The sequence below is a fragment of the Eumetopias jubatus genome, unplaced genomic scaffold (assembly GCF_037043125.1).
Source record: "Eumetopias jubatus isolate StellerSeaLion01/CBP00866 unplaced genomic scaffold, mEumJub1_p1.0 scaffold_5, whole genome shotgun sequence".
In the NCBI taxonomy this organism is placed as follows: Eukaryota; Metazoa; Chordata; class Mammalia; order Carnivora; family Otariidae; genus Eumetopias; species Eumetopias jubatus.
This window is the reverse complement of record NW_028274811.1, coordinates 26,244,529-26,355,452: the sequence shown is the minus strand read 5'-3', so window position 1 is coordinate 26,355,452 and position 110,924 is coordinate 26,244,529. Positions and strand designations below refer to the sequence as shown.

Below are 110,924 nucleotides of genomic sequence, written 5' to 3'. Positions count from 1 at the left end.
ACAAACGGATTCTCTTACACAATTCGGGAGGTCAGAACCCCAAAATCAGGGCTCTTAAGTCAGTGTCGGCTGGTTCCTTTTGGAGGCTCTGAGGGTAGAGCGTTCCTCTGTTTTCAGCCTCTGCTGGTTGCCTGGGGTGCGTGGCTTGCAGCCCTCCCTCCTCCTCCCAAGCATCGCACTGCAGGCTCGGCCTCAGTCACACGCTCTGTTTGAATTTGGCTTTCCATGATTACACTTAGGGCCCACCAGGAAGATCCCGTCTCAAGCGCCTTACCTTTAATCACCTCTGCCAAGTCCTCTTCGCCACATGAGGGAACATTCATAAGACTCCAGGGATTGGGACTTTGCAATCTTCGGAGGGCGTTCTCCAGCCTATCACAGATACCCGAGGGCCTCAGGGCTTCTTTGCACACCCCGGCTGAGGAGGACTGCCTGCACCGTAGACTCAGTAGAGTCACAGATGGTACAAAACTGCTTGTGCCACGTGACTCAGATCCAGAAAGCTAAAACTCCATGGTCCAATTCAAAAGCGTGAGACTTGGTAGCATTCTGTGTGTAGTGCTTGGGAAAAGCTTCCTGGTGTCAGCTGGCAATCCCAGGATAAAAGTGTGACTGGACTTTTGTTAGAAATGACTCTGGAATGAGAGTGAGTCCTACTCTTCCAGGTCTGGTCGGACCTCACCGGGAGGAGGCCGGGGCTTGGTGAGTCTTGCTTGCCTTCCACACCGGAATGCACACCGGATGAACAATCAGGATTGAGGGTGAAGCAGAGACGGTACATAGGACAGATGTAGAGACGGACAGACTTCATGAGGGCAGATCATGCCCCCAAGCCAAGGGTGGCCTGCTCCTGATCAGAGCTGGATGTGCACAGTGGAGAACGTCTGTCTAGAGAGAGCCCCAAGTTTGGATGGCTCCCTGGCAAGGGCGTGTGGGGAGGGAAGATGGTAGGTACCGAATGACATGATTACTTAAGGTTCCTTCAAACCCTGGTGCCCCATGTGACTACTTTGAATTTTACTTGGGGAAACTGAGTCCCAGTGAGGGTGGTCACTTCCTGGATTTATAAAGTTCAGAGCAGAGTGAAATATTAAAACCTCTTCATTTCTGGTCTTTAGATACGAATGCTTGCTAATAACTCAAATTATCAAGACAGTGAGAACCTACTTCTCAAAAGTCCATTGAAAAGTGGAAGTTGAGTGAAGTAACCTCAGGTACGAGGAAGCATTCATTTATGCTGGGAAGGGAAGCAGGGGAGTGGAGTCCAACTGTGTTGCTATTGAGCCCCCCAGGCCCGTCAGAGGCTGCCTGTAGGGGGTTGACGTTCAGGAAATCAGTCCAAATTTCATGTGAAACTTTTTTTTTAAGATTTATTTATTTGACAGAGACACAGCGGGAGAGGGAACACAAGCAGGGGGAGTGGGAGAGGGAGAAGCAGACTCCCCGCCGAGCAGGGAGCCCGATGCGGGGCTCCATCCTGGGACCCTGGGATCATGACCTGAGCCGAAGGCAGACGCTTAACGACTGAGCCACCCGGGTGCCCCCATGTGAAACAATTTTAATGATGGCAGAACCTCTCAGACATTCAAAATCCTAGACGCAAAGCTCCTCTGAGAGGACAGATTTTCCTACTGACTCATTTGATACCAGAAATAAGCAGTTGCCTGAGGACTTGTGTTTCCAAGGCAAAATCTTGACTATTTTTAATGAACATAAGAACCCAGGGAGCTAACACTACATTTCACAATCTCTGAGCACTGATCGATGTTCTTCTTAATCCTGTAGAATTTCTCCACATATTCAGAACGGCCTAAGAGCTCCACAAAATCTTCATCGTGAGTGATGACCAGAAGCTGGAAGTTACGCTGCTGTGAGCGACTCTTGATTATCCTGAAACAGTACATTTAGAATGTTTTATTACTGGAGAGCACAAATAATCCTTTCCTTTATATAGAAAGTCACTGAGAACCTTGTTGGACACCTGACACAATGTGCCAGCCCTGTAGGAAACTGGAAAGGGGTGGGGTGGACCAAGGCCTTCACACCCGCCGGCTATGAGTCCCGTCTCTCCACCACCCCCCCCCACCCCGTGACAGTGCCGGTGCCTGAAGTGAGTCTTCACCTAGGTCTGACACAGGCACTGGGAAGAATACTCGATGTAGTTTCTTCCAGAACACAAATTTCTTCTTACTAAAGCAGGTAGAAATGTTTTACGTAATTTTCCTTAATATCTGTGCTGTTCAACTTTAGGAGGAGTCTGACGTATTTGTCTGGGGTTTTTGTGACCTGTCACTAATTCTCTCTGAGAGACAAAAAAAAAAAAAAAAAAAAGACTGACTACAGGCAAGGGAAATTACATTTGCAAGCCCCTCTGCCTTCTCAGGAGCTGGGTCTACTTAGAATTCTGCCACCACCAGTCACTAGATGCATCATTAGTATGACACAAAGGAGGCCTGAGTGGGTGTACTGGGAACATTTTTGCTCATTATCTATATGCTGAGGTAACTAGGTATGAGACTGAAATCAGGCTTTTTCTTTTAACTAATTTATTTATCCCTTGCCTGCAGCTGGATGCACTTAGCTTTCAAAAGTAGTAGCCCTTACGCACTGGCCACACAAGACTACGGAGACATGGCTGAGAAAGGGGTCCCTGATATCCTCTCTGCCAGAAAGAAGGTATCTGGAGCCAGAGTACCCAAAACAGCTGCTCTAGCTTAGAAAAAGGGCCTTTCCTCTGTCAGCACAGTCTTTCAGCAATGGGTGCCTATCCCTGGCGCCTGTACCAAGGGCATGTGAATGTGGCAAAGGTATGTGCAATTCTACTTTCTAGAGTCTACTTAACCACTATTACACTTTTTGAGTAAGAGCTGTCATTCCTCATAGGGCTGGGGAGATGGGCCCAAATCCCCTGTTACCACCTACAAATGTTTTAGCAGGGCATGCTAAGTCCTCTACATGACACGTGGGCTCCGCTAGCGGGGGGGTTTACAGAAAAACCAAACCAAGCCAGGAAACCCTTCAGTTTCCCTATGAACACACTCGGGGAGATGCAGGATGTGTCTGGGACTGCTGTTCACTACCTAGTTCTTTTTTAAGCATCTGAAGAATTACTATCAAAGGTGAAGCCTAAGGTCTGCCACCAACCAGCTTCTCCAAGGAAGACACATCTAGAGAGGATTTTCACCATAGCTTTTAAGGTAAGATAAAGAGTTCTATCATAACCTGCCCCCAAACTGGAGATACTTACTCAACAAGAGCAAGTGCAAGAGACTCAATGTTTTCTCGGTCAAGATTTGTTGTTGGCTCATCCAAGGCAAGGATGCCACAGTTCAAGCAGAACGTTTCAGCCAAGGCCAGGCGAATGATGAGTGAGGCTAATACCTGGAATGAAGCACCAGAGCTGAGCTGTACCGCACAGACCTTTTCCTCATTCACTTTTAGGAAAGCAGGCAGACCCGGCCTACTGTCTTTGTCAGGGAAAGGGAGCAACGTCATGGGCTCACTGACCTCAGGTAAATCACTGCTCCTTTATCTGGGACAGCCTGGCACTGTGACCAGACTCTTAAACCCTTCCAGAAGGTGAGCCATCTGTCATTGGCAGTGAAATAAAACGCTAAAAGCAATGGTGATCTCACTATCCCCAAATACACACAAATCTTGTCAGCTATAATGAAACTTGGAAGGCACAGGTTTGAATCTGAAATGCATTACTGTTTATCTGTAACTAGTAATTTGAGTAATAGTATAAGATTAACAACATTAAAAATTCAAGGCCTGGATCTTTTATTTTCCTGATAATGACATTAGTTAGAAAACGTGGACACATGACAACTTCCAGAGTCCCACACACACTTTTTCTGAGTGATCTTGCAATCTCTCTGTTCCGTGGTGCAAAAGGGACACTGTGATTTTACCTACACTTAAATGTCTACGTGTATAATTTTGAGCAAGCCGGGACAGAAAGAATATTCCTGGGTCAATGTTATCGGGAGTACATAAGTATGGTTTTATTTGTCAATGTTATCGGGAGTACATAAGTATGGTTTTATTTAAGCTTACCTATAGGAAATCCAAGGAACTGACACTTGGAGGCACTTTCTTGGTTAATAGAAACCCAACACTAATACCCTCAGATGCAGCTGAAGCCATCTGAGGGCATAAGGGACTCAGAATTAAGAGTGACAGAGTAGTCTAGGAAGTATAAACTACTTTTGTGTGAGGTGTCAATACCCTGTCCCCCGAACCTGCAAACAAAGGAGCATCCGTGAGTGACAGAGCAGTTTACAGCTTCTGACGCCCAGGGCAGGCTGGCAGACAGAAGTCAGGATCATAGCTGGGCCCTTTGGGGAAGACACTTCCTTCCCGTATTTGAACCCTGCTATGGCTGCCACCTCTACCACCATGTACTCCGAGTAGAGTTTAAATGAAGTTCCTGGCCCACCTCTACGAAATTATTAGTCGTCTTCCTCAATTACTGTTCATTTTTATAATTTAGAGTATCTTTAGGAAATCTTTGTTCAGAAAATAATTTTCAAAGTATTCTTAATCCAAAGGGACAGGTTTCAAACTCTATTTTCTCATTCACAATTACCACTGAAAATCACCAAAGCCAAGTAGGAATACTGATTATAGATCACAAATTTCTCATTTTTGCAAGCTATGATTAAGATAATAATCTGCATGTGCCTTAAATTGGTATCTGCTGTCTGGGCTGACAACAAAATACATACACACAGGATTGTTTTAAAGCAAAAACTGAAAACTATGATATCCTCAGATAATGTGAGCAGCCATTTCGAGAACTGTTAAGATTTTGTTTAGAAAATTGGGGGTCTAGAAGTGTTATCAGATATAATCTGCTTCTAATCTGAAAGGAGGAAGCTCAAGAATCCAGACCATCTTGTTACAAACCTGCACACAAAGGACCCAGCCTCGTTCTCCCAAGGATGCAGGTCCAATTTTCCTGACTCATTAGAGCTTTATTCCTCTTTCTGATTTGCTCTGTGCTCCCTATCCAACATAGCCTATTCTGCCAGAGCCTCAGGTGGAGCTAAGTGGCCTGGTCCAGGAGCTGGGGTGGTAGGGATGGGGTGGTGGTGGTGGTGGGGTGTGTGTGTGTGTGTGTATAGAGGGGAGAGGCAACTGTGGGTGTTATGGCTTCTGGTCTAGCAGACCCTTCTTTTAACATTTTTAAGCAATCTCTACAGCCAACACGGGGCTCAAACTCACAACCCCAAGATCAAAGGTGTATGGTCTACCAACTGAGCCAGCCAGATGCCCCTAGCACACCTTTCTTTTAGAGGATCTACAGGCCCAAAGGCTGGGCTGAAGGGGGAGAGGGGCAGGGACTCAGTCCTGTGATGGGGCTGCTTTCTCAATGAGAGTTTTATATTTTAATGCCTCATCTGGCTCAACCTAGGATCTGGTTTGGTAATACTGCCTATCATTGTTTCTAACATCCCTCCCCCACCTTTGACTGCTCTGAAATCAGGATGCACTCTTACAATTACAGCTGCAATTTTTTTCTTTCTTGGTGGCACATAAAAGTGTCTTATAAGTGATGACACAGGAACTTTATTCCCACAAGGCATGTTATGAAACAATGGTTGTTAGCTGCTTGTTCTGCGTAAGGCCTATCATGTGAGAATGTTTCAGACCCCTTCTCCGAAAGGACCACCTAATGGTGCAGGAAATGCTGGTGAGGACTGGAAGAGTGGAACGGGATAGCGGAGTCTGATCAACTTTATGTGGCAACAAACAGTGCTCCGAGGAGCTTCTCACCATTCCCGGGCAGCCCCGGGTGCTTTCACGGCACCAAGGGTAGTTTCTCCCTGTCATTTCTCTGTGCACAGGTGGCTCCCGAGGCTGAGGTACCTGCCTTTTGTCCAGCACTGCATCGTCCTCGCATATCCAAGGCTGTGTCTCCCTTGAGCATCACCACGCGGTAGTTATAATTCCGCCTTTTATCAGAGGCTGATACATTTTCATCGGCATCGGACCGAATTTCTATGTATTCAATATCTGACACACAAAGAAGATTATTTCAGAGGAGCCTACACTCTGTAGCCTTTTGTCACTCGCAGGTATTAAGTAAGGCTTCTATGAAGCAATGTGTGAAGCTGACATTACCAAACTGGCTGAAAGGGTTCAGGAGGCAAAAGCAACCCAGATGCCCCAACCCTCAGTCTCAGCTCTGCCTTTCTTAGTTCCCCTATTAAGAGTTTCCTCCTGCTGGTTTTCTTCTTATCGCCTTTCAGCTTATCCCTATCTACACTTCAACAGAATCTATTAGGTCATCAGTTAAATATAATATGTACACAGCCAAATATGTAAGTCCTGTCAGGCTCTGGAATAAAAAACCTTGCATTTTTTTTCTCTGCTACAAGATGTTGTCAAGATAAGAATTCTTAGAAAATCTCAAAGAGATGTTCAGAAAGGGGTCCAGGCGATAATGCTGGCATGATGAGAGATCCTATGCGGCAAGAGCTAGGGATGGGGCTTTGGAAAAAAAGCATTCACGACAAACCATGTCAATTACCTTGTCCACGATAGGTACTTCGCCAAAGGTCACGAATAATTTTGTTGATTTCTTCCATTTTCATACTGTGAAATTTCATGATTGCTCTGGAAAAAGAAGACATTAGTACTTAAAAGGAAAAATAATGAGATGATAATTATATGTAATAGTGTATTTTAAAAATATGAAATATATAGTGTGTATCATAATAAAAGTAACATCTTAACAATCTCATGAAATTACGGGTATTTCCAATGATAAAAGCAGAATACAGGAAGAGCTGGAAACAATAACCAGAACATTGCTGCATGGCTACTAATGAATGTAGCCTGGCGTGCCCCCAGGGCCTGAGTCCTGACCCTGCTCCACTGTCACTCCGTGACAGGACAAATACCCCCTCAAAGAAGTATTTAAATCCTGTAAAAATCTCAGAAAATTTGGACAACTTTTCTTAGGCTTACTGGAAGGACTGTAGCCACTGAGGCCTACCAGGTACAGGAGGACCTACCTGCGGAGTAAAGGGATGGCAACGAGTTAAAGACGGGAGGGGAGGTGTACAGGGTCCCCTAGTCTATGGGGACACACGCACAACTCTGAAATGTGGCCTTTTCATTTCTGTTACTAGTATAAGGTTCACCGAAAGTCAACCTAGCCTCTTCAGGTGCTTTAATTCCTCAGATGTGTGAGCTTTTCACCAACCAGAGGGATGGTTGAGAGAGCAATTTAGAGACTTAAGCCGAGATGAAACCCAAAACTTCTATTTTTCCTTCCTAGTTGAAGACTTAAGAAATCCCAACTCCAAATATATGCATTAATTTCCATTTGTCCTGTCAGCCTCCCCACCCCGACTCCACAACATACTTAAAACACTAGTACTTTCTAAATACTAGGAAGAAGGAAAGAAACGTTTGTAAAAACAAAAGTAGCCTGTTAAAAACTAACTTCATTCTTACTATAGTCACCTTTTATCAAAAAGCCCTTAGGTTCTTTGGAAATGGGTTTATGAACTAACAAATGTTGCATCAGTGACAAAAAGGCAAGCATCACTGCCATGACCATACAGAGGATGTGAGGCGGCCCTACTTCCATTTGCAAACCTCTTATCTGATATATACAAAAAAAGAAACTGAACGTAATGCTACTGGCTCTGCAGAATCATTTCATGATCTTTTGGTTCACCAGCAAGCAAGAAAGAAATGACTCAACATAAATACACTTCAAATATCAGATGAAGGATTTTGAAGTAATAAGACTGGAAAAAACCATATTGTGCTTGCTGGTGAGAATGCTGCAAGCCTCCATTTTCTAATTCATATGTCTATCCCAGCCTGACATTTTACACTCCTGTCAAAAGGACTGAGACCAAACTCCTAAGTATTTGCCAAATAAGCAACAAAACCCCTTGAGAATGTTCTTAGGACCAATCATGTAATCCACAGCTCTTCACACATTACAATCCTGATTTTTTTTTTTTTTTAAGATTTTATTTATTTATTTGACAGAGAGAGAGACAGCGAGAGAGGGAACACAAGCAGGGGGAGTGGGAGAGGGAGAAGCAGGCTCCCTGCTGAGCAGGAAGCCCAATGTGGGGCTTGATGTGGGGCTTGATCCCAGGACCCTGGGACCATGACCCGAGCCAAAGGCAGACACTTAACGACTGAGCCACCCAGGCCCCCTACAATCCTGATTTTTCAAATAATTTTAGAAACAGGTTATCTTTGGGGCACCTGGGTGGCTCAGTCATTAAGCGTCTGCCTTCAGCTCGGGTCATGGTCCCAGGGTCCTGGGATCGAGCCCCGCATCAGGCTTCCTGCTCCGCGAGAAGCCTGCTTCTCCCTCTCCCCCTCCCCCTGCTTGTGTTCCCTCTCTCGCTGTGTCTGTCAAATAAATAAAATGTTTAAAAAAAAAAAAAGTCATCTTTCCATTCAACTTAAAGATCTTTCATAACTAACCTAAGTAATCATACCCAAGGTGGAGAACAAACTCCACGTGTCCAAGATGCACACACACAGCCCCTGCCATGGGTTCCTTGTACAACAGAGGTGGTACATCCTTATCTGTGAGAGAGAGAGCACTGCAAGTAGCAGCTCTAGTCCTGAGGGAGATCTGGACTCCCAAAGGGGTGTGTCACGCTGAGCTGATGCCTAGTGCTGTTGGCCAGACCATAAACTAATCTTTGTATCCTCTCTCTTCAGTATGGAGTTTACCAGCCCACTTGCAACAGCAGGGGATGATTAAGATAACCACATTACATCCACTTGAGGGATAATAGTGACATTAGTTGTTACCACTAATGACCATTTAAATCTGTGAAGCATAATTATGGTAAGCAATTATGTCATTTAATCCTTACAACAATACTGGGAGCTGGCTTTAGTTATCCCCATTTTACCATTAAGAAAACTGATACTTTAACAATGAATTTTCTGAAAAAGAAACTGATCCCACTTTATAATAGCATCAAAACCAATAAAATACTTAGGTACAAATCCAACCAAGGAGGTCAAAGATCTTTATTCTGAAAACTAAGACACTGATGAAAGAAACCAAAGACACATATAAATGAAAAAGTAGCCCATGTTCATCGACTGGAAGAATTAATATTGTTAAAATATCAAAAGCCATGTATAGATTCAGTGCAATCCCTGTTAAGATCCTACTGGCATTTTTTACAGAAATAGAGGAAACACTCCTAAAATTTATATGGAACCACAAAATATCCCAAATAGCCAAAGAAATCCTGAGAAAGAATAACAAAAAGCAGGAGGCATCACACTTTGATTTCAAGCTATAGTCTTGAAAACATTATAACACTGGCATAAAAATAGACAAATGGATCAGGAGAACAGAATCTAGAGCCCAGAAACAAACCCAAATATAAACAGTCCAACTAAAATGTGCCAAGGGAGCCAATACTCAATGGAGAAAAGGTCATCACTTCCAATAAATGATGCTGGGATAAATGGATATTCTCATGTAGAAGAATGAAATTGGACCCCTATGTTACAACACTCACAAAAATTAACTCGAAATGGATTAAGAGCTTAAATTTAAATATAAGACCTAAAACCATGAAACTCCTAGAAGAAAACATGGGAAATAAGTTCTTCGACATGATTTTTTGGAAATCATACCTGAAGCAAAAGTAACAAACAAAAAATAGGGGCGCCTGGGGGGCTCAGTCAGTTGAGTGTCTGACTCTTGATTTTGGCTCAGATCATGATCTCAGGGTCATAGGATCGAGCCTCACATTGGGCACTCACCAGGGAGTCTGCTTATTATTCTCTCTCTTGCTCTCCCTCTGCCCCTCTCCCTGCTCTTTTCTTTCTCTCTCAAAAAAATAATCTTTATTAAAAAAAAAAAATTAAGTGGGACTACATCAAACTGTACCTCAAAAGAAATCATAAATAAAATGAAAAGACAAACTACAGAATGGGCAAAAATATTTGCAAACCATGTATCTGATAAAGGGGGTTAAGATCTAAAATATACAAAGAACTTAGGGGTGCCTAGGTGGCTCAGTCAGTTAAGTGTCTGCCTTCAGGTCAGATCATGATCCCAGGCTCCTGGGATGGAGCCCCAAGTCAGGCTCCCTTTTCAGGAGGTAGTCTACTTTTCCCTCTGTCCCCCTGCTCGTGTTTGCTTGCTCTCGCTCTCAAATAAATAAAATCTTATATATTTTATATATAACACACACACACACAACTCCTATAATTCAATAGCAAAAAGAAGTTGACTCTTGAACAACACAGAAATTAGGGGTGCCAAGTCGTCACACAGTTAAAATTCATGTGTAACTTTGCCCTAAAACCTAACTAATAGCCTACTGTTGACTGGAAGAAGCCTTACCCATAACATAAACAGTCGATTAACACATATATGTTATATGTATTACATACTAGAGTCTTACAATAAAGTAAGCTAGAAGAAAGAGAATGTTAAGAAAATTACAAGAGAAAATACACTTATGGAACGGTACCTTATTTACTGAAAAAGATACACATTTAAGTGAACCCACACAGTCCAAACCCATATTATTCAAGGGTCACCTGTAACCCAATTAAAAAAAAATGGGCATAGGACCTGAACTGACATTTTTCCAAAGAAGATACATAGATGGCCAATAAAGTACAAAAAAGTACTTTTTCTGATTTTACATAAAAAGATGTGTCGCTAGTCATTAGGGAAACACATATTAAAACCACAATGAGATAACACTTCATACCTGTTAGAATAGCCATCATCGAAAAGACAAGAGATAATAAAAGCTGGCAGGGATGTGGAGAAAAGGGAACCCTTGCGTACTGCTGGTGGGACTGTAAACCAGTGCAGCCATTATGGAAAGCATTATGAAGGTTCCTAAAAAAAATTAAAAATAGAACTACCATATGATCCAGCAATTTCCACTTCTAGGGATATATTCAAAGGAGATGAAAACAATATGTCAAAGGGGTATCTGCTCCCCCATGTTCACAGCAGCATTATTTACAATAGCCATGACATGGAAACAACCTAAGTGTCCATGGGTGGATAAAGATGTGTATGTATTTAATGGATTATTATTTAGCCATTAAAAAAATGAGGAAATTCTATTTGGGACAATATGGAAGGACTTGAAGGCATTATGCCAAGTGAAGTAAGTCAGAGAAAGACAACATTGTATGATCTCACTTATATGTGGAATCTAAACAAAACAAAAACACCAAACTCACAGAAAAAAGGGATCAGATTTGTGGTCACCAGAGGTGGAGGATGGGAGGAGGGAGAATTGGAGGAAGGTGGTCAAAAGGTACAAATTTCCAGTTATAAGTAAGTACTAGGGATGTAACGTACACCATGATGACTGTGGCTAACACTGCCATATGATATACAGGAAAGTTAAGGGAATACATCCTTATAGTTGTCATCACAAGGAGAAATTTTTTTTCTTTTTATTATATCTGTATGAGAAAATGGATGTTAGCTGAATCCACTGTGCTAACTAATCATTTTGCAGTACATGTAAACCAAACCATCACGTTGTACATCTTAATACAGTTATGTATGTCAATTATTTCTCAATAACAGTGAAAAAAACCTGATGTCTCATGACATTAGCAACTCGGTCACAATTAGAGAAAAGTGGTTAGGATGTTAACAATTTTTATTATGAATATCATAATTAAAATTAAAAAGGCAGCCAAAATGCCATCTTGAAAGACACCAGGCTCAGATAGTTTTATGAATAAGTGTCAGCTCAAAAGTATATAAAGTATTACACAGCAAGGAGAGATATAAGAAAAAAAGGGAAAAAAGTACAGGTCTAATTATTTTGCTTATGAATACAGATACAAATATTCTAAACAAAATCAAATTTAGTGGCAAGGCATTAAAAAGACCAAGTAATATCATGGTATCAGTGGTATCATATTCAAGTAGCATTTATCCCAAGGAAGCAAGACTAGTACAACAGGAAAAATAATTTAAGATAACTGCATTAACAGATTAAAGAAAAAAATGATCTCAGTAATTGTCAAAGTATTTGATATAAACACTGAGTTTTGATAAAATATTCAGAAAGTGAAAAACAGAAGAAATTCTTTCAACTTGACAAAATGACTATCAGATATCCACAGCAAGCATCAAATTTAATGTTAAAATAGAAAGGAGGACTTCTAAAGAACAAGAGAAAGATGCCTCTTCTTATGGCTAATGTCCTAGAAATCCCTAAAAATTCAGTAAGACAAGAAAAATGAAGAATAAATGAGAGGAAAACAACTTATTGTTTCTGCAGATGATGTAACTGTGCACTTAGAAAATCTAAGGAATCAACTGAAAAACTATTAAGACTAATAAGGTGGTCAGATATAAACATAAAAAAATATTAGTATTATATAGTAAACAAAATCCAATAGGAAACCTAATAGAAAAGAGGATCCTATTCACAGTGGTAATAAAAATTATGAAATACCTAGGAAGAAATCTAACAAAATGGTACAGGATCTAGAGGGAAAAGCTATAAAAGCCATAAAACCTTACAAAAGAACAACCCTTACCACAGAACAAAAAGAATTGATTAAGTAGGAGAAACTTACTATTGAGTGCAAAATGGGAGATTTAATATTGCAAAGAGGTCCATTCTCCTCAAGTAATCCATTAAGTTAAATGCAATCCAAACAGAACTTCCAATAAGATTAAAAATTAATGACATCCACAAGGTGACCCTAAAGTTAGTATCAGGTAAAAGAATAAATCAAAGTACTGGGACAGGAATCAAATGAAATAAACCCCCCCCCCCCCCAAAATAGAGAACTTTTAGTCTCCAACCGGTATTTCCCATCAGTGGGAAAAGTTTCAATAGTGTTGGAAAGAGGAAGGATTACATCTCTATCTTTATTCTTATTTCTTTTACTTTTTATTTTTTAAAGACTCAGAGAGAGCAAGCTAAAGAGTGAACATGTGTGTGTATGTATGTACACACACACACACACACACACACACACACACACACACACCAGTAGGGGGAGGGGCAGAGGGAGAGAAACTTGAGCCGACTCCAGGCTGAGCATGGAGCCCAACATGGGGCTTGATCTCATGACCCTGACATTATGACCTGAGCTGAAATCAAGAGTCGGACACTCAACCAACTGAGCCACCCAGGTGCCCCATACATCACCATCTTTATTAAACCTCAAAATTCAAATGAATTAAAGGATTAAAAGTTAAATAAAACTATCAGAATAAATTATTAATAGTTATAAATAAATAAAACTATCAGTTTTATAATCTTAGGACTGGAAAGCCTTTCTAAGGAAGAAGCCATAAAGAAGGCGGCTTAACGATTTGCCTACCTAAAAATTAAGTCACGTAAAGTTAAAGGTCAAATGACAAACTGGGAATAACTACTTGCAATGTATGAGAAAAGGATTACCGTCGAAAATCTATTAAAAAAAAAAAGTGGTACAACTCACTAAGAAAAAGATAACCTAACAGAAAAGCTGGTAAAGAGATATGAACAACAGTTCTCAGAGAAGAAATACAAATAGCCAACATATGAAACGACATTTAACCTCACTAGTAAACAAGGAAATGTAAATTCAAGTGAGAACATTTTTTGTGCAACAGACTGGCAAAAATTAAAAAGGTTGATAATATGAAATGCAGTCATGTTGAAATGGGTACTTTCACACCCTACTGGTGGAAACACAAATTTTGTGTTTGGGGAAGGCATTTTGGCACTAACAAGTTAAAGATGTACATACCCTCTGTCCCAGTAACTGTTTCTAAGAAGCTATCTTTCTGGTCTATCTGCCCACGTGTGCAAAGACTTATGTTGTAGCATTATCTATAGTATCAAACATTTAAAAACTTCCTAAAATGTCCACTGGTGGTTAAATCAAGCAGGTAACATCCATTTTGTAGAGTATTATGTAGCCATTAAAAATAATGACATACTTACATATATATAAAAGATTTTCATCACATGTTCAGGGACAAAACAGAAAAATACCTATAGGGTGATACTATTCACATAAAACAAAGACCTATTTGTGTGTACATAACATGCAAAAAGCACTGTTAGGGAAATGACAATGTCATCACTATAATAATATTTAAGTGCTCAATAAATTCTAGTCTCATTGTCATGGAAATGAACTTAAGTCTAATATGAACCGTGTTGGGTAGTGTACATAGTAATGGACAACAGGGAAGCATAAATATCTGAAATACAAGGCTAAGTGGTACAAGTGGTACAAATACCATGGAGTATAAAGGAAGGAAAAATCACATCATTTGGGAAGGGCTTCAACAAGGTAACATTCCACAGAGGAGAAGGATCACAGGAAAATGTGAGGCATCTTAAGGGGACAAAATGGTTCAGTTTGGGTAGAACACACTGAATAGTGAGAGACAAAACGGGAAAGACCAGATGTGGAGAGTATTTCTTCATATTAGAAGTGAATAGGGACCACCGCCTTTAGGAAAATAAACCTGTGCAGAACGCTGTGGGAGCTGACTAACACAGGCCCAAGGATTAACTTCACAACACACCTTGTAGCCCCTGGACTTTACACGTAATGAATATTTAAGAATGACCTTGAAAATCCTTGACCTGTAGTAAACTATCATTCCGCTCAAAGATATGTATTTCACTCACTGGAAACTGTTGCGGGTATGTGGTCATCTGAGTAGTTGCATCAGCCCCACCATGTGCCTGGAATGTGTATGTCACTCAGTTACGTCTATCCTCACTCCTGTGAAGTAGTATGTTTTGTGAAAAGTGACTCCCAGAAGAAAGTGAAAAGGTCCAATATCGAAGACAGCAGTGGTTTATAAGTTGTTCAGTCTTATTATTTAAATACTCTTTTGAATGTGGGAAGACTGCCTTAAAAATTTCAGTAATAATCAGTTGCATTTTAAGAGGATGAAGGATGGCTTTAGTGGTATTTATATTTTGATGCTCTATCAAAGTCTTAAAATGTGATCCTCACACATGACAAGGGCTTAACACATTATCCAAACCCAGAGAATGTACAACACCAAGAGTGAACCAAATGTAAACTACAGATTTGGGGTGATCTGCTGAGGAATGGTGAGTGACGGGGGGCTGGGGGGAGGCTATAGTTACGGCACAAGGGATTGGTGGGGGCGAGGGGATATGGCAAATCTCTGTACTTTCTGCTCAGTTTTGCTACAGACCTAAAACTGCTCTAAAATAGTGTATTTTAAAAAGAGAGAGAAAGAGAGAGATCTGTGCCAGCAGAGCACATGGGCTGTTTCCATCCATGTCCCTCATCCTTTACATGCCAGGCTGACTGGACTGTCCTTCAGCACCTCTTTGCACCATGGCTTCTGCCCAAGCAATGAGATAACTTTTTATTTTGTTCTAAGTTGTCCAACTGCCTCCTACACTTGCCCCCCACTCTTGCACCTGAGTTCCTGTCTTCCTAAGTATACATGGGTTCCAACCTGATGTCACAAATGTAGCTTATTAGGCCTCCCCGGGACAGTAGTTCAGGGTTTTTGCTGCTTCTCTGAGTCTATTTTTTAAATAATTTTGGGACCCAGCCATTAGCAGAGAACTGAACCCCTGAAAAGGAGTCATTCCAGAGAGCAGGTATCTTAGGGGTTGGAAAAATATCACCTGAATAGACCAAAACCTCACCAGTCAGGAAAAGACCTTTCCAGTTCTTACCTCCTTCATTATTTAAACCATAACCATGGCTCAAGATACTGAGACAGAAAACTACCATTCTGCAAAACTTGAAGTGATACTCAAAATCCGAGGAGCACATAAAATAGCAAGTGGAAGTGGATGTCCCCCCTGGTCTCAGCTAGCTCACTGAATAAAACACTAAGTAAAAGGGCCAAATACATGAGTCTTATTAATAAAAAAATTAGTTCAGAATTACGATAAAAACTACTAACTTAGTGAAAATTTGCCACGTTGGAAAAAAGCAGCAAGAAAGATTATACCTGCAAAAGACATTTTCCAACATTATCCTCCTCCTTGTATTTAAAACTGTACCAAATTTTGAGATATATAAATTTCTAAAAAAAACTGGCTATGACCACTGCTATCCGTGACCACACCGGATACTCTTCCCTACTGCTCTAGTACTCATCACAGTTGACCACTTCCTGTCTCCCTGTATTTAGGTCAGCGGAAGCACTCTTCTGTAAGGGAATGATGAGTGTCATGTTCTACTGAGTATCATGTCCCAAACTAACAGGGACTTTCACTACTTAGCAAAACTCAAAATCTGTTATTTGCCAAACTGAAGTTGTACATTTAAAAGAAAAAATGACCTCTTTTTCTAGATGAAACTCTTAAAGACTATTAAACTCAAAACTACTGAACTAATTCCCTTTAGCCACACTCCCAAATATCAGCTTTTTAAAATTTAGGCAGTGGTTCAACTACTGTTGAAAGATAAACATTTGGTTAAAGAAATCTGCAGTGAGTGAGAAATGAGAAACCAGCTATCTTTTGGTTTTGCTTGATGCTAGTGAGGTTGCTGGTGTGGAACTGTACTGCACTCGTGGTGAGGGCAAGAGTGGTGGCTATGAGGTGAGCCCTGCATCAAAGCCCTCATCCTTAAGCTCTCCTCCCATACAAGGAGCCAGGCTCTGAACAGACTTCACAGAGTTGGCTGCCCTGGCCGTAAAACAATGAAAGTTACGTGTTTTCACTGAGTTTCAGAAGAAGTGTGACTTAACATGCAACATTCTGTATTTGGGGGAAAATGACAGTGGAAAACTTGGGCCACAGGATAGAACACTGTACTCTGAATGATATATTCCAAAAATCATGGGGCACCTGGGTGGCTGGCTCAGTCGGTTAGTCTGCCTTCAGCTCAGGTCATCATGATCCTGGGGTTGAGCCCCACATCGGGCTCCCTGCTCAGGGGGGAGTCTGCTTCTCCCTCTACCCTTCCCCCTGCTCCTTCTCTCAAATAAATAAAATCTTAAAAAAAATCATTTAATTAATGCCTTCTTTTTAAAGGGGTAAGGGGCAATATATTCTAAAGGGTATAGTTTTCTTCCCTTCTCATCTAGTATGAGTGTCTCTGACCACTGGCAAGCTTATAATCAGTGATGTTTTTAGATGATTACTAATAACAGATGGTAATCGGCTTTTCTTGAAAATGCACTGCTAATTTCCTGTGTTACCCTAAATAGACAGCTGAATGCAACAATTACACTGATTGCATGCTTCATTCTAAGAGGTGAAACAATGAGGGAAATTTTGGACCTTTCTTCTAGGTGAGAAGGCAAATTTAAGGCTCACAGTATGAACCTTAATAAGGCCACCATTTGCTAGCACAAGCCCACAAAGACTCAATTTTGGGGAAATCTGTACCACTTCTTTTTGTCTCATTTAGAAGAATCCATCTGATTACCAGATAACAGAACTCGGTAAACAGCCTGGCTTTGTTCCTTAAGGCAAGCCTAAATTGCTGGAAAGCACCTCTGCACCTCCCCGCCCCCACAAACTCCTCCTGACTGGCCCCATCAAGCCCCCTCACACACCCTCACACTGCTCAGTGTGATGGCTCTGGCACTGAGGTACTTTTCTCTACTGAAGTGCCCTCTGTTCATTATCTAAGGCCAAGGTCAAATACATCAAACACAGACTGTGGAGTACCTACCATGGGCACCCCTATTGGACCGTTAGCAGTTTGCAGAAGACAGGTATGATATTCCTGTTTTCCCATAGCCCGACAAGAAAACACTAACAGGGATTTCTGAATGCACATGTGCCTGATAGAGGGAATCCCTTTCCTTCCTGCTGTCAAGGCGTCTTGGGGTATGCAGGGATAGCTGGCAGGCTCCTAGGTATAGTTTCCTATTCAGTTAACACATATGAAACCGCAAGTCTGCAGGCCAATGTACTCCGAGGAGAGGTTACCTTGTAGCAGGATACATACAAGTAAAATTTACAAGAAGCATCAAGCAAAACCTACCTTGGGCCCCACAGTCCCTCTGCCTATCATCCCACTTTTCAGCTCCCCTTCATAGAACTTCTTGTTAAGAATTCTCTCTACTCACTGTCTCCACTTCTTACCCCATTCTCTCCTCATCCAACTCCAAAGCTTCAGTTCAAGCCACTGAGACTGCTCCTCAAAATCATTAACACCTCCATCTGTCAAATTCAAGGGTCACTTCTGAGTCCTCGTCTCACCTGACCTCTCAATAACACGAGATTCTTGAAATAACTTTCTTCACTCGGTTTTCAAGATACTGTACCTTTTACATGTTTCTCCTAGTTCATCAGCTACTTCATTAGATTTGTAAATATCTTGAGTCTTGGGACCCTTCCCTTCTCTATCTACAGTTGTGTCATGTAATCTCACTCTGTGGCTTTAAATACTACATATATGCTGGTGATTCCCAAATTATACCTTCCTCCTTAATTCTAGATTACACATCCAACTGCTTGAAGTGCCTACAGGTACCTTACCCTTAAACTGTCTAAAACAAAACTCTAGATTTTCCCCTCCCCAATCCTGCCATTTCAGGGAATGGCAATTTGCTCCCCCAACATCCTCTTGCTCAAGTCAAAATATGCAGGAGCGATCTCTGATTCTGTTCTCCCCGTTTCCTCCCCTCCACCCAACTCGGAAGCAAGGCCAGTCAACTCCATATCCAAACCGAATCTTGAGTCCATCCTCTTCTCTTCATTTCCACTGCTACCTCTCTGGTCCAGCCCACCACCACTTCTTGGATTATGACAACAGTCTCCTCACTGGTCTCCTTGTTTCTATTCTTGCCCCTCTACGATCCATTCTCCAAACAGGAACCAGTGCAGTTTCTTCAAACTATGAATCAGATTACTTTCCTGCTTCAAATCCTCCAGGGACTTCCTATCATACAGAGAATAAGTATCGAACTATTTACCAAGGCTACAAGGGCACCACATACTCTGGAACCATCTATCTCTGACGTCATTGCCCTGCTTACTATATTCTAGCCATGCTTCCTTTCTTAATCCTTCAACACCTCCTGTTCGAACTGGTCTTGGGGCCTATGCATCGGCTGGTCTCTCCACCTGGAAGGCTTGCATCTCTGCTTTGTGTGTGTATGGTGCTCCCTCTCGTCAATCAGGTCCCAGCTTAAATGCCACATTCTCAGAGAAGATCCTGCCTTCGAAAAGGCTTAAAGTGGCCCCTCAATTACCCCATCACCAAAGTTAATATTCACTGGGTAATCCTGGGCAGTCTTCTTAATCTTTCTGATAAATACTTGGCCTTTACAGGGTAGATGCAACAATTCAATTAGATTATAGCTAACAAACAGTAAGTATTCAATCAGTATTAACGTCCCCTCTGTACAGCTCTCACCCTTGAAAAATTTAGTCTCAAAGAATTTTTGGATTTTTAAAAAATTGGTAAACACGAGGGTTTATCCAAATAAGCACTGAGGATGAAACCACTGTAGTAATTAATTATTACTAATTTGGGATGATAAAAAAACACTGCAAAACTAAAATACCAGACAATAGAAACACAGCAGACAAGATCAGTTGTATTCAGGAAGAAGATCAAACAATTCACAGTAGAGCCATGGTTTTAAAACTTTGATGTACACTGGAATGACCAAGAAGTTTTGTTAAAACACTGCCTGTTGGGCCTTGTCTCCCCACATTATCTGATCCAACAGTCTGGAGTGGAGGCTGAGAATTTGCATTTCTAACAAGTTACAAGGTAGTGCTGATAATGCTGCTCCAGGACCTCTTTGAGAATCCAGACATTTGATTTTAAGTCAAACAATCAAATACACATATTAAAAATTTAAAGCGGGGCGGGGGGGTGGATGGTGGTGTCGGCAGGGGGCACCTGAGTGGCTCAGCTGCTTAAGTGGCCAACTCTTGATTTCAGCTCAGGTCATGGTCTCAGGGTTGTGAGATTAAGCCCCATGTCTGGCTCTGTGCCTGGCACGGAGCCTGCTTGAGATTCTCTCTCTCTTCCTCTTCCCACCCCTCCCTTCCACTCTCTCTTAACAACAACAAAAAAGGTAAATACCCAAATAACTAAAGGAGACTGTATCATTTCTAACCCAAAGAAGGGGAAAAGGAGGAATAAACAACAATAAGTCAATTCCAAAGAAGGTGTTAAGTTGAAAAAAAAGGGGACAGAACTAAATACAACTATATTAAGTCATCACTTAAAATGAAGTAAAAGGAGGCGGGGCAAGATGGCGGAGGAGGAGACCTGGATTTCCTCCGGTCTCAGGAATTCAGCTGAATAGGGATCAAACCATTCTGAACACCTACGAACTCAACAGGAGATCGAAGAGAATAGCAACAACTCTCTGAACAGAGAAGCGACCACTTACTGGAAGGTAGGACGTGCGGAGAAGTGAATCCGAGGCGATATTCGGGAGGATAGACGGCGGGGGAGGGGCCTCCGTCGGCCGCTTCTGGCAAGTGCTAGAGCCGCGGAGCACAAAATCGGAACTTTTAGAAGTCGGCTCCACTGAGGGACGTCGCTCCAGTGGCTAAGCGGGGGGTGGAGCCCTCACGGGACAGTGTGGTCTCAGGACCCTCAGGGCCACAGAAAGACCGGGGGTGCCTGAGTGTGGCAGAGCTCCCAGGTATCGGAGCGGGAAAGCCGGCTGCAGAGACGGAGCCGAGGCGCGGGCTCTCAGCTCGGGGTTGCCATAAACCGTGATCCGCGGCCCAGTCGGGCCACCGCTCCTCCAGCAGGGACCCCACAAGCGGCAGAGCCGGGGAGACTCCCCTTCCTCCCCCGGGAGGAGCGGCGCGGGAGCGCACCGCAGGGATCTGCTGGGTTTGGAGACTCCACACGGGGTCGGGTGCCAGAGACAGAAACGCTCGGTCACAGGCCGGGTGAGCACGGAGTGCGGCCGGAGACCAGGGAGACGGGAGTGACTGCTTTTCTCTGGGGGCACACTGAGGAGCGGGGCCCCAAGTTCTCGACTCCTCCGGGCGGAGACTGGGAGGCCACCATTTTCACCCTGGTCCTCCAAAGCTGTACCGAGAGCTTGCAGGGAACAAAAGCTCCTGAGAGCAAACCCAAGCAGCTTGCTTAGCCCGGACCGACAAGGGCGGGGCAATTCCGCCTCCGGCAAAGACATTTGGGAACCACGGCAACAGGCCCTTCCCCCAGAAGATCAGCACGAACAGCCAGCCAAGACCAAGTTTACCGATCAAGGAGAACGGGAGAACTCCAGCGCTAGGGGAATACTGCACATAGAATTCATGGCTTTTTTTACCATGATTCATTAGTTTTTCAAAGTTAATTTTTTTAACTTTTTTTTTTGAATTTTTCTTTTTCCCCTTTTCAACCAACATCTTATCAATCCCTTTTTTAAAAAAAACATTTTTTATTTTTCATTTTTAGAGTCGTATTTTATCCTTTCATAGTAGTTACCCTTATTTTTGGCATATATATATATACATATATATATATGTATATATATATATATAAGTTGTTCTCTCTTTAAAATTTTAAGATACAGTTTCTTCTAACAGATCAAAATATACCCTAAATCACTAGTGTATGGCTTTGTTCTAGTCTCCTACCTGATCACATTCTCTCTTTTTTTTTTAAATCTTCTTTCTTTTTTCAAACAACTTATCAATTCCTTTTATAAAATCTTTTATAATTTTCATCTTTACAGTCATCTTCCATCCCTTCATTGTATCAACCCTCATTCTGTACATATATAAGTCTTTCTTCCTTTAAAATTTTGGGAGGCACTTTCTTCTAACAGACCAAAATACGCCCAAAATCTAGTGTGTGGCACTGATCTATGCACTAGCCTGATCATATTTGATCATATTCTGTTTTTGTTTGTTTTTATCTTTTTCTTTTTTTTTCTCTCTTTCTTTCCCTTTCTTTTCCCCTGGTTTCAGGTCTTTTCTGATTTGTATAGAGTATATTTGCTGGGGACGTTGTTAACCTGTTAGCATTTTGTTCTCTCATTCATCTATTCTCCTCTGGACAAAATGACAAGACGAAAAAAATCACCTCAGCAAAAAGAACAAGAGGTAGTACCGTCTGCCAGGGACCTACTCAATACAGACATTAGTATGATGTCAAACCTAGAGTTCAGAATCATGACTTTAAAGATACTAGCTGGGCTTGAAAAAAGCGTGGAAGTTATTAGAGAAACCCTTTCTGGAGAAATAAAAGAGCTAAAATCTAACCAAGTCGAAATCAAAAAGGCTATTAATGAGGTGCAATCAAAAATGGGGGCACTAACTGCTAGGATAAATGAGGCAGAAGAGAGAATCAGCGATATAGAAGACCAAATGATGGAAAATAAAGAGGCTGAGAAAAAGAGATAGAAACAACTACTGAATCACGAGGGCAGAATTCGAGAGATAAGCGATACGATAAGATGAAACAACATTAGAATAATTGGGATCCCAGAAGAAGAAGAAAGAGAGAGGGGGCAGAAGGTATACTGGAGCAAATTATAGCAGAGAACGTCCCTAATGTGGGGAGGGAAACAGGCATCAAAATCCAGGAGGCACAGAGAACCCCTCTCAAAATCAATAAAAATAGGTCAACACCCCGACATCTAATAGTAAAACTTATGAGTCTCAGAGACAAAGAGAAAATCCTGAAAGCAGCTCAGGAGAAGAGATATGTAACCTACAATGGTAGAAACATTAGATTGGCAACAGACCTATCCACAGAGACCTGGCAGGCCAGAAAGGACTGGCATGATATCTTCAGAGCACTAAATGAGAAAAATATGCAGCCAAGAATACTATATCCAGCTAGGCTGTCATTGAAAATAGGAGAGATAAAAAGCTTCCAGGACAAACAAAAACTAAAGGAATTTGCAAACACGAAACCAGCCCTCCAAGAAATATTGAAAGGGGTCCTCTAAGCAAAGAGAGAGCCTAAAAGCAGCATAGATCAGAAAGGAACAGAGACAATATACAGTAATAGTCACCTTACAGGCAATGCAATGGCACTAAATTCATACCTTTCAATAGTTACCCTGAATGTAAATGGGCTCAATGCCCCAATCAAAAGACACAGGCTATCAGATTGGATTGAAAAACAAGACCCATCGATATACCATCTGCAAGAGACTCATTTAGACCCAAAGACACCCCCAGATTGAAAGTGAGGGGGTGGAAAACCATTTACCATGCTAATGGACACCAAAAGAAAGCTGGGGTGGCAATCCTTTTATCAAACAAATTAGATTTTAAAACAAAGACTGTAATAAGAGATGAAGAAGGACACTATATCCTACTTAAAGGGTCTAACCAACAAGAAGATCTAACAATTGTAAATATCTATGCCCCGAACATGGGAGCAGCCAATTATATAAGGCGATTAATAACAAAAGCGAAGAAACACATTGACAACAATACAATAATAGTGGGGGACTTTAACACCCCCCTGACTGAAATGGACAGATCATCTAAGCAAAAGATCAACAAGGAAATAAAGACTTTAAATGAAACACTGGACCAAATGGACTTCACAGACATATTCAGAACATTCCATCCCAAAGCAACGGAATACACATTCTTCTCTAGTGCCCATGGAACATCCTCCAGAATTGATCACATCCTAGGTCACAAATCAGGTCTCAACCGGTACCAAAAGATCGGGATTATTCCCTGCATATTTTCAGACCACAATGCTTTGAAACTAGAACTCAATCACAAGAGGAAAGTTGGAAAGAACTCAAATACATGGAGGCTGAAGAGCATCCTACTAAAGAATGAATGGGTCAACCAGGAAATTAAAGAAGAATTAAAAAAATTCATGGAAACCAATGAAAATGAAAACCCAACTGTTCAAAATCTTTGGGATGCAGCAAAGGCAGTCCTAAGAGGAAAGTATATAGCAATCCAAGCCTTTCGCAAGAAACAAGAAAGGTCTCAAATACACAACCTAACCCTACACCTAAAGAAGCTAGAGAAAAAACAGCAAATAAAGCCTAAACCCAGCAGGAGAAGAGAAAAATCATAAAGATCAGAGCAGAAATCAATGAAATAGAAACCAAAAGAACAGTAGAACAGATCAACGAAACTAGGAGCTGGTTCTTTGAAAGAATTAACAAGATTGATAAACCCCTGGCCAGACTTATCAAAAAGAAGAGAAATGACCCAAATCAACAAAATCATGAATGAAAGAGGAGAGATCACAACCAACACCAAAGAAATACAAACAATTATAAGAACATATTATGAGCAACTCTATGCCAGCAAATTTGATAACCTGGAAGAAATGGGTGCATTCCTAGAGATGTATCAACTACCAAAACTGAACCAGGAAGAAATAGAAAACCTGAACAGACCTATAACCACTAAGGAAATTGAAGCAGTCATCCAAAATCTCCCAACAAACAAAAGCCCAGGGCCAGATGGCTTCCCAGGGGAATTCTATCAGACATTTAAAGAAGAATTAATACCTATTCTCCTGAAACTGTTCCAAAAAGTAGAAATGGAAGGAAAACTTCCAAACTCATTTTATGAGGCCACCATTACCTTGATCCCAAAACCAGACAAAGACCCCATCAAAAAGGAGAATTATAGACCAATATCCGTGATGAACATGGATGCAAAAATTCTCACCAAAATACTAGCCAATAGGATCCAACAGTACATTAAAAGGAGTATTCACCACGACCAAGTGGGATTTATCCCTGGGCTGCAAGGCTGGTTCAACATCCGCAAATCAATCAACGTGATACAATACATTAACAAAAGAAAGAACAAGAATCATATGATCCTCTCAACAGATGCAGAAAAAGCATTTGACAAAGTACAGCATGCTTTCTTGATCAAAACTCTTCAGAGTATAGGGATAAGAGGGTACATACCTCAATATCATAAAAGCCATCTATGAAAAACCTACAGCGAATATCATTCTCAATGGGGAAAAGCTGAGAGCTTTTCCCCTAAGGTCAGGAACAGGGGAGGGATGTCCACTATCACCACTGCTATTCAACATAGTAGTAGAAGTCCTAGCCACAGCAATGAGACAACAAAAAGAAATCAAAGTCATCCAAATCGGCAAAGAGGAAGTCAAACTCTCACTCTTTGCAGATGATACGATACTGTATGTGGAAAACCCAAAAGACTCCACCCCAAAACTGCTAGAACTCATACAGGATATAAAATCAATGCACAGAAATCAGTGGCATTCCTATACACCAACAACAAGACTGAAGAGACAAATCAAGGAGTCGATCCCATTTACAATTGCACCCAAAACCGTAAGATACCTAGGACTAAATTTAACCAAAGAGGCAAAGGATCTGTACTCAGAAAACTATAAAATACTCATGAAAGAAATTGAGGAAGACACAAAGAAATGGAAAAATGTTCCATGCTCATGGATTGGAAGAACAAACATTGTGAGGATGTCAATGCTACCTACAGCAATCTACACATTCAATGCAATCCCCATCAAAATACCATCCACTTTTTTCAAAAAAATGGAACAAATAATCCTAAAATTTGTATGGAACCAGAAGAGACCCCGAATAGCCAGAGGAATATTGAAAAAGAAAAGCAAAGCTGGCGGCATCACAATTCCAGACTTCCAGCTCTATTACAAAGCTGTCATCATCAAGACACTATGGTAATGGCACAAAAACAGACACATAGATCAATGGAACAGAATAGAGAGGCCAGAAATGGACCCTCAACTCTATGGTCAACTAATCTTTGACAAAGCAGGAAAGAATGTCCAATGGAAAAAAGACAGTCTCTTCAACAAATGGTGTTGGGAAAATTGGACAGCCACATGCAGAAGAATGAAACTGGACCATTTCCTTACACCACACAAAAAAATAGACTCCAAATGGTTGAAAGACCTAAACGTGAGACAGGAGTCCATCAAAATCCTAAAGGAGAACACAGGCAGCAACCTCTTCGACCTCAGCCCCAGCAACTTCTTCCTAGGAACATCGCCAAAGGCAAGGGAAGCAAGGGCAAAAATGAACTATTGGGATTTCATCAAGATAAAAAGCTTTTGCACAGCAAAAGAAACAGTCCACAAAACCAAAAGACAACCGACAGAATGGGAGAAAATATTTGCAAATGACATATCAGATAAAGGGCTAGTATCCAAAATCTATAAAGAACTTCTCAAACTCAACACCCAAAGAACAAATAATCCAATCAAGAAATTGGCACAAGACATGAACAGACATTTTTCCAAAGAAGACATCCAAATGGCCAACAGACATATGAAAAAGTGCTCCACATCACTCGGCATCAGGGAAATCCAAATCAAAACCTCAATGAGATACCACCTCACACCAGTCAGAATGGCTAAAATTAACAAGTCAGGAAACGACAGATGTTGGCGGGGATGTGGAGAAAGGGGAACCCTCCTACACTGTTGGTGGGAATGCAAGCTGGTGCAACCCCTCTGGAAAACAGTATGGAGGTTCCTCAAACAGTTGAAAATAGAGCTACCATACGATCCAGCAATTGCACTACTGGGTATTTAGCACAAAGATACAAATGTAGGGATCCGAAGGGGTACGTGCACTTCGATGTTTATAGCAGCAATGCCCACAATAGCCAAACTGTGGAAAGAGCCAAGATGTCCATCGACAGATGAATGGATAAAGAAGAGGTGGTATATATACACAATGGAATATTATGCAGCCATCAAAAGGAATGAGATCTTGCCATTTGCAACGACGTGGATGGAACTGGAGGGTGTTATGCTGAGTGAAATAAGTCAATCAGAGAAAGACATGTATCATATGACCTCACTGATGTGAGGAATTTTTTTTTTAATTTTTCTGAAGATTTTCTTTATTTGACAGAGAGAGACACAGTGAGAGAAGGAACACAAGCAGGGGGAGCGGGAAAGGGAGAAGCAGGCTTCCTGCAGAGCAGGGAACCCGATGTGGGGCTCAATCCCAGAACCCTGGGATCACGACCTGAGCCGAAGGCAGACGCTTAATGACTGAGCCACCCAGGTGCCCCTGATACGAGGAATTCTTAATCTCAGGAAACAACCTGAGGGTTGCTGGAGTGGTGGGGGGGGGTGGGAGGGATGGGGTGGCTGGGTGATAGACATTGGGGAGGGTATGTGCTGTGGTGAGCGCTGTGAATTGTGCAAGACTGTTGAATCACAGATCTGTACTTCTGAAACAAATAATGCAATATATGTTAAGGAAAAAAAAAGAAGAAGAAGATAGCAGGAGGGGAAAAATGAAGGGGAGTAAGTCGGAGGGGGAGATGAACCATAAGAGACGATGGACTCTGAAAAACAAACGGAGGGTTCTAGAGGGGAGGGGGGTGGAGGGATGGGTTAGCCTGGTGATGGGTATTAAAGAGGGCACATTCTGCGTGGAGCACTGGGTGTTATGCACAAACAATGAATCATGGAGCACTACATCGAAAACTAATGATGTAATGTATGGTGATTAACATAACAATAAAAAAAGAAAAAGAAAAAATGAATTAAAAGGACAATTTTAAAAAACAAAGGTGATCAGACTAAATAAAAAATATTCTGCTATTTGTTGAATATATAAGGTTGTAGTAATTAAGACAGTCTCGGTAATGGCAAAGAGTTAGACAAAGTGACTAGTGACACAGAACAGAAAACCCAGAACCAACCTGCACACATAGGGAATTCTGATATATAACAGAAATGACACTGCAGATCGTTACAATAATTAGAGCCAGGATGGCTGGTTATCAAGGGAAAAATGAAACTGGATTCCCACCTCACAATGTATAGAAAATTCAATTTAGAATTAAATACTTAAATGTACTTAAATGTAAAAAGCAAAACTAAAACTTTCAGAAGAAAAAACAGCAGTAGCACAGGACTTAAGACACAAAAAGAGCTAATTAGGCAAGATTTGTAAATTCAACTACCTTAAAATCAAATCTGTTCATTAAAAGACACTGTTAAGACAGTGGAAAGCTAAACATAAAATACTTAAGATATTTATAATACATGTAACTAAAAAAGAATTAAGATGCAGAAGAGATAAAGAACACAGGCAGATCAGTACCACCACCAATAAGACATTAAAAATGGGTGAAAGACACAAATGCTTCAAAGAGGAAAAACAAAATTAAACACGAAAAGATGTTTAGCATCATTAGAAATCAGGGGATCGCCGATGAAGACCACAATGGTTTACCACTGTACACCCACCAGATTCACAAAATTAGGAAACTGACAAAATCGGTGTCAGAGGATGCATCAGAGAAAACCCTTATATTTTGCTAGCAGTGCAGATTAGTAAAACTATCTTGGAAGACAATTTGACATTATCTTGTAAAATTGAGTGCAAAAGGTTTTACGTGTACATACACCCTAGAGAATCTCTTACACACCTTTGCTCCAGAAGACCTCAGCAGAATGTTCCTAGCAGCAAACGTTGTATTAGTAGACCATATACTGTACAGTATGGTATACTCCCACGACAGAATTCTGTACATCAGTGAAAATGAATGAACTATAGCTCTAAGCAACATGAGTATATAAAAACAAAACAAAAAAGGGAATTCCTAGAAAAGTACACAGAATACTGTTTTTAAAAGCTCAAAAAATAAAACAAAACCCTACATATTATTTTTTTTTTTCCCCCAAAGCACAGAAAGCAAAAGTCTGTGTCAGTGGTTATAGGGAGGAGGGGATGGCAGAAGGCAGAAATGAGGAGCAGCAGCATCTAAGTGGATCCCCGTTAGTGACAATGGAAGAGTTCTTGGAATGGGAATGGCTCTGCAGGGTGGTATCAAGAGTACGCCTTAAGATTAACATGCTGTAAAGCTTAACTTCATAACTTAAGTAAGCACGCATGTGTGTATATACACACCACATATTTTCCCATTCTTTGATATATATTAACTATATTTAAAAAGTAAAAAAAAAAAAAAGAGGAAAATATGACTAAAATATGCTAGCTGATACTGACTTCAGTGGGAACCAAATCCCCGGTCCAATACTTACTGATCAAGGGTCTTATAATAAATGTCCAGATCCTTGTTCACAAGCTCTGTTGTTCTCATAACAATCATCATTTCCCTGTACTTTTCCTCCGCATCCCGAAACTGAGGTTCTCGAAGTTCTCTCTTAAAATGAATAATTTCTTCCTCATAACCTTTCTGTCGCCCTATTGCCAAACTGTGATTTCTTTTTATATTGTCTATTTTTTCTTCCAACTTCTGATGTTCACTATAAAAGGTAAACATGACAATTAAGGACCATTTTTAGCTTTTAGCAGCCTGAAGTGGAAAAGCCCAGATCTCTCTAGACATACAGTAAGTCTCTCCTTGCTTTTTATTTAAGGCTTTAGTACTAAAGAAAAATTTCTTGCTTCCCAAATCTCTGAAGCATCCAGATTTGTGAACAGCTGATTTCTGTGTGCTGAACAAGGAACTCTCATGACACATGAACACTGAGCAACGTCCTCACTTTTAGACAAACCTAAAAAAAGTACTCTTGGTGATTAAATTATAAATTCACAAATTTCTGATTGTGAACTGAGAGTGCACAATTACCAATGCTGAGAAGTTACTGAGTGATAGGTGTCATCATTCTGTTCACAATACATCAAAGACAAAATACAATTTCATCTCCAACTGTTAGTTTCTGTGGTAATACTTAGTAAAGGTTTGTACTCTATGAAAACAAAATTTCACCTGCACAAGTATAAGCATAATAATGACCAAAAAAAGTAAAATACACAAACATTTCTGGTAACTAGGGAGATAATACAGATTTGTGTGCTTTAAAAATCTTATTCATTTAACAATTACTTATTAAGCACCCTCTTATTAAGCAACACTCCACAGTTTATGGACATCCATACAGAATGGGCCTTATTATCTGTTTTGTTGACATTTCTGTTGCATTCTAGTTGAGGACAGATTTGAAAAAGAGGAGTTGTACTTAGTAGTCTGAATGAATATAAAAAATCATCGCTATGTACCAAACATAGAAGAAATTTAAAAATATCTGGTTTTGGTCTTCAGTAGCAAAGAATAAGTTGTTTCAATTGTATCTTCTAAAAGCTTCACTCTTTCAAGTTCCCACTGAGAGCACTAACATTACAATGTTAAAGAGCTCAGGCTTGGGAGCGAGGATATCTAGGTCACATTCCAGGCTTTCGTCATAATTTCTTGTGGATTTTTTTCTGGATCTCAATGTCCTAATGCTTTAGAAATGAGACTGAAGATGAAGAGCTCTTTCAGTTATAAAGTCTGATTTCTTCAATATATGAAAGAGATTTTTAAACAGCTAAACCAAGAGTACTTACAATAACATAAGAGTAAACCATTTGTTAGGTCTTATAAAGTAGATTAAAATTTCATTACAACATCCTTTAAAAAAACTTAAGCATTCTTTGACTCAGGTTTAAAGTCAAGTCAAGAAAACAAATGAAAAATCTGTAAGAAGTGGCTGAACGAATGGCCTATTTTAGCTAAGGTGGTTCAAAAATCTATTTGGCTGGTACAGCCTTTTATACCAGTCTAGTGCCTTAGCATCAACCAGTTCCTTAGAGAATTCCTAAGGCAACTCTAAGGCACACAAGGCAAGAACAAAATCATTTCTGCTGTAGCAGAAAGGTGGCAACTAAAGTAAGTATCAATAAAACTAGATGGAAGAAGCAACAGACTAATACACACAAAAAAAGCGGCTCTGGTTGGCCTGCGATTACAACTGGGACCATCCACAATGGGTCCCCAGTGATAGATCACTCTGGCAGTAAGTCCACCGGCAGTATTAGAGACTGTACAAGCTGGGACCCAGGCACGGTCCACAGGCCATGTGTGCTCTTTACGCTTGATACCATTATCTTGTGAAGCAGGCTAGCAGAAATCTGGGACTTTGCGTATTTAATCCTGCCCATCAGTGCAGTAGGACTACAAATTCTATACCACTTCTTCAGTAATTCAATTCGTAAAGCATGACATATGGTTGTATAAAAACTCTGTCCACCTTCCTGTAAGTCTCAAGGGACATTTACGCTAAAATTCTTTTTTAAAAATACGTATTGAATATTCTTCACAATTCAATAAAAACACTTTATTTAAACTAAAGACTCCTTTAAAAAACATACTTCTTCATTTGTAAAACCTGCATTTGACCCATTTCCTTCAAATGCTGTTTTCTTTCTTCTTCAACTTCTTTTAGTTCCTCATTTCTTTTTCTTAAAGTAAGGTTATCCTGTAGCCATCTCTCTTGTATCTAAATAATATTAAATTGGTTAACAAAAATAATCAAGTTACCAACATGTGATTCATAATACACAATTGCTGAAAGGTAGTACTAATTCTGCCTTCACTTAGAATCAGGTTAAACTCAAAAGAGGGAGAAGCCAGGGTGAGGCTTGGAATAATCTGGACAGCCCATAAATACACAAAACAGATATTTAAATGATGAAATAAAAGAATATAACTAAAGGCTATGCCCCATTGGGATCATCTTGCATAGGAACCCCACAATAAAGCTTACTGATGTAAAAGGTCACAAGAGAGCAAGAGACTATCAGTCTCAACTCATTTTTTTTTCCCCTAGTTGTATTTATCTTTTAACATGTGCCAAGGCTGAGATACTGTTAGGTATGTCAGATAAGATCTCTACCTTCAAGTTGACAGATGATAGTCACAAGGCAGAAGTTTCACAAAGATAGTACATATCTACATACCTGATGACACTTTCCCTGGGCACTGAACTGAATTGAAAATATAAGAAGTTGACTGGTTCTGAGTAGTTCTGTCCTTAAAAAGAGACCCAATCATGCAGCAGCAGCAACACCAACAGAATTATTGCAGTAACCTTCCTGGTGATTATGAACTATGTTGTCAAGAGCCAAATAGGAAACAGTTTATAAGTTGACTCTTTGGAATGTAGAAAAAAAATTGCCTGCAGAAATAGATTTGGCTCATAAAAGTCCGAATATAGAAAACTCATCCCAAGTTCAGAGTCCAGACTTCTCAAAGAGGAGGCCAGGACCCTCCTGTAATAACCCTTCCAACTGAAATAAACCCAGTGTTATGGGAAGTGGGAGGGAGGGGAAGATCTTTGGCAGAATCTTGCTGCCAACAGTAATGGAACAGGAATTACTAAGGAATAAGGATTTGGGAGGTGGGTCAGAAGAAGGGAAGCCAAGCACTTCTGTCACATGCTTAACCTTGCCCATCTATGCATCACTATTTTGAGGTTTTGTTTTGTTTTTTTTTTTTAAACTGTCATTAAGGTCACTTTCAGTTTTCCTGCAAACAGTAATACAAATACATACAACACACCTATTAAAGGGCATTATTATAAGCGGTTAAAAGTAACTGAAATGATATGGTTATAAATGTCCTTTTGTTGCCAGGCAACCTAATGTACCACTGCAGCTGCTGTCACTCTCAGAAAGTCTTCCCTAGGAGACTACACTTGGACTTCTTCCTTATTAGGAACAGAACCTACGCATTTCTTTCTTTCTTTCTTTTTTTTTTGGTCAGCTTCTAGTTGCTCTTAACGATAATTTTGAAAGACAGTATACAGCACAGTAGTTAAACAGCACAGGTTTTTAAGTTAGGTACACTTAGGCTTAAATCTCAGCATTACAACTTTCGAATTTGATGACTTTGGGCAAATTAGCTTAAATTCTGAGCCTGTTTACTTGTATAAATGGTGATTATAATACCACCTGTGATATAATGCTGATGTGAAGATTAAATGAGTGAACCTGTATGTAAAGTAATCAATACAGTGCCTAGCTCAGTAATTGATAGTGAAATGCTTTTTTGGATCAAATCTGTCCTTGTACTTTAAGCAGTGAGAATTCCAATTATAGTCTACAAAATACAAAGCATCAGAGAAAGAAGAAAGCCAGAGATAGTTAAAATACAACAGAATTGTTTTTCTGTACGTAATATTAGCAATCTGGCAATGTTAGGTCTACTTCTGTTACTCACTACTTTTGTGACCTCAGGCAAGGCAGGTCACCTCCAGTTCCTTTTATCTAAAAAATGAAGGAGATTATTCAACTTCTAAATTTCTTATTCTGTGGACTAAATTTAGTAGAGTCAAGCATGTAAAGAAGGTACTGTTAGGCTCAAAATATTTAGCTCAGATGACAGCTAACGTATGCAGTGGGGTACCTAAAGCAAACCTAAAAATTAGCTGCATTCTAGGTGACTGTGATGGAGTAGCACACTGAATTGACTGCAGTTCAAGATCTACCAGGTCCAGCTGGGAAAAAAGCCCTATTAATTACAGAGGATGGCCTGAAAGTTCTGCAATGCTCTGGCTCAGTGATGTTACATCAGAACCCCTGGGGAACTTTAACAAGGCATAGTTGCTTCTGCCCTTGCCCCAGAGATTCTGACTTATTGGCCTGTAATGGAGACATAAACATGTATATTTTTAATAGCCCAGGTGATTTTTTTTAAATTGAGATATAATTCATATACCATAAAGTTCACCATTTTAAAGTGTGTAATTCAGAGGTTAGTATATTCACAGGTTGTGCAACCATCACCACTGATCCCAGAACATTTAACACCCCCAAAAGAAACCAAGTACACATTTAGCAGTCAATCTATTCCCTTTCTCTCTCCTTCCCTTAACCCCTAGCAACACTAATTTGCTTTTTGTCCCTTTGGATACTCACATTTCATATAAATCGAATCATACAGTATGTGGTCATTTGTGATTAGATTCTTTCATCACGTAGCATGTTTTCAAGGTTTAGCCATGTTGTAGCATGTATCACTATTTCATTCCTTTTCATGGCTGTATAATATTCCCTTTTACGATGTGATGGTTAATGTTACACGTCAACTCGGATGGGCCACAGTGTGCCCAGACATTTGGTTGAACATTATTCTGAGTGTGCCCTGGAGGGTATTTCTGAATAAAATTAACATCTGATTTGGGAGAACGACTAAAACAGGCTGCCCTCCCTAATGTGGGTGAGCCTCATATCAACTGATAACAACATGAAGAGAACAAAAACACCGAGTAAGAGGTAACTGCTCCTGCCTGAATGTATGAGCTGGAACAGTGGTCTTTTCCTGCCTTTGGCCTTGAACCGAAACCTCGGTCTCCTAGTTCTCAGACCTTGAAACTCAGACTAGAACTATACCATCAGCTCCCCTGAGTCTCCATCTTGCCAACTACAGATCTTGGGAGTGCTTAGCCTCCATAATCATGTGAGCCAATTCCTTATAATAAACTTCTTTATATAAATTTGTGTATATGTATATATCCTGTTGGGTTCTGTTGCTCTGGAGAACCTAATACATAATGGATATACCACACTGATCCATTCATCAGTTGATAACCATATGGGCTGTTTCCATATTTTAACTAATGTGAATAATGCTGCTATGAATACTCTTGCACAAGTTTTTATGTGAACACGTTTAAAATTTTCTTGGTTGTATACCTAGGAGTGATAAACCCAGGTGATTCTGATGCGTGCCTCTAGCTAACCTCTGCTCCCTAAAACACTCCCAACATTTATTTTAGGCTTCAATCACACGACCTGCTGAAGAACCTCATTAAGGGAAGATAAAAAAAAGATGCTGCAACATACTGTGGGGGGCGGGGGGAAGAAGAAAAAGAAAAGAAAAAGCCCTATGAGGTTTGTTAAAGACATAGTGTTATTAATCTACACAGTGTACTCCTTTCCATGAATGTCTACAGGAAACATTTTTCTCTGGTCTTTAATATGGGTAACTGGTTTCCTTTCAGCTCTGAACAATGTAAATCTTAACTAATTGTGACTTCCTATCTTCATGTGACTACTAGAATCTTTAGCAAGCGTATCACATTTCATGGGCTACATTTTATATACTTACTACTCTCCTGGTTTTACCTTTTTTTTTTTTTAAAGATTTTATTTATTTGACAGAGAGAAACACAGAGAGAGAGGGAACACAAGCAGGGGGAGTGGGAGAGGGAAAAGCAGGCTTCCCGTGGAGCAGGGAGCCCGATGCAGGGCTCGATCCCAGGACCCTGGGATCCTGACCTGAGCCGAAGGCAGACGCTTAACGACTGAGCCACTCAGGCACCCCCTGGTTTTACCTTCTTATCCTTATTTTCGTATTGTCTCATTTTCCCACTAAATTAAAATGTTATTTGGCATTGCTCTATGTATGTAACTTATTAAATAATTTCTAGAACAAGGCAGATTACAAAAGTGAACTAATATATTCAGATCCACGAAGTTTAGACCATCAACTTGTAAAGGGTCACAGATGGATAAATCTTAATGATCTCTGTGTATGTTTATATACATGGAGAGACATTAATGATTTACAGACTGTGATTTTAAACAGGCAACCCACATATAAGTGAGGAATAACTATCTCGTTATACATGCCATCATAAATTTACAGTCACTCAGCATTTATTAGATGGCAGAGATTTTTTTCTTTTTTTTAAGATTTTATTTTTGGGGGGCACCTGGCTGGCTAAGTCAGTGGAGCAGGTGACTCTTGATCTCGGGATTATGAATTCGAGCCCCATGCTGGGTGTAGAGATAACTTAAAAAAAAAAAAAAGAACTTGGGGTGCCTGGGTGGCACAGTTGGTTAAATGTCTGACTCATGATTTCAGCTCAGGTCAAGCGTGACGACCTCAGGGACGTGAGATTGTGCCCTGCAGTGGGCTCCGCGCTCACTGTGGGAGTCTGCTTGAGATCTTCTCTCCCTCTGCCCCTCCCACTCATGTGCGCGCTACCTCTCAAATAAATGTTAAAAAAAATAAAAAATAAAAATCTTACAAAAAAAAGATTTTTTATTCGTAAGTAATCTCTACACCCATCATGGGGCTTGAACTCACAACCCCGAGCTCAAGACCTGCATGCTCCACCAACTGAGCCAGCCAGGCACCCCATGGCAGAAATTTACTTCTGACTAATATTCATATATTTGAAATACCTGGCACTATGGCCAGGGCCCTGCAGACAGCTGATATGGCTAATCTTCAAACAGATTTTAAACCAGCATTTATAACTAAATGATTAAAGTGTTCATATAGCAAATTTTGTTAATAACAGCAGGAATAGAGAAATGGTGTAAAGGAATGATGAAGATAATTTCTCAATGTGATTCTAATTATACTAGTAGAAATTAATTTCCTTAATAGGGAAAATGATATAGGAATCAACTGAAAAATGACTGGAAATATATAGATATTTTACTTACAACTTTTAGGATTATTATACCTCCATCCTTGTTTTGTGTGAATTTATCTTACATTAAGAAAGAAAAGAAAGTGAGAAAAAAATAGAGATATATGTAGGATATTCATTGCCACCATCTGCAGTAAGAAAAAAGTGATCAACTTGTGGCACACCCACAAAACGGAGTATTTCATGATCATTAAAAAGAACGTGGTGGGGGCGCCTGGGTGGCTCAGTTAAGCGTCTGCCTTCAGCTCAGGTCATGATCCCAGGGTCCTGGGACTGAGCCCTGCATCGGGCTCCCTGCTCAGCGGAGAGCCTTCTTCTCCCTCTCCCACTACAACTCACCCTGCCTGTGCTCTGTCAAATAAATAAATAAAATCTTAAAAAAAAAAAGTCATGAACTCTTAATATAAGTATACAAAATTATTTAAAAAAAAAAAAGAACGTGGTGGATCTGTGAGTTGACTTGATATATAAGATCAAATTGCATTAAGTGAAAAAAGCAAGGTGCAGAATATGAATGGTATATCTCATGCATAAAAGTAAATATACACATATACACAGATATATTATTGATCTATCTACCTGCTGATATGAGTAAGAAACTTCTTTAAGAACAAACAAAAAACCGTTAACAGTAATGACATCTAGGAGTGAGCTGAGAATAGGCAGAAGGGGAGGGAGAATTTTAATTTAAACTCTCTTTGTTTAAATATTTATATTTAAAATTAGCTTTGCGGTGCCTGGGTGGCTCAGTCAGTTAAGTACCTGACTCTTGGTTTTGGCTCAGGTCATGATCTCAGGCACATGAGCTCAAGCCCGGCACTGGGCTCCATGCTGGACATGGAGCCTGCTTAAGATTCTCTCTCCCCTCTCTCTCTGTTCCTCCTCTACCCTGCTCACGCTCTCTCTAAACTAAAGAAATAAAACCTTTTATGTTTACACTTTTACCAAATGGGTCTTTTATTAAAAATAAAATTGGAAAAAAGAAAAGTATAAAACATAAAAGTATAAAAACATACTGGTATTAGAATTGCTTTTCTCTACTGTGTGCATTTCTACTCAATGGATCTATTGAAAACAAAAGTAGAAATTAAAACATAAACAGAAGAATGTTACTGGTATAAGTGATATCATAAGCCACTAGCAAAAAAGACCCACCTTCTGTGTATCAATATCTTGTCTCATGATTCCCATTTCTTTATTTATATCTTCTTTGTGTCTCTCGCATTCACTTAGTTGAGCTATTACTTTATTAAGTTCGTTTTCTTTTTGCTACAAAAAAGAATATTCTTTAAGCACAAAAAAGAAAAGTATAAACAAATAAATAATTTTAAATTTTAATTTACCTTCTTATAGTCATCCTTCCCATCTTGAATATAATTCTCAATGTCTTTCATATAAGCATGAATAGTTTTAACCTTTTCTTTGGTATCATTCATCTGTGGAAAAATATTTATTTTAATATTTAATTCTAATGTTTATACACTGGTTGGGACCAGGGCATTTGAGAAGATTTATTGCCAAGGAAATACATATTAAGGTAACAAAAACTTAATAGGCAAAAAACCCACAAAAACTTAATAGGCAAGCACAGTGGAACAGTGGCTTGGAAGCTGGAGTCTTGGGTTCCACTTTCCAACATCACCAAATTTTATAATCTGAGACAATTCCCTTTATCATCTATGGGACCGGATTAAATAGTCTCTCTTCTCAACTTCTTTTTTGGATAAGAAGCAAAATAATTTTAATCTTTATTCTTTTTTTAAAAAAATAATTGTTTAACATGTAATGTATTATTTGTTTCAGGGGTACAGGTCTGTGACTCATCAGTCTTACACAGTTCACAGCACTCACCATAGCACATACCCTCCCCAGTGTCCATCACCCAGCCACCCCACCCCATCCCTCCCACCCTCCACTCCAGCAACCCTCAGTTTGTTTCCTGAGATTAAGAGTCTCTTAATGGTTTGTCTCCCTCTCTGGTTTCGTCTTGTTTCATTTTTTCCTCATTTCCCCTATGATCCTCTGCCTTGTTTCTTAAATTCCACTATCAGTGAGATCATATGATAATTGTCTTTCTGTGACTGACTTATTTCGCTTAGCATAATACCCTCTAGTTCCATCATGTCGTTGCAATTAATCTTTATTCTAACAAGAATTTTTAATGTCTAATATGTCACAAATCTGAAAATGCTATTTACCTTACCATGTTTTTAATTTCATATGAAATACTAGTGTCCAACATGGTTCTCTGAACATTAAGTTTAATATATGTATTTGATAATAAAAATATAAATGAAATCTTACTTTATCCTGGGCTATTTTGTTGCTTTTATTTTTTTTGTTGATTAATTCTTCTTTTTCCTGCTGCAACTTCTCCAATGTTGTTTCTAAAGGGCTTAACTGCTCTTTAGCATCCTAAAAATACAAAACGTAGCGCCTTATATTCCATTATCTTATTTCAGATGTCAGACTTTATAGTCATAATAAAAGCACTTTCTATGTGTCAGGCTTTAAAAATTAACTCATCTGCTTTTTCCAAGAACCCTATGAGGAGCCCTACCATCATTTTCATCCCTCTTTCAGATCCATTTATTTGGGATCACGACAGCCAGTCAATGAAGGACCCGGCGCCCGAGCCCCATCCACCTCCAGACTCTTTCTCTAACCTCCATGCTGTGCTGCATCCCCACTAACTTGGTTCCTGACCCAGGCCACGTGCCCCTAATTATATGAGCATGTGGCTTCAGGTGTAAGTGTTTACGAGTTTGTAGGGGCACATGTCAGCTCTGTGTGACCGAAGAAAAGGTTCAGTTCAGGCCTCTCTTTTACAGACGGGAATATGATGATACAGGACACTTTGTCCTTAAGCTGAGTTTGCTAAGGGCTAAGTACAGATTTCATGGTATAAAAACGTACTGGTACGTTGATGTTGGTGTGCCCACACCTATTTTGGAAGGAAAGGGGCTCTGAACTGACAAACTATTTTACTAATCAGGAGTCTACACTGTTCAGGCTTATAACATCTCTAGAGCATAATTACCCGATTACCGCTGTAGAGAACAATGATACTCGAGCTAAGATAATGACTATTTGACGAACCCATAAAAGGAGAAACAATTCCTTAGCATTATTTCAGGGTAGGTGTATTTTTGTATTCATACTGAAGAAGAGGTATGGTGTGGTATGAAGTCAAATGTGATAGACATTTAAGAGCTACTTGCAAATAAACCCTGCTCCTACTAGCTGCATGCCCTTGGCTAAGACATGAAGCATTTGTCTCAATGTCTTTTTTATAAAAAGGGGACTAAATCACATACCTCAACAGGGTTACTGAGACACTGAACTGTTAATGTCAAAGGGCTTTATAAAGAGTAAAAAAATTATACAAGTGTAAGATATTACTATTTCATATCATACTCTAACTACTTCTGTAACATTTACAGTAATTAATGACAGATTCAGTAATATACTTAGTGCTCACTGAATGTTTATAATTATGAAAAGCTAGATAAGATTGTTATTTCTAAAACTGTTCAAAAATTTGATTTGGTCTTAGATGTGATTAATCTAGATGAGGGATGCCAAATGGTTTCCATTCCATGTAGTAACTCAAAGCCTGCTTACTACAGTGGGAAGGATTCTGAGACTACACCTGGAATCAAACAGAAAAAGTGCTAAGACTGAGAGGCAGTATCTGCCACGGATACAGTATCTGCAGGTAAGACAAATATCCCATACAAACAGGACTCCTTATAAGTAGTCAACCAGTCACCTGACCACCCCCAGTAACGGAAGTTCACTAATTAACCAGGCAGCCAATTCTTCCTTATTACAGCCAAAATCTTCTCAGACTCTTTACCTGTTAGTACGTTTTGTCAACACAGGAACCACAAAAAAAAAAAATTATACTATTTTTTATTTAATCCTCACAATAACCACAGTTTTAGTCACTACACCAATAAGGAGCATTTCACATATCTGAACTAATTTAAAAAACAGGTATGTGGGGCTCCTGGCTGACACAGTCAGTAGAGCATGAGACACGTGATCTCAGGGTTGTGAGTTTAAGCCCACGTTGAGCATGGAGCCCATTTACTTAAAAAAAAAAAAAGATTAAAAAAAAAACAGTTTAGTATGAATGTTCTTACCTTTATCTCTCTGAATAAGGACTGAACTTCAGTGGATAATTCCACAGTCTGCTCCTCTAGCTGCTGACGACGTTGTAAATTAGTAGATATCTGAAGTTTCTCTGATTTAAGTTCATTTGTTGTACTTTTTAGGTGTTGAATCTGTTCCTGCTGGTCCTGTATAAGCTTACGATTCAATTCCATCTTACTGGAAACTACACAAAAACATTCACAGTGACTAAAGGATACAGAAAATACTACGGACAGCTAGCTTCCATTTTTATAGCTCCAAGGAATTCACAAAGGCTCAGCTTCCATGGGTCCCACCCACTGCAAGAAAAGTGCTACAGAACCCCTCCTGGCCACCCATGGGACCACAGGGTAGGTATGACTAAGAAAGAGTAGAGCTCATCAGATATCCATCATTCAAAATCTCCCATCATTCCAAATCTTTTGTGCAAAGCAAGGAAATAAATGAGGCTTTGAGAAAAGAGGGTGAATATACTATGAACTGGAAGAAAGACAGTTCCTTGTCCACATAACAGATATAAAATTTATGATTAAAAAGCATATGCTGGGATGTTGAAGTCTTTATGGTTACATGAAGAAACAGACTATATTACCTGTATCTAATTTGTGTTGCTTTTCTTGTTTTTCCTGGTTTACTTGTTGAACAGTTCTATCCAAATCTAGTCCTTGCAGCTTAGCTGCTTGTTGTGCAATTTTTCTTTCAACATCTTTAAGTTCCATCTTAAGAATAAAACAAAGTTATTTCCTTTAACAAACTTACTACATTATCATTATTCAGTATCTTTAAAAACTGCTATTATTTTAAAATCTGAATTTGTAGTTACAAATTTCAGATTTAATTTTAACAAAGTTTAAAAGAATAAAATGAATTTTAATAATTTAAATATATAAACAAAAGGAAACCAACTACAAATGAAAACAAACAGGACATTTCTTAATTCTCGTATTTATGAATAAACAATCCAAACCCAGAAACATAAACTAAGCAGTACTCCCCTCAGACTATCTGCAATTCAGGACAGGGAACTCTAAACTCAACCTATACCTGTATACTTCTGCAATTCAGGACCGGGAACTCTAAATTCAACCTATACCTATATACTATCTGTTTGTTTTTACCACTCTCACATTTCACATTCAAACCACCATGAAACAAGTTTTATTTGGCCTTCAACTACAATAAACTTACCTGGAACCTCTCCATAATTGTAACATCTGTCAGGCAGACTTTAGCACTTTCTTCTTCAGGCATTATTGTGCCCAAGAGTGTTTCCTGTTCCTCTATGTCATTCTTTAAGTGCTGTATGTCTCTATTGACATTCTGCAGTTTGTTTCTTAATTCTGGTATGTCCTTCTCCTTCAAATCAATTATACTTTGCCTAAACAGAGAACACACAATTAAAAATAAGCTCTCTAATGTTTTCTTATCATGAAACGGAGGTTATACATTTTTGGCAAGAGTATCATAAGTGATTGTATCCTTCTCAGGCATCATATAAGTGGACACATGATGTCATTATATTTTAATACTGGAGATGTTAATCTTACTCACTTGGCTAACATGGTGTCAGCAGCTTTATCCACTATAAGGTTACTATTTTTGTCTTTGTAATTAATAATGATCTTAGGAGAAATATACTGGGACTATGTCAATATCTTGCTTCTCCTCAAACTTTTGCCCACTGATTTTTCAGTATCCAATGGTAGATCCTGCTTACAATAATTACAATAGTCTCCCCGCCGCCACGCCGATCCCCAGGGGATATACTCCAAGACACCCAGTGGATGCCTGAAATCATGGATAGTACCAAACCTTATATATGCCGTTTTTTCCTATAGGCATATCTGCGATAGAGTTTATAAATTAGGCACAGAGATTAACAATACTAATAATTAAACAATGACAATATACTGTAATACAAGTTACGTGATTATGGTCTCTCTCAAAACATCTTATTGTACAGGGGCACCTGAGTGGCTTAGTTGGTGCATTGTATGACTGGTGATTTCAGTTCAGGTCATGATCTCATGGGTCGTGGGATCGAACCCCGAGTCAGGGTCTGCGCCAGTGGGGAGTCTGCTTGAGATTCTCTCCCCCTGCCCCTCCCCCCACTCAAGTGTGCACGTGTGCTCTCTCTCTCTCAAATAAATAAAATTTTAAAAAATATCTCATTGTACTGTACCCTCCCTCCCTCCTAAGGTGATGTTATATTATAAAACGCCTATATGATGACAAGAAGTGAGGAGAATGATGTAGGCCTTGTGACTTCAAGTTGGGCTACTGTTAACATAATGACAGGTCAGGAGGATCATCTGCTTCTGGACCACAGTTGACCTCAGGTAACAGAAACAGTAGAGAGGGAAAGCACAGATAAGAGGGACTGCTGTATTACTGTGATGTTTGCCAAACTGAGAGATTTTCTATATATTAACTGACTATACTGACCAAAGTGTCAAGATCATGAAAGACAAAGACTCTGAAGAGCTGAAGACTGCAGGAACCTAAGGAGAAATAACAACTAGATGCCATGTGGGATCCTGGGTTGGGTCCTGAAACAGAAAAACATTAATGGAAAGACTGCTGAAATTCTAATATGCTTTGTAGTTAACAGTGACACACAAATGTTTATTTCCTGATTTTGATAACTTATTTATGGTTATATAAATTCTGAACATCAAGAAAAGCAGGGTGAAGGGTATAGGTGAATTCTCTGTATTATTTTTGTAATTTTTCTGTAAGCCTAAAATTATTTCAAAATAAAAAGTTAAATGATGGAAAGGAAGGAAGGAGACCACTCAGCCAAATACTACATGGGTTTATAGTAAAAAAGCTGCTAACCAGTTTATTGCTGCTACTATTACGAATGGATTACAACTCCTGTGGCAGGTACTGGCTCCCTACCTATTTTTGTTGACACCTCTGAAACAATAAAACTTGTATTTAATCTTAAAAAAAAAAAAGCTATCAACCTGATTTCTGAAAAATTCTAAATTCTTAATTATAAATTAGTACAATAAATTAATTTCTAATGGAGTCAAAGGAAAAACCAGAAACTCAAGAGTTTAGCTCTTGCATACTGCTACTACTCAGTGATTTTTAAAAAAGTCCACATGATGACCAAGAACTGCCAACCTGAACTGATCTGGGGCGACAGAAGACCTAGTTTGTTATGCCACTGAGATGAAAAAATTTCCTGAGTAAATATGAAGGTGTACAGATTGTGAATGGTTCCATACCCACATTACTTCCTGAACCTTGTGGTCATAGCCCAGTTGGTCTTAAAGTACGTTCCCAGTGCCTAAAGAGTGACATAGCTAGGACAGCCCAAAGACGGTCAAGCATGCACTTGAACGGGGACATCTTTGTGGAGAATTATAAATATCCATTCAATTTTAACCCTATTTTTACATTTTCACATATACACTTTTAAATAACCTCGTATCATTGTGGTCCAGGGTTTTGGTGCCTTCTTTTCTGATGATTACCTAAGATGTTAAATGCTAAAATAAGTATAAGAAAGAGTAAAGATGTTTCCCAAAAGAATGGGTTATTGAGATCTATTAGGATTCTATTTTGTTTTGTAAAATTTTCACAAACTCAGTTCATCTATTTTTGTGACAGCATTCCTTTTCCAAGGGGATTTTATGTAAAAGAAACCAACAAAGATATGGTTGGTTGAAAAAATCTTTCAAAGAAATGGAGAAAAATACCAAGTTTTTATTTAACTGAAACGTTATAATAAACCTGACTCAGTACTAAGCAAAATGATAAACAGGTATATTTTAATCTGAAATTTCATTCACAATGGTGGTCTTATATTAAGTGTTGATGAACTTTAGCCTTTAAATGAAAATATTCTCAGGCCCCTGGGTGGCTCAGTCGTTAAGCATCTGCCTTTGGCTCGGGTCGTGATCTCAGGGTCCTGGGTTTGAGCCCAGCATCAGGCTCCCTGCTCCGCGGGAAGCCTGCTTCTCCCTCTCCCATTCCTCCTGCTTGTGTTCCCTCTCTCGCTGTCTCTCTGTCAAATAAATAAATAAAATCTTAAAAATAAATAAATGAAAATATTTTCCTCAGAGAGGATAAGCCAGATGTGGCTCCTCACTAGCTCTTTGAGCTCACCTTCAACCACTTTTCCCTTTGGCCTCAGGGATTTTGTACTGCCTGAAACACTCTTCTCCTGGACAAATGCATGGCTAGCTCCCTTACTTGGGGCCTATACTCAAATGCCACCTTCATAGCAATTCCCCTCTCACCAACCCTCAGTTAATTCTCTACTTCCTTATCCTGCTGTATTTTTTTCCAACGCACCGATTTACCTGTCTGACTACACACTTATTTTTCTAGCTTCAGGTTACCTTACTTTGTGTGTGGTGACCAGAATGGCATATAAGGTGCCACTCCAGATCCCAGGGTACTATATGGACTAAAGTTAGCCACAATTACTTTGACACTCCTCCCAATGAGAGGTGGAGTCTGTGTCCTCTCATTGAATCTCGGCAAGCTCTATGACTCCTCTGACCAACAGACAACAGCAGAAGTAACAATGCCAGTTTCTGGGCCTATGCCTTCGGATACTAGCAGCTTCTGTTGCCTGTCTTTTGGACTTCTTGCTCTTAGGATCCTTCATTTGGAAATCCAACCACTATGCTATCAAAATTCCAAGACACACATGCAGGCCATGCTAAGTCACTGTGTTTGACAGCCCCAAGTGAGCTCCCAGCCAACAGTGTCACCGCAAATCGTGTCAGTGAGCCACCTTGAACACTGAACCTAGTAGAGACTAGAGATGACTGCAGCAAACGTCTGACTGCAACTGCATTATCAGTTTCCAAACGGTACTCACTCATGTGGTTGAATTCCTTGTCAAGTGGGGCCCTTCACAGGGTGGCTCACGTGGCAGCTGGCTTCACCCATATCCGAAAGAAAAGGAGAGCAGGCAGCCGTAGTGCCTTACAGAACCTAATCTTGCTATCACTTCTGTCCTAACTTACCGGTTTCATAGACCAATCTTGGAACATGGGAGAAGACTATACAGGAGCATGAGTACCAGGAGGCAGGGATCACTGGGGATCATCTTGGAGGCTGGCTATCACAAAGCAATCTTTGTAGACTTTTCCTGAAATTCCTCTTCAGTTTTCTGCTTTTCTGCTTCCAGAGTTGTCTCAGTCTTATCCATTCAATATATTAACATAAGATTAATTTCTTAAAACACGTTTTCCATTAAATCCCCTATCAGTGAGAGTTATAACTAGGCCTGAACATAACACAGCCCTATCTTCTCAACTTACGGGAATCAATCTCCCCAAATGGTTCCTCCAACTTTAGATCACCTTTCTATAGCAGCACAGCTCAGACTCCCCTTCCCTTACACAGAGTGCTCTCATTTCTCTCTATATTGTTAACAATGCTTCACATTTCCCTCCTATTATGTTCTCAAAATCTTACTCTCATTCCGTAGTCCACTGGCTTCTCTCCTCTTAACTAATGTATTTGTCTGAGCCAAGTAAGAACTTTATTAAGCCCAGCTTTCTAAATATTCAATTCTGAGAGCTTGTCTCCTTACTCAGACCATCAGCTCCTTGAAGATTATGTCATACTGGTCTCTGTGACCAGCTTTATGATCTATGTTGTGGAAGACCCCGAGGCATCATCCCATACTTTCTGATGATTTTATTTATAAACAGACCATCATTTGAATTTCTTGAATAAGTGAGAGAAAAATAACAGAAATCATGATGATTCATTCTTTTTGAAGCAGAAAAGACATAAAAATAGAGTTTAAAATTTTTCTGTTGGGGGAGGTTTTTAGTACTTTTAATTCTTTTGAATTTAGAAAGTGACAGAACAGCAAACAGTTCTCAATCTGTCAAAATTTCTGCCCTTAAGCCGTCTCAGGAATTATATTAACACACACGCGTGCACACACACACACATGCACACAAAGAAAATAGTAAAGATTATAACTACCCTGTGACTAGTTTAAGAAGTTTGTTTATTTTTAAATAATTTTTTTTAAAGATTTTTATTTACTTGAGAGAGAGAGCAAACACAAGCAGGGGAAAGGGGCAGAAGGAGAGGGAGAAGCAGACTCCCCGCTGAGCAGGGAGCCCGATGTGGGGCTCAATCCCAAGACCCTGGGACCACGACCTGAGCTGAAGGCAGACACCTAACCGACTGAGCCACCCAGGGACCCCAATAATTGCTTTGTCTTATAAAGAACACGAGATGGGGCACACTGGCTCAGAATCTTGACTTGAACTTTTACTCATTCAACCCATTACTGAACATCTACTACATGCCAGGGACTGGAGGGGCACCTTTTACAGTGCCGCTGTTCATGTACAGTACCAGTAAATAAATCCCTACTCTCACCTCACGGGGACAAGTCCCAGCATTTCATCACGCCGCTTTTCTTTTTTCTTTAGTTCAGATTCTGTTGACTTCAGTTTATCTGGAGCAAGCCGCAGCTTAGACTGCAAATCACTGATGACTTCCTGTAATTCAGCTTCTGTCTGAAAAACCCTCTGACAGACAGGGCAACATGACTGGTTTTCATCTGTTAGCTGAGTAATGAATTGGGAGTAAACTGCTGTGGCTCCAGCCAGCATGGCTATTTTAAGAAAATAAATGTATTACCAGTGAGAAAAATATAAAATAGTTTTGTCATTATGGTTCTATCATTTTCCACATATATAGGATCATTCTTCATTTATAAACATATTATGAAAGAAATAAAAATCCTCTCATATTTACACATTCTTTGAAAGGGCACAATACATTCACATTTGTATAAATTACTTTCTGGTAACACACAAAAAGTGTAACAAAATTTTGGGAGCATATTGTGTACCAGAAATTGTTCTAAGAGCTTTATACCTATAATCTCATTTACTCTTCTTTAACACCCTAAGTGGTAGGTAATTATGTCCTGAGATGAATCTGAAGTAAAGGAATGATTTGATAATTTGCCCAAAGTCACAAAATCATTAAGCTGTAAAACCGGGATTGAAACTTAAGCCCTTTGGCTCCAGAACCAAATTTTTAAATCTCCCATCCTTAATAGCTACTGATGAGTGAAAATTCAAGTGTCAAAGCACCTAGAAGGTAACTTACCTCGCTGTTTTGAGGATTTTTCAATTTCTTCTTTAAGCCTGTCTAAATCACTTTCAAAATCCTGGCTACCACAAACATCAAACAGCTTGTCTTCATAACTGGACAACTGCTCTTCTTTCCTTTTTAGTTCATTAGTTATATGATTTTTATTTTGCTCAGCTGAAGCTAGTTCTTTGCTAAAATAAGAACAAGGATTACAATTTTACCACATGAACAGATGAGTTTGAAAAGTTTGAGTAGGTAGATACAAAACAAATTCTGCCAATAAATATTACAAAGGTTTGCTGTGACTAAGTACTTTTTTTTAGAAGTCAAGGTAACAGTCCACTTCTGCTTGAACCCCATCCTGGACACTGATCACTTTCTAAACCTGGTCATGGGCCTGTGTGATTCCTGGGGGTTCATGGTCTTAGATCGTAGGTTAGGAACCTCAGCGGAAATATGCCAGGAGAGAGAGAGAAGAGAAAAGGAGAACAGTCACCTGATTCCCTTGGGACCCTGTCACAGTATCACTTCCCTCCACTCCTGTAAGAACTTCTCCTTTATCCCTTCCTTGTTGCTGTCATCTGCTTACGTCATCATCCATTCCCTCTCATTCATCAAGGACTTTGCTCACTAATGCAATTCATCTCCACTCCAACTCTTAAATATCATCCTAGCCAACCTTCACACCAACAGAGATCAGGGTTTGCAGGTTATGATGCACTGGGCGAGTCATGTAATCAATATAATAGATCGTATTCGTAATCTTAAAAAAATTAAAAAGAATAAAATACACTGGAGCAGACTGAGCATAATCAGGACACATGCTATTTTGAGAAACCTGTTTCAGACGAATGTGTATGAGTGCATGTGTGCTGCATCTTGATACTTCCCATTTTGAGTCACAGTAAAAGTAAGGCAAAAAGAAAGAATACAGATGATGCGTTGACCATCGTCGCCACTGAGCCATGCGCATCCACATCACTGTCTTAGCACCTAACACTGCTGACCCCCTCCCTGAAGGTCTCCTTGCTCAAGGTTTCAAGAACTACTCCGGTCTGGCTCTCACCCTAGCTCCCTCAATTCTAGTTTCCCTCACTTGCTCCTCTTGCGTCGCTTACCAACAGGCGACGCTGCTGTTTCCCAGGCATCTGACTATAACCGTTCCTCTTCTCTTCACATAACCCCTTTAAGGTGATACGGCCTATACGAATGACTCTAATTATTACTTACAAAGCAACAATTTCCAATCTCTTGAACTTCAAACTCCAATAACCTATTCCCTAAGACACATTTCCCTAAGAAACAAATTAAACATGGCCAAAGCCAGATCCACTACCTTCCTCAAATATCTGTACAGAATTTTTGACTCTTATCTAACCACCACTCAAAGTGACATTAAAAAAAGTGACCACGTCTTTATTGTGGCAAAAAACAAACATTATATAAAATTTACCGTCCTAACCATTTTTTTAAGTGTATAGTGCAGTAGTGTTAACTATATACATACACATGGCTGTGCTACATATCTCTAAAGCTTTTACATCTTGTAAAACTGAAACTCTGTAACCATTGAATAATCATTCCCCTCCCCCCCCCGCCCCCCACTTCCTGGCAACCATCTTTCTACTTTCTGTTTTCAAGAGTTTGACTACTTTGGATACCTCATATAAGTGGAATCACACAGTATTTGTCCTTTTGTAACAAGCTTATTTTACTTAGCAATAATATCCTCAAGGTTCATCCAAGTTGTAGCAGGACAGGATTTCCTCCCCACCCCGACCCTTGGGTGAGCTTTACACTCAACATGGGGCTTGAACTCACAACCTGGAGAGCAAGTCACATGCTCGACTGAGCGAGCCAGACGTCCCGAGGATTTCCTTCTTTTTTAAAGCTGAGTAATATCATCATACACAAACACACACTGAATCTTTATCCATTCATCTGGCTACTAAGAATAATGCTATAATGAACATGGATTTGCAAAAATCTCTTCAAGATGTTTTCAGTGCTTTTGAATATATACTCAGAAATGGAACTGCTGGATCATCTGGTAATTCTATTTTTAATTTTTTTGAAGATCCTCTATTTTCTCTATCAGCCGTACCATTTCATATTCCTACTAACAATGTACAAAGGTTCCAATTTCTCAACACCCTCACCAATATTTGTTATTTTTTGTTTGTTTGTTTTTGGTAGTAGCCATCCTAAACTGGTGCGAAGTGATACATCACTGTGGTTTTCATCTGCATTTCCCTGATGAATTAGGCACTTTTTCATTTGCTCACTGGCCATTTGTATATGGTCTCTGGAGAAAGGTCTATTCAAGTTCTTTGCCCATTTTTAAATCCAATTATTTTTGTGTTAATTTTAGGAGTTGTTTACGTATTCTAGATAATAATCACTTATTAGATAAGTGGTTTGAATATTTTCTCCCATTCATTCCATCAGCTGCCTTTTCCTGGTTAATTGTTTCCTTGCTTTGTAGAAGTTCTTAAGTTTGATGTAGTCCCATTTATCTATTTTTTGCTTTTTGCTTTTGCTGCCTGTGCTTTTAGTGTCAGGTCCAAGAAAATATTTATCAATTTCAATATAATGAAGCCTTCCCCCTAAATTTTCTTCTATGAGTTTTATAGTGTCAGGCCTCAATTTTTATAAAGGAAAATTTTAATCCTCTAAGTTCTGCAAACTTTCAAGGAACAAAAGGCCCAAATTAATGTCATCATTTTTTTTTAAAAGATTTTATTTATTCATGACAGACAGAGAGAGAGAGAGAGAGAGAGAGAAGCAGAGGGAGAAGCAGGCTCCCAAGGAGCAGGGAGCCCAATGCGGGACTCGATCCCAGGACCCTGGGATCATGACCTGAGCCGAAGGCAGACGCTTAACCATCTGAGCCACCCAAGCGCCCTTAATGTCATGATTTTACTTGACTGATAAAATACAGCAGAACCAAAGTCAATTAACATAAGACATACCACTTTATAACAAAAAATAATAAAAGAATTCAAGCAATGAAAAATAAAAGCATGAAATAAGAGATCTGTATTACATCTCCGAATGTTACAACTACTTACTTCAATTTGGCAAGTCTGTCCCTGGTCTGATTAATTTCTTTTGATTTACTATGAAGCCAGTCTTCAAGCTGTTTTTTGTTGGGAAAATATCCTAACAATGAAGTTAATTCATCACTGTGTCGAGATTTTATTTTTCTGATTTGTTCATCTTTGTCAGCCTATAGAGAAAAAAAATTTTTTTAAATAAAGTCCAAGATCTCCATATTGTATCAAGAACAAAAATAAATTTGCATTCACAACTCTGAGATCAAGAATTACATGCTCTACCGACTAAGCCAGCTATTAACAAAAATAAATTCTAGACTAAAATTCTAGGCTTAAAAAAATAAAACAATGAAAATGAACGAAGGAAATGCAAAATTTCAAAAGTCTCACAGTGGGAATTGCTTTTCTGTGCCATAAGGGAAAAAAGTAACAAGTCCGACAATAATAAAAATTAAAACTTCTGTATGATATACGATAAATATTAATAGTAATGGGCATGTGTATATATACTTCTGTATTATTTTTTGTAATTAGAAAACAGTTTTTAAGCTCCAAAGTCTATAGAGTATTAAGCTCACTTAACTCCTAAAATATAATGCCAACACCACCTAAATATTTTGTAGTGCATCTATTACAAATGTAAATTATTTTAGATACCAGAAAGTATAATTAAAACAAAAAGTAAGGTCATACTTTGTCTTTGGTCAGCATTTCCATCTGGGTGCGTGTTGTTGTATGATGGTTTAACTGCTCCATTTCCTGGTCCAACTTACGCAGGGTCCTGTCTAGGTCTGCTTTCTCATTTTGAAGACTTATTACTTCTGTTTTTAGAGCTTCTACATTGCTGTTTTTCTCAGCTTTGCTTAGCTCACGTTCCTTATTAATAATTCAAACATACAAGTTTATATGTTGTGTTAAAATGACAAAACATATTAGAAATCAACTATTTCTCAGAATAATCAAGATATTACTGTTTGCTTTTATCCAAGAAGAGAAAAAGCATTTAAGAAATAAGATTTTTAAGGAAAATCTTATATAGTTATCTTACTAGGTTATAATGGTAGAGAATTAGTAAACAAATCTGGGAAGGTGAAACAGGAGGAAAAACTGAGAATGTAGTGTAAAACTGAGAAAAATACATCTAAGTATACAGTTTAGTAACTCTTTAGTTGGTATTTAAGTATTTATCAAGTACCCATGGAAATTCACTACATTGCCTGGCATGTAGAACCCATAAAATAGTGCGATGTGGTCTCTGACCAGTGCCTTCCCATCACAAGGCAAAATTGTGACAAACTATTAAACTGACAAAAATGTATGCTAGATGCTGAGTTACAGAGCAAAGAGAAATGTTTACTTAAATTATCAAGATGGGCTCTGAGAGGGAGATCTGCCAAACTTTAGGATGCTTACTTGGCGGCAGAGATGTGAAGGAAGGGGACAGATTAGAAACGAGGAAGAGAATTTGGAAATTCATGAAAACAGATGGTCTAAGAAAATTTCTACCAAACAAAGTGGTAACATGGCAAGAATCATATAAAATCTACAATGTGTGGAACCTAGAGTGAAAATACTTGTTTTTTTTAAGTTAGGTAAGTGGTTCTTAACCAAGCTACTCATAACAATCACCTGGTTTTGTCTGGAACACACATTTCTATTCCCCACTGAGGGCAGAGGGAGAGGCAGACTCCCCGCTGAGAAGGGAGCCCAATGCAGGGCTCGATCCCAGGACTCCGGGAACATGACCTGAGCTGAAGGCAGACGCTTAACCAACTAAGCCACCCAAGTGCCCCACGTCTAAGGCTTTTTTTTTTTTTTTAAAGATTTTATTTATTTATTCATGAGAGAAAGAGAGAGAGAGAGGGGGGCAGGGGGGAGAAGCAGGCTCTCAAGGAGCAGGGAGCCCGATGCGGTCTCGATCCCAGGCCCCTGGGATCATGACCTGAGCCAAAGCCAGATGTTTAACCATCTGAGCCACCCAGGCGCCCAAGTCTAAGTCTTTTTTAATTTTTTTTTTTTAAGATTTTATTTATTTGACAGAGAGAGACAAAGCGAGAGAGGGAACACAAGCAGGGAGAGTGGGAGAGGGAGAAGCAGGCTTCCCGCGCCTGATGCAGGGCTCGATCCCAGCACCCTGGGATCATGACCTGGGCCGAAGGCAGACGCTTAACCATCTGAGCCACCCAGGCACCCAAGTCTAAGTCTTTTTTAAAAGCTTCCTACATGATTCTAATTTTCAATCCACCAGTTCCAGAATCAAAGAGTTGGCATGATTATAAAATTCACATTTTCATTTTATATGAGATTCATAGAGAAGGTTGATGTTTTTATTGAAATGCCATAATCTTAAGATTAGCAACAGATAATATACTTCAGAATATAAGATTCTAAACGTCTTACACCTTAAAATTATTAGATTACTCAAATAATATCTTACAGCTTTTGAGAGCTCCTGGTCCAGTTCAAGAATCCTGTCCGAAGATCCTTCCAACTGCTGTAATTCATACTTCACATTTCTCAGCTCATTCTGCTTCTTAGTTAGGATTTCTGATTTTAGCTCAATTATTCTTCCCAGTCCAGTTTTCTTATCCCTTATCTCATCTATCTGTTTTTGTTTCAGAGTCTCTTTTTCTGTAAAGTCATTCTACATGAGAAGAATGAGCATTAACAATTTTTTTCACCAAACAATTTACTAATAGTTTCCTGAATGCAAAATTAACACACGCACACTAAGGAAAATATAGGAAAGTGCAAAAAAATGCAATGACCATCACCCAGAGATAATCGTTATTAACTATAAGCAAACTTTTTATGATTACCTTTAAAAAGAAATTTTGGAAGACAAATACTGTATGATCTCACTTATATGTGGAATCTGAAAACAAAACAAACCCAAAGAACAAACAAACTCAAAGAAAAAGAGATCAGACTTGTGGTCACCAGAGGCAGAAGGTGGGAGGAAGGAGAATTGAAGGAAGGTGGTCAAAAGGTTCAGATTTCCAGTTCTAAGTACTGCAGATATAATGTGCACTATGATGACTACCGCTAACACGGCCATATGACATAGCAAAGTTGTTAAGGAAGTACATCCTAAGAGTTCTCATCACAAGGTAAATATATTTTCTTTTATTGTGTGTGTGTGTGTGTGTATATATATATATGAGGAAATGGGTATTAGCTGAACCTATTGTGGTAATCATTTCACAATACTTGTACCATATGCCTTAAACATAGAGTGGTACCTGTTAAATTATTTCTCAGTAAAACTGGGAAAAAAGAAAAAAGAAATGTAACTTAAAATCAAATTTAAAATGTAGCCTGTATTTTCTTCGTATTTTTATCCTTAAGAACTTCAGAAAAATTGCTTCCATGAGGTTTTTTTTTTCTATCTCATAAAGATTCTATCTTAACACTAACCCAAAATTTTGACAATATGAGGTCCACCCCACAATTAAAACAATATAACCAGAGAATCTGATACAAACAAAAGAATATAGCAATACTTACCATCAGTTGGCTGGCAATTTCTGCTTCCCTGTCTTGCCTCTCTCTCACAAGTTTGTGAAAATTTTTAATATGTCTTTCATTGAATGGTCCACGCTCAAAGCCATCCAATTCTAGCTGTGTTGCCAAAGACTGAATTAATGAATCTCTAGCTCGGATATGTTCTTGATGGCGATCCGCTTGTAGCTGCAGACGACCTTTAAAAAACACACCATAATAATTCAATTTTCAAGTGATTTTTTTAAAATTAAAAAAACTGTACATTCATAAGCAGCTATTAAAAAAAACACCTATAGCAGAATCTTTTTTTTTAAAGATTTTATTTATTTATTTATTTATTTGAGAGAGAGAGAGAGAGAGAGAGAGAGAGAGAGAGAGAGAGAGAGAGAGAAACAGCATGAGAGGGGAAAGGGTCAGAGAGAGAAGCAGGCTCCCCGCTGAGCCGGGAGCCTGATGTGGGACTTGATCCCAGGACTCCAGGATCATGACCTGAGCCGAAGGCAGTCGCTTAACCAACTGAGCCACCCAGGCGCCCTACAGCAGAATCTCTTATAACCTTTGCCAGTTTCCCCCATTGGTTAACTGTGATTTTGTGACATAATAAGAAATATGTATTTGGTCTTTGTCCTTGGTTCCTGGCACAAAGCACCCAAAACTCTCAGAATTTCTAAGTGATGTAGGTGAAAAGAGCACCTTGCTTACTCATTCTAAGTCCTTTTCAGCCATACTTGAGTTTATTCTAATGAGGTGACTCTTAAGAGGATGGGAGCTGGTAGTCAAAGGAACAAACTATGTGATTAGAGAGTAGGAACTTTCAGTACCCACCTCCTCAACTCTACAGAGCAGCTGAAGATTGGGTTCAATCACCAATGGCTAATGATTTATTCAACCATGCCTATATAATGGAACTTCCATAAGAATGAAGAACAACAGCATTCAGAGAGCTTTCAGGTTGGTGAACACATCAAGGTGCTGGTTCATGTGTGAGTGATGTAGATGGAAGGCTTGGAAGCTGAAGACCCCTTCCCCATACCTTGCACTACGCATCTCTTCCATTTGACTGTTCCTGAGTGGTATCCTTTATAACAAACTGGTAAAAAGGTTCCCTAAGTTCTATGAATCATTATAGCAAATTATTGAACCTCAGAAAGGGTTTGTGGGGACTCCTGATTTAGAGCCCATTGATCAGAGATCAGAAGTGTGACAGACAACTTAGGACTTGCAACTGGAATCCGAACTGGATAGGCAGTCTTCTGGGACTCCACAGGGAAAGCACTGACCCCAGACAATTAGTGTCAGAACTGAATTCTCTCTTCCAAGCACTGGAGAATTGCTTGGTGTGGAAAAACGCACACATCTGGTGTCAGAATTGTTGTGAGTAAAAAAACAGTGCTTCCTTTAGCAATATTTTGCAATACTACAGTATAATTTCAGTCAGGACACTGACACTGATACAATCCCTCAGTTTTATTCAGAGCTCCCCAGTGTTACTTTTATCTATTTGTGCATATTGAGTTCTATATAATATAATCAACTGTGTTAGTTCATACCTCCACCATGAGAGTGAACATAATGAACAGTTCAAATACCACAATAAGCTTTTATAACCATAACCATATTTAAGTTTTTTTTGCTCTTGTTGCTTTTACAACCATAACCATACTAACCTTCCTCCTGTTCCTCCTCCTACTCAGTAACCCTGGCAACCACTAATCTGTCCTCTGCTTCTAAAATTTTGACATTTCAGAGATATTATATAAATGGAAGCACACTGTATATTATCTTTTCAGATTGGTTTTTCACTTTGCATAATTTCCTGGAGATTCATCATTCATGCAGAAAATGCATAATATTACAATAGGAAAAAAGACCAAGTTAACATTTTGTCCTACCCTGCTCAACAAGCAATTCTGATTTTTCCTGATTGAGAAGCCTTGATTCTTTATTTGACTTTTCCAGTTCACGCTGACAGTCTACCAGTCTCCTTTCTTTCTCTCTTACTGTTCTCTGGTGATTGTGATATAAATCATTTAGTTGCTCATCAGTCCCTTGAAAAACCTGTGCAGAGAACCAAAATAAAGAGCTTTAATGAATAAATACAAGAAGTCATCACTCTGAAGTACAAAATATGAACCAAAGCTTATTCAATATCCTTCCTTTTAACATATACATGGAAATAACACAAACATCAAGATTTGTATTTTTTTCTGAAATGAGTGGCAAAATGGATTCAAATGAGGTTCATTATAATAATCTCAAAATTTTGAAGAACAAAATTCTACCACCACAGACCTTCTCCATTTTCTGTTCCAGTTCACTATTATCTTTCTCCATTTGCTTCTTCCGGCTATCCAAGGCTTTAATTTCATTGTCAAGTCTCGTTATTTTAAGGAGATTTTGTTCAATTTCTTTTAGACGATTCTGAAAATAAATGAATACTGTACATAAATTTCACTACAGTTTATACTGCAAATGAAGGAAAAGGAGTAAGATGTCCTGGGCTAGGTACTTAGTAAAAGTGATCTCTCATTTAGTGCTAACAATGCTAAAAATTATAAGAAGCACAGAGAAACCAAGGATCAGAGACATTAAATAATTTGCACAACTCCTAACAGCTACTAAGAAAAAAAAAAGCAATAATTAAACTCCACTTTTAGTATTTTATTTATTTATTTATTTTTAAATCAGAGAGAGAGACAGTGAGCACAGGCAGGGGAAGTGGCAGGCAGAGGGAGAAGCAGGCAGCAGGCAGAAGGAGAAGCAGGCTCTCCGCTGAGCAAGGAGTCCAATGTGGGACTTGATCCCAGAACCCTAGGATCATAACCTGAGCCAAAGGCAGCCACTTAACCAGCTGAGCCACCCAGGCGTCCCTAAACTCCACTTCTAACTTCAAAGCCCACATCTTGCCCTCAGCAGCTCCCACAATTCATTCATTCACTGGGTAGAGTCACATTGTAAAGTACCACATTATAAAAACTTAAATCTTTAATAGGCTGTTTTTAAAAAACAGATCTACTGTGTGGGCTAGAAACTCATCTTATGAGTCACAAGTGCATTCTGAGGCTGAAGGCAAAATTTACACGGAAAACTATATTTTGACTCAAAGTCTGCTCAAGCACACAGAACTCTTGAACAAGTGAAGTGTGACAAGTGATTTCACTGGCGGGCTTCTAGGGACAGCTGGTTGCCTAATCTCCAAGGAATATGTGCAACTAGACTCAGTGTTCTCTTCCTGGAGTGACGCTGAGGATACTCTTCTAATGTTTGCCTCTATAATTCCAAGGCTGACCAATTTCTCTTCTGAGATATTTTTAGAAACTAATTTATTAAACTACCACACTATTAGAGTACTTAGATATCAACTGTAAGCTTTTCACTTTCATTTCACCGAAATGCACCCTTAATGTCATTTAATGAAATTATAGTAATACCATATCTTGTGATTTGTATATTAACAAGTAGCATGTAATCACCATAAAAACAGGAACTTTGTTCACTAATGTATCCCCAAACACAAGAAACTGGTGTTCACTATGTTAGGTAAATGGAAAAATGAGTAATTTCACCAATAATAATTTGTAACTATCATTGATTGAATGCCTACTATATTGAAGACATTGTGCAAAATGCTGCTATACATTCACTCTAACCCTTATGAGACTACTTGCTAAGCAGGTGACTTGGAAGAATCAATGTGCATAAAGTCACATTCTTAATGATGAGACAGGTTAAGATTGGAGGCAGGGTGGTATAATGGTTAACACTGCAGGCTATGGGGACTGGAACAAGGTAAACCTCAACTTTACCTTGCACCATATAACCTGAAATGAAGCATAGAGTTAAATGTAAGAACGCAAATTATAAAACTTCTAGAAGAAAACACAGAAGAAAATCTGTGTGATTTTGGGTCAGGCAAAGATTTCCTAATTAGGAAACCAAACAAACTGTACAAGAAAAAAAACGATAAATTAGATTTCATCAAAATTAAAAACTGCTGCTCTTCGAAGAGCAGTTAATAAAATACAGTATTTGCAAAATGGTTATATAAGGGCTTGCATCCACAATAAAAAGAAATCTCACAGCCACAAAAGACAAAAATCCCATTCAAAATAAGCAAATATCTGAATAGAAACTTAGCCAAAGAAGATACATAAAAAGACACTTAACATCCATAAGCATTAGAAAAGTGAAAATTAAAACTACAATGAGAAAAAAAAACAACTCAGAGATACTACCATGCATCTACTACAATGGCTAAAATAAAAAAGACTGACAATACTAAGTAGTGACAGGATGTAGAGCAACTGCATTCTTTGATGTTGGCAGGACTACAAAATGGTACAGTCACTTTCAAAAGTAGTTTGGCAGCTCATAAGGTTAAATATACACTTCCATATAACCTAGCAACCCACCACTAGGAAGTTACCCAAGAGATTTGAAAAGATATCTCGAAAAGCCTGTATACCAAAGTTTATAGCAGTTTTATTCCTAATAGCTAGAAGCTGGAAAGAGCCTAATATCCATCAACTAGGGAATGGATGAACAAATTGTAATATATCCACACAATTTGCCCTGGATATTAACACCTCACAGCTGCGGTACTACACTCAGAAACTTCTCAGCTTCTATCTTCTCAGCTTCTATCACTGCCTCTTGCTGGCATTATCTGGGCTGGATCTATCGTGACACCTCTAGTGGCTTCATTCTTTAAATCCAGCCAGTCCAGTAAGTCCGGAATATTCCTTCTTCTTCTATTTTTTTTTTTTAAGATTTTATTTATTTGACACAGAGAGAGACAGAAAGCAAGCACAAGCAGGGGGAACAGCAGGCAGGGGAGAAGCAGGCTTCCCGCTGAGCAAGGAGCCCGATGCGGGACTCAGTCCCAGGACCCTGGGGTCATGACCTGAGCCGAAGGCAGACGCTTAACCGACTGAGCTACCCAGGGGCCCCCGGAATATTCCTTCTTTGAAATCTGCTTTCTTTAAAATTTATTTTAATTCCAGTGTAGTTCACATATAGTGTTATGACATGTTTAGTCCCTGCAGCACAAAACCCAGGTGCTATTCCCAGAGCACACCACCTAGTAAAAGAAGCCAGGACAAACAGAAAGAACAAAAAATATAGCAGAGTATTTAAAGCTGAGGTGTTAGTGTGAAATGAGACAATGAAGAAGTTGGGTTATCAGGTATACAAGAACCATGAACTTCCATATGGAAGAAATAAGTATGCCAGAAGGTGTTTTCTGAATTCAAAAACAAGTTTCTCAAGCAATTTCCACCCGAAGGCAAAACAGGGTCAGGGTCAGGATAGAATGTGGTGGGACGAGAATGAAGTAGTTTATGACAGAATTCCTAAAGACAGAGGGAATCTATAAAAATGAGAAAGCATGAATGCAGTATTTGAAATGAAGCGGTCTTCTAGATGGCTCCTGGGAAGGTGATCTGACTCAAACCTTATGTTTAGTTCCATGAAGGGGATAAACCTAACCCTGTATGTCAGAGCTAAAACAAAACGAAACCAAACCTTTGAAATCAACCACTTAATCAATATTTACTGAACTACCTGCTATGTGCCAGGCACTGAGCTACGCTATAAGGACACAGAGAATAAAATTAAACCCATGGAGAACTAGTCAAAACTAAACACAAATAAAGAAACAATATATATATGTGTGATGAATCACTAAATTCTACTCCTGAAACCAGTATTACACTACATGTTAATTAACTAGAATCTGAATAAAAATTTGAAAAAAAAAACAAAAAAAAAACAAACCCAAAAAACAATACCTCACTAATTGCTACAGCCTTAGAATCCTGGCATTGCTCAATAAATACCAGTTGTTATCTCTTTGCCATACCTTCACATTCTTCCCTTTACAATAAATTTTCCATTTCAACTATATGGATTTCCTTGATACTGTTCAAGAACAGCTTGCTTTTCACTGTCCCTACATCTCTAATTACCTACCCATTTATGATCAACAAAATCGTATCCCCAATTCATTCCAGTGTAACCCCCTCTGGCCATCTCAGACAAAATTCTCTTTCTTGTTCCTCAGAGCCCTTACGCCTCTTGTCTTTTCTACCTTATGTGTTCCTGTCATCTTTCTAACCAGGCTGCTCCGAAAGAAGATAAAATGTGTTCCAGGGTCTTGGGTATTACCACACAACATCCATACACAGTAATCACAATAACTCGTCCTAACATTTATCATAATTCATCATTCTTTTGTCTATTAAACTAAATTCTAAGCCCACTGGTTCTCCATAATCTGAATGCAATTCTCTCATTTTATCCTGGTTTACTTAACCTAGGCTCTTCCTCACATGATTCTGTTTTGATAAGTTGCATGTGTGAAAATATATAAAAATGTGGATGTAAATACATTTATAATGTATTCATACAAAAAAAGAAAAACTGCTAATAGGCTATATTTGGAAGGTCAGAAATGAGTTGGAAGAGCACCTCTTACTTTCAACTCATATTTTTCTATAATTTTTTTTCACTGTGAGCACGTATTTTAAAAGAAAAAGTAAAAATACAAACATACATAAAACACCTTCTACTCTTGTCAGTTTGATTTTTCCCCATCCTTTAAGGCCCAGTTCAGCCATCCCTCCTCCCCTGAAGACTTTGTGACAGATTTCTCAAGACCATCCCCCCTTTTTTAACAGTTTTACTGAGACAGATTTCACATACCATATAATCCATATGTTTGTATTTTTTTTGAAGATTTTATTTATTTGTTTGACAGGGAGGGAGGGAGAGACAGAGCACAAGCAGGGGGAGCGGCAGGCAGAGGAAGAGGGAGAAGCAGGTTCCCCGCTGAGCAGAGAGCCTGATGTGGGGCTTGATCACAGGACCTGGGGATCATGACCTGAGCCGAAGGCAGACACTTAACAGACTGAGCCACCCAGGCGCCCATAATCCACCTGTTTAAAGTGTACAATTTAACACTATTTAGTATATTCATAGAGTCGCGCAACCATTACCACAATCTAATCTTAGGGTAGTTCAACTTCCAAAAGGGGAACTATGCCAATTAGCAGTCACTGTTCATTCCTCTCTACCACCTACCCTACACAATCAATTTTCTGTCTCTATAGATTTGCCTATTTTGGACATTTCAAATAAATGGAATCCTACAATATGTGGTCTTTTGTAATTGGCTCCTTTCACTTAATGTGTTTTCGAGGTTCTTGCCTGTTGTAGCATGTATCAGAACTTCATTCCTTTTTATGGCTGAATCATATTCCAATGTAAGGGTATGCCACATTTTATTCAGCAGTTAATGGACAACTGAGTTGTTTCCATTTTTTGGCTATTATGAATAATGCTGCTATGAACGTCCCTATACAAGTTTTTGTGTAGATGAATTTTTTTTAATTTCTCTTGGGTATAAGATACTTTTTTTTTTAAGATTTTATTTATTTGACAGAGACAGCAAGAGAGGGAACACAAGCAGGGGGAGTGGGAGATGGAGAAGCAGTCTTCCTGCTGAGTGGGGGAGCCTGATGTGGGGCTCAATCCCAGGACTCTGGGATCATGACCTGAGCAAAAGGCAGATGCTTAATGACTGAGCCACCCAGGCGCCCCTGGGAGTAAGATACTAAAGGAGTAAAATTGCTGGATCATATGTTAACTCTATGTTTTAACATTTCAAGGAATTGCTGAACTGTTTTCCAATGTCGGATATACCATTTTACATTCCCACCAGCATATATGAGGGTTCCAATTTCTCCCTATCCTTATTAACACTAATTATACGTCTTTTTGATTTACAGCCACTCTGTGATTTTGATTTGTATGTTCCTGAAGAATAATGATGTCAAACATCTTTTCATGTGTTTTCGGACACACAGATACCTTCTTTAGAGAAATATCTAGTTAGATTCTTTGCACATTTTCAATTTGTTATTTTTTTAATTATTGAGTTATAAGAGTTCATTATATATTCCAGAAAAAGGTCCCTTTTTAGATATATGACTGGCAATTATTTTCTCCCTTTTTGTGGGTTGTCGTTTTGCTTCTCGATGATGTAGTCTGCAAAACAAGTTTTTTATTTCGAGGAAGTCCAATTTATCTCTTTTTTCTTTCCTCACTTGTGCTACAGCCACCACCTTTTAGCTGCTAAAGAACGTATGCTTTAAACAGTATTATTTGCATAGCTCTTCAAATTACTCCTTTGTGATCCTATCTTCTTAAAAAGTTTCCTTGTTTCTCCTAATATATTTTAAGTTCTTTTAAGGGAAGGTCCAAGTTTTTGGCCTCATCATCCCCAAGAGCACCTGGTACAGTGCTACGCAAAAAACAATATTCGCTAAATAATGCAATAATGTCAATGGGTACTAGAACAGAAATAAAACCAAAGCTTTTCTAGTTTACAATTCAAAAATCTATACCAGGAGGTTGGAAAATGGCAATGGAGTAGGAGGACCCTAGGCTCACCTCACCCCACAAATACAAGTAGGTAACTATCAAATCATCCTCAATACCCCAGAAATCTATCTGAAGTCTGGCAGAACAAACTCCACAACTAAAGGTAGAGAAGAAGTCACAGTGAAGAAGACAGGAAGTGTAGAGATGTGGTTTATGGCCCCTGGGGTAGGGAAGGAGCAGCAGTCACTGAGAAGGGTGAGAAGACAGACTAACATGCAGGGAAGCACACAAGGAAAAACAAATCCCCATAGCAATTCACCTGGAAAGCGAGTGGGCCTGAATTTTTTGAGTTCTTGCAACTAGTGGAGCCTGGAGATTTAAAAGTCAACGTGTTTGGCTCTGGGAAAGCTCAAAGGGCATTGGGGCTGCTCTTGGAGAAAATGTAGGGCAAAGAGCCACGGAAACAGCAATTTGAAGAGTGCCTGGGGCACACAGTGGGGAGGTTAGTTGCTCCTCTCAGAGCATGTCCTTGAGAGGTGATGTTCATTCAGAGACCGCTCCTGGAACAAAGGAACTGGCAGGCACCATTTTCCTCCCCATCCCTAAGCATAAGCAGTAGGGCCATCTGCAGGAAGCAGCCCAGCCCTGGACTTGGTATAACCTAACTTACATCAAACCATGCCCCCCACCACCCCAGTGGAACCTCTGCTCCCAGTCACCCTCACCTTAGTCCCAGTGCAGCAGGGCCCCTCCCCCTGAAGACTGGCCCAAACCCCTGCCAACATCGCATCTCCCGACCCAGGAATTTTGCGGAGCCTCGGTTCCAGTGGCAGTGGTGACAGATCTCATTTCACAAGCAGAACAGAGTACACCTAGTTAAAACGTGCCACCATCAGGCCAGGGACCCAACAACGCCCACAACAGCTAGAGACAGCCTCTGCAAATGACTGGCTGGAAGGATAAAGGAGCTAGGACACAAAAGCGGCGCGCACGGAGCACACACAGGACATGCTCCCAGAAGCACCAGGCCCCAGAGAACAAGGGACGCTACACTGCAGGGCACTGTAGGACCTCTTCTTCATAAAAGCCTTTCCCCTCAAAAATAGAAAGCATAGCTGACTTTCCTGACACACACTAACAGGCACAGAGACTTAGACAAAATGAGAAGACAGAAGTATTTGTCCCAAATCTAAGAAAAGGACAAGGCCACAGCCAGAGATCTAAGTGAAACAGAAATAAGTAACATGCCTGTTGGAGAACTTAAAGCAATGATGATAAGGATACTCACTGGACTTGGGAAAAGAGGGGAAGACATCACTGAGACCATTAACACAGAGATAATGACATAGCAGAGATAAAGGGCTCAGTAAATGAAATGAGAAACACACTTGATGGAATGAACAGCATGCTGGAAGAAGCAGAAGAAAGATACAGTGACCCACAAGAGAGACTAATGGGAAGTCATCAAACTGAATAAAAGGGACAAAAAAATTACGCAAAATGAGAACAGACAGGGACGCCTGGGTGGCTCAGTCGGTTGTGCATTTGCCTTCGGCTCAGGTCATGATTCCAGGGTCCTGGGATCAAGTACCGCATTGGGCTCCTAGCTCAGCGGGGAGCCTACTTCTCCCTCTGCTTGACGCTCCCCCTGCTTGTGCTCTCTCCCTGACAAATACATAAATAAAATCTTAAAAAAAAAAAAGAAAAGAGAACAGACTTTGGGAACTCAGTGACTCCACCAAACATAACATTTGTATTATAGGAGTCCCAGAAGAAGAGGAGGAAGAGAGAAAATGGGGCAGAGAATTTATCTGAAGAAATAATAGCTGAAAACTTCCTTAATCTGGAAGAGATTAAGGAGATACCAGATTCAGGAGGCACATCTTTTCTGACCCCAAAGCTGTGAAACTAGACATCAGTCACAAGAAAAAATGTGACACTAAATACATAGAGGTTAAATAACATGCTACTAACAATGAACGTGTCAACCAGAAAATAAAAGAAGAAACAAAAAAGTACATGGAGGGGTACATGGTAGGCTCGGTTGGAGGAGCGTGCGACTCCTGATCTCAGGGTTGTAAATTCAAGCCCCATGCTGGGTGAAGAGATTACTAAAAAAATAAATAGAACTTTAAAAAAAAGTAGTACATGGAAACAAATGAAAATGAAACACAACAGTTCAAAACTGTTGGGACATAGCAGTTGTTGTTCTGAGAGAGAAATTTATAGCAATAGAGACCTACCTAAAGAAGAAATATCTCAAATAAACAACCTAACCTTACACCTAAAGGTGCTAGAGAAAGAGCAAACAAAACCCAAACAAACCTCTTCTCCCCTCCCCCACCGGCTCGGGATTTCTCTCTCTCTCACAAATAAATAAAACCTTAAAAAACAAAACAAAAAAAACTCCCAACAAACAAAACTTCAGGACCACATGGCTTCACAAGTAAGTTCTACCAAACATTTAAGGAAGCATTAATACCCATCCTTCTCAAACTATTCCAAAAAAATTGAAAGGAAGGAAAACTCCCAAATTCATTCTATGAGGCCAGCACTACTCTGATACAAAAACCAGATAAAGACACCATAAAAAAAAAAAAGAGAACTACAGGCCAGCATCTCTGATGAACAGAGATGTAAAAATCCTCAACAAAATACTAGCAAACCAAATCCAACAATAAATAATCAGGGCACCTGGGTGGCTCAGTCAGTTAAGTATCTGCCTTTGGTCTCCCTCTGCCTCCTCTCCACTGCTCATGCTTTGTCTTTCCCTGTCTCTCAATAAATAAAATCTTAAAAAAAAATAATTCACCATGACCAAGTAGTATTTATTTCTGGGTTACAAAGTTGGTTCAATATTTGCAAATCAATCAGTATGATGCATCACATCAATAAGATAAAGGTTAAGAACCTTATGATCATTTCAATAGACGCAGAAAAAGCATTTGACAAATACAACAACCATTCATGACAAAAACTCTCAACAAAGTAGGTTTAGAGGGGACACACCTCAACATAATAAAGCCCATCTATGAAAAACACACAGCTAAAACCACCCTCAACAGGGAAAGACTGAGAACCATTCCCCAAGGTCAGGAACAAAACTTTTATTCAATATAGTAATACAAGTCCTAGCCACAGCAATCAGACAACTAAAAAACAAAAGGCCTCCAAACTGGTAAGGAAGAAGTAAAATTTTGATTATTTGCAGATGACATGATACTATATATTGGAAATACACAGTATACCGTATACATACTATCGTAAACATACTAAACAATACAGTGTACATACTATACATATATGTGTATACTACATGTATATTATACATGTTATACATACTACATATATGTATATATTACATATATATGTATATTACCAGAAAGACCACCAAAAAACTATTAGAACTGATAAACAAATTCAGTAAAATCGAAGGAGACAAAACCAATTGTATTTCTTTTTTTTATTTTTATTTTTTTAAAGATTTTATTTATTTATTTGAGAGAGAGAATGAGAGATAGAGAGCACAAGGGGGAAGAGGGTCAGAGGGAGAAGCAGACTCCCCGCTGAGCAGGGAGCCCGATGTGGGACTCGATCCTGGGACTCCAGGATCATGACCTGAGCCGAAGGCAGTCGCTTAACCAACTGAGCCACCCAGGCGCCCCACCAATTGTATTTCTATACACCAATAATGAAGCAGCAGAAAAAGAAATTAAGAAAACAATCCCATTTACAATTGCACCAAAAATAATAAGACTCCTAGGAGTAAACCTAACCAAAAAGGCCAAAGACCTGTACTCTGAAAACTACAGAATACTGATGAAAGAAAATGAAAATGACACAAAGAAGTGGGAAGACATTCCATGCCCATAGGCTGGAAGAACAAATACTGTTGAAATGTCTATACCACCCAAAGCAATCTACAGATTTAATGCAATCCCTATCAAAATACCAACAGTATTCTTCACAGAACTAGAATAAACAATCCAAAAATCTGTACGGAACCACAAAAGACCCCAAAGAGCCACAGCAATCTTGAAAAAGAAAGGCAAAACTGGAGATGTCACAATTCCAGAATTCAAGTTATATTACAAAGCTGTAGTGATCACAATAATATAGTACTGGCACAAAAACAGACACACAGATCAATAGAACAGAAAATCCAGAAATTAACCCACAATAATATGGTCAATTAATCTTCAACAAAGCAGGAAAGAATATCCAAGAACAAATGGTATTGGGAAAACTGGTCAGCTACATGTGAAAGAATTAAACTGGATCACTTTCTTATACCATACACAAAAATAAAATGGATTAAAGACCTAAATGCGAGACTTTAAACTATAAAAGTCCTAGAAGAGAGCACAGGCAGTAATTTCTCCAACACAAGCCATAGCAACTTTTTTCTATACAGGTCCCTTCAGGGAAGGGAAATAAAAGCAAAAAAAAAACTACTGGGATTACACTGAAATAAAAAGCTTCTGCACAGTGAAAGAAGCCATCAAAACTAAAAAGTAACTTACCGAATGGGAGAAGATATTTACAAATGACATATCCAATAAAGGGCTAGTATTCGGAACATATAAAGAACTGATACAACTCAACACCCGAAAAACAAATAATCCAATTAAAAAATGGGCATAAGACATGAACCGACATTTCTCTAAAGAAGACATCAAGATAGCCCGAGCGGCTGCGAGCGCACGTGAGCTGGCCAGGGCCGCGCGGACAGCGCTGTGAGTCCGTCCCGCGCCTGCGGGCCCCGCCGAGCAGGGGAGCGCACCGGGATGACCCGGCGGCCCGGAGCGCGGGCAGCGGCAGCGGCGGCCGCGCCGTGAGAGCGGCGGCACCCGCGGGACCCGCGACCGCCAGGAACTGCTGCCACCACCACCAACCCCCATGGCCTACATCCCTAGTGGGGGCGCCCCGGCCGCGGGGGTGGCACCCATGGGCTCTCAGTATTGCGTGTGCAAGGTGGAGCTGTCAGTGAGTGGCCAGAACCTGCTGGACCGGGATGTGACCTCCAAGTCTGACCCCTTCTGTGTCCTCTTTACAGAGAGCGACGGCAGGTGGATTGAGTATGACAGGACGGAAACCGCGGTCAACAACCTCAACCCCGCGTTCTCCAAGAAGTTCGTCCTTGACTACCACTTCGAGGAAGTGCAGAAGCTCAAGTGCGCCCTGTTCGACCAGGACAAGTCCAGCACACAGCTGGAAGAGCATGATTTCCTGGGCCAGTTCTCCTGCAGCCTGGGCACGATCGTCTCCAGCAAGAAGATCACTCGGCCTCTGATGCTGATGAATGACAAGCCTGCAGGGAAGGGCTTGATTACGGTCGCCGCCCAAGAGCTGTTGGACAACCAGGTCATCACACTGAGTCTGGCGGGCAGGAAGCTGGACAAGAAGGACCTCTTCGGAAAGTCAGACCCATTTCTTGAGTTTTATAAACCAGGAGATGATGGCAAGTGGATGCTGGTTCACAGGACTGAGGTGATCAAGTACACGCTGGACCCTGTGTGGAAACCATTCACTGTCCCATTGGTATCCCTGTGTGATGGGGACGTGGAGAAGCCCATCCAGGTCATGTGCTACGACTATGACAATGACGGGGGCCATGACTTCATTGGCGAGTTCCAGACGTCGGTGTCGCAGATGTGTGAGGCTCGTGATGGCGTCCCGCTGGAGTTTGAGTGCATCAACCCCAAGAAGCAAAGGAAGAAGAAGAACTATAAAAACTCGGGCATCATTATCCTGCGTTCCTGTGAGATAAACCGGGACTACTCCTTCCTGGACTACATCCTGGGAGGCTGCCAGCTCATGTTCACTGTTGGGATAGACTTCACAGCCTCCAACGGGAATCCCCTTGACCCTTCCTCTTTGCACTATATCAACCCTATGGGCACCAACGAGTATCTGTCGGCCATCTGGGCTGTTGGGCAGATCATTCAGGACTACGACAGTGATAAGATGTTTCCGGCTCTGGGCTTTGGGGCCCAGTTACCCCCAGACTGGAAGGTCTCCCATGAGTTTGCCATCAACTTCAACCCCACCAACCCCTTCTGCTCAGGTGTGGATGGCATCGCCCAGGCATACTCGGCTTGCCTGCCCCATATCCGTTTCTATGGTCCCACCAACTTCTCTCCCATCGTCAACCACGTGGCGCGGTTTGCGGCCCAGGCCACACAGCAGCAGACGGCCACGCAATACTTCATCCTCCTCATCATCACGGATGGCGTCATCAGTGACATGGAGGAGATGCGCCACACCGTGGTGCAGGCTTCCAAGCTGCCCATGTCCATCATCATCGTGGGCGTGGGCAACAGCGACTTCGCCGCCATGGAGTTCCTGGACGGGGACAGCCGCACACTGCGCTCGCACACCGGGGAGGAGGCAGCCCGTGATATCGTGCAGTTCATGCCCTTCCGAGAGTTCCGCAATGCAGCGAGAGAGACCTTGGCCAAAGCTGTGCTGGCGGAACTGCCCCAACAAGTCGTGCAGTATTTCAAGCATAAAAACCTGCCCCCCACCCACTCGGAGCCCGCCTGAGCACCAGCCCAGGCCCAGCAGCAGCATGCCGGCTGGGCCTCCCGCCCTCCCAGGAACGTGCACGCTCACCCTGCTTCCTGGTGCGGGGGGCCTTGTTTTTAACCCATCCACGTTTTTATTTTTTACAACCAGACCTCCACCCTCCCAGCCCAGCTGGGCTTCCTTTGTTGGAGTCAACAGATGATGCTTCCAGGCCAAACTGGCTTCCTCCCTCCCCTTAAGTACTGAATGTACTTTGTATAATTTTAGTGAAATTATTGTTATTAAAGAGAAAATTTTTACAATCCTAACTGGCTTTTTCCAAGTAACTAGCTGCAGACCCTGAAAGGAGCGTGTCCCCAGTGCATACTTTGTGTCATTGCCTGCACCTACTTCCTGCTCTGTTTTTTTATACTGTGACTGTGTTCTATTTGTTGTACTCAGGGTAATAAAGCAGTTTCCAATGGAAAAAAAAAAAAAAAGAAGACATCAAGATAGCAAACAGACACATGAAAAGATGCTCAACATTACTGATCATCAGGGAAATGCAAATCAAAACTACAATGAGATACCATCTCACACCTGTGAGAATAGGTAAAATTACAAGATGCTATTGAGGATATGGAGAAAAAGGAGTGCTTGTTCCCTATTGGTGGGAATGCTCTGGAAAAGAGTGAAAAGTTAAAAATAGAACTACCTTATGATCCAGCAATTGCACTACTGGGTATTACCCAGAGTATACAAGAACACTCATTCGGAGGGATACATGCACCCCTATGTTTATAGCAGCATGATTTACAATGCTGAGATATGGAAGCAGCCCAAGTGCCATCGACTGGAGAATGGATAAAGATGTGCTATATAGAGACAATGGACTATTACTCAGCCATAAAAAAAAGAATGAAATCTTGCCATTTGCAACAACATGGATGGAACTAGAAAATAGAATGCTAAGTGAAATGAGTCAGAGAAAGACTAATTTATTTCACTCATACGTGGAATTAAGAAACAAAACGAACAAAGGCAAAATAAAAAAGGAGACAAAATAAGACTTTTTTTTAACGATTTTATTTATTTATTTGACAGAGAAAGAGAGAGAAAGAGCAAACACAAGCAGGGGGGAGCGGCAGGGGGAGCGGCAGAGGGAGAGGGAGAAGCAGGCTCCCCACTGAGAAGGGAGCCCCACGTGGGGCTTGATCCCAGGACTCTGGGATCGTGACCTGAGCAAAAGTCAGAGGCTTAACCGACTGAGCCACCCAGGTGCTCCAAGAAACAGACTTTTAACTATGGAGAACAAACTGATGATTATCAGAGGGGAAGTGGGCAGGAGGATAGGTTAAATAAATGATGGGGATTAAGGAATACCTTTGTCATGATGACCATCAGATGATTAAAATAAAAACTTTTTTAATAAATGAATAAATAAAAATTAAAAAATAATCTATACCAGTATTTAGAGATGAATTTAAGAGCCAAATCAGTTAACTTTTAAATAATTTTTAAAAAAATTCTTCTACTATTTGAAACCTAGAAAATAGCCATTTTCAAGGATGCTCTTACTTATTTAAGCTAGGAACACTTTAAGAGCAAGGACATCACTATAGTTCTCCTTGTACCTGTAACCCCAACCACAGTATACCTTGTATACCCCTTGCACACAGGAAATACTCAATAAATGTTTAGGAAGCACACATTTTTACTTACGGTCTTTATGGCCTTTCTTATAAATCACAAGAGTTTAGAAAACTGTCAAATATATCAACATGTTATGCATCAATTCCAAATTTTATGCAATGTCAAGAACATCCTGAAAATTATAAAAATTCCCTGGAAAGATGTGTCAATTAAAAAATAAAAATCTCGGGGCAACTGGGTGGCTCAGTCCTTAAGCGTCTGCCTTCAGCTTGAGTCATGATCCCAGGGTCCTGAGATAAAGCCCCGCATCAGGCTCCCTGCTCAGCGGGAGGCCGGCTTCTCCCTCACCCACTCCCCCTGCTTGTGTTCCCTCTCTGGCTGTCTCTCTGTCAAATAAGCAAAATCTTAAAAAAAAAAAAAAGGTCTCCTTAAGAATACAGTAATGTATAAGGTTGGGTCATTATTCAACAACTAAAGATGTACCTCAGTAACTTAGTATGATGGTACGAATTTGTTTACTCTCAAATTCAAGCTCTTTGGGCAATTCTAAGACTAACCACCCAATAAAGAACTAAGATATTAACCATGACATTATAGAGTGATATTTTTTTCAAGAAATATATACAACATTCAAATTTATATAAAAATAAAGTGCTTTCAGGGATGCTACCATGATAAAATGTGACCTTCTTACCTTCAATGGATCAAGTTCGTTCTCATAGGATTTGACAATTTCCTTTGAGGATGTTAACTGGGCTTCCTTACTAGTAATCTGGTCACGTATCTCACAAGCTTTTTCCTTATTTTGCTTCAAATATTTTAGTTCCGTTTGACATTCTTTTACTTTCTGACCTTGTGTCTGTCGTACCTGCCGAAGTGTTTCCAAGGCTTTTATGTACCTTTGGAGATATTAAATAAAAATCAAACTTCTGTCCAAGGGAATTACAGTAGATTTAAACAGTGGAGTATTACATAGTTGTTAAGATGACATTTACAGAGTTATTAATAACTTAGAAAATGCTTATGATATAATGGTAAATGAAAAAGTGACATATAAATTATCAACCAGGCCAATAAAGATGTACAGAATGAAAACAGAAAGGAAATATGCCCAGTGGTTGTTACTGGATGACAGGTAATAACTGATAACTTTTTTACTTTTAAAAGATTTTCTCTTTTAAAAAAGAAGCATCCAAATTGCAACCATGGCTCAATAACTTAATGGGTTTTTATAGTCTCGCTAAAGGTTACAAACCTTGTTGCTGAAAAAATCTCATCAAATTTTTGCTTCAGAGCCTTTCCTTCACTTAAAGGCCAATTAGAGTCTTCTTGGTGACAAAAAATGACATTATTTAGCACAGACCTGGAAACCCCAAGAGAACTTATCATCTCTCGGTCAATTTCTGCACACTTAGAGCTGAGACTGACCTTCTCACCATGCCTACAGAAAACAAAAATCGAGAATTTTGTTAAAAAAAAACAACCAAAACCCCTCCATTTGTACCTGTTTAATCATTCCTTTACACTGCACTTGTCAAAAAAAAAAAGGAAAAAAAAAAAGTCCTCTTATCCATCCCATTACAGTAGGTTCCTCATGGTAAAAAGTTTAAATGATTCAGCAGTTCAATGATGAAAAAGTATGTAAAACAGGGCAGGATAGGAAATGATGCCAGAATTTTTTTTTACATGTTTGGAATTCGAAATATAGTAACTTAAAATATTTATAGACAATAAACAGAGGAAACTATCTTCCATCCCCAGAATTTAAAAATAAGAAAAGTAAGAGACTTAAAAGAATAAAACAGGATGATCCACAGCAGACAGGCAACAGTGCCTTAAACAAAGACATCTAAAGACTGTATTGTTTAGATAGGGATTGTTCAGTAACAGACACACTGTAAACAGAGAACAAAGGCAAACTTTAGTGATGCTCACCTAAGCAAATCCAAGCAAATCTTAATCAGTAGACCTCAACTTCTAAGGTCACATTGACAAAGCAATCCAAAAGACAGAAGTGCCTTAGCGTCTTTTAAAAGGTAAGTTCCCCTCAAAAAATAAAAATAAAAAATAAATAAAAGATAAGTTCCCTACATCATTATAACTAGGGCCAGGAGCATCCCTGCCCTTGGATTCCGAGAGATCTCTCAGTATCTTTCATAAGAAGGACATATTCAACATTTTCTTTTCCTATCTTCTGTGCAGTATCTGTTAATAACTAGATTAGGTGGGCAGTAGTGTCTGTATTTACTATCATTTATATATTCCAATATGTGTTTTGAAAATACTACACCGAATACACTGAAAATGTTTTGTAGGGGTATAGAATGGACACAGAATAGGAGGTTATCCCATTAGACCAGGGAAAGATGATGGTAGCTTGAACTAGAATGGTCATTGCACAGATGGAAAGAAAGACTCAACAGACATCTAGGTTAAATCCATAGGACCTGGTAATGAGGTGTCAAGAGAGACAGGTTATTGGTTTGTGTCAGTGGATTGATGGGAGTGCCATTCACTGCAATGAGGAGCACTGCAAGAGTATCAGGTTGTGGGAGGTTTTTTAGGTGTCAAGGGGAAAGACTCATGAGCTTGGTTTTGAACTTTTTGAATCTGAGGTGTCTTTGAAAGAGCTGGTAGAACACGAGAAAGGCAGCTGCGTACATGGGTCTAGAAATAAAGGTCTGGAGACCTAAATCTCTGAGTCACCTATGAATATACAGTAATCTGAGCAACGGATACGAATGAGATTCACTAGGAAGAGAATATAGAGCAGAAATAGGAGAGGATCTAGGAGCCTGTCGAACTCCTACCTTTACTGGCTGGGGAGGATGTGGCCGTGAAGAAGAGAACAGTGTCGTGTCATGGAAGACTATTAAAGATTTTCAAGAAGTTATTAACAGCTGCCATTTACTGAATTACAGTGCACAGAACAATGGCCCTTCAAAGACACTTACATCCTAATCCCTGGAATTTGTGAATCTGTTGGGTTACATAGCAGAATAACGATGATAGATGGAGTTAAGGTTGCTTATCACCTGGACCCTAAATAGAGGAATTACCCTGGATTATTATGGTGGGTCGACACAATCACAAGGTCCTTAATTGGGAGAGGGAGGCCGAAGAGAAGGTCAGAGTGATGTACTGTGAGAACTCTGCCCACTATTGCTGGCTTTGAAGATGAAGGAGGGCCATGAGCCAAGGCATGTGGGTGGACTGTAAAAGGGCCCGGAAATAGATCTTCCCTGGAGCCTCCAGAAAGAAACACCCCCCTGCCACCATCTTGATTTTAAGCCAGTGAGACCCACAACTCAGACTTATAAATTACAGAACTATAAGATAATAAATGTGTATTGTTTTAAACCACTAAGTCTGTGGTTTGTTTTGCAGTCATGGAAAACTAATACATGAGCTCTTACTACCTGTTAAGTGTTTTATATGCATTAGCTCAATCCTTAAAACATCTAAGATATATGTAGTAATAATGAATCCCTATTTTACAAATAAAAAAACACAGGCTTGCTACGAGATCTATTTTGTAAAGCAATAGCATTATCCTAATTAATGTAGTGACCTTAGTTAGAACTGTTTCAGTAGAGGAATAAAATAGGGCTGGAGGAGGAGTGAGGAGGAGGAACAGCAATGGAGATAGTGTCAACTCTTCTTGAGAAGACTGGCTGGAAAGGGCAAGATGGAGACAGACAGTAATTGGCATGGAATGAAATTCAAGGGGTGTGGGAGAGACCTGAGTGTGTTTAAATGCCAAGGAAACAAACCTGCTTAAGGAGCTAGTAGCCAAAATACTGCCTCTAGCAAATAATGGGTTGTAAATGTTATTAATTAAAGGAATTACTTCATTAGTTGAACAAATAAATGAACAAGTAAAAGGGAGGGGCAAGGGGACAATTAAGTAATGTGCTCAACAAGGATAAAGCTTTGAAGCCAGGGCAGCCTAATTCCAAAATCCATACCCATTACAAAATACCTCCTTCCAACAAAGGTAACAGTCGAAAGGGACGAATTATCTCTTTCCTATTGGTATGCTTCTTATCTCACCCACTCCTACACATGATACTAGCATTTTCCATTCATTCAATCTATATTTGAGTGATTGTGCACCTTCAACTGAGCAACTGTTCATAAATTACTCAAAGGAATGTAGCATTATCACTAAATCTTTAATGGGATCATTCTATTTAACTGATAAACAGATCAAACAACAAATGTTCATAGAGGATGAAGCCATACATGTGAAGGGGCAGGGAGCACACAGGAACTCTACTTTCTGCTCAGTTTTGCTGAGAACCTAAAACTGCTCTAAAAAATAAAGTCTGTTTAAAAAAATTAACATGCTCCCCTAAAATAATGGGAAAAAACCCATTAGGTTCTTATGAACCTAAAAGACTGAAAATGAACAGATATTCAAATATAAATAAACACCTACTTTGTTCTAGTAATGACTCCTTCCAGGGTTTTAAATTCTGTCTTTTTGCTTTTCTGAGTACACACCATAGACCTCTGTACAGCTATAAGTTCTCCATTGACATCACGAAACTGCAGACGAATCTGGGCTCTAACATCTGTTTCTTGAGCAACCTTTGAAGATAAACGGAGAAAAATTATGCTACCTTAGTAAGTATCAGGACATTCGTTCTAAAAGAAAAGACACAAGAAATCTTACCAAAAATTAGAAAAAAAAGAAAAACTTAAACATCCAAAATGAGGGACACTTTTACATGCTACTCAATATATAGGAGGAAAAGAATACTCTCTAATTGATCTACTAAAATTGTTTATTTTCTGTTATTCAGTAACATTAGATCAGGTATGTAGATTTTTCAAATAAATAAATTTTACCTTATCAAGTGTTTTCCAACAGATTTTTAAAAACATACACAAGCTTGCAGAAAAGTAAAAATACAATATATAGAACTTTTCTCCCCTGAACCAACTGAGATTAAGTTGATTTGATGTCCTACAAAATAGGGACATTGTCAAACATAAAAATCAGGACATTTAGAGTGATGTATTACTACCATATGGTCCCCAGATTCCATTCAAGTTTTGCCGATTGTTCCAATATGCCCTTTACAACAAAAGGATTATGTAGTGTATGACAGGTCAGAATTATATATTGTATTACACACTGTTCAGAATTACATATTGTTGTCATGCCTCTAGTTTCTTTCAGTCTGGGACAGTTCCTCAGATTTTCCCTTTCATGACTGATAACTTTGAAAACTATATTATTTCACAGACTATATCCCAAAATTTGGGTTTGTCTAATATTTCCTCATGACTCGAATCAGATTATGTACCTTTGGCAGGAATACTACAGAAGTGACGTGTGTTCCTTTCATTGCATCTTGTCGAATGGGACACAATTTCAATTTATCCCACTACTGGGATAATGGTGGTATCTGTCACATTTCTCTACCATCCAGTTATTTCTTATACTTCGCTGTTAATAAATATTTGGGAGATACATTGAGACCATGTTAATATCTCATACCTCATCAAACTTTCTTCCACTAGTTTTAGCATCTATTAATGTTTCTTACCTGAATGAACTATTTCTATGATAGCTATCAAATAGTAATTTTCTAGTTCCATTATTTCTCCTACATTTGTTTGTTAAGATTCTACTATAAGGAAGGGTTTTGTCTTTTCCTCATTATTTATTTTCATTTAAAAAATATTACTATATAGACTCCTACATTCCTCACTTGGACTCCAATTCCCAACAAGGATGCCACAGTTAGCTTCTGTGGATGGCTTCCTCCCTCAGCTTCACCAACTGGCTTATGTACTGAATTAATTAGGGATGAAGGAAGGTGCTGAGTTTTTACCATGAATACTGAATTTATTTTATTTTGTTTTTAAAGACTTATTTATTTCAGAGAGAGCATGAGCTCAAGCACAAGCGGGTGGAGAAGAGGAAGAGAATCTTCAAGCAGACTCCCCACTAAGCAGGGAGTCCACCATGGGGTTAGATCTCATGACTCATGAGATCGTGACCTGAGCAGAAACCAAGAGTCAGATGCTCAGCAGACTTAGCCACCCAGACACTTCATGAATTTAAATGTCTTTGTACTTATCGATGCTCATATGATTTTTCTCCTTTATTCTGTTAATCAGTGGCAAACTACACTGATCGGTTTTCAAATGTTAAACAAACTTGCATTCCCGAGATAAACCCAACTTATTCATGGTATATTATTTCTATCTGCATATTAATGAATTTGGTTTGTTACCATTTTCCTATGGATTTTTGCATTTTTGTTCATCAGGGGTATCCGTAGTTCTCCTGTAATGTCTTTGGTTTTGGTATCAGGGTAATGTTAGCCTCATAAAATGAGTTGGGATGTATTTCCTCTGCCTCTCTTTTCAGAGTTTGTGTAGAATTCACATTATTTCTTCCTAAAATGTTTGGTAGAATTCAGGAAAATCATCAGGTCCTGAAGTTCTCATCATGAGGTTTTTAACTGTTAATTTCTTCAGTAGGGATATTTTTTTGGGGGGTGACCTTTAGTAGTTGGTGTCCTTAATAGAATTTGTCCATTTCATCTAAGTTGAATGTATTGGCATAGTTGCTAACAATATTGTCTTATTACCTAAATAATGCCTGTAGGATCTGTAGTTATGTTGCCTCATTTACTCTGAATATTGATAATTTCTGTCTTCTTTTTCATGATCATGCTGCTTAGAGGTTTATTAATTTCACGGACTTTTTTTTTTAGGATTTTTGTTGTTTAATTTTGAAAAAAATCTCAAACTTACAGAAGTGTTTCACGTATAGTACAAAAACTCCCCCTTTGAACTATTTGAGGATACCTTTTAACCTTCAAATGCTTTAACATGTCATATTTCCAAGAAAAAAAAGAAAATTTTCCCCCATGATCACAGCACCAACCTTAAAATCGGGAGATTTACATCAATACAGGGTTTCTATTTCATCCTCCAGCTCCATTCAGATTTCATCAATTGTCACAATAATGTCCTTTATAGCAAAAAGATACAGTTTAGAATCACACAGGGCTTGTGTCCTTAATTATATCCATTTGGAATGCTACCATGGTCACTTTTTTTTTAAGAAAAAAACAGAAGGTTTCACTGTTTTTCTCTGTTGTCTTTGTATTCTATTTCACTTATTTTTGCTCTTATCTTTAATTTCTCCCCTTTGCCTATTTTGAGTTTAATTAGCTTGTCTTTTTCAAGCTTCTTAAGATGCAAGCTCTCAGGTCATTAATTTCAGATATTTTTTCTTCTCTAACACTTGATTCTATAAATTTTTTTTTTATGTCACCATACAGTACATCATTAGTTTTTGATGTAGTGCTCCATGATTGTTTGCGTATAACACGGTACTCCATGCAATACGTGCCCTCCTTTATACCGATCACCGGGCTAACCCATCCCCCACCCTCCTCCCCTCTAGAACCCTCAGTTTGTTTCCTAGAGTCCATAGTCTCTCATGGTTCATCTCTCCCCCCTTCATTTTTCCCTTGCTTCTCCTAATGTCCTCCAAGCTGTTCCTTATGTTCCACAATAAGTGAAACCATATAATTGATTTTCTCTTCTTGACTTATTTCACTTAGCATAATCCCCTCCAGTCCCATCCATGTTGATGCAAAAGTTGGGTATTCATCCTTTCTGATGGCTGAGTCATATTCCACTGTATATATGGACCACATCTTCTTTATCCATTTGTCTGTTGAAAGGCATCTCGGCTCCTGCCACAGTTGGGCTATTGTGGACATTGCTGCTGTGGACATTGGGGTGCATATGGCCCTTCTTTTCACTATACCTGTGTTTCTGGGGTAAATACCCCGTAGCGCAATTGCTAGGTCAAAGGGTAGCTCTAGTTTTAATTTTTTGAGGAACCTCCACATTGTTTTCCAAAGTGGCTGTACCAACTTGCATTCCCACCAACAGTGTAAGAGGGTTCGCCTTTCTCCACAACCTCTCCGACATTTGTTCTTTCTTGCCTTGTCAACTTTTGCCATTCTAACTGGTGTAAGGTGGTATCTCAATGTGGTTTTGAAGTGAATTTCCCTGATGGCTAATGATGATGAACATTTTTTCATGCGTCTGTTAGCCATCTGTATGTCTTCTTTGGAGAAGTGTCTGTTCATGTCTTCTGCCCATTTTTTTTATTATGTTAATCACCATACATTACATCATTAGTTTTTGATGTAGTGTTCCATGACTCATTGTTTGCGTGTAACACCCAGTGCTCCATGCAGTACGTGCCCTCTTTAACCCATCCCCCCACCCCCTCCCCTCTAGAACCCTCAGTTTGTTTCTCAGAGTCCATAGTCTCTCATGGTTCGTCTCCCCTCCGATTCCCCCCCCCCTTCATTTTTCCCTTCCTGCTATCTTTTTTTTTTTTTTAACATATGATGTATTATTTGTTTCAGAGGTACAGGTCTGTGATTCAACAGTCTTACACGATTCACAGTGCTCACCATAGCACATACCCTCCCCAATGTCTATTTTTGACTTACTTGTTTTTGGGGTGTTGAGTTTATGAGAAGTTTTTTATAGATCTTGGATATCTGCCCTTTGTCTGTAGTGTCATTTGCCATTATCTTCTCTCATTCTGTGGGTTGCCTCTTTGTTTTGTTGACTGTTTCCTTTGCTGTGCAGAAGCTTTCTATCTTGATAAAGTCCCGAAAGTTCATTTTCGCTTTTGTTTTGCCTTTGGAGCCATGTCTTGAAAGAAGTTGCTGTGGCCAATGTCGAAGAGGTTACTGCCTATGTTCTCCTCTAGGACTCTATAAATTTCTAAGCATTATTTAGCTACATCCCATAAATTCTTCTAAGTTATGCTTTTATTTGAAGTATTTTCTAATTTCCCTTGTGCTCTTTTAAATCCATGGGTTATTTAGAAGTGTGCTACTTGAGATTTTCTAGTTAGTTTTGTTACTGATTTCTAGTTTAATTCTGGTGTAGCCAGAGAACACACTCTGTATGACTTCAATCCTTATAACTTTTTTACACTTGTTTATGGTCCAGAATATTTGTGAATGTTCTATGTGTGCTTGAAAATAATGTATGTTCTGCTGTTCACTGGTGGAATGTCCTATAAATGTCAATTAGGTTAATTTGGTTAATAGTGCTAAAATTTTCCATATCCTTACTGATATTTTGCCTCCTTTTCCTGTTTTTCTACTGGGAAGGGTGCTGAGATCCACAACTACAGTCGTACAGTTGTTTATTTCTCCTTTCGGTTCCATAGGTTTTTGTTATCTTCTATATTGAAGCTTTACATTTAGAATTGCTCTATCTTCTTGGTGAACTGACCCCTTTATGATCATAAAATGTCTTTTTATCCCACTAATATTACTGGTTCTGAAATATACTGTCTGATATTAATAGAGCCACTTCAGTTTTCTTATTAGTTGGCATATTTTAGTATTTTTTCCCCATCTGTTTACTTTTAACCTATCTGCACTGTATTTAAAAACACTGTTACTCCTTTTGCTTTATTTGGGTCTTTTATCTTGCATTTTTCTCAGTATGCTGTTTTCCTTTACAACTTTATACACATTTATAAGATTTGTAATAACGTTTTAAGGCTGTCTGATAATTCTATCATCTCTTTCATTTTGGATCTGATTCTATGACTTAATTTTCTCCTGTTTATGGGTTCCCTGTTTCTTTGCATGGCTGCTAATTTTCTACCGTGCATTTTATATTGTTGAATAAAGAATTTTGTTTTACTCCTTTAATGAGTATTGAACTTTGTGCAGGCATGCAGTTGAGTTTCTTAAGGTTTGATCCTTATGAGCCTTTGTTTTTAAAGATTGTAAAGGGGATCTAGAGCAACCTTTACTCTGAGACTAATTTAGTATCATTTTCCCTTAACCTTAAGAAACTCCTTTAACATTTCTTGTGGCACAAGGGTGCTGAAGAACAAGTAACTGTCATTTCTAAAAAAAAAAATCTGAAAATGTACTCCATTTCATCTTTATTTTTTGAAGGATATTTCTGCTAGATATAGAATTTTAAGCTGAATTTTATACTCCAGCACTTTGAAGCTATCACCTCATTACCTCCTGGCTTGGACGGTTTTTGATGACAAGTGGAGTTGTCATTATTTTTCTCTTCTGCATAATGTTTTACTTTTCCCTCAGTCTGCTAAAATCTTTTTATCTTTGGTTTTCAGTAGTTTGAATATAATACACAACATAAATGTGTTTACACTATTTGTGATGTGTTGAGATTCTTGGGTCTTTTTTCATTTTCTCTGTTGGGATTGTTCTCTACACATATGGCCACGTTTTCCTTTAAATTGTTGAACTTATGTATCCTTGTCTGCTAATTCCAAAATCTGTTACCTCTAGATCTGTTTCTACACATTTTTTTCCTCCCAGTTATGGATCACATTTGCTTCTTCACATATCCACTAATTTTTTTTTATTACATCTTAGACTCTCAGACACTGTAGATGCTACACTGAGAGTTTGGACTGTGTCAACTTCCTTTAAAAAGTGCTGAAGTTTGTTTTAGCAAGCAGTTAATTTATTGGAAACACACCTTGATTCTGTCAAAGCTTATTTTAGATTTGTTAGGATGGCCTTTCTGAGGTCTCAAAAGAACACTAGGGTTCCAGAAGGCCTCCCTACTACTCTGGCATATCAAAACTCAAATGTCACCCAGCAGTGTGTAATCTCTAGAATATCCATTCAGCTCATAGTCTCACTCCTCTACCCCAGTAGTTGTTCTCTGCTAGCCCTCACTGAATCCTGTCCTGGACACATGTATCTAGCCAAAGATTCAACAGCCCCTTACACTGATTTCTGGTGCCCATCTCTGCAAAGCAATCCCACTCCTGTATCTTTCCTATAATCTTCAGCCACCTCAGTAAACCCACACTTCTACCTTTGTTTCATCTACCTAGCAATATCACTATTCTCTGTTGGGTTCTAATTCCATGTGTAGAAAGCTAGAATGAATGCATAGTCACATCACATATTTCTCTATTCTCAAGATCACAGCCCTGCAGCATCTGTTGTCCAATACCTAAAAACAGTTGCTTCAATTATTTGTTCCAGTTTTATAGTTGTTTATCTTGGAAACAAAAGTATAATACTTATTACTCTACTGTAACCAAAACACAAGTCCTGAAGCCTGCTTTTTTTTTTTTTTTTGAATCACAGACTATCTTTTCTTGGCCTTTTAATAACTTTTTGTCATAAACCTAACTTTGATATTAATTCATCAAATCATTCAAAAATGGTTAAGCACAAATTTATTAAGCACTTATAACTTCCATGTGTTGTTTTGGTTTGAAAACGAAGGACATTTTTTCCTGTGAAGTATGGAAGACAGGTTAAATAGAAGAGTAGAAGATGTGTTAAACATCACCTTAAGAGATGTACAGGATGCTTTGGGAACACAAAGCAGGCGCATCTAATCTACCTAGGGGAGTTCTGGGAAGGTTTCCTAAAGGAAGTGAATGTTTAAACTGAGAACTGCCAGATGGGCAGGAGTTAGGCAGATGAAAAGATCTGAGTCACTGAACAGTTAATTTCAGAAAGTATGGTGCAGAAAGTAGGGGAAAGGGGAGGAAAGACAGGAAATGGCTCCAGTAATTAAGAGCCTTCTGAAACATGTTAAGGGCTTTGGACGTAAGGCAATGGAAAGTCACTGAGGGGTTTAATCCAGGAGAAATGCATGTAGTAGATACGCATTTTAGACGAATCATTTAGCCTTCAGGATAAACAAACTGCCCCAAGGCAAGACAGGAGGTAGGGAGTAATCCAGGAGAAACGGGAAGACAGCTTCCATAAGAGCTTCAGCACTGAGGTTGGAGTTGAGGGAGAAGTCGCTGGACTGGCTGCTCAGAAGGTGCAGGACTCAAAATTAATATATAGAAATCTACTGTATTTCTATACATTAATAACAAAGTAGCAGAAAGAAAAATTAAGAAAACAATCCCATTTACAGTTGCACCAAAGAGAATAAAATGCCCAGGAATAAAGTTAACCAAGGAGGAGAAAGACCTATACTCTAAAAACTGTAACACAATGATCAAAGAAACCGAAGATGACACAAATAAATGGAAAGATATGCCATGCTCATGGATTGGAAAAATGCTGTTAAAATGTCCATACTACCCAAAGCAATCTAAAGACTCAATGCAATCCCTATCAAAATACCAACAGCATTTTTCACAGAACTAGAACAAGTAGCCCTAAAACTTGTATGGAATCACACACAGAAGACCCTGAAAAGCCAAAGCAATCTTGGAAAGAACAAAGCTGAAGGTATCACAACCCCAAATTTCAAGAAATACTACAAAGCTGTAGTAATCAAACAGGATGATACTGCACAAAAACAGACACACAAATCAAGAGAACAGAATAGAAAGCCCAGAAATAAACCCATGCTTATATGGTCAATTAATCTACAACAGAGGAGACAGGAATATACAATAGGGAAAAAACAGTTTCATCCATAAATGGTGATAGGAAAACTGGACAGTTACATGTGAAGCAATGAAACTGGACCACTTACTTTAACCATACACAAAAATAAACTCAAAATGGATTAAAGACCTAAATGTGAGACGTGAAAGCATAAAACCCCTAAAAGAAAACATGGTAATCTTGAGGACATCAGCCCTAGCAACATATTTATGAATATGTCTCTCCTCAGGTAACGGAAAGAAAAGCAAAAAATAAACTAATGGGATTATATCGAAATAAAAAGCTTTTGTACAGCCAAGTAAACCATCAAAAGAACAAAAAGGCAACCTAGTGAATGGGAGACAATATTTCCAAATGGTATATCTGGTAAGAGGTTAGTATCCAAAATATATCCAAAAAACTCATACAACACCAAAACCCCCAAATAATCGGATTAAAAAGAGGCGGAGCACCCGAATAGACAGATATTTTCCCAAAGACATACAGATGGCCAAAAGACACATGAAAAAATGCTCGACATTACTCATCATCAGGGAAATGCAAATCAAAACCACAAAGGGACACCACTTCACTCCACTCCAAATGGTTAGTATCAAAAAGGCAAGAAATAATAAGTGTGGGCGAGGATGTGGAGAAAAGAGAACCCTCGTGCACTGTTTGGTAGAAATGTAAATTGGTGCAACCGTTGTGGAAAAAAGTATGGAGGTTCCTTAAATACTAAAAACAGAAATATTATATGATGTAGTAATTCCACTAGCGGGTATTTACCCCCCAAAAAATGAGAACATAATTTGAAAAGATAATAATGCACAGCTATGTTTATTGCGGCATTATTTACAAAAGCCAAGATATGAAAGCAATCAAAGCGAGCATCTATAGATGAACAGATAAAGATGGGGTATATACATATGATGGAATATTACTCTGCCATAAAAAAGAATGACATCTTGCCATCTGCGGCGACATGAATAGATCTAGAGAGTATTACGTGAAAGTCAGAAAAAAAACAAATACTGTATGATTTCACTTATATGTGAAATCTAAAAAACAAGACAAATAATAAAAAAACCAGAAGCAGACTCATATATATGGAGAACTGATGGTGGCCAGAGGGTAGGGAGGTAGGGGAATGGGTGAAAAAGATGAAGAGGATTAAGAGGTACAAACTTCCAGAATAAGTAAGTCAGAGATGAAAAGCACAGCATAGAGAGTGAGGTCAATAATACTGCAATAACATTTTAGGGTGATGACAGATGTTAACGACAGTTATAGTGCTGAGCATTGCACAACTTACAGAACTACTGAATGACTACATTGTGCACCTGAAACTAATATAACACTGTAACAACTATACTTAAACTGTAGAACTTAAAAAAAACAACATACAACTTAAACGGAAAAAAGGAGCTGCCTCTTGGGAGAGAGATGTGTCAGTGAGGAATTGACAAGACGTTGATACTCAGCTTTGAAAGCCCAGGGACTTGATGCTATCATTTCAACTCAAGGAAAGTAGTTGCTGAGGTCTTAATCCACAGTAGTTAAAGGAATTATGCATCTATGTACTAGAAAATGAGTTAAGTTTTTTAAACATGCCCTACCAGCAGGTCAAATAAACATTCATTCTCCTTGGCATCTACTTTTCTAGGACTTAGCTACCAGTCAAGTATTAAATTAGTAAGGAGAATTTAAGCAAAGGGTATCTTGTAGCATTTCACGATATTGTTGGCGAGCATACTGAGGAAGAGTTTCTTCAAAAGGAGTAATTCAGAGGATACTGGGTGGCTCAGTTGGTTACAGCGTCTGTCTTCGGCTCAGGTCATGATCCCAGAGTCCTGGGATCCAGTCCCACATCGGGGTCCCTGCTCAGTGGGGAGCCTGCTTCTCCCTCTGCCTGCCGCTCCCCCTGCTTGTGCTTGCGCGCACTCTCTCCCCACCCCGTCTCTCACAAATAAATAAAATCTTTAAAAAAAAAAAAGGAGTAATTTAGATTTTTTAAGGCAAATAAATACTACACTTTAGAACAATTTCTATCCAAAAGAATAAAATAAAACAATTTAGCCCTTCCCTTTCCAAACAATCTAGTTGGAAAACCGTAAGATAGGGTAGAAGAAGGTATGTATTCATGCTGGCTGAAGGTTGGGGGACATGGCAACTCAGCCCAGAGCAAGATGACTGCATAGGCTGAGAAGGGTGTCCCCAAGGGCAGACAGCTTGTCACAGGGTTTCAATAGTCCAAGGATGTCAGAGTTCAAACAGGACAAAAAGGGCATCCATGAGTAGGGATAAGCCAGCTCAAGGGGAAGGTGTCCACACTGGGGGAAAACAATGTGGGAATTCAGAGCCTGACAATGTTAAGGAGGGAATCCACAAGAAGGCAAGTGTGCTGGGATAATTCAGATTCCAGATGAGAGAGGACAGCCCTATAAGAGTCCACCTAAAGATTATCAGAGATTGAGAAGGGTAAGATATCCATCGGGAAGAACGGGGAAGCTATCTAGCATGGGAAGTCAAAGCAGGATGGGAAACCATCCATGTGTGGGGGCCGGCCTGAGGAGTTAGAGCCCAAGCAAGGTGAGGAGGGCTTTTACATGGGGTAGCATCAGTCCAGCATGGGGTGTTGGGAGCTCTACTACAGTGATGGGAGGTTCATTACAAACATGGGGATTGATCAAATAAGTAAATGTGTTAAGAATATAGTCAATTCCTTGCTTCTCACTGTCTTCACTCTATTTACCAGGCAATGCGTTAAATGCTACTTTCCAATTTACTCATCCCTTGGTGAAATCCAATTTTCCAACTTGCTCTGTGCTTACCATTGAGCCGCTGAACTAGACAGAAGAAACACAACCATGATCACTGGTCTTACAAACTTTCACCCACAAACCTCAAGTGACCCAATGACACCATCATGTAACCCTATAATACTTCCCTAAATCAACTTACCTCTGAGCTAAAAACTATCTTACACTTTTTCAAGCCTCTATAAACCCCTTCTCCCACACTCAGCCAACAATTTCACTTCTTTTTTCCACTGAGAATATAGAAACAATCCAAAGACAACTGATTTATTCTCTCACCTCTAAGTTTAACAATTATATACTGTGCCTGCCATCCTCTTACAATAGATAAACAGCTTGTACTTCTATTAACTCCTTCAGTCAAGCAATGGATCCTATCTCTTCTTGCCTACTCCAGGATTTAACTCTACAATTATCCCTTCTCCTGCATCCATTTTCTCCCTCTGTCCAGGGTCATTTCTGTCAGTCTAGAAATGCTCTAGCCCGTATGTTTGCTTTATCCCATATTTATCCCACATGAGTTAAATCCTATAGTGCTTAAAAACACATATATGGGAGCGATATGTGACAAAGAAACAGCTGTAGAAATAAGCATCTGGTTAATTTTAATACAATATCAACCAGAAGCGAAACAAAGCCGATGAGATGCAGACAACAGAGTTGAGCTTCTGAGGGTTCAGGTCAACTGAGGAGATGTGAATGAGGTCAGAGAATGAATGGGAAGGACTGAGGTAGTCACAAGTTTGAAACAAGTAGAGAGAAAGGGGGCAGGTAGGCAAATGGGGCAATATGGAAGTCAAAGTTCCTAAGAAGAGAGAAACAACTGAAGACAGGTAAGAAAGACTGGTGAGGAGCAGCCCAAAAACTCCGGTGTTTAAGACAAGGTAACAGTATTAGGTGCAGGGACAAGTTAAAGCAAGGAAAAGAAAAGACAAAAGAAGCTAAATATATAAGAGGAACTGAAATAATGAGAAGAACATTAGATGGGAAAATTGAGGGGACGTGGGCAATTCAGGTGAGGGGAATGATTCCCTCCGTAACAGCAGGTATGAATGACTCCAGAGAGAAGAGCTGATGAACAAAACAGTATGGGTGGGAGCTCAGAACTGGGAAATGGGAGCAGCTGAAAAGCGGGTAGTGAGGAAAACGAAACGACCAAGGCCAGAAGAATCAGAGGGAGCACATGAGCAGACAGCTGAGAAAAATAGCTCTAGAAAGACAAAAGCATTTGGAAGGGGAATGGGTGACCGATAGACTGAGATTGTCAGAGATGCTAGATCATCAATCAACACAGAAACATCCAGAAGAACAAAAATATGTAAGACACAACAAAACAAGAATAGTCAACAAAACTCTCCTTGATCCTGCCAACATTTTCAGCTACTTCCTTCTTTCCACTCAAAGCAAAATCATAAAACAATTGTTTCACTTTATCTCCTGTTTTTCCACATTACTGAAACTGTTTTTTGTCAAGATGACCAATGGCTTCCACGTAGCCCAACCTTCCTGACTTGAGCTAACATATTTGACACAGCTGACGTCTCGTAACTTCTTGTTAACACTTCATCCTCTTGTCTTCCAAGACCTACCACTCTCCCAGTTTTCCCTACTTTACCACTTAATTCTTTTAGCATCTTTTGCAGGTGCCTCCTCCTTGTCCCTATTTCTACATGTTAATGTGCTCTAGGTTAAGATTTTCCATCTCGGACACCTGGGTGGCTCAGTTGGTTAAACGTCTGCCTTCGGCTCAGGTCATGATCCCAGGGTCCTGGCATGGAGTCCCGCAACGGGCTCCCTGCTCCGTGGGGAGCCTGCTTCTCCCTCTGCCTGCCGCTCCCCTGCTTGTGCTCTCTCGCTGTCTCTCCAATAAATAACATCTTAAAAAAAAAAATCTCCCATCTCTTCTCTATATGCACTCCTTATGTGAGCCCATCTGGCTTTAAAATTACAGATAACTAACTGTATACATCAATGATGCCTAATTTTCTTTCTCTAGCTCGAAACTCTCCCCTGGACATACTTCTATTTGCCTACTGGACATTTTGGATATCTAACACACACCCCAGATTCACACGTTTAAACCAGAGCCACCCAAATTTCCTTTTCCAGTTTCCTCATTGTGATAAACAGCGACACTACTTGATTTGATTTTTCAAGTCAAAAAACTTGAAGTTATGTTTGATGCTTCTACTTCTCTTATACACCATTACTCAAATCATCAACTCATGTGTTGGTACTACCTTTAAAATGCATCCCAAATCCAAGCATTTCTCGGCATTTCTACCATTATCACCTTATTCAAAACACCAATATATCTCACCTGGATTATCACAAAATCTCCTTTATTAGTCTCTACCCTTACCACCTACAAATAGTCTTCTCTCAGCTGCCAGACTGATTGCTTTAAAATACATCCCATGTGCTTCTCCTACATTATTTCTTCCAAAAGATTCCTGTTTAAATGAGAACAGAACCCAAAGGCTTGCAGAACGTAGTCCTAGCTCTCCGATTTAATTTTCTACGAGTCATCTCCTCACCATTTTGCTCCTCCTTGTGATTCCTTGAACACATCAAGCATGCACCTACTTAAGGGACTTTGCACTTAGTATTAACACTAACTGGAATGTTAGTCCCAGACTGTGAACAACTCATTCCCTCTAGAATGAATGAATTTAAAAGGTGACTCCGATTGCTGTGTGGAAAAGAGAACTTCGAGAGTGAGGGCAGGAAAACCAGTTTGGAGACTATCAGAATGACTCAAAGGGAACAGGAAGGTGGCTTAGACAGGGAAAGGATCAGTGAAGATGGAATAAAGGGACAAGTGCTCGCTTCGGCAGCACATATACTAAAACTGGAATAAAGGGACAAATTCTAGACATATTTTAGTGCAATGGCTGAGCCTTACCCTGGAAGAACCACCTTCACGATCATGGTATCTCCCTTGCCAGGTAAGTATCCATGGACATACTTGAAAAGACTAACTACCAACTGCTTATCAACTGGCAACAGGGGGAAATAAAGCAATCAATCAAAGGATAACACACAAGTTTTGGCAGGTTACTGGTGTAACCCTCCCTTCCCCCTCTCACCTCAGATGCTCTGAGTCCTCAGCAGGAGGGGCTGCTGAGGAGCCTCCACACACTTGTCCCCATCTTGTGTTTTCACACTGGAATCCTGGGTCTGAAGGGAGGTGGGGGGGAACCCACTGGCTTTTTTTTTTAATTTTAATAATTTTTTTTTATTAGCAGCTCCATTTCCAGAACATGATGGCTGTTACCCAAAGAAAATAAAATGTGTGGATGGTGATACCATTTATTAAACCGGAGAGTGTGGAGGTAGTACCAGACTTGAGACCGTGAGAGGAATAGGGGGAACAGGGAACCATGAGTTCTGTTTTGAACATGTTAAAGAGATGCCCATTAAATATCCAAACAAACAGCTGGACATATATACCTAGAGTTTAGGAAAGAAGTTCGGGCTAAATATATAAATCAAGAATAATATGCACATAACCACTACTTAAAGCCGTAAGAATGAATGAGATCACCCAAGAAGAGTAAGGCAAAAATAGACTCAGTAAAGGAGACTAAAATCTGAGGCCTGAGATAATGGTGCTATGGAAGCCAAGAGCAATGTTTTTTAAAAACGGAATAAGAAGCTGTATCAAATCTTCTGAGAAGTTACTGAGAATTACAAAATGACCACTTTATCTGGCAACATGAAGATTACTGGCAGCCTTATAACAGCAACTTTGGTTAGGGGGAAAAAAGAAAATCTGAACACAGCAGGCTGGGGACAAATGGGAAGCAATAAAACGAAGACGATGAGTACATACAACTCTTGTGAACTGAGCTATAAGCCTGAACGGAGGTAGTAGCCAGAGGGTGATCTGGAGTAAAGGGAGAGTTTTTTTTGTTTGTAGACTAGAGCTACCAAAGCATGCTGATATAAATGATCCTATAAAGAGGGAGAAACGGCTAATACAGAAGAAGGTAACTGAAAAGCAAAACACTTGCATTGACAAAAGGGACTGATTGGTTCTAGCCTCCAACAACAGCTGGTTGCCTTTGGATAAAAGAGAAAACAATTTACCCTTAATACAAAAGAAAAAAACAGTATCGGTACAAATGAAGAGTAGTTTGGAAGATTTGAAGATTGGAAAATGAGGTACTTTTTATCCGATTCCTAATTTTTCAATAAATTACAAGGCAAGATCATCAACTGAACAGAGCAGATTGTAGGCTTAAGGAAACAAGGCATGAAATAGTCATTGCACAGAGGGCTCAATGTACTAAATGATTTTACTATCTCTAAAAGAAAAGTTTGTAAATATTTTCACAATTACAGTTACCTTTAGTCATATAAAAGTGGGAACACCTTAAATGACCACCAATAGGGGGTCAACTGAATAAACTATAGAATATAAACTCAGTGGATTAGTTATTTTAGTAATTAAAACCAGTGAAATAAAAGTGTGCGTATATATTAACATATGTGTAGTATGCCACTAAAAATCTGATTCACACAATACTATAAAATGCTCCCGGTGTTTTGAAATATTTACATTTGAATGTATTTATATCCACACAGAAGTATGTTTTTATAAACACAGAAAAAAGCCTGAGAAATATACAACAAACTATTAAGGAGGACTGGTGGGTAACTGAGAGAAGCACATGAAACCTATATATATATATATATATATATATATATATATATAAAAAACAAGAAAAAACTGTAAGCCGAAATACGTAGTATAGAAAATCTATGTCCTTTACACTCAGTAATGGTATAAACACTGTAATTCCAAGATTTGTACACAAAGACTTAAATTATGGCACATTTTAACAAAAAACTAAAAGCAATCTAAATGTAAGAAAATTATGCAACTATTAGAAATGTTCATAATAGGTTACACGTTTTAAGTAGGAAATATTTCAGACATACAAAAAGTATAAAGAATAAAAGCAGCACCCATATGCCAAAAACCTAGATTAAGAATTTAATTTATTCTGTAACGACAGGGTACCTTATGATAACGTTAAGTGGGGAAAAAAAAAACATGAGAATGCAAAACTAGGGTATTACTTTAGCTACGTAAAACTATATGTACAGGAGAATAAAATACATGAAAATGTCAACAGTGGTTGTCACTGGGTGCTAAGACTGTGTGGTTCCTATCTCTTTATACTTTTCCACTGCCAGGTTTTCTACAATAAGCCTAATCACTTTTATAATTATAAAAATTTTATTTTGAAAATACTTAAGTTCAGGGCACCTGGGTGGCTCAGTTGGTTAAGCATCTGCCTTTGACTCACGTCATGATCTCCAGGCCCTGGGATTGAGCCCCACATTGGAATTCCTGCTTGGCAGGGAGTCAGCTTCTCTCTCTCCCTCCACCCTTCCCCACTGCTCATTCTCTCTCCCTCAAATAAATAAATAAAATCTTTAAAAAAAAAAAAAACCAACTTAAGTTCACTAGCACCATTACCTTGGGATCATGAACAAATGTATTTCCTTTGGTTCCAGGAGGAAAATCACCAGTACAAATATATTTTAGACATTCAATGATGGTCTAAAAAAAATTGAAAATTGTATTATTTAGTAATAAGAGAATCAGAGAAGTTTATCATAAAATGTTAACTTGTTACAAAAATATTATTTACAACAGAAACTAGAAAAGATATAAGATAAAATCTGATATTCTAAAACCTGTAATATAGATATGATTAGGTGTTAAAGGATAACTGCATGGAAAAACTACTAATTAAGAAGGTATACTAATATAAAAAATTATTTTAAAAAAGTCCTCTATTTCCAATTAAAACCTTTCAAACTAATTTAATAATAACAATGGCTAATGTAAAATACAGTTACCATAGTTGATAACACCGTTTCTGTATAAAATGAAATTTGCTGAGGGTAAAACTAAAAATATTCTTACAAAAAAAAGGTGATAGATGTGTTAATTAACTAGATAGGAGGGATCCTTTCACAATGTACAGTACATTAAATTACCCCGATATAGGGGCGCCTGGGTGGCTCAAATGGTTAAGCATCTGCCTTCAGCTCAGGTCATGATCCCAGAGTACTGGGATGGAGCCCCACATCCGGCTCCCTGCTCCACGGCAAGCCTGATTCTCCCTCTCCCACTCCCCCTGCTTGTGTTCCCTCTCTCGCTGTGTTCTCTGTCAAATAAATAAAATATAAAAAAAAATAAAAATAAATTACCCTGATATATTCTTTAAATAGCCTACAACTTTATATATGAAATCGCACCCCAATAAAACCAAAACTTTTTAAAGTTAAATTTAAAAAAATGGCTAATAGTTACACAGGACTTACTATGTGCCAGTATTACTAACCACCCACCTTTACATACATTAACCACTTAATTTTCACATTAATCTTAGGTTGTAGAAAACTTTTTATCTCCATTTTATGAGAAAACTAAAGCACAATGCATTTGGCTCACTCTTGCCCAGTCACACAGCTAATAAAAGGTGAAGCAAATTATATGTATTTGTACAGCTAATGTTCATAAACACTATGCCAGTCTCCCTTCCAGTAGAGCACTTAATACAATGCTAGGTACACAACAGGCATTCAATAAATAACTTTTTCACACAAGCACAGGTAGACAAGAGTGTGGCATTCAATGCTCAACTCGAAATCTCTTTCTGTATCCTTTTTGCTTCGTTTAGTCTTGTTACACAGACAACGCCCTGCTTTTTCTTAAGCCACCCTCAAAGAGTAGACAGTCTCTTGGCTATCCTCTTCTCATAACTGCATGCCACTCCAGGGTCCAACTCAAATTTCTAAACATTCCCTGGGCCTTAAAAAGTCAAAGTAAATAAGCTGTGCTCCAATTTTCTATTATGACTAGGTAAGAGTCCTACTAAACTCTTCTCAGGAGGTCCTATGTTTATCATATTTTAGAACTTTTTAAGTAATTCCTATAATGGGACAATTGCCAAGGAGTGAATGCTGTTTTGGGAGCAAGGAGAGTGTTTATAAAAAAACAACCGTGCAGACTAAAAGGCTTCGTACAAGAATGTAAACTCGCTTAGGGAGCGCGCGGGATTCTCAAGTAAACCTTGACCACCCAACAAGCCTGGATACCCTGACGAGGCTGTGGGACTGGTCGCCTCCTAAGGTCGGTGGGGCCTGCAGGCGACACCGGGCCACGCCCAGGGGCCGGGGCCCCACCCGGAGGCCCACGCACTTCCTGGGGCCCCAAAAGCTGAGCCACAGGAACGCCTCCCCTCTCGTCCTTATCATTATTCTGCACTCCCCGGATATTTCATTCTCCAGTTCCCAACATGCGGCGGCCCGTAAACTGAAAGGGGCTACTGAGGACTTACCGTCTTCCCTGCCCCATTGGGTCCAACCAAAATTGTGAGGGGGCTGAAAAAAGTGATAATTTGCTTATCTTTGTCCTCTATTCCAAAACTCCGCACGCCCAGAATGCTCATCTTTTCGATCCGGGACATGCCTGCAAATGTTTCTTTTCTCAACACCTGGAGCCTGGAGCCCTGGCCCACCAAGACTTAGCTGTGATGCCGGAGCAGGGCGAGCACCGGCCGTGAGTCTCCGAATTGGAAGGCTCCAGGGAGGAGCGAAGGCTCTGGCTGGAACTCTTCCTCCCACACCGGCTTCCTTCCCGCTTGACGAGCGAAAGCGGGGGTGGGGGCCGGGCCGGGGCCGCCCGCGGTAGACACGAAACGCAGACCCAAGGACCCCGCAACAGGATGCACTCACAGATTCCCGCCGCGGCCTCCCCGCGGGTCACGTGGATCGCTAGGACCAGCGTGCATTTACGCCGCAGGCCAGGGGCACGCCGGGAAATCGGAGGCTCGCGGTGCGCGCGCAGCTCTGGCTTCCGGGAGCCTGTCGGCCCCGGCGGGTCTTCTGCTGGAGCTCCTGCAATCCGCTTCCTTGCTGGGTGCGGGGCAGCATTAAGCCCTAACTCTGACAACTGCAAACATTTGTGACAAACAGTGGTTATCAAAGTGTGATCCTGGGATGGAAGGAAGTGTGATGTCGACTAATGTCAAAACTATTTTCTAACAATATAAAGACGTCCCTCCGTTTTTCATTCTCTTTCGCTCTGTAATGTACGCACATGACGTATGGTGACGCTACCGCAATGATGGGTAATAGAATGTGTGCTTGTATATTTCTTGTGCTAAAAAATTAAAATCTCAATTTTAATTTACCAATTGAGTAAATATTGATAGTTATAACTCACATCAAAGCTCTTTGGGGTTCGCAGTAATTTTTAAGAGTGTAGGTATCTAAGATCAAAAGTTGGGGAACTGCTGTAGACCAAAACCCAAATGCTGTTACAAAACTATAAAATGTTACACAAATATGATGTGAAAGAAATCCATTCCTCTGAGTACCACCACAAGAATAGACACCTTTATTTTTTTTCAAAGATTTTATTTATTTATTTGAGAGACAGAATGAGAGATAGAGAGCATGAAAGGGAAGAGGGTCAGAGGGAGAAGCAGACTCCCTGCTGAGCAGGGAGCCCGATATGGGACTCGATCCCAGGACCGTGGGATCATGACCTGAGCCGAAGGCAGCCGCTTAACCAACTGAGCCACCCAGGCGCCCAAGAATAGACACCTTTAAAATAAGAGATTCGGTTATGCAAGATGAATAATGAGAGACGTGCTGTACCATAATGCCTATAGTTAACAATACTATATTGTGCAACAATACTATATTGTGTACTTAAAAATTTGCTGAGAGGGTAGATCTTGTGATAAGTGTTCTTATCACATAAACAAAAATAAGTTAAAAAGAAGGAGGGTGGGAGCAAACTTCTGGAAGTAATGGATAGACCAATGGCACTGACTATAGTGATGGTGACAATGGTGGTGTATACTTACCTCTGAAGCCATCAAGTTGTATATATTATGTACCGCTTTTTGTATGTTTAAAAAAATTTAATGTTTGTATGATAAAAAATGTTAAGTAAAATAAGAGAAACAATGACTGAATATTGTTTTTTGGAACCCAACTTATGGAGGGCTATCACATGCAAGACCTCTAGGAAAAATGACAGAAATTACAAAACAATAGTGGAAGACATTAAAATGAAAGCAAAAACTTTGGATTATTGATCCAGAAAAATGTAGGAAATGGCCTCCAATCACATAATCCCCAATCATTTACAGAACTTAATACATAAACTAAAATATTCATGTCAAAGGATGGAAGTGGGGAAAGCCAGTGAGTACTCTCTTGCTGTACCAAGGAAGAAACCTGAAAGCATCAGTTATCATAATACATATTTTAAGTTACTAATGGAACACAACAGATTGAAATTATACAGTAATGCTTTATGTAACAAACTAAATGTAATCTTAAAAATGAGAAAAGATTAGAACCCATTTTTAAAATTTTTTAAAGATTTCATTAATTTATTTGAGAGAGAGAGAGCATGAGCAGGGGGAGGGGCAGAGGAAGAGGGAGAAGCAGATTCCCCACTGAGCGGGGAGCACAATGAGGGACTCTAACCCAGGACCCTGGGATCATGACCTGAGCCAAACGCAGATGCTTAACCCACTGAGCCACCCAGGAGCCCCTAGAGCCCATTTTTAAAGTCAGTTTATTTAAGCATTATTTACATACAGTAATAGTCTCCCTTTTCCAGGGTACAGTTTCATGACTTTTGACAAATGTAAACAGTTGTGTAACCACCAAGGCCATTTTTTTTTTCTACCACCATACATTTGCATTGCTTGGATACTTGGATATCAATAGGAAGAAAAAAGCAAATCTGTGTCTTATTTAACTTACCACTGGATAAGTTTCAGGTGGATGAAGATCTATATCTTTCTGGCAGCAATAAAAGTAGAGCCCAAAAATGTAATTACCCCCACTTTTAAAGGAGAATTTTATGACCCAAAGTAACATAAGAAATTAACTATGATTGAGACAACCAGACTTTATATGTCTCCTGCTGTGATTTTTTTTCAAGTATAGCTGACACACAATGTTACATTAGTTTCAGGCGTATAACATAGTGATTCAACAAATTTATACTATATGCTATGCTTACCGCAAGTGTACCCACCATCTGTCACCATACAACTTATTACAATACCATTGACTATATTCTTCCACTGTGACCTTCCCCTGAAGTACCCAACATTATTTCCTATGTGTTTGGTTTTTTTAAATTAACCTGAATCTAATCACACTTTTACACTTAGCCTCCAGTTCACAGGAATTAGGATTAGGTTAATAACACCCAAGAGGGGCGCCTGGGTGGCTCAGTCGTTAAGTGTCTGCCTTCGGCTCAGGTCGTGATCCCAGGGTCCTGGAATCGAGCCCCACGTCGGGCTCCCTGCTCAGTGGGAGGCCTGCTTCTCGCTCTCCCACTCCCCCTGCTTGTGTTCCCTCTCTTGCTGTGTCTCTCTCTGTCAAATAAATAAATAAAATCTTTAAAAAAATAAAAATAACACCACAAGGATGGAAAAGGTAAATCTGGAAGGTGGAATGTGTTATAAGACACTAGCCCAGGCTCTCAGATCAGTGTCATTAAAACAAGGACTGCTGTAGATTCTAAAAGAATTTTTAAAAAACGATTTATTTATTCATTTTAGAGAGAGAGTGAGAGAGCAGGGGGAGAGCAGAGGGAGAGGGAGATAGAGTATTAAGCAGACTGCGCTGAGCACAGAGCCCAACGTGGGGCTCGATCTCACAACCCTGAGATCATGACCTGAGCCATCCCTAAAAGACTTTATTTTAAAAAAAGATGCAACATATGGTCCTGGGTTGGATCCGTGTTTGCACATAGAGATATGAAGGGAATTTGGGGGATACATAAGGAAATTTGAATGGAGTCCAGAAATTACATGCTAAAAATTTTTTATTGTTAATTTCATTATATTTGATGTGACAGTATCTTGCTATGTAGGAAAATGATTCCTTTTTGAGGTACATATGAAGTGTTAATGATGGAGCATCATGCTCTTCTGTAATTTACTTTAAAATACTTCAGGAAAAAACAGCAAACCGAAGAAAAAAGTTGACATGACAAAGTAGCCAGATTCCATGACAAAAAAATTCAACTTTGTAACAGTTTTATAGGAAACTAAGAGAACACCCCTAGGAAGGGGGTAGAAATGAACTGCAATAAAAATGATTAATCCCTAAAATAAAAAGAACTGAAAAAGCAAACTAGTCAAGTTCCTATTTCTCAGTAAACTATTACTGGAAAATGTTTTATTTTGCTTATATCATAATTAATGAAATGAAAAATAAAACTATCATGAGATACTATTTTATACTTACTAGTGAATCTCTTTCTGTATAGTACTTTCTGACACAAATTCTTTTTCTGGTATTGATATTGATACATTAGCTTTCTTTTGATTACTATTTGTCCAGTATATCTTTCTATCCCTTGATTTTCAACCTTTTAGTGTCATTTTACGTGAAGTATATCTCTTTAAAATAGCAGAGAGATGATTTTTGGTAGAATTTTACAGTATCTGCCTTTTAATAGATGAGCTTAATCTGTTTTTATTATTGTGATTCATGATAAATTTGGATGTATTTCTCATATCTCTTTCTGTGCTTTTTGTTTGCTTCTTTCTCTCCTTTCCTGGTTTCTGGATTGATTGAGCTTTTTTTGGCCCTTGTTTTATTCTACTGGTTTGTAAGTTGTACATTCTATTCCTGTTCTTTTAGTGGTTCCTCTTATATTTTTCACATGCCTATTTTGAAATCTAAAGTTAATATCTTTTTTTAATCGAGCGATATTAAAATTTATTGAGGGATGGTACAAAGTTCCCAAAGAGGGAGGGTACCTGATAGGGTTGCCCTAAAGTTAATATCTTCAGGAAATTTCTAAACAGCACAAGAACAATAAAATGCATCAGCTCTGATCACTGTTTTTCCCACATTATCATTGTTTAGTATTTTTGTTCCTCATTGTCTTGAAATCCCCTAAATAAGTTATTTTTTAACCAGTATTATTTATTTAGGCTTAACAACATATTTATCAATCTAGTTGATTACCTCGGCTTCTTGCATCACATCTTTTATGGGGGTTCATCTCGCTCATTACATCAGCAAAATGATTAAACCCCAGTGCTAAAGAACTTTCAAGGAAAGAAATCTATCCTGCAGTGCTGATAGCAGGATTAAACAAAGCTATGTTTGTGAAAGTGCTTTGTAAGTTGTAAAACACTAAAAATGCAAGGGATTTATTTTTTGTCCATTTAATATTTTCAGAGGGGTGATCTGGTAAAATGTAACAAGAGCTGTAAAAATGGTCACACAAGTTCCTTGGCATAAGGAAATATTTTAAAAGATTATACAAAGAACTTTCTGGTAGCATTGTTTATAGTTGTGGGAGACTAGAAACAATCCAAATGGTGAAGTGAACTGTAGATACCAATTTCATCTAATAGCAGGTAACCTTTAAAATAATAAGTAGATACATGAAAGAGAGGTATTTATAAGCAAAAAAGATAAACACAAGTGGCACATATTCATTGGTTACAACCCTGTGAAGCTATCTATGTGTTAGTAAGGATTGGAAGAAGTCATAAAAAAACTGACAGTTGCTATGCCAAGGGAGGAAGTTCTGTGTTTCTCTTCCTATAATGTTATTTATTCAATAAAAAGAATTACTTTAAAGATATGCTTGGGGATTGAAAGCATCGAGGTTAGAATAGGGTAAAAAAGAAAAAGAAAGAAAGAAAAAGAAAGAAAGAAAGAAAGAAAGAAAGAAAGAAAGAAAGAAAGAAAGAAAGAAAGAAAGAAAGAAAGAAAGAGAAAGAAAGAAAGAAAAAGAAAGAAAGAAAGAAAGAAAGAGAAAGAAAGAAAAAGAAAAAGAAAGAAAGAAAGGAAGGAAGAAAGAAAGAAAGAAAGAGAAAGAAAGAGAGACGCTATCATTTTACATTTCACCACGAAAAATTTGGGCATTATGCCGAGTTGATTGATTAGAATCAGTTCATAGAAAAGTCATTTGACCTTAAATGACTACACAGTTAGTAAAAACCACAGCTATCAGTATTTTAAAAATATGTTGCCAATTTGGAAGCCACTAATAGAGATAAAGGTTTTTGGGCAAAAGTTTGGATGTTACCCACGAATACAACTTTCCAATACTATTCGAAATCCTTTTACGTAATTACTAGTAATTCTTAAAAATTCCAAGTACTGATTGCTAATTTTCTATTCGCCTAAAGTAATGTGGGTTTTTAAAAATGCCATAGTAGTTCACATTGACTTAGTCTCTACAGCTGAGCCTTAAAGTGTTGCTTTATCTTTTTTTCTAGGAGTCTGCTTTTTCTATTACTTCAGGCTCCCAGCCTCAGGGAATAGACTCCTTGAGTTTCCACAGTATTCACATTAATTTTTTCAACTAACACAACCATGTACCTGCTTATTCATTCAGGTTTTTTGTCAACAAACATTGAGTGCCTACAATAATAGGCTAGTCCTTGAGGACAAAAAGGTTAATGAAATAAAATCTTTCTACTCAAGTAGCTCATAGTCTAGTGAAAAGGTCCTGAGTGCCTGACATTTACAGGATGCGACGTCTTTTTAATAATGAAAGTAAAAGCAATCATTAGCTTTTCTCAACTTGTGATGTTTTCTTTTAAAGATTTTATTTATTTGAGAAAGAGAGTGAGAGAGAGAGCACGAGCAGGGATGGAGAGCCAGAGAAAGAGGGAGAGAAGCAGACTCCCCGCTGAGTGCGGAGCCTGATGCAGGACTCGATCTGAGGACCCTGAGATTATCTGAGCCGAACCGACTGAGTCACCCAGAGCCCTTGGGTGACTTGTATTTTAAAATAGTTTTAGAGTTGCAGAAGTTGCAACAATGTTATAGAGAGTTCCTGTGTAGCCTGCGCCCAGTTTCCTATAGTACATTGGACACAACTGAGGAACCAACTTTGGCACATTACTAGACTCTACCGTTTTTTTGGAATTTCCTTAGTTTTATCCACTGTCCTTTTTCTGTTCCTGGATTTTACCCACGATACCACATTACGTTTGGTCACCATGCTTGGACTCCTCTGGGCTGTGACAGTTTCTCAGACGTTGCTTCTTTTTGATGACCTTGACAGTTTTAAGGCGTGTTGGCCGGGTATTTTCTCCCTCAATTTGGATATGTACGATGTTTTTCTCATGGTTAGATAGAGGTTATCAGGTTTGGGGAGGAAGACCACAGAGAGAAAATGCCATTCTCATTACATCATGTTAAGAGTAGTTGCTATTAATGTAACTTATCACTGTTGATGTTGACCTTGGTCACCTGGTTGAGGTTTGCCAGGTTTCTCCATTGCAAAGTTCCTCTTCTTATAATCTCCTTCCCATACTGTATTCTTTATTTTTTTTAAAGATTGTATTGGGTCACCTGGGTGGCTCAAACGGTTAAGCGTCTGCCTTCGGCTCAGGTCATGATCTCAGGGTCCTGGGATCGAGCCCCACATCGGGCTCACTGCTCTGCGGAAAGCCTGCTTCTCCCTCTCCCACTCCCCCTGCTTGTGTTCCCTCTCTCGCTGTGTCTCTCTCTCTCAAATAAATAAATAAAAATCTTTAAAAAAATAAAGAAATAAAGATTGTATTTATTTATTTGAGAGAGAGAGAGACAGAGACAGAGCATGAGCGGGGAGAGCGGGAGGCAGAGGGAGAGGGAGAAGCAGATCCCCGCCGAGCAGGGGGCTGGACACGGGGCTCGATCCCAGGACCCCTGGACCATGACCTGAGCTGAAGGCAGTCGCTTAACGACTGAGCCACCCAGCTGCCCCCCCATACTGTATTCTTTAAAATGAAGTCACTGCGTATCCCACACTTCAGGGGGATGATGCTCCACTTCCGTGAGGGTGCAATATCAACAAAAATTACTTGGAGTTCTCCTTCTGCACAGGAGATTAAAATAATAAACTTTTGTATGGAGTTTTACATTAATAAAGTTCTTTTAAATACATTATTTTATAGTCTTTGCTATGAGAGAGTTTGAAGTCGGGTTTGGGAGATCAGTCTCACAGAGGAAAAGTTAATGAATTATGACAACATTTTAAGAAATATATTTGTGTACACCCATGTTCATAGTAGCCTTATTCACGATAGCCAAAAGATGGAAGCAACCCAAATGTCCATTGACAGGTGAATGAATAAGCAATATGTGGTATATGCATATGATGGAATATTGCTTTGCCTTAAAAAGGAAAGGAAGTTTTGTCAAATGCTACAATGTGGATGAATCCTGAAGATATCTTAAGTGAAATAAGTCAGTCACAAAAAGACAAATGCCATCTGATTCCACTTATATGAGTTACCAGAACAGTCACATTCATAGAGACACAAAGTAGAAGCATGATTGCCAGGGGCTGGGGAGAGGGGAAATAGCTGTTGTTTAATGGATGTAGAGTTTCAGTTTTGCAAGATGGATTGTCCAACATTGTGAGTGTACTTAATACCACTGAACTGCACACTTAAAAATGGTTGAGATGTTAAATTTTATGTTATGTGTATTTTACCATAATAAAATATTTTTAGGAGAAATATTTTGAATAGAAGGGGCTTTTTAGTAACTAGCCCTCCCACTTGACCTACAGCTATACTGCAAATCAGAGGCTGCACAATGGTACCCTATATTGTTTTTTTTAAAATATGAATTGCCAGCATTTAAAAATCAGGAGGTTATACATAATAATCAGGCTTTTGAATTCTTTAAAAATTGGGATGATCTAGCAACAGAAGTCCAAGGGTGTCACATGGCAACGATCAGCTGAATCTGAGAAGCATCTGCCGGGTCATTCAATGCTGCAGTTTACTTAGCCCCACCATCTGTGTTGTGTCACACCTGTACATTCCATTGATTTGCACAGCCAGCTAGCAACTTGGGTGGGGTGAAGCCTGCTTTCAGCTACAGGGAGAGCCAATCAGTATAACCCATACTCCTGGCCACAGTTCAAGGGTGAACATGAGGTCCTTTGTCGCAAGGAAGCTGAATGCTAGGACTTCTGATTGAGCTATCAGAAAAGCACAAATTTCTTTCTCCTGCTGCTCAGGAATAGGATACATTCAGATCCAGGAGATTTGACATCATCTTGGGACCACAGCGGGAGAGCTGCCTGACAACGGAGCCAAGGAAGAATCACCAAGGCAAGCAAGATATAAGGGAGCCTCTACCCTGGACCATTTGGTTGTATGATCTAATAATTCTCTGTTTGGCTTCAACCAGTTGGGGTTAAGGTTTTGGTCACTGGCAACAGAAAGGATCCTAACATAGTTGCCAGTGAACTTGACCCTGCTAAGTTTTGATGGTCTCTGCTCTAATCACCATCTTCCCATAAGTATTTTTAAATTCCTTTTAAGACAGATCAGTCTAGTAACAACAGTGATAGAATTTAGTCAACCTGAAAAAGACTTTCCCAATATTTATACATTCTGGTATAAAATTTAGTGGTGTGCATTATACTTCTCTTTTTTACACACATCTTTTAAGAGGAAATTCAATCTTCTGGTTTTAAGAAATGCAAATGTGAGGCAATGATGTATCAACCCAAAGATTTTCTTTGTAATAGAAAATGTTTTTAAAGGGGGGGAAGTAGGGATTTTTATAATTATTAAAAGATAAAAGTAAAATTATTTTTTAAGATAGAAAGCATTGGAAACATTTCGTATTACGATATGCCATTATTAGGCATCCTCTATCTGATTGTTAGAAATTATTCATTTCCTCAAAGATAGAGAATAAATTGGTTGGGGATGCAATCTTGTACTATGCACTTTCTCTGCCCAAGGCAAACACTGAACATTTGAGAGCTATGAGAATGCTTCTGCATTTGAGTTTGCTAGCTCTTGGGGCTGCCTATGTTTCTGTCACTGCTGTAGAAAGTACCATGAATAGTCTGGTCGCAGAGACCTTGACACTGCTCTCCGCTCATCGAACTCTGCTGATAGGCGATGGGGTAATTTTCTTCTTGATTCCTACTTAAAAAGCATGGGTAATCATTGGCAGTGGTTGATTTTTAAAGATCTGCTATTAATAATGAAATTATGAGTGTTAGTAATATATAATGGGTAACCATGTTACTAGGAAGCATTATATTAAAAGTTATGAATCTTACAATACGTTAAAAATGAATGTATTTCCTTTCCTTTTCAGAACCTGATGATTCCTACTCCTGAACATAAAAATGTAAGTTAAATTATGATTTGACAAGACGATTGCATGAATCAGTTTCGTTATTTTAAGCTACAAAGCATTAGTTAACATTGGAATGATTTAATTTCATCTATTTTGTTTTTATGTATGCAGATGTGAATGTATGTGCTTATGAATATTAGGAATGGTGTCAGGAATGACTCTACAATATTAAGTAGAATCCATTAAGCAATTGGATCAGGCCCTTTTTTGATGTTGTCAATTCTCCATCTCAAAGAGTCTCAGATCAAGCGTTCTTTCCAGAAAAATTCCATATTGGGTGAGAGGTGCCTCCTAGTCTCCATTCACCTCTATCTTTGGCTTTTCTCACTTTAAAGTCTTTCTGAAAGTACTAGCAACTTAGGGTTGTATTTTTAGAATTATGGTCAGTAGACATTAAAATATACAGTGAAGTCCTATGTTAATAGTCATTTCTTAAATGATTTTAACTCTAATAGAATCATATACCTTTGAAGTATGTCATGGTCATATTAAAATGTTAAAGATGTGATATCATTAGTCTAAATAGAATAAAATTACTAGCCAGAACTGTCAGAGAAAACTCTGATGTGAGGTAAATCAGTAATGTAGTTGCATTATACTTCTTAAACACTTTATTTTTCATTAAGCATTTAATTTATATCATTTGTCAAACTCCTTAGTAATTATATAAACGTCATTTACTTATAGAAATTATAGCTCAGGGCGCCTGGGTGACTCAGTAGGTTAAGCATCTGCCTTTGGCTCGGGACATGATCTCAGGGTCCTGGGATCGAGCCCTGCATCTGGCTCCCTGCTCAGGGGGGAGTCTGCTTGGCCCTTTCCTTCAACCCCCACCCCGCTTGTGCTCTCTCTCTCAAATAAATAAATAAAATCTTAAAAAAAAAAAAAGGAAGAAATTATAGGTCAGTATGAGGTGGTGTCCCACCTGGAAAAAAAACAAGTGAAAAACTCTTGGGAGAAAGGAACTTGTATAACCTCCACAAAACAAAGTCTAAATTTTTGGACCAAATTTTGATAGCTTGTTTTGATTATTTATATTTTAAAAAATTTTCCTCACTTAGCACCAATTGTGCATTGAAGAAGTCTTTCAGGGTATAGACATATTGAAGAACCAAACTGCACAAGGGGAGGCTGTGGATAAATTATTCCAAAACTTGTCTTTGATAAAAGAACACATAGACCTCCAAAAAGTAAGTTGAAGACGTTCGGTGGAAACTTAAGTATATTTGTCTGGTTGTGCCTGTTTGACAAGAACTGACGGTTTTCCTACAATACCTCTTGTCTGTTCTTTTCACAGAAAAAGTGTGGAGGAGAAAGATGGAGAGTGAAAAAGTTCCTAGACTACCTGCAAGTGTTTCTTGGTGTCATAAACACCGAGTGGACAACAGAAAGTTGAGACAAAACTGACTTCTTGTAGTGAAAGATTTTGGAGGAGGAGAAGAATGTTTTCTTTTGCAATCAGACAGGGCCAACCAGCAGTGGAGCCTTAATGATCCGTAGACTTAAACTTCAGAGGCAAAGTAGATATTTCAGGCGTCCTACTACTTTACCACCTTACACAACCAGAAGGCATAAAAATAAAATGTTTTGAGACATATTTCAGATACCCGATCTTTGAAGTATTTTCCTCCAGTTTGCTCCAGGCAAAATAAATATGTACTTTAACCTTATTTAACACAACATTCTGTAAAATCTCTGTTAACTTAATATTTATTTATGAAATGAAGAAGAATTTGATAAATCAATATTTATATCAGATTGGGTTATGTTCCAATAAAACAAAAATAAACAACTCTGATTCAGTTTGTTGCTGGCCTCTGTCCTACTTTTTTTTTTTTTTTAGGTTTATTTATTTCTTTGAGAGAGAGCGTGAGCTGGGGAGGGGCAGGGGGAGAGAATATCCATGCAGACTCCGTCTGAGCACAGAGCCGGACACAGGGCTTGATCTCACGACCCATGGGATCAGGACCTGAGCCAAAACCAAGAGTCTGGCACTTAACCGACTGAGCCACCCAGGCACCTCTGTCCTACCCTTGAAGTGAGCACAGTCTGTGTGAAAACACGCTGAGTTTGGAGGGAGAGTCTGCGTCCGTGCTGGTTGAGCATTCCCGTCTCCCTGGTGACGGAGGTCGTGGGGTTCCAGTGATCCAGCAGGCCTTAGCGGGGATGTGGGCTGCAGGAACATGGGCGGGGGCTGAGCATGGTTTCCTCGCCGCAGTAAAGCAGAAGCAGGGAGGGTGCAGGTTAAATGGTGGGTGATAAATGAATGGATGAATGAATGAATGAATGAATGAAACTTCCAGGACTGGCCGGAGAATTAAAATGACTTTCAAGGATTTTCTTCGGAGGAGGATGGTGTAAAAATCTGTAACTAGGTCTCTTCTTGGCCAGTGAGAAGAATTTGGCAGACCAATCCCACTGCCAGTTCAAGGAGGGAGGCAGAAACCCTCTTGGTGGAGCCCAGAGCACTGTGGCCGGGGAGAGTTCTTCCTCATCTCCTAACAAAAGGGGCCGAAAAGCTGGTCGGCAATTATATTCAGAAGACTGGGTTCTAGAGGGTCCCATGATCCTGTATTCCCAGGGGTAGAGCTGCAGCCGTCCAGTCTGCCTGCTTATGATCGGTACCATAACTGAAGGTTCTTCTGCTTGAGGAAATTTCTCAAAGATCCAGAAAGTATGTTCTTGAAAATATATTTTAAAACTGAGATAAAACTGGAGGAGAGACCCAATAAGAATATTCAACTATGCCACTGACTACTTCATCTACTGATCACAGGGTCTACACTGCGTGCTGGAACACAGTTACAGGTGTAGGCTGAGGCTCCTTATCGATGGGTGCCATTACCCCAGGCATTATCTGCACGGCTTGTACGGGTCACACTCGGCTGTTTGTGTGCAGCAACCACTCTTATTGTGTCTGGGCACAGGAGAGGGGGCAGGGCAGTCAGACATAGAGTCTCAGGTTGGAGAATGCAAGTCCTTCTGTGTAAGAAGACAAGTTTTCCTTCCTGCACAAACCTAAGCATGGTGGTTAATGCTCTGCCATGGCCCAGACCCCCGACTGTGTGTCCACCCAGCCCTGAGAGCTGGAGCCGAGCCAATGAAGAGGAAGATGGGTCAGCACAGCACCGTGCTGACTGTTCTAGAACTGACAGGAAACAGGAAACTCGATTTGTGAAGAGGCTGAATGACAACTTAATTCAATTCAGCAAATATTTATTGAGCTCCCGTCTGGTCCAGGACTGTTTTAGGGACCAGGATCCATCAGTGAATAAAGCAGACAACATTCCCTGCCCTTGTAGACTTATATTCTCTCTCAAAAAAGATTATCTTCCCACTTCTTTATGAAGGTCCAGTACAGTGCAGGTGGATTTAAGACTGGAATAGCCGATCTGAAATTCCACTCATGAGCTCTTACCGAGCTACCAGGGCTCAGAGAAGCTAAAAGCAATCTGCACTGTATGCAATCAACCCAAACGGGACTTCTTAGATGTACCAAGGGTTTTAAAGGCAGAAACTATGATCCTCAAGCTAAGTCTACTTTCCCTGTAGAAGCAAACCCATCTTCAGATGGCCCCTAGCAGGTCACATCCACTGCCCCCTCACCCAGGCCTGCTGACCGTGGGGCTCCAGGACCCAGAGCATCGGGAGAGAGGGATGCAGCAACCTCCAGGTTATAGGATTACTTTCCTGAGCCTTGCTTTTCCTCTCAAAAGCTTATCCCAACAACAGAGCATCCACTCACTCTATCTTAGTGATGTGCTCTCCATCCACCATTCAGCCTCTGAAATGTCTCTCCTATTCCACCTCTCTGTCCCCACTGCCTCAACGGAGGCCGTTGCCTCTCAGCTAGACTGAGCCAGGTTCTCCCCATGCCTGCAGAGTCAGGGCTGTTGATAAAGTACACTCATGTCTACATGTCGCAAGATGTAAAAACCTCTGATACACTTGATACATTTCTGTATATGAAGCAGTCGGGCTCACTTCCTCAGGGCTAGGTTCCTTCTCAGGGCATACCTCTGCCCCCTCCAAGCCTCACCATATAGAAATATAGGCATCTCTCACTTAACAACGTTTGCAAGAAAACACTAACCAGGAGCCTCGTTCCCACTATTTTAAGCGGAAAAATTTTAGTGCATTACATCTCAATCCAAAATCAACCAATTTTCCAAAATACAAAGCACAGTAAAATGCCTGAATGTAATCAAAAGCTAACATATTTGATTGCAAAATATTTTTAAATTTATGTTTTTGTATTTAGTTATTTAATAAATGGTGGTAAAATATTTATTTTAAAATTTTTAAAAAGATTTTATTAATTTATTTGACAGAGAGAGACACAGCGAGAGAGGGAACACAAGCAGGGGGAGTGGGAGAGGGAGAAGCAGGCTCCCCGCTGAGCAGGGAGCCCGATGCAGGGCTCCATCCCAGGACCCTGGGTGCAAGCACAAGAGGGTCGGAGGGTGGGGGGTAGGAGCAGAGGGAGAGGGAGAGAGAGAAGCTTAAGCAGGCTCTACACCCAGCACAGAGCCGAACACAGGGCTCGATCATGACCCTGACCTCATGACCTGAGCCAAAACCCAGAGTCACATACTTAACCGACTGAGCCACTCAGGTGCCCCAGGAAATACTCAGACTTTTCAAAGATTGATTCATATGAGGTGTGAGCTGACACTGACACCTGGAAAATCCAAATGCCACCTTGATATTCTGGCTGGAATGGAAATTGCTTAGGACAAGTGATAAATGGAGCTTTGGCATGAGTCTTTTCTATACCCTTTGATTATTTTTTCAGTTCTTTACCATATATGTGGGATAAATATTCTTAGCACCTGGGAGAGCCTTCATATTGGTTCTCTGACCCATGAAGTAAGGGACAAGTGGAAGGCCTTGAAACTATCTGGACCCTGTCAAGATAGAAAATCAAAGACAAATACTATATTCCTGGTTGACTGCCACCATGAAAGATTGGAAACATGCAAGAGGTATATATTCCCATTCAATTTATCCTTTGTCCTCTGCAAAGACCAGAACAACACTTTCTTTTTTTTTTTAAAGATTTATTTATTTATTTGAGAGAGAAAGAATGAGAGACAGAGAGCATGAGAGGGAGGAGGATCAGAGGGAGAAGCAGACTCCCTGCTGAGCAGGGAGCCCGATGCGGGACTCGATCCCGGGACTCCAGGATCATGACCTGAGCTGAAGGCAGTCGCTTAACCAACTGAGCCACCCAGGTGCCCCCAGAACGACACTTTGAATTCAGGCTGTGGCAGACTAGCTTGTACAGACTAGCCCTGGAGCCAAACAATTAGGAAAGACGGTTAAATAGTTTCAAAAATCCACTTAAAACAATTAGAGAGCTGACATGGCAATGAAGACTTGAGAGACTATAAAGAAGGTAAGCTTAGAAACGGGCCTGACATTTGGCGTAGCTTTTTGCTTTGAGGCATTTACCGATTAGTAAGCAGTGGTATAGAGGTTGAGGAGCTGAGCAACAGAGAAGCCAAGAGAAAAGCTGTGGCTGAGGGACCATGGATAAAGCAGAGTTTTAGGCAGTTTCATGGATATGGAGGAACAAAAGTTGGAGTTCAGGGCCCAGGAAGTAGGAGGGGTTTCTGTAAATACTTCCAGGCTTTCCACTGGGACCCCTGAAGAGTTATACTTTAAGAACTAACTGAAGTAGACTGGTCCTTTAAAACCAAAACCCATCTTTCTTTTTTAGCTGTATCTCAGACTAGATTGAGATGACCTGTTCTTGCCGTAATTGCTTGCTAGAAGTGCATCATTTCTGGAGGAAGATACCATCATCTTGTGTAAGACAATGACTGTATAATTCCTTCTTGCATTTCAGACCTTCCTTCTGAGATGTTTTTTCTCCCACAACTACAATTTATGCAAGTACTTTTAGTGAGAGTTTATTGGTAATACATTCTCTCAGTTTTTATTCCTTCTAAAGCGTTTTAGCTGATTTAAAAATGAGCAAAAGACATGAACAAACACTCTGCCAAAGAAGATATATACGTATATATTATATATATATTAAATAAGCATATGAAAAGATGCTCAATATCATGTATCATTGTGGAATTGTAAACAAAAATGAGATATCACTATGCACCTATTAGAATGGCCAAAATCCAAAACACTGACAACACCAAATGCTGGCAAGAATGTGGAGGAATAGGAACTCTCATTCACTGCTGGTGGGAATGCAAAGTGGCACAGCCACTTTGGAAGTTTCTAATAAAAACTAAACATATTTTTACCAGACAATCCAACAATCACTCTCTTTGGTATTTACACAAAAGAGTTGAATATATATCCACACAAAAATCTGCACATCGATGTTTATAGCAGCTTTTTCTTTTCTTTTTTTTAAAGATTTTATTTATTTATTTGAGAGAGAGAGAGAGTGGGAGAGAGAGAGAGAGCACAAGCAGGGTGAGGGGCAGAGGGAGAAGCAGACTCCCCACTGAGCAGGGAGCCCAACATGGGGCTCGATCCCCAGACTCCGGGATCGCGACCCGAGCGGAAGGCAGACGCTTAACGACTGAGCCACCCAGGCGCCCCTATAGCAGCTTTATTTATAACTGCCCAAACCTGGAAACAACCAAGATATCCTCCAGTAAGTGAATTGATAAATAAATTGTGGTACATGCAGATAATGGAATATTATTCAGCATTAAAAAGAAATGAGCAATCAAACCACGAAAAGACACAGAAGAACCTTCAATGGATATTACCAAGTGTAAGAAGCCAATCTGAAAGTGGTTGTAAGATTCCAATGCTATGATATTTGGAAAAGGCAAAACTACAGAAACAGTAAAAATATTAGTGGTTGCCAGGAGTTAAAGAGGAGGGAGGGATGAAGAAAGTGCAGCACAGAGGCTTTTTAGGGCAGTTAAACTCTTCTGTATGATACCGTAAAGGCAGATACATGTCATTTACATTTATCAAAACCCATAGAAGGTACAACACCAAGAATGAACCCTAATGTAAACTATGGACTTTAGGTGATAATGATGTGTCAGTGTAGGTTTGAATCTCAGCTGTATCACCTATTAGCTGTGTGACCTTGGCCGGTAACTTAAACTCTCCGAGGCTTTGATTTAATATCATAAAGAAGGAATACTAGTGTCTTTCATTGGCTTGTGATGACAATTAGTTGAGATAGTGACATAAAATGTCCAGAAAAGTCCTAACCCATTTGAGGAGATCAGTAAATGGTAGTCTGCTTGCCTCCTTTGGCATAACACTGGAACATTGTGAACATTTATTGAGGGCCTATTGTGTTAAATACTAGTGCTACTCTCCAGTATTTCTTTCTTTAAAAAAAAAAAAGATTCATTTATTTATTTGAAAGAGAGAGCATGTGCGTGAGTGGGGGGATGGGCAAAGGGAGAGGGAGAGAAACTTCAAGCGGACTCCCCACTGAGTGCAGAGCCAGTCCTGGGGATTGATCTCACAATCCTGAACTGAAACCAAGTGTCAGACACTTAACCGACTGAGCCACCCAATTGCCCCCCTCCACTATTTCTGACTTTTCTCTTTTTCTGGGCACATGGGAGAACTGTATTTTCCTTGCCTCTTGAAGTTACTCGTGGCAGTGTGACTTGCAATAAAAATGTGGTGTGAAGTACTTAAGAACTGATGTGTGATTCTCCTTGTTCTCTGCCAAGGGACTTGCAAAAGCAGTTTTGATATGGAGTCCCCATAAGATGGAAGTATTCTGGAACACTGAGCCAACCCACAGAGGACAATTGCTCTGAAAGGTTGCCCAGAGCCACACTCACAGAAGACTTTGTGTAATTTAGAAACAAACTTCTGTTGTGTGCTGCCCCTGGGATTCAGGGATGATTTGTTACTGCAGCATCACCTAGAGATTCTGACTGATACATACACAGAGATGTATCAGATGGATCTGACAATGTTGCAGCATAAAAACAAGAGCTCTGACAAAGGAATGTTCAAAGTCATGTAGGGCTCTGAGAAGGAGCAACTAATCCTGCTGGGGT

The 110,924-nt window shown here is 39.5% G+C and overlaps 2 protein-coding genes and 1 pseudogene across 4 annotated transcripts; 2 read left to right on the top strand and 1 right to left on the bottom strand.

Moving 5' to 3' along the window:
- Positions 1–1,338: 1,338 nt before the first annotated feature.
- On the bottom strand, positions 1,339–93,508 carry RAD50 (RAD50 double strand break repair protein). Of its 3 annotated transcripts, XM_028103528.2 has the most exons (26): positions 91,205–91,289; positions 77,392–77,478; positions 75,797–75,939; positions 74,923–75,074; positions 71,737–71,922; positions 71,176–71,380; positions 56,232–56,360; positions 55,832–55,997; positions 53,943–54,136; positions 52,873–53,079; positions 51,129–51,311; positions 50,451–50,608; positions 47,395–47,570; positions 46,654–46,891; positions 41,470–41,659; positions 40,874–41,000; positions 40,272–40,465; positions 38,428–38,538; positions 37,467–37,559; positions 37,279–37,392; positions 31,049–31,176; positions 28,936–29,160; positions 6,539–6,624; positions 5,879–6,021; positions 3,248–3,381; positions 1,339–1,890 (listed from the first exon to the last, which is right to left on the bottom strand). In XM_028103528.2, exons 3-26 carry the CDS (start codon positions 75,836–75,838, stop codon positions 1,704–1,706), a joined length of 3,768 nt encoding a protein of 1,255 aa, XP_027959329.1. In that variant the 5' UTR covers positions 75,839–75,939; positions 77,392–77,478; positions 91,205–91,289; the 3' UTR covers positions 1,339–1,703. The 3 variants fall into 3 exon arrangements, with proteins under 3 accessions (XP_027959329.1, XP_027959328.1, XP_027959330.1); XM_028103527.2 differs by lacking the exons at positions 75,797–75,939; positions 77,392–77,478 and adding an exon at positions 93,078–93,508 and having other exon boundaries at positions 91,205–91,288; XM_028103529.2 differs by lacking the exon at positions 75,797–75,939.
- Positions 67,171–68,924, top strand: LOC114209477 (copine-2 pseudogene; annotated as a pseudogene).
- Positions 93,509–102,526: 9,018 nt separating the features above from the next.
- On the top strand, positions 102,527–104,468 carry IL5 (interleukin 5). The gene is made up of 4 exons (XM_028103699.2): positions 102,527–102,670; positions 102,868–102,900; positions 103,971–104,099; positions 104,207–104,468. Exons 1-4 carry the CDS (start codon positions 102,527–102,529, stop codon positions 104,303–104,305), a joined length of 405 nt encoding a protein of 134 aa, XP_027959500.1. The 3' UTR covers positions 104,306–104,468.
- Positions 104,469–110,924: the final 6,456 nt, after the last annotated feature.

Coding starts and splice junctions, on each gene's coding strand:
- RAD50 (XM_028103527.2), bottom strand. CDS start 93,206: ATGTCCCGGATCGAAAAGATGAGCATTCTGGGCGTGCGGAGTTTTGGA. Junction 91,289..93,077: donor CCAATGGGGCAGGGAAGACG/GTAAGTCCTCAG, acceptor AATTTTTTTTAG/ACCATCATTGAATGTCTAAA. Junction 41,660..46,653: donor CTGGGACTTGTCCCCGTGAG/GTGAGAGTAGGG, acceptor TTCTCTGTTTAG/GCAAAGTATAATTGATTTGA.
- IL5 (XM_028103699.2), top strand. CDS start 102,527: ATGAGAATGCTTCTGCATTTGAGTTTGCTAGCTCTTGGGGCTGCCTAT. Junction 102,671..102,867: donor CTCTGCTGATAGGCGATGGG/GTAATTTTCTTC, acceptor TTTCCTTTTCAG/AACCTGATGATTCCTACTCC. Junction 102,901..103,970: donor CTACTCCTGAACATAAAAAT/GTAAGTTAAATT, acceptor TTCCTCACTTAG/CACCAATTGTGCATTGAAGA.